The sequence below is a fragment of the Psittacula echo genome (genome assembly GCF_963264785.1).
Source record: "Psittacula echo genome assembly, chromosome: 21".
Lineage (NCBI taxonomy): Eukaryota > Metazoa > Chordata > Aves > Psittaciformes > Psittacidae > Psittacula > Psittacula echo.
Window position 1 is genome coordinate 2,935,199 of NC_137757.1, and position 141,690 is coordinate 3,076,888.

General features: G+C 53.9%; 2 protein-coding genes across 5 annotated transcripts in view; one reads left to right on the top strand and one right to left on the bottom strand.

The window, feature by feature from the left end:
* The window catches only part of CTPS1 (CTP synthase 1), a 14,655-nt gene extending 13,996 nt beyond the window's left edge, over positions 1–659 (top strand). Inside the window, exon 18 of the mRNA XM_080632467.1 lies at positions 554–659. Coding sequence (XP_080488593.1) covers positions 554–647 — 94 coding nt within the window. The 3' untranslated portion in view covers positions 648–659. The remainder of the gene's footprint in view (positions 1–553) is intronic.
* Positions 660–5,001: 4,342 nt separating this feature from the next.
* SCMH1 (Scm polycomb group protein homolog 1) lies at positions 5,002–67,841 on the bottom strand. Of its 4 annotated transcripts, XM_080632516.1 has the most exons (16): positions 67,807–67,836; positions 54,778–54,884; positions 51,408–51,492; positions 49,349–49,417; positions 43,871–43,941; positions 42,987–43,221; positions 40,068–40,156; positions 38,893–39,136; positions 23,761–23,993; positions 23,074–23,200; positions 21,873–22,073; positions 21,046–21,231; positions 14,979–15,110; positions 8,594–8,797; positions 7,385–7,527; positions 5,002–6,450 (listed from the first exon to the last, which is right to left on the bottom strand). In XM_080632516.1, the coding sequence occupies exons 3-16, from the start codon at positions 51,430–51,432 to the stop codon at positions 6,325–6,327; spliced, it is 2,085 nt and encodes a 694-aa protein (XP_080488642.1). In that variant the 5' UTR covers positions 51,433–51,492; positions 54,778–54,884; positions 67,807–67,836; the 3' UTR covers positions 5,002–6,324. The 4 variants fall into 4 exon arrangements, with proteins under 4 accessions (XP_080488642.1, XP_080488639.1, XP_080488640.1 ...); XM_080632513.1 differs by lacking the exons at positions 8,594–8,797; positions 14,979–15,110; XM_080632514.1 differs by lacking the exons at positions 8,594–8,797; positions 14,979–15,110; positions 54,778–54,884 and having other exon boundaries at positions 67,807–67,841.
* Between the last annotated feature and the right edge of the window lie 73,849 nt (positions 67,842–141,690).

Genomic DNA, 141,690 nt, shown 5'->3' on the forward strand with positions numbered 1-141,690 from the left:
GCCTTCCAAGGCTTGAGGGGTATTTTAATTTCCTGCTTTTGAGTTTGAAATGGCTCTGTAGAGCAGAGGAGCTGAAGTTTGCTCTGTACTGCAGCATCCTAAGTTAGTTCTGTCTGCTCCTGGACTCTTCCGTGACTGTGGTCACACATGGCTTCACAATTAGTGAATCTAAAACCACTGGTGGGGATACCCCCCTTCCTCCTGCACCCCCCTTCCTCCTGTGCCCTTGGAACTCTCATCATGTTCTGAGGTGTCTCATTGTTGTACTCTAACGTGGTTTGTGTGTGACACCAAAGCAGGGGCACAGGCTGTGTACCTGGGGATGGGACCTGGGCCCACAGGAACCTGGTGAAACCCTCACCAGGGGGACAAGTGCTCTGTCTCAGAGGCCCCTGCAGTGACACAGGCTGGGGCCTGAACAGCTCTGGGGCCTCTCTGCTGACTGGGTATTGGGGAACAGCAGAGGGAACAAGAACCAGCAGCTTGTGCTGGCAACAGATGGAGCAAACAGCATCCTGTGCTCCCTAAAACAACATCTTTCTGACCTCTGCAGGGACACCTACAGTGACAGAAGTGGCAGCAGCTCACCTGACCTGGAGATAACAGAGCTGAAGTTCCCATCAGTAAATCATGATGATTCCTGGTAACTTTGAATGACCTCAACCTCTTTCCTTATGGAAACCATTCCTTGCCCAGCTGCCTCCTGGCAGCTGAACGCTTCACATCAGGTGGTAGAAAACTGGCACACCATGAGAGGTGCTGATGCTCACACACGTGTTCCAGCTGCGCTGCAGGATGTGTGTCTGGGTAGCAGATGTAGGGGGGTGTTTTCTTAGCAAATTGACACATAATAAAGTATAAAAATACACGTGGGAGATAGAGATTAAATTCAAATCCAATAAAAAGCACAAATAGAGCACACACGCCTGAAAGTGGAGGCAAAGCTGAGCAAGCTTTGGATGTAGAAAGTTCAGTGTTTTGGGAGCAATCTCTCGCCTCTGCCAAGGAGTGTTTCTGAATTGGCCATCCTTCCCATCACCTGAGACAGTGAGTTCCTCTGTTGAGCCAGTGGGCTTGAGCTCTGGATGGGAATTGCTGCAGATGTTACTTGGATGTGGAAACATGTATGTGATGCAGTGGCAGAGGGAGGCACTAAAACCTGGCCCTCTGGCTCACCAGGAAAGGCAGGCTTGATTCTTCCATGAGTTCTCCCTTTGTGCAGTAGGAGATTGTGGCCTTTGCTCCACTGCCCTGGCAGTTGTGTACACACATGTAGAGGGAGAGCAGGGCTTTATTGCCCAGTGCCACCAAGGATGTCCAACTGGTATCAGACTGGCTGTCCCCAGTGTAGGGAAGGTGACACTGGCATGTGTGGCACATGGTCCAGCTCAAGTCTCCTAATAGCTGCATCGTAAGGAAGATTCTTTGGTAGCAGCCCTGGGCAGTGCTGGGCAGGGTGTGCAGTCAGTTCTCAGCTGCACAGTGCTCTGTTGGTTCCTTTATGGTTTATTTCAACAGTGATTTCTTAAAGGAGCTTTCTTGCTCGGGGTCTTAATGTTGCCATAGTGCCCCTGTACAACTGACAGGCATCTTTATCCTGGGGAGGGGAGTGTTGTCAGGTCCCGTGTGTTACATTTCTCTGGGGTGACGCATGTGAGACACGGACTTCAGTGCGCTGCTGTGTTAAGAGTATAGAGATGTGGCAGAGAATACCGCCCCTGTGTTGCAGCCAGTCCTCAGGGATCAGAAGGGCTGATAGAGAAAGCTCTATAGAACACTGAACCAATTGGTAATTCACAGAATCCCAGCCTGGTTTGGGTTGGAAGGGACCTTAAAGGTCATCCAGCTCCAACCCCTGCCACGGGCAGGGACCCCTTCCACTGGAGCAGCTTGCTCCAAGCCCCTGTGTCCAACCTGGCCTTGAACACTGCCAGGGATGGGGCAGCCACAGCTTCTCTGGGCACCCTGGGCCAGCGCCTCAGCACCCCCACAGGGAAGAGCTTCTGCCTGAGAGCTCATCTCAGTCTCCCCTCTGACAGGGGACACCACTCGTCACTGGTCTCCAAGCAGCTAATTCCTTATCCACCAAGTGGTCAATCTGTCAAATCCATGTCTTCAGGTTAGAGAAAGGGATGCTGTGCAGGACAGGGTCTCATGCCTTGCACAAGTCCAGGCAAAGTCAGTTGCTCTTCCCTTATCCACCAGTGCTGTGGCCCATCAGAAGGCCACAAACTCGGTCACCTTTCTCACTTTGGTGTATTTTGGTGTGCGAATGAGTCTTGGTCAGGCCAAGCATCTATGGGCCTTGACTCAAGGGCAGAACAGGACCCTGACACGTTAGCATTTGGCTCCATCACCCTTAGCAGGGTTGTGCAACAACCCTCACCAGAGCTCTCAAGGCCTCAGGCCTCGTGCCCTCAGCTGCGTGCGCAGCTCCAGCCCCTTGCTCTTCCCTGTCAGTAACTCCTGCTCCTTTTCTCTCTCCCCAGATGTGTCTGTGCTGAAGAGAAGAGTCTCCACTTGATTTCCCGGGCGTTCTTACAGCAATAGCTTGAACACTCTCAGCTTTGGGCTTCCTTAACTTACGGGTTTATAAGTTTCGTTAGGAAATCCTGACCCTTTATTTCCCCAGTCTTCTGCCTTTTATTTTCTATGTAGATTCTGTTTGTTCCTGGAGGAGAGCCCATCGCAGCACGCGCACCGCTTGGCTTCCTGCACTCCCACCAGCCTGGAGATACAAAGCCAAGTGGGATACAGGGCTGGGTGTGTTGGGGGGGACACAGCTGGATGCTCCTTCCCAGCGCATGGTGACAGTGGCAGTGCTTTGGGGCTCAGGTGCTGGCACGTTTGTTGCTTTCTCCAGGCTTTCTGCTCCCTCAGCACCTTTATTGCACTGGTGGAATCATCTGGATGACACCAGATTTCGGGGGCTCTGTCTGTTCTGGAGCTGTGCTGTGCTGCAGAGGATGGGGATGCTCAGCTTTCTGCAGGCTTTTCTTTTGGGGGGATGTTTTGTTCTTTTTTGGTTGTTTTTGTCTTTTCAGTAGCATTTCAGCCCATTTGGCACTGGTGGTTTGGGTGCATTCATTACCAGTAGTGAACTTTTAACCAGGAAAAGCATCCTGGGTCACGCTCAGCTCTAACTGTGATGTGTCACTGCAGGGATGCACCCGACCTGGATCATGAGGGGTTGTGGGGGGGGGAATAAAAACCAAAAGCAATGTCAGGAAAGCCTGAACCTGGTGTTGCTGTTGGCCCTGCAGTGCCAGCGCCACTGGTGCTGCATCTGGGCTGGGACACTTCAACTCCTTGCATCAAGGGGGAGGTACAGAAACAAGTGAACTGCTTTCAGGTGCTGCCTTTAACAGCTCCCGTTTGCCTTGGACTGAGCCGTTCATGGTGCTTTTTGTTTCAGTGTTTGGAAGTGGAGCCTTCCTTCCGTTGCCTTCTTTCCCCCGGCGCAGCCGCTGCTCCCTATGGAATGCTGAGTGCTGTTCCCGAGGGAGTGCGTTGCAGTGTGCGGTGCTGGGGTCAGTGTCGTGGGGGCTCAGCTCTGCACGTCTGGCTGGGGAACACACTCACTTTGGGTTCCCCGCGCCTCTTGCTGCAGTGTAAGCAGCAGGTTTTGGTCATTGGTAGTTCAGAAGGTGTCTCAAGTGTTGTACATTCTCAGCTGTGTCGTCTGATGCCAGCCCCTGCCCTGTCTCACCGCAGCGAGCTCTTCCACAGCCTCTCTTTGCTTTAGTCCTCCCTTTCAGCACACACTCAAAAGCTGCTTTTGGGCCTGGGACCTCTGAGCGTTCTTGGTGTGTGACAGTTCCATAGGAGCCCAGGGGGGATGCTCCCTGTGCCCGGCACTGCTCCGGGGGCACCGTTCCTGCTCACCACTGACACTTGGGTGTTTTCTTGCTTTGTCTCCTGAAATGTTGTTTTGGCCAAAACCGTGCAACCGACTCACTCAATGCTTATTTGTAATAAAATGGATAACCAGCCAGGAGCTCCTGGTGGTGCTCGGGGGGAGGAAAGGGGCTGAAGTGGACCAGTGTTACAGTGGAGTGATAACAGTGTTATACTGGAGTGTAACACTCAATGGATCCTGTGGCAGTGAGGTTCAGGCATTCATTCAGTCTGGCTGAATTTATGGGGCTTCTCCTCTGATTCCCCCAGCAGTGGAGGGAGCTGGGGAGCCAGGCCTGAGCCCACAGCTGCTGCAGGGCAGGACAGGGGCAGTTTGGAACTGAACTGAGCTGCTGGGTGGTTCCATAGAATAGAATCCCAGCCTGGTTTGGGTTGGAAGGGAGCTTAAAGCTCCTCCAGTTCCAACCTCTGCCATGGGCAGGGACACCTTCCACTGGAGCAGCTTGCTCCAAGGGTCTGTGGTGTGTGTGCACCAGTTGGAGGCTGCTCTCTGCCCCAACACCCCCCTGCAAGCTCCAACAGCAGCAAAGACTTGTGAAAGCCTCTGCCCACATCCCTGCTCCTAGACGGGGGACTGGGGATGGCTCCATGGGGCAGTGGGAAGGTGCCTGTGTTTGTGTAGCGCTGGAGCCCCTCCATGGGTGCGCTGCAGACACCCACAGTGCTGCCGATGGGGATGCTCCTGGGGAAAACCATCCCTGAGAGCAGAGCATCTGCTTGGGATGGGACCAAGCAACAGGCAACGCTTCAGAGAGGCAGCAGGAGCCTGAGGGCTGGGTCAGAAGCTGGCGATGCACTTTGCTGTCCTCGCTAAGGGGCCTTCATTGGTGGCCACTTGTGTCAGCTTGTGCCGTGTTCTCAGCTGGTTCTGTCCCAGCAATCCCACAGGCAGCAGGAGCAGGGCCAGAGCCCCATGGCGGGGGGTTTGTCCCAAAGCAGCACCCAGTGCCCTGTGTTCCCCCACGCCAGGGCCCATCCGAGCGCTCCCACCAGCGCACGCACACCCCGCGGGAGGAGCTCTTGGTTATCCCTTTATTTATAAACAAGTCAAGGTAAAATAAGTGCAGAGGAAAGCACTGGCTGAGCCGCGGGCGAGCCCGAGGGGCCCAGGCAGCAGCAGGAGCCGCAGCGCAGCCCTCGCCGCGCACCAAAACAGCTGTTTGAGAACTTTGGGGGGGTTTTGTTTGATTTCTTCTTTCTTCGCAGCTTTTCCCCTTAGGGGTAAACCTGCCCCAGGGCAGGATTCTGGAGCGGGATTCACCACCGCGGCCGGGAACAGTGCGAGACGCTGCTCTGGAGGGGGGAGCTGGAGCCTGGAGCAGAGGGAAGTGCTTGTGGGAAGCCCTTTGGTCACTGCAGGAGGAAGCGTGCGTGTGCTGCGTGTGCGGGCACCCCCCGGGCCCAGCTCGACCCTGGCCGGGCCATGGACGCTCCGAGGCCCCTCTGCAGGCGCAGCGACAGGCGTGGGGCAGCGCCACTGCTCCAGTGCCATCGGAATAAACCCATGGGGCTGCCAGGACCACCCTGCAAAGCTCTCGCAGGAAGAGCACGGCAAGGCCGGCGCGCTCGGGTCCTCTGACCTGCCAGGCCCAACAGCTTCTTGCATTGTGCTGAGCTGCGACGGAGCTGACGCCATTGGACCGGGAGAGCCCCTGGGAAGACGAACCTGGAAAACCCCCCAGGAGCTGCGAGTTCAGCTCCAGGTACAAAAATCACCTCAGCTCTGGGAACAGAGAGCTCCTGCCTTAAAAACAAGAGGAAAGAAGGAGGAGGAGGAGGCGAGCGCCGCAGCATCTCACCGGCTGCCCCAGCCCTGTCCCGGCCGCGGTGCACCGGGCCCAGCCTCGCTCCTCAGCTCACCCAGTGCCCCCAGTGCTGCTGTGTGGCTGCCCCAGTCACAAATAAATACGAAGGTCTCGACCCCTGCCCGGTGTTCCCGGTGGGAGGAAGGATGGAGCTGAGGGAAGTGAGAGGCTCCCGGATGTAGAAGACAGGGCTGGAGGTGGTCGCTGCTCTGAGCTTGCCGTGGTGCCACAGGGCCAGGGTGGAACAAAGAGTCCGGTGCCCCAGCGCCGCTCCGAGGGGTGGGAGCCAAGAGCCCTGTTCCCATGGGCTCTGCCCAGCGCCGTGGCTCCATCCCAGGGAAGCAGGACAAGACCCTCCGCTTCCAATGGGATGCCCATGCCTGAGTCCGGTGCGAAGCCCTGGGGCCGGCTGTGCTCCAGCTGTGCTCCAGCCTCCTCCCGCTGGCCCAGGGCGGGCTGGAGCCTGCAGCAGGGCCAGGCTGTCAGCGAGGTGTCCGTCGGCGCTGATGGGGGTGTGTGCATGCGGTACCTGTGGGCAGGCGAGCGCGGGTGCGGGTGGCCAGGAGCGGAGCTTCCAGGGTCCGTCCTGCCAAGCGTCCTCTCAGAACTTGCCTTGCTTTAGCTTGTCGATGTGGTAAGTGAGCTTCAGGGCTGGGCCCAGCTTCAGCCCCATGTACTTCATCATCATGTCGCTCCGCAGCAAGAGCAGGGCTTTCCCGTCGATCTCCTGCACGGAAGGGAAACGACAGCACTTGTGACTACCCCTGTAAGCACCAGCCCTGCCCAGGCTGGGGTTCTATGGTTGTATTCATCATCTGGTCCTAAGGTGTGAGGAGCCTTCACCTCCCAGTCCCGCTGCAGTGCCCAGGCTGAGCAGCATCGTCCCTCAAGCAGAGGGGACAGGGCTGGAAAACAGACACTGCAGGGAATTGAGCTGAGCAGGGCCCAACGCTCCGCAGTGCTCCCAGCTCTCCTGCCTGATGCCCTGGGATGCTCTGTTCCCTGGATGGTGGTTTCCTGACTAAGCTGGGGATGTGGATGGGGCAGCTGGGTTGTGCGGTAACTGGAGCCGGAAGTTATGAGCCCTGGTCCTGCAACCTCCTTTGAGGTCACTGAAAGCCTCCCTTGCACAGGAGCAGCAGAACTGGGGCTGCTTTGAGCCTGGGTTAGGAGGAATCAGGATGCGGAGCTGCCAAAATGCAGCTGGAATTGTACAAACTCCATGTCTGCAGCTGTTTTACGCACCAGAGCCTTGGGAGGCTCCTTTTATAGGGAACAGGGGAGCTCGGAAGCAGCGCACTCAATGAATCCCACTCGGAACATGTTTCTTGCCAGGAGAAATCTGCCACGAGGTGAAGATGAGGACTCCAGGATGAACAGGGGCTGTGTTGGCAGCACTGGGGCTCCAACCCAGCCAAGAGCCGAGCCCTCCATGCGCACCCTGGAGCTACAGCTGGGCTGAGATGTGCTCCCCTTGGCAGCTGCTGGGCAAGAGGATGCGGCCCCTGATCCGGAGCAGGACTTGTGAGGATGCTTTCCTTGGCCCTCACTCCAGTGCAAAGCGCTGCTCTTCCTCTGGCTCCTGATTTCCCTTCCGTGATGATCCACCCCATCCCGTATGTAACACACGTGTGCGCACACACACACACGGATGCACTCACATGTTTCCGGAAGAGGTCCGCGTGGGGTCCCAGCTGAGGATCCGCCTCCCGGATGAACTGCATCACCTCCTCCACCGTCCAGGACGAGGGATCGCGGCCGCTCAGCCGGGACACGTCCCTGGCTCCCAGGTACCTCTCGGAACCTGGGGAGGGGGAGACAGCGGCCGTCACCCGGGGGTCCTGCAGCACCGCTCCAGCCGTGCCTCACCCTCCAGCTGCCGCTTGGGCTCCTCTCTCAAAGCCACGGCAGAGGCAGCGCCCAGGGCACGTCCCAGAGGCTCCTGGGCACAGCTCTAGCACTGAGCCTTGTTCTCCCTCCTGAGGCCTTACTTTTGGGCCAGCCTTTTAACACTGAGCCCCCTTCCCTGCTCTAAACCCCAGTTTCCCTTTGCCTCCCTTCAGCTGGGTTTGCTCCTGCCATTCCCACTGCTCCTTCCCATCTGCTGATTGTTCCCACTGCCGCAGGGAACGCTCCTCCATTCCCACATCTCCCCCCAAGCACCACTTCTCCCCTTGCTCCCCTGCTCCAAACACCTCCTCCAGCAAACCTAACACGGCAAAGCTGGTTCAACGCATGGCTGCATTGGCTGATGGACTGAGCCCACACGGCGAGTTCTGTTGTCTCAAAGCACCACCCAAGCCAACACAAGTCCTGCTCCCTGCATGCCAGCATGGGCACATCCCATGGTTTCGGCTCCCTGCCTGCAAACATGGCTGTGGGGGGCAGCTGAGGATGGAGGCAGCAGCAGCCTGAGCTCTTTAGAGGCCTTTACTGATGCTGTGCACAGAAATGACGACTTCTTTCACCAACACCTGCCCCCGTACGTGGTGCACAGCTCTCCTGCCCCATCTCCCCTGCACAAACAGGCACCATGCATCCGCCGCAGCTCCAGCCTCACCCGGCCGCTCTCCCTGCCCATTCCCAATCCATCCTCCTTGACTCAGACACCAATTCACCGCCTTCCCCCTGCTTGCAAGTGCAGCTCCTGCCTGCGCCTTCCACTGACCTCCACGGCCACCTCGCACCACGCCGCACGCGGGACCCTGCGAGCATCGCCTCGCCACCCGCCCGCCTGCCTGTGTCTAGAGCCCCTGTCAACCCTCTCGGACTACCTGGGTCAGTGCCGAGGTCTCTGGTACTCGCTGGAGTTAGAAAAGCCCTTTACTGCCCAATTTACAAGCGGAGGGCTGGCTTCTTAACTCTCTTACCCCCAGAGCTAAGCCTACGCAGGGCAGAGGAGCTGCCCTGGCTGAGGCTAGAGGGTTGGTGCAGGTGCCTGTATCCTGGCAGGCGATAGTCTCTGGAGCTCCTGCTGTGGCTGGATGCATTGACAGAGTTCAAGGCAGAGTCCATGGGGTCCAGGCGAGGCTCCAAGGGCCCTGGGAGGCCATCTCCCAGGACAAAGGTTTCACCTGGAACGCACCAAGCTGCAGTCAGTGCACCCGCTCGCCACGCACGACGCTACCGCTCGCACGGCACCGGCTGCTGGGGGTGTCCTCGGAAGCACAGGCACTAAACCAGGCCCTGCCCACGGGCTGCAGCCCAGCGCTTGCCTGGCGAGTGCCAGGCCAAGCAGTTGGCAGTGGGGATGGTTGGTACCCAGACCGCAGCACCGGCTCTGTTGGCATCTCTCTGGTAATGGTGGCATTACGCTGGTGATGTTCCCAGCTCCGGGTTGCAGTCCTGGGTCCTTACTGCTGCCAGAGGCCCTCCTGTAGGGCACTAGTGGAGGGCTGCCTGTTCTGGATGCCAAGGGACACAGGGCTCACACAACAGCCCTGAGCAGGGAGAGGATGCTCCCTGAGGGGTCAAGCAATGCACATCACCAGCGTCAGCGTGCAAGGTAACGCACCAGGCCATTGGGACTCTCTTTAGTGGGACTCATGGGGAGCAGGAGGCTCCTCCGAGCAGCTCAGTCACGGCCAGGCAATGCTCTCACGCCATGCTGAGCCTCCGGCCCCAAAAGCAAGGTGCTGGTGACCCCAGCTCACCCCCCCAACCTCCTGCTGGGCTCGTGCTCATTCCCTAGGTCCGTGACAGCTCCCTTTGCTGGGACACACAGAGGAGGGACAGGGCAGGGGGCAGGGGGCTCTCCCTGGGTGGGGGTCCCAGTGCAGGCCTGGCTTCCTCACCATCCTGTGCAGGAACACGTCTCACTTTCATCTGTCAGTGGCAGCATTAGGATGGAGCTGTCTGGGGGATGCATCAGCTGGGCCAGCAAGGTCTCCCTTTGCTGTTACAGAGCTGGCTTCATCCTAGGTTGTAGATTTAACTATGGCACAACCACGTCTCAGGCCAGGTGGAGCCGATGCCTCACGGTTCAACCTCAGATACCTGCGTGCTTCATTATGAGCAATGAATTACCTGGCACGTTCATACAGCCCAAGAGGAAAGAGGCTCCTGCAGCAAGGCTGGGCCAGTGCATCTGGCTGGGAGCTGGAGCACCCACAGAGACCCAGAGGCAGCTCATCATGGTCCTGAGCTGCTGCCACTCAGACTCCATGGTAGGGGACAAGGAAGAAGAAACCTGAGTAACCGCAGCCAGGCCCTGGGCTTCTTCCCTGGGGTTTCCCAGACCCCAGGAGCAGCAAGCGAGAAGCCAGCACAGTGCAGCTGCACTGACCTGGGATGGTGATGAGGGTGCAGAGGTGATGCTGCAGCCCAGGAGGCCTGAAGCTGCTGAGACCATAGAACCAGTGCAAAATCATTGACTGGGTTGGGTTGAAGGGACCGTAAAGCTCCTCCAGCTCCAACCCCTGCCACGGGCAGGGACCCCTTCCACTGGAGCAGCTTGCTCCAAGCCCCTGTGTCCAACCTGGCCTTGAACACTGCCAGGGATGGGGCAGCCACAGCTTCTCTGGGCACCCTGGGCCAGCGCCTCAGCACCCTCACAGGGAAGAGCTTCTGCCTAAGAGCTCATCTCAGTCTCCCCTCTGGCAGGTTCAAGCCATTCCCCTTGGCCTGTCCCCACAGGCCCTTGTCCCAAGCCCCTCTCCAGCTTTCCTGCAGGTCTCCTTTAGCTATTGCATGTTCTCCAACCTAAGATCTTCCCCAGCTTCCCCACTAAGCTGATGCTGCCCTGCTGAGCGCTGCAGCAGCGGGGCCCCTCCACTGGGGCAGCCTCCCTCAGAGGTCTGTTATTTTCTCTGCTTTCTATGAACTACAGGAGCTGGGATCCTCTGGTTTCAGCTTCTGCTGCTGGTGCTTGAGCAGAGATCCAGGGGGTGAGTTTGGCTGGAGCCAGCCAGCCCCTGCCTTCCCTGGCTTCCTTTCCTGGGGCTACAAAACAGAGAGATCCCTCTTGTCCGGTGCATTGGGAATGGAGGGAAGCAGATGTGAGGCTCTCACCCATGTAACTGCAACCCTCCCTCTCGTGGGCTCTGCTCCTCTGCACTCGAGGCATTTCTGCCTTTCTTTGCTTTCAGGTCTCTGGGATGCTCTCAAACCAGCAGCACATCCTTAACACCTCACCTACAATCAGCACTGCTGTGAGCCTCTTAATCCCCAGCAGCCTGTGCTGTGCGCTGGCCTGCACGGCACCAGCTTCCCACCAGGACAGATGTGTTTTCATCTGCTCTCTGTGCACAGAAGGTGGTTTCCTGGCTTATGACTATTCCTGAATAACTGAACCCTTCCTTCACTCCTGTACCCCCTTCCCACCATCCCACTTCAGCATAAGGCTGGATGTAAAGCCAGCCCTGAGCTGGCTGCTCTGGCTCAGGGCTGGATGGAGATCCCCTGGCCCATGTGCACACTGTGGATGTGACTTCCACCCGTGGTTCTCCATGGGAGCTTCTTCATGTTCACTATATTTGGTCTCCTCTCCAACAGGGCAGTGTTGCTTACAACCCAAACCACATCCATTAAATACCTGTGCAAAAGGGGCATGTCTGGCTCACAGGAAAGTGCAGAGACATGAGAGGGGCTGATGGGTGCCCTCTGCATTGATGGGGATGCTCAATCACAGCCCAGTGCTGTGGGCGTGGGAACAGGTCTGTGCTGCACATCTCCATCCTCAAGGAACCGCAGCGTCCAATGTGAGGTGACAACAGCTACAGCTTCCAGGGAGCTCCATGACGCTCACCCAGACGTGGCCAGGCAAATGTGTGCATGAAACTGCTCATGAGGACCCCAAAGCTGACCGGGCACTTGCAGCCCAGAACCTCCCCATGTGCTGGGCTGCACCCCCAGAGCGTGAGCAGCAGCTCAGGGAGGGGATCCTGCCCCTCTGCTGTGCTCTGGGGAGACCCCCCCTGCAGTCCTGATCCAGCTCTGGGGCAGCAGCACAAGAGGGACGTGGAGCTGCTGGAGCGAGGCCAGAGGAGGCCATGGAGATGCTGCGAGGGCTGGAGCAGCTCTGCTGTGGAGCCAGGCTGAGAGAGCTGGGCTGGGGCAGCCTGGAGAAGAGAAGGCTCCTGAAGGGGAGACCTCAGAGCAGCTCCAGTGCCTCAAGGGGCTGCAGGAAACCTGGAGAGGGGCTTGGGACAAGGGCCTGTAGGGACAGGACAAGGGGAATGGCTTGAACCTGCCCGAGGGGAGACTGAGATGAGCTCTTAGGCAGAAGCTCTTCCCTGTGAGGGTGCTGAGGCGCTGGCCCAGGGTGCCCAGAGAAGCTGTGGCTGCCCCATCCCTGGCAGTGTTCAAGGCCAGGTTGGACACAGGGGCTTGGAGCAAGCTGCTCCAGTGGAAGGGGTCCCTGCCCGTGGCAGGGGTTGGAGCTGGAGGAGCTTTAAGGTCCCTTCAACCCAAACCAGGCTGGGACCTATGATTCATGCAAGCAGAAGGAATTTCTGGGCTCAGCTATTGAGGACTGCAGCTTGGGCTGCAGGGACACCACGTGCACGGGTTCCTGTCATTGCAATGCTAAGGATCCAGAATTCACCCTCAGTAAATATTTAACTTAGCAATTAGTGCACTGTCACTATCCTGCTGTGAAGGCACCGTGATGCATTCGTCAGGTATGTGATCGTGTTCTCACATGTGGTTATGATCGTACATCTGAAGAAGAGGATGAGGCCATCCAGCTGGGGAGCACTGCTTGGAGAGGGAGAACAGAAGCTGCACATTCATCCTCATGTCACCTATTTCTGGCCTTGTGTTTGGCTGGGCTTTGTACTGCAGCAGAGCCGGAGGCTTCTTGGTAGGATCAACACGAGAGACTTTGGATCGTCTTAAAACTACAGACACGCAGAGAACAGCTCAGAACCGACACCCCCAGAGAGGGGAGACGGAAACAAGGTGAGAGGGGAATGATTCTTAGCCCTGTGACTCATCTGCAGCAGAAGCCAACATGCAGGGCACAGGATGCGCTCAGGCATACACCCTATGCAGAACCCTCCTGCCTCCATACCCAGCTTCGGAGCGATGAGGACCTGGGTTATCCTGAGGCAGATTTGCTTACACAAACTGCTAGTCTTAAGTAAAAGCTTGCATTTGGAGCACTGGAGGAAACACCACCAGGAGTGGGGAGAGGCAGGGAGCAGCTCATTAAAGTGCAATTAAACAGTGCTAGAGATTCAGGAGTGTGGTTTTACTGCTAAAGCACAGAGCGTGGCCACAAGCACCAATCTGATTTGCGCAGCTCCTAAACTCCCACTGCTCCCAAGGAATGGCAGCCTTTGGAAAGCAGGTCCCCACTGGGCTGGAACTGCAGCTTTCTAGCAAAAAGCTCCATAAATGCCACCGGATGGGAGAGGAAAAACAATGTAAGAAGGAAGATCCCTCCTCAGCCTCCTGACTGCTTGCCAAAGGCGTGATGAATGCAGCTTCCCACTGCTGCTCACTGCCTTCAGCTTGGCAGACTGGAAACTGTTCAGGTCCTGTCACAGTGCTGAAGCCAGAATCCGTGCTGGGGAGTTATCACTGTGAGAAGAGGAACCTCCTTGCTCATATTCAATAGCTGAGTATTTCAGGCTCGTGTTCTTAAAATGCATCCTCCGAAAAGCAAATGCTCCTGCTTGAACTTACACTTCAGTCCAACAGGATCACCAACCTCACGTGAAGGCACGCTTTCTACCCACTGGTCTCTGCTGTTACAGAAGAGGATGCAGTACTCTGGGCATCCTGATGACACGACCCATTCAAAGGCCAAGAGAGAATCAAATAGACTCTGAAGTAGTCTAAGAATCCATCTTGCAGACAATCTAATGTTAAGTTCCCTCTTGGAATTACTCATTACAGAAGCCTTCCCTCTTCAGTGACAACAGAATGTACTATACTCATCACCTAACCAAGGCACCTTAATCTTTAGAGCACATCACTGTGCTTCAAGAGTGGGCTGAGCACTGCATGTCCCACCTTCTGGTAGAGGAGTGGAAAGGCTTTACTAACAGTTAACCTAAGTGCAGTGGTTGATGTATTGGAAGAGAATGCCAAGGGGACCACCAAGGGCATGTATCTAGTGGTGAGAAACAGACTGAGCCTCAGGGAACAACTTCTGACTGCGCTGGAATAGATAAGATGGTCGCACACATCACCTTGTTCTTCATCTATATAACCATTTTATTCCATGCAAATCCTAAGGCCACCAGAAGCTGTCCATTGTAGGGTGCAAGTCCAGATCAGCTGCACTTAGGGAAGGGGTCAGTAATCCTGCAGAGCAGAGGGCACAGTGATGGATGGAGGCTAAAAAGGCCGAGCACTTGCAAATCTGGGTTCAGCACCCAAGCCCAGCAAGAACCAGGGACATGGTGATCTGAAGGCAGAGCAACAGAGCACAAACCCAGCGAACTGTGAGCCCAGCCTGGAGTTTCCAGCAGGTCTTAAGGGGCACATTACAAAGAATTGAGAGTAAAACCTTGGCAGATTTCACCATCAGTTAAAAGGCTTTGGTAAGGTTAAATCTCCGTAACAGAGAGTCTGCAGTTCAAACCAAAAGGGAAGGTGACTCCAGCTCCTTATTGAAGACTCCTGTTCAGGCTCAGGTCCCCCAGCTACCTGAACCCCCTGGGTCCTCACCTCCACATGCAAGGGACACCTATGGACCACACACCGCAGGGGACACCTCTGCAACTGCTTCTGCAGCACATCTGCACCAGCATCCCCTGATGGACGCAGCAGGAAGCAGCAGCACTGCGGGATGTGAACCTGGTTCAGCTGGTGGAGAACATGCTCGAGAGACCCTCCCTGCTACTTAGGAAGGATTGTGGGGAGCAAGATGGGATCCTGGGAAAGGGCAACAGGTTCCTGGCCCTGCAGCTGCACATCAGCATTTGTACAATAAACTGCAGCAAACCAGCATGGAAAAACTGGGGGGAAGATCGACTGAAGCAACTGGGCAGGTTTATGGCTGCCATGCACAGCAACGGAAGCTAAAATAAGGGTAAATTAAATCCCAGATTATGTGGTATTAGGTGATGACAATCAGGGTTAGAAGGAATTCTCCCTGCATTCCACGCACCTCACACAACTGCTTGGGCAACCTGCCTTGGGAGAGCATGGCTTCATTTCTAAATGAATGGGTCACCAAGCACTGACCCATGCCAGCGACCAAGCAAAGCGGACCTAAACCCACGGCTCGCTTTGCTCTGGTCCTGCTGCGTCCATTACAAGTCACTACAAACAGCCAGCTTTGGGAAGAGACACTGTGCTCACCTTCCAAAGGGTGACGGTCATTCTTTGGTAACTTGGGGGAGAGAGGAGCACTGTATGGAGGGGAATCTTGGGAATAGCGCTTTGCACCCCGGCCTGGTCCCTGCAGAGTGCCGTCTAAGGAACTGCTTCTGTCTAGGAAAAGAGAACAAGCCCTATTTAGGAGTGGAGACTTGCTGGGAAACCCAGTCCTGCCAGAGTCACTCAGGATCACCAGCGTGCTTGCAGCCTGTTCCAGCTGAGATCCAGCCCATCTGTCAGTGCTTAACACCTTATACTTTGCTTTGCAAGTCTGACCAAAGGGTGGTGAGAAACCTAGCGCAGAATCCTAGCCATATCCTGCCATATTTCACCCCAAATAACACCTCTGATCGACTCCATTCCCTTTCTCCTCGTTCTACCCCTCGGCTCGTCCTGCGCAATTCCTGCTCCTCCCCACTCTTCCCCTTTCAGGTGTTTGTGAACACTTCAGTGCTTGATTAAACTGGACTCAACTTTTCCACCCTTCTCCAAAGGGACCCCTCGAGAGCTGCCACTGCTGCTCCTCTCCAAGTGCTTCCCAACGCTGGGGCTCTCTGCATGAAGCATGGCACAGGACACCCGGCTGGGCTGTGAGATGCCTCTCTGTAGACAGCTGAGGGCTGCACAAAGTGTCAATGGGTGGATGAACACAGAGGATGGGAGCACCAACACGATGGGAACGGCAGCCAGGGAAGAGGTAGGGGGGCGGCAGTCCATGACCTGCCTGCACAAAGCATGGTCAGCTGGGAAGCAATGAAAAGAGGTTACCTCCAGCCACTGCCTGCCTGCACGGGCCCCCAGCGCTGCTGGTTATCCCCTTCCAGCTGCCCCAAGCAAGGGCCACATGTGGGAGCCTGCAGTGTTCCAGGTGGATGAATACCAGCCCCAGCTGGGGCAGGGCAGGAATGGTGCTGGAGGGGTGACAGAAACACGGTGGGGAGCGCCTGGCTCTGACACCAATGGGATGCATCACGCCAAACACAGAACAAAGGTACGGGGGTGGGAAGCAGCACGGTCACAATTCAGTTGACTAAAGAGAAGTACAGAGGTAGGGAAAAATACCTGAATCCTTTGGGGAAATGAAAGACTAAGCTGCTTAAACTGAGGCCTTAGGACTCCATACAGGTAGCATCAATAAATCACTGTACCATTATCCCTAAACTGTATTGTCTAACAGTAACTAAAAGGGCCAAAGAGAAACCTGGAGAGAGGCTTTGGACAAGGGCCTGTACTGTAGGGACAGGCCAAGGGGAATGGCTTTAACCTGCCAGAGGGGAGACTGAGATGAGCTCTTAGGCAGAAGCTCTTCCCTGTGAGGGTGCTGAGGCGCTGGCTCAGGGTGCCCAGAGAAGCTGTGGCTGCCCCATCCCTGGCAGTGTTCAAGGCCAGGTTGGACACAGGGGCTTGGAGCAAGCTGCTCCAGTGGAAGGTGTCCCTGCCTGTGGCAGGGGTTGGAGCTGGATGAGCTTTACGGTCCCTTCAACCCAAATCAGTCAATGAAAGTATTAGAAAGACAAATACCATCCTCAGGACCAGTCCTTGTAGAAACATTTGGTGCCCAGGCTGAGATAAGAAACAAATGCTCTCTGGATACCTCTAACTGTAGAACAGCACAACCTCCTTCAGCAGTCACCGAACCACAACAGATGGTGATGCTTTCTAAAGGCTTGATCAGGTTTTGGTTTGGGTTCATTTTAGAAGTCATGTAAAGACACAAGGTTGCAGCTCAGTGTAAATTAATGGCAGGATAACCCAAAGCAGGTCTGTAGCTGGGGCCCCCGAGTTTAAAGGACAAGAAAATAAAGAAATGGAGACATACACAGAGCTGCCTCAGCAGTGCCGATGGGAAAAAAGGCAACTGCCTTCAGTTCAAAAGATGCCATAAACATCATGAATGTGTATCATCAGTGAGGAAATAACCTGGGAGAAAAGGACCCCAAATCTGAGTAGATAAATGTTCACTTTGGGAAGGATGCTGAGACCAAGCAGATCATTTCCTGGAGAGGAAAAGGAGCTGCTCAGAGGAGCTGCACACCCGACAGGATGGCAAGCACAGGCACAAAGGGAACGTTTTAACTCATCCTGTCCTTTGACACGGTGCAGAGGAAGAGGCAGGCCCATGTTTTCAGCTACAGAAGTAACAAGAGTGTGGGAACGAGCAAGAGGAAACCGTGCAGAAAGGTAAAGACTGAGAAAAAAGGGTCCTTGCTTGGAAAAGATGGGCCCACTTTGAGGTGTGTTTCACCTCACCTACCTTGGGAGGCTGGTGGGGAGGAAGAGGAGCACCTCTGCCCATGCCTGGGCTTGTGCTGCTGGCCATCCCCAGGCAGCAGGATGGACACCTTCACAGGCAGTGAGCGTGTGCTCACCTCATGGCATCAAGTCAAAGTCCAGGCTCCTTTAGGATGCTGTGACTTGCACTGGCTGCTCTGGTACCTGCTCCCCGACTGACGAGGGTGTCTACACAACCAGCTCAAGCGTCAGTGCCTCGGTGACACCCACCAGTAAAGCAAATCCTCCCCTTCACTTCCAGTCACAGCCATGCTGAACAGAGGGGCAGTGATAAAAGAAACAGGACAGGGACAAAAATACACACCCTTGCCTAAGACGTGAAGTCACATAACAGAATGCTTTCAAAGTGGGGATGTGAGGGTGCAGCGGAAGGCAAAATGTAACCTAAGAAAGAAGATGCACATGAAATCTGCAGCAGATTGTAACAGAACTCAGGGAGCTGCTGCTGGAGTGATGGGAACCATGGTGTGAGCACTTGAAAAAGAAGGTGAAGAAAGGATTTTGGTGACAAAACGTTCCCATCTGACCTCAGCAGTGCTGCAGCCAGGCTTGCGAGAGGTGCTGAAGGACGGGGTAAGGAAAATACTGCAATTACATGTGGCGCACACATCAGAGGAGACTAACCCAACCGCTTCCTTACGAAGGGATCTATCACACAAAGGAAGAATGATCAATCTCATTCACCTGGAACTCACCAAAGCATTTGATATGGAGAACCACCAGCTGAGACAGAGAGCATGGGCATTACCAGAAGCCTTGTTCATGCGCAAACACTTGATGTGAGGGGAGGAGCAGCCAGCAGAGCACTGAGCGAGAACACGAGGCTGCAGAGCACTTGCTAACGAAGCTTCCTGAAGGTCATTCTGGAGCTCAGTGTCTTTTAACATTTTCACCAATCACTTTGGCACAAATCTCACAGATTCACTGACGGAAGCTGCTGATGCCTCCCCACACCAGGCCAGACGAAACAGCATTTGAAATGATGAAGAAAAAGTCTATATAGTCTGGAGAATCCAGAGCAAAACACAGAGGTGCACTGGAAGCACTGTCCCATGAGCTGGGAACCTGCAGTTGGCAATAAAGGATGGTATGGACCAGGACGGGTTGATCATCACCTGCTACAAGGACACAGCAACGAAAATGGGCTTCCAGGGACATTTCTTGTGAACATGGAGGTGCCAGAGCTGTGGCACCAGGTCCACAGCAGCTCTTTCCCAGTGTGCTGAGTGCCACTCTGGCCACTGCATGAAGTTGAACTCAAACCAATACTAGTTGAGGAGAGCAGAGCCTTTCTTCCCAGGGCAGCCAAAAGATGAGCTCCCTGGAAGGATACAACTGTGCCCTAACTACTACAACAAGAACCAAGTCAAGCTAAAGACAAGGAGACACAGATACCACATTGCCCGGAGTAAACCTGGGCTGGAAACTACAACACAGCTCCTAAAAATTCAGCAAAACCCCAGTGGAAAAGCAAAATCCCCAACTCCAGAGCTCATTAAAGCAACACTGCACATTGTGGTGCCTGTATCAACAGGACCCTAGGCTCAGAAGTCCAGGTCTCTCCAGTCCTCCAGGTTTTCCGATGGCTCCAGATCAGATCTACCTGCTCACATCATCTCACAGCTCATCCCTCTTCCCATCCACAGCAATCAACTTCCCATTTCCTTGCAAACCTACTGTTCCCTCATGTACAACTTGATCTATTCCCCTTACTTCCATGGTTATGCCTGACTCAGCAGGACAGAATCCCAGGACGCAGCTGACCTAAGGGCTGCTGCAGACCTTCCTTCTTCTGCCCCAAGCACATGCATGAATCCTCCACAGACCCGCAGTGGTGCTCCTGTAAAGCCAGTTTGTTCTGGGAATTGAGCTCCCAGTCCTAACCAGTGAGTGCTGGAAGAACCAGCCCCACTCAGGTACACGAGCACCTCTACTGCAGAGGGAACAAGGCAAGACACACAGAGCTGAGGGTGAGACCAATCAACACTTGGTGTGATTTAAGCTGATGTACAACCACATCCTCATTCTTCCATCACCAGCCCTAACCTCTCATCAGAAGCCACAGGAATGTGCAGATAACAACGTTTATCACCTTTTTCCAGGTACTGCAGAAAGGTGCTAGATGCTCAGATGCCCAACAATCCCTGAGACATCAGCATGAGCTACAGCACCAGGTGCTACCGCTTCTCTGGATTGTGGTTAATCTTCCTTTAATCCCTGCAGACACTCTAAGGACAAGTTCAGGAAGGGATGGTCTCAGTATCACGTCATATCTGGTGCTCTAACTGAGCTGCCCTGGATTCTGACTTTCTCTTCAAACCTTCCCACCCTGCCAGGCAGCCCAGCACAGACATCACTGACATCTCATGGGGGCTCGAAGCCACGTGTGTGAGCTACGGGACCTTCCCCATCCAAGCCTGCTACCATGCCCAGACCCAGTCCTATTCCTCCCATTCTGGTTTTGCTCTGTCTCATGACCATGGGATAATTTCCCACTGGAACACACGGATTTCTTCTGAGGGTTCCCTGGTAACCTCTAGTCCCAGGAACTAGACATGCTGCTCTTGTACTTGCCACAGCAGCCAACCCACTTCCTATAGCTCCTCTTCCTATAGCACAGCACAGCTCCCTGCTCCTGGCACTGCTGCTCCAGCCTGCAGCCATGGAGGAAGCAGAGGACAGTCACTCCAAGGTCCTCTTTAGACTCTTACTAATCCTCTCCCCTGAGTCTGGGTGCTTTGTGAGCTGCAGTGAAGCACTAGGCTGTGGCCTCTAAGCTTCGCCCTTAGCAGCATCTCCTTAAACAGTTCTCTATCTGTGTGTATCCTTTTATGCTTTTCTCACCAGAGCCTTAACTATCCAAAGGATTAACTTTGGACAGCCCTCGAACAGCACAACATCTATTTGCTGACTTGGGGGCAGAAAGAGAGGGGAGGAAGGAAGAAGAGGAGATCAGAACAAGATACTTGCCAGCTACTAAAGAGGGTGCAGATAACTTTTATCCTCTCCAGGACCAGCATTCCTACAGGAGCAGCTCTTCCAGAGCCCCATGGCCAGTCTGGAGAGGCAGCTTCCACCCCAGGGGCTGCCGCCACCACACAGCACTGTGGTGAAAACCACCGGTCTTATTTTCCACTGCATTTGCTTAAGAGCAATTCTGCAGCCTTATGATTTGTGTTGTGGCATGAAATACCTTGGCAGGGTGTGTTGCTTCACCATGGTGAAAGGTGGTTCCTTTCCATGCCATGGAAAATGAAGCCACCTATGCTTCTGATTGCTGAGCACGCCTCATCCCGGAACGGGCCATGCTCCCACCTTCTGGCAGGGGATTCACAGCCAGCGTGGAAAGTGCTCTGCTGGCTTTTAGTTCCATTCCTAATTGCAGTTTCCCTGCTGCATGTTATCGCTCTTTTCACACAGGCTTTCACCTTAATTCCTAACTGGGTGAAGTCACTCTAATCAGATTACAGGAAGCAGGAAGGGCTGGGAGAACACGGAGAGGAGGGGAGACAAGGAGACAGCACGGATGAGCGGAAACCTACAGGCAGAGATGGAAATCAGACCGACGGGCAGAAAACATGGCAACTTGAATCCTGCCCACAAAAAGAGCCCTGGGGGTGTGTGCATGACACTAGGTGTGATGCAATGAACCCTGCAGGGAGGGCTCTGACACTCAGCCTGCCTCCTGACATAAACTCTGTGTTAAGACATGGGGCATCTGAGGGTCCCTACAACGCCAACCCCCCCCAGCTCCTACCTGGTAGATACCTGTCGTGGTCGTACTCGTGTGAGCGCTGCATGTGGCTGTTCTGAGTGAAAGGCTGGTTCCCAAAGAGGTTGTCACTGCGGAGATTGTGGCAGAGCTTCTCCAGGAAGCGGAGGACGTAGGTGATACTGTTTACTGCTGGCAGGTTCAGAGTGTGCTGTTCCCGATCAAACACAGCTGGAGACAGAAACAAACAGAGCCCAACACGTAAACCCCCAGCAAAGGCAGGAGGCTACGCCCAGGGCTGCACAGCCAGCTTCTGTATCTCAGCATCGCTGGTCTAGACTAGAGCAAACAAAAGCCACTGCCTTCCCCTGGCTGAGGGCTGGGACAGGCTAAAACCAGTCTGCTGCACCCAGCAGCAGGGATGGGGCTGCAGCGCTGGGAAGTTGCGTTCCAGGGCATAGGAAGGCAGTCAAAGAGGGGCCTGCACGCCCTGTGTCCAGGGCTTACAACAGGATGACACCCTGGGCATTGCCTGTCTCCACGTCAGTGCTGACATTCCCACCCGTTCTGCCTCCTCCCGGGGCTCGGGCAGTGCTGGGGGATGGAGGGTGAAGTGTTAACGCTGCCCAGGCTGATGGCAGGGCCACATGCTGCCTTCTCCAGCACTTGTGCCCAGAGGCCACACTAAACTGCTCTGGGTCAGCCACCAGCTGCTGCTTCACTGGCACAGATGTTTGGCAAGAAAGAGAAGACAGAACTCTTCCGTCTGCCCCTGGCCCATGACTGCACCAGGCTTCAGGAGAGGCATCTTCCAACGAGTGAATTCTTGCAATGACATCTCCGAAGGCAAAGTGCTGCAGGCCAGTTCTCACCTGAGATGACCTCTCCCCCGTGGCCTTGTTTTAAGAAGGAGAAGACTGTTTTCTGATGATAAGCACAGTCAATGCAGGCCTGTACTGCTTGCTGCAGGACAACAGAAGCTCGAGCAGGTCCAAAATGGTCCGGCAGCTGCTGAACTTTCTTCTTGTCTAGGTGGGGCCCAGTGCTGCCGTTCTTGTTCAAGTAAATGCAAACTGCCAAGATGAGAAACGTGTTTGCCATTAACCCACTCAAGAAAGCAAGAAACAGATGCCTAAAATCCAACATGAGAGATGCTGAGATCTTAAGACTCTCAAATCACTCGCAAAGGGAAATCCACCACAGCAACTGCCTGTCTGCATCCTAACAGCAGAGCAGCTTACAGAGGGCAATCCAAAGTGTTCCTGCCTCTCACTCATCTTCCACACTGTCCATGTCCCTCCTACCCTCTCCCCTGCCGCCAGGCTCCCAAAGACAGGCTGCAAAGGGGTTCCTGTGCCAGCCAGGGAAGGTGGCTGTGATGACAAAGGAGATGAAGGAGTGCAGCCCCTGCTCTTTAGGGTTCTTTAGGGTCCTCTGAAAACTGGCCACTCACTCTGTGGAAACAGAGGGCTCAGCCATATCCAGTGCTTGACCAACCATACAAAAAAGCAGCTTTGCACTAGGCTTTCCTGCCCAGACTCATCTTCAGTGCATCCCACAGCTGTAGCAGAGCATACACTCTGCACTGCCACTCCTGCTCCCTCCTGTCCCTGTTTGCCTGGACATCCTGAAGCTGAACAGATCATGGCCACTGTTGCTCAGCACTTGTTCTGCATCCTGCTGTAGGGTCAGGTCTCCATGGGCTGGAAGAGCTCATAACGTGAGCCCACAAGAGATGCTGCACACCAAACTGCCTCTGGGCCTGATGGGCCATGGAAAGAGCCCTTTGAGAGCTGCACAGTCACCATGAGCATGCAGGGAAAGGGGTCCCTGCACTGGAGAGATGGACTTGCAACCTTCCTACAGCTTCATTAGTTCCAAAACAGAGAGAGAAATAACAAACAGCTGATCTGAACCCCTGGGCTCTCTTTTCCTCCCTTCCATCTCAGGCCAGCCTTTCAGGAATTGCAATGGCTGCTGGTTACAAGTTTAGGAAGGAACAGGACTACCTCAGTGTGTCGCTTTCTGACCAATGCAGCTCCTAACGTGGAGAATGTGCTTCAAGACCCTTACCTGTGGGAGCCTGCATGGCAGAGCTGGGGACTGTAGCAGCGTCCTGGGGCACAGTGCTTGTGTCTGGTTCTGGGGTACTGGTGGTTGGAGAGGTGGGTGCTGGGTTCAGCAATGTCCTAGGTTTCCTCTGCAGAAAAAGAGGAGATATTTCTCCTTTTACCCCTGCTCTCCTTTACTACCCATGATCACTACACTCTCTCCTCTGCATCCAACAGACAAGGCACTGTGGAACATGACACACTTCTGATGGTGATGACGGGGAGTCTGAAGAGCCTAGTAAGCAGTATGTGTGCATTTTATACATCACAATCCGGACAAAATAACAAGCCACCTTTGCTTGACTCAGACCAGCTACAGACTTACTACACATGATGGACCTGAGAGCTTATTCCACCGTTTGGCCATCCTGTCATGATCACAGCATCTGCCATGCTACCTTCACAGCTAATGCAGCTCCAAAGACAGAGTTTCTTGATGGAAATGATCTTTAGGACACAGACATTCACTACAGCTCTGGGGCTGGACTCTGAGGGATACTCCCAGCCCACATACCCCTCTGGTCTCCTACTTGCTGCAGTCATACAGCCAGAGGCTGAGACAAACGTGCACAAACACACGCATGCACCATCCCATGGCAGAACTTGCAGCACCTGCTTTTCACCCGCCTGCGTCAGCATCAGCTTTTACCTTACTGCCAGGCTTGGGGCCTCTCTTTCTGGGGAATTTCAAAGGCTCCACTGACTTGGAGGGTGTAGGCATGGGGTGATGGATTAGCGCTTTGGTCGTTCGACCACGCTTCTTCCCTGTTTTGCGACGCCTTTGCCCTTGTTGATGCCCCAAACCAGTCTTTGTGCTACTGTGCATGCTAGGTTTCTCCGAGTTTACTTCGGAGGCAGGTAAAGGGCTCTTTGGAATCACAACTGAAATAAAAAGAGAAAAAGCAAATAGAATTAAATCAGGCGAGAATGAAAACAAGAGCAGGCTCCATCTTTATACAGCGTCACATGGGAAAACCTGCAGTGTTCGCAGCCCCCTGGACGGAGGCTCCAGCTCTCCATGCCAGGATAAAAGCCAAAGGCACTGATCCTGCCTCAGCGCTCGAGCTGTGGGACGTGGCTGGGCTGAGCTCCTGAAGGATCATGCTTTCAGCCATACCTTCCTTCCTGAAAACAACTGGCACCTACACCTCTTCCTGCTGCGAGTGGTGACCTGCCAGCGACCACGGAGAACGCATGGAAAGCATTCCTAGGGGAAGGATCAGTCAAGACCTGCCTGATAGTGCCAGAGCCAGTGCTGTGCTGGAAATCCCCTCTCCCGAGGCAGAAATCACATTTGCTCTGTCCCTAAATGACCAGTGAATGCAGTGATGGTACCACCTCCATCCCTGATGCCCTCGAGGACTGGAATCCTGGCCCTGAGTACCAGCTCATCTCAGCTGGATCTGCTGTTCTGCTCCTCTCCCACACAGCCAGAGGTGCCAGCACAGGCTCTGCTCTTTCTTATGTTCTCATGCTTGCCGCAACAAAACCAGGTTTCTGGTCCACAAATCCCCTGAATTTGGTCATTCATCTCTCCCAAGTCCTGCTGAAGGCTGGAGGTGAGCTGGCTCAGCTCGGTGGCCCAGTATTCCCTTTAAACTCCTGCTAAAAGGATACAAACCCAAACCCTCCCAGGTTTTATAGAATCACAGAATAGTTAGGGTTGGAAAGGACCTTAAGATCATCCCTGCCATGGGCAGGGACACCTCACACTAAACCATGGCACCCAAGGCTCTGTCCAACCTGGCCTTGAACACCGCCAGGGATGGAGCATTCACAACCTCCCTGGGCAACCCATTCCAGTGCCTCACCACCCTCTCAGTAAAGAACTTCCTCCTTAGATCCAATCTAAACTTCCCGTTTCAGTTTGAACCCGTTACCCCTTGTCCTGTCACTGCAGTCCCTAATCAACAGTCCCTCCCCAGCATCCCTATAGCCCCCCTTAGATACTGGAAGCTGCTCTGAGGTCTCCACGCAGCTTCTCTTCTCCAGGCTGAACAGCCCCAACTTTCTCACCCTGTCTTCATACAGGAGGTGCTCCAGCCCCTGATCATCCTCGTGGCCTCCTCTGGACTTGTTCCAACAGTTCCATTTTGAACATGCACAGTGAGCATCAGGATGTCTTGTTTCTCCAAGCTGGAAACCTCGCTGTGTACTCAACGTGAGGGCTCTGAATGTCCTAACCCCCCACTTTTAAAGCAAGGGTCTTTATAGTGAAGGAGAAAATCTTGGCCAAGGAAGCAACGTGCAGTGAAAGGCTGCAACCAGGATGGCATCAGGTTGATGCGCAGCCCTGATGGCAGCACAACTGTGGGTATGGAAAGAGATTGTGAAGGTTTTTCTAAGGAGGGTTTATGAGCAGTGACTGGGAGCAGGGACTCACTCCCGGGGCACAAAGACTCAGTTTGCTGCCGACAGCTCAGGGGTAGCAAATGGAGCTGGGTGCAGCTTTCCAGGGGCCTGGAGGTGACAGCAGTGAGCCAGCCCAGAGGCACGGCAGGGATGGGGCAGCGAACTGAGGCCTCTCTTAACTGCTTCACTGCCAACCAGAGTGCAGCCCAAGCGGACAGCATGGCTGCTATGGGGAGGTGTGTACAAGGTGTGTATAAGGCGTGCGTAAAAGGTGTGTATAAGGTGTGTACAAGGTGTGTATAAGCCCTGTACAAGGCATGTATAGGGCATGTATAAGGTGTGTATAGGGCATGTATAAGGCGTGTACAAGGTGTGTATAAGGTGTGTATAGGGCATGTATAAGGCGTGTACAAGGTGTGTATAAGGCATGTACAAGGCGTGCACAAGGTGTGCACAAGGTGTGTACAAGGTGTGCACAAGGTGTGCACAAGGTGTGTACAAGGTGTGTACAAGGTGTGCATAAGGTGTGTACAAGGTGTGCACAAGGTGTGCACAAGGTGTGCACAAGGTGTGTACAAGGTGTGTATAAGGTGTGTACAAGGTTCCATCAGTGGCAGCTCATTTTGGCCTTACGTGAAAAGACCGCTGAAGGTGGAGGATCCTGCTTTGCTGTACAGGTCTGACTCCAGCTCTGACTCTGTGCTCTGCACAGGGAGACTGGCCATGAACCTGGCTGCCAGGTCTAAGGAAACCTGAGCAATGGTTCCTTTGGGCACCTCTAAACCAGGCCTGGTGTTACCTGACCAGCTTCATGTGGGCTGACACGCTGGCCCGGCCCCGGGAGCCACCAGGACTCCATGGGCATTCCTGTCTTGGGATGTGCCAAGGGGTAGGAGGGCACTGAGCTGAGCCCAGGCTGCCAGCTCATGGTCACAGCAAGGCCACTGGGCCGGGGCATGTTTAGGACACAAAGGTCACCTGGTGCTGCAGAGAAGGGCCAGGAACGCCAAGCAATCCTCTTCCTCCTCCTCTTCCTCATGTGGCTGCCATCAACCACTGCCACCAGCAAACCTGGTGCTCCACGCGCTCTATGGGATGGAGACCCCTGCCCTCCCTGCCCTGCCAGACTGAGCTCCTGGGGGTTGCTAGGAGTAACCTGCACTAACAGGGAAGTGCAGAATGTCCTCAGGTGGTTTACACCCATCCTGACCTCACCTGGCACCAGGGCAATCAAGAGGGTGCATGGTGCATCCAGGAACCGACCCTGTTCCGCTTGTCAGGGGGAGGCTTCTGGTGCCTTCAGTTTCTTGGTTTAATTTTGTTTCCAAATGCTTTAGTGTTCTGTATCAGGTCATAGAACAGTCAGCAATGGAAGGGACCTTAAAGCTCCTCCAGCTCCAACCCCTGCCACGGGCAGGGACACCTTCCACTGGAGCAGCTTGCTCCAAGCCCCTGTGTCCAACCTGGCCTTGAACACTGCCAGGGATGGGGCAGCCACAGCTTCTCTGGGCACCCTGGGCCAGCGCCTCAGCACCCTCACAGGGAAGAGCTTCTGCCTAAGAGCTCATCTCAGTCTCCCCTCTGGCAGGTTAAAGCCATTCCCCTTGGCCTGTCCCTACAGGCCCTTGTCCAAAGCCCCTCTCCAGGTTTCCTGTAGCCTCTTTATGCGGCTGCCCCAGAGCTGGATCAGGGCTGCAGGGGGGGTCTTCCCAGAGCACAGCAGAGGGGCAGGATCCCCTCCCTGAGCTGCTGCTCACACTCTGGGGGTGCACCCAGCACACGGGGGGGTTCTGGGCTCAAGCACTCACTGAAGCCGGGTCAATGGGGAGCTTCTCCTCACCCAGCACCCCAGGTCCTTTTCCTCAGGCTGCTCCATCCCATCTCCCCCAGCCTGTAGCAGTGCTGGAGATTGCCCGTCCCGGGGGCAGGACCCTGCTCCTGCCTTTGTTGAACTCCATGAGGTTTGCAGACGTCCATCTCTCCAGCCTGTCCAGCTCCCTCTGGATGGCTACATTATCATCATTATTTTACTATTACAGTACCATAACCACTTCCAGTGACCGGATACTTCCTAAAGGAGCCTGAAGGTTTTGCCAGGTGCCTGTTAATTTTCCTTCAGGATCTGAGCCCTGACACTACTGGGCTGTGGTCAAGAAGCTCAGGGTTACACAGGGAGCAGTGCAGAGCGCTCAGCCCTGCTCACCCACCTCAACACCCTCTGAGCAATAGCACTGGTAACAGCCCTGCCCAGGACATGGGCTCATCTCCCCACTGCAAACCATCACCCACATATCTGGTAACTGCCAAAAGCTCCAGTTTACTGCATCTTATTCAGATCAAGACAGTGCCTGCCCAACAATGAGCATCTGCCAGAGGCATCCTCACCTTCTTCTTCCTCGGACCACTGTCTTCAGCCCATGGTGAGCCACAGTGAGGAGCCAAAAACCTTACAAACCCCAATGGTTGGCTGTCACTGAGAAAAGCAGCATCTTCTGTGCCCCACAGCTTTGGTGCTCACATGAGCTCTGAGCAACCCAGCACAACTCCAAAGCTGGCCTTGCTTTAGCAACAAGTTGGGCTGTGCGACCTCCAGAGATCCCTTCTGACCTCATCTATTCTGTGATCTGAACTTGTTAATTCATCATTTCAGCCCAGTAAATGGAACAGAAACCTCATCAAAGCTTGCTGCTGCCAGCACCCAGCATAAGGGTGGATCTGGAGGAATGGGCTGGCTCCTTTTTGGGCTGGTTGATGCCAGATCAGTTTGGCTGCAGTGAGAAACATCACCCTAAAGGTGCAGGATCAAACATGGCTGACCTTAGAGCAAAAGGAAAGCTGGGCACCACGGACTGGGCTCTCAGTCACTGAGGGATTAGTTTAAACCAGAGTTCTGAGCTTCCTGCAGGAACAAAGGGGCCGGACAGAGAGGACTTCAGGGTCCATTTCCTAACGCCAACACATCCCTCACCAGTTGACACATGGCACTGGGACTCACTGTTACACACAGAAGACTGTGAAGCTGCCATCCACGCTTTGGGTGTCAGCCAATACTAGAAACTCATCAGCTTATCTCAAGCTTATCACAGTCTGAAGAAGACAAAATTATATCCTTGGGATAAGAATACAAAGCCAAAACATGCAGGAAAATATGGAAGAGTTGAAGATGGAGAACATTTCCTCCCTTTCTCTCTGCTACACCAACTACTCCACATTCACCAGCAGCTGCTGGACCACAACCCCCCAGATCTCAATTTTACATGCCAAGGTACTGTACTCTCAGATGCAGCCATAGCTCACCTCCTTTATCTCTAGGTAGCAGTGATGACCACTCCAGTGTCCTGAAACAAAAGGGGTGGTTTCTGAGAAGCCTGAACACACCATTCCTACCCACTTAAAGCACCTATGAAGAACGCTCTGTAGGCCACACATCCAGTGGATCTTGGGTGCTCCAGGTGTCCCCTGTCCCATCTTCAGCATTGCATGGTCAGAAGCATGACTCAAAGAGGTGCATTAGAGACACATTTGAGATAAGCAAATCTGCCGGAGCTCAGAAAGCTTGTTGAGATCCGGCTGAATCCTTCCCTGGATGCAGCAGCTCAAACCATGACATCCTCATGGCTGGAGCTGGACAGGAACCAGAGCTCAGCGCCTGTCCAAGAGCAAGACGTGAAAGCTTCAAACCTCTGGATTCTCCCCAAAGCAGAGCCCATCATCCCTGGCCACCATGTGCATGGCCGGGACACAAATACAGGTGCTGGGATGCGGCATGTCCTGAGCTCTCAGCAAGCATGACAGACATAAGGCAGGAGAAAAGGGCAAGTGTGGAGACACGGGCTCCTTGCAGGGACAGGGATAAAGAACAAACCTCCAAATCCTGGAATTCTAAAGCCAGAATGCAATTATTCTGATAGTTCAGTATTTCCTGCAGGGATTCCTGTTCTCCAGCCTCCAACATCTGCTTGCGCTAAGGCCGAAGGATCAGCTCTATCTAATACAGTAATGAAGCAAGAGGAGCAAGCGCTGCATGGTTCAGCATGTTCTAGATGCTCTCATGGCATTAACTCCCAAAAATGCACTTTCTTTTTACACAGGATTTGTCTACTTTTGGCTACTGAAACTTGCTGCTCCCTTCACTGGAAGCCAAGAGGTGCTTTATCTCCTGCTCCCCTCCCGGACCTCACTGCCCAGCAGGTACATGGCAGCACGCACATGAAAACTGTCCCTGAAACTGTGTCCTGCTCATCCTGACATGCAGGTTGGATTTTAACGTGTGTTGTGGGGCAGGACATCCACAGGCACAGGAAGAAGAGCAGTTATTTAAAACTAAAGCAATGTCTTAGGTGTTTGTTGCACCTGAGAAAGGCTCTGAACACCCATCACGAGTGTCCCATTTCTTGAAGGCTTCGAAATCTGCAGGCTCTGGAGCAGCACTTTCCTTATTTCAGCTGTTCGCTGGTGCTCGGATGAGCTCTGAGCACTGCAGCTGCCCCTGCACATCCCCCAGGCACAAGCTGTGGTGTTTTTAAGGTTCTTTTCTTTACAAAACTAAAATAAATAAGGGAAAAAGTCGCCAAGAGGCACCGAGATACCAGCAAGTGCTGCTGCTTTCTGCACGAGCCTCAGGAGGCAGCATTGATGTGTGCCCCAAACCACAGCCTGTCTCCAGAGCAGAGGTGCTCCATCCCCCCCAGCATCCTGGGAAAGGAAAGCAAAGAGTGTGGAGAAACCCACTCCTACCTTCAGATGCCAAATGATGGGTTCTGAGCTGCCTGGTGCTCCTTCAGGAGGAAGAACGTGGGCTGTAACGGTCACTGCACAAGAACATCAGCTCAAAACCAGCAGTGGCAAGAAGAGAAATCCTCATTGCTCTGGTTGAAAATCAAGCAAGAAGCCCCCAAACCTGCAGATGATCCCTGGATTCTCAGTTCCAGAGTCCCAGCCTTTCCAGGGATAGCTTCAGTCAGGGCTAAGCTCTGCCTCAACCCAGAGCCACCCTTCCCTGAGCCCATTAGGAAAACACTTGGATCAGGTTGAGTTTTTAAGAGCTCCTTTACACTGCCTTGGCTCTTCTGCTCCACACACAACCTAAACCACCTTTGAAGGTCTTAACTGGTTTCCAGCATCACTTCAGAGCCTCTTATCATTGCTTCGCAGTTACTGATGCTTTTCAGGGTCTAAACACCCGTGTGCAGCTATTCCTCAGTGCAGGGGGAAGCACTTTGAGACTGGCACAAAGTGTCACGGATGTGCCACACAATAGATTCATTCACCAAAGTCCCTTGGGCTCAGCACTGTCCCCATCCTGCTGATGGCAAAATAAACAGGGATGAGTGACTGGCTCCTGATGAGAAACAAAGGCAGTGACAGCCTGGGAAGAGCAAAGGTGCCCGAACTGTTGGCCTCAGCAAAAATCACTTTCAGTTTAGTGCTGAGCACACAGATTGACTCAGTCCCAAACCCAAGGTCTCAACTTCTCTCCCATATAGGAAAGAAGTTTAACTGCTTTGTATCCACTGGGTAGTTATAAAATGATTGGGTAAACTGAGTTATGGATATTTTATAGCTAATACTGCCAAGGGTGGCATTAGGGTAAGGGAAAGCAGCATCATGCCTGTCACCACGAGCAGCCAAGCAAGCTTCTCCTTAAATAGCTCCTCACAAGCCCCCCATCTCTCAGCATGTTTGCTGTGGAACATCTGCACAACCAGCCATAAACATCTGCCACTGCCAATTATAACTCTGGAGCAGGACATTCCTGCTTCTTCAGCCCCTCTTTTCCCTTCCATCCCCTCTTCCAGCTCCCAAAAGGCAATGCAAAGGAGCAGAAAGACCATGCTGGGAATGGCCTTGGCACAGACATTTACACTGCAGAGAACAATGGCTGGTTTGGACAGTGGGGCTGGTTTGAGGGATTGACTGTGCAGATCTGGATTGCAGGGGAAGCCCTCAACAGCATCCCAGCCCTTACTGCAGCAGCAGTGTATTAGTTCTTCTACGCAGAGTGCCCTCATCACCCCTGGAGAGACACTGTCTTGTACAAGCCAGCATTCAGCAACCTTTGCAGCCTGTCTGGACAAAGCTGGTGGCCTTGGTACCATGTGTCAGCATCAGTTTGCCATTTCTCCAGTGCTCAGACACCTGAAGCCTGGGTCCAGTTCTGCAAGGCCACTTGGATGCTCCTTTGCAGGTACAGCCAGGGCATGGAGCTCCCCCAGCCTGCCTGGAGCAGAGTCTCTCCTACCAGCGCAGCTACCAGGCCAGGCAACAAGGAGCTGCAATGAGCCTAGCAGGGCATATGGTTCAAAGGCACATGCCAGATTTGTCTACACTCACCCTCTCCATATCCCAAACCAGCAGTTTTCCTCCTGTCCCCATCCCACTACCTCTTACTCCAAATTGGCTGCAACACAACCTGGGTTCTTGCTTGCTTGCATCCCTATTAGCCTCATCAGTATAAGAATAAAGCTGTTGTAAGGGTGTCGTTGGAATAACCAGCTGTGGAGAGCTATGGAATTAAAACAGAGAAATTCTACACTACAGAAAGGAGATGAGAACTGAGCTGGGCAGCTCCAGCGTGAGAAACGCATCAGCAGGCTTGGAACTGAAGCTCCTGAGGGATGCACTAGAGAGTGAAAGACAAGAAACAGGAGGAACCAGGGAGTTCCAAAGGGAACGGCAACACCAGTGTGTACTGGCACAGTCAGAACACCACCAAGTAAAACTCTGAGCTTCAATACTCCTGCTTCATTTGGTTACCCCAAAGCCAGGCTGGGGTCACCTGCGTGGCAGCTCACGGCACCTTGCAGCACATCTCAGGCACCGGCAGCACAGTGACAGCAGGGGTTTGGTGACAGAGCATGCACACAGAGGGGATGTCTCACATGCCCAGTCCACACAGCAGGCCTCAAGGAAACCCCAGAGCCATGCTCTTGGGAAGCAACCAACCTGCAGAGTGGGTAAGACTCCAGCATGGCCAAACCAACCTGATCTATACCTGCAGCAGGACTCAGGGCATGAGCTTCTTCCCAGATTTCCAGCCCATAGGAAGCACGACAACACTGCTAGTTCCACCCAGCTGGCTCAAGGACATTCAGTGACAATATGTAGCATGAGAGACCACCACAATCTACTGACTGATCACATCTTCTGCCCTTGGAGTTAATTACCAGTGGGTTTCCAAAACCCCAGGCTGGGAATGGTTCCGCACTCCTGCTGGATTCAGGCTATTCCGGGCTGTTCCTGGGGCTCCTGCTTGTTCTGATCATCTCTGAAGCTGTATTTTTAGCTTTGGCTTCCCAGTTAAATATCAGCAGAACACCTTCAACCTGTCAGTGCACAGAGAGCCAGGAGGCTGCGGGGTTTTGCTTTGTTCCACCTTCTGCTCTTTCCTAAAGCTGTTCAGAAGTTATAAAACCACCAAAGATCAAGACGAGAACCATGAGAAGCCACAAAAGGCCCAATCTTTGCAACAAGTGGAGCTGTCTGTTCAGGATGAAGTTCTTAGAGTCAATACAACTGCACACAGTGGCAACATGGATGTGTTTGCCAATGGCAGGGTCAGAGCTGGGCATTCACTTCAGAGCAGGGTCACAGCATTCACTTCCCCTCTCCAAAACATGGGGAGGGAACAAGGCCTTGAAGAAACCAGAAGACGAGAAGACGATGTCATGTTCTTGCTCCCATATTGTCACTGTGAAAAATCCCATCAAAATGGGCCCGTTTCTCCCACATGTGCATCCGCTGCTCCAACCACAACCATCCCATGGCCCATAGGCAGCTTTTACAGACCTTGGTCCATCATTCTGGTTCCTCCAGCAGAAGCTGCATCCTTCTAAGGAACTGAGCTCCTGTCACCAGCGGCTGGCATGTGTGAGCTGGTGACAGGCAGAAACAATGTGTGGAGCCCTAAATCCTCCGAGAGAAGCTTCTTAATGCTAAGTGCTTAAACCACTCCATCCAGGTGGGAAGTGTCCTCCCTGTGGCTCTCCTAAAGATACCCAAACCATTACACTGGGCACGCTAAGCTTGATGACCTCTGCTTCCATACCTGGCAGCAGAGGATGGTGGGGCAGACACCAGCCCTGCTGTAACCTCAGCTCAGGACATCCGGAGTCAGACACTATGAAATGCCCAGAAATAAAAGCCATGGAGCACTGCTGTTCCTTGAGCTTGTCCAGCTCCATCCTGAAAGCACTGAGGCCTTCAGCCTGCACCAGCCCAGCCCAGCCCCACGTTCCATCAGTGGAAGATCAGAGATGTTGCAGAAACAGGGCAGTGACCCCAGTGCTGTTCACCCAAAGGGAGGAAGTCTCAACAGTGAGGCTCCTGTAGAAATGTCCTGCCAGGAGTCAGGAACACCCTGAGATTCTGAAACCCTGTTTCAGACCAGGAAGTGGGATGGAAAAGGGAAGGAAATGTCCTGAATACAGAGATTCATAATCTGTGGGTTATGAACTACTTTAGAATAAAACACATGAGGACAAGCCAAGTTGGGATACAGCTTCATATGAAGGACACGGGATAAGAACTTTATATGAAGGACAGGCTGGAGGATGGTGGAAACTGCCTGTCCCAGGTCACCTCCTCTTCTTGGAGGCTCTTTCCAGCCCCAAGACATCCCACAGTAACATCAGGTCTGCGACATGCCCGAGATCCTGCTGAGCCCCAGATCTGCTGTGCTGAGCCCCAGGCACCATCAGCATCCAAAGGAGTTTGGGGAGCAGCAAACCCTCCCGCAGCACCGGGCCCAGACGTCTACAACCAACCTGGACTCCAGGACACACACACAAGCCAGGATAACACCTCAGCTCTGTGCTCCAAACAGCTCAAGGGCTCTTCCAAGAGCACCATGGCTGCACGTGCAGCAGACTCGCTCTTAGAAGAGAAAGCGCTGAACTTCTCTGTGCAACCATCAGTATCTGTGTGCTCCTAACTCCAGCCACCCCAACACCAACGTTCATCACCCAGCCTGATGGATGAGCCCCAGCTCCCAACTTAGTCCTGAAGTGACAGCAATGAGTATTTTTCCATCTCCTTCAAGCTGTAAAGCAGAGCTCACCTGAGCGTTCCCCTGCCAGCTACTCCTCACGAGGCTCCTCCACCCATCACCGTGTCCTCGCCCCAAGGGAGGAAGAGAAACCAAGCAACAGCAGAAATAAAGTCATAAAATACACATTACCTTTGCCCGGGGGCAGAAAGTCTAGCATCCAACCATCATCTTCACCTGAAGATGCCAAGCAGTTAACCAACACATCCCATGGCAGCAGCAGTGGTGAGGGATGAACAACTTCATCAGCTTCCTACCCAGGGGCAGCATTTTGTGCCCCTCTCTTACCCTCCCATGTGAGGGCAGGCTCCAGCCTCTGGGCTGTGTAACGCATGCAACAGTCGGGAGCGGATGCGAGTCCAGGAGCAAATGTGAGCTCCACTTCAACACATCCCCATGGTAACCATCTAAAACTCTTCACTTGGGCTTTGCAAGGGGAGGGGCAGGCTCTGGAGGCAGCCAGGCCCAGGCAGCAGTGTGCTGACAGCAGCAGTGTGCTGACAGCAGCAGTGTGCTCACAGCAGCAGTGTGCTCACACAGTGCAGGGACATGCCTGTTGTTCGACCGCACGCAGCACCGGGCTCTGCGCTGCCCTTGCTGTGGCTGCCTGGCAGCCCTGGCCCAGCCAGGCTCTGCATCACCTCCCTGGGCCCATCCCGGTCAGGGCTCGTCGCCAGCTGGGTTTTGGCCAAGGCAGCAATTCCACTCCTCCAGATTCCAGTGCTGGAGCTGCTCCCAGCTCTGCCCACCCAGCCTTAACGCTTTCACTGCTGCCCCGCTCAGCACCCGGCACCCCTTGCGATGTTCTGTTGTTAGCATGCACAGGGGTGGGAAATCAATGTAATGGGTGCCGTGAACCCACCAGGGAACCCCAGAGGAGCTCAGCATCACAGAATCCCAAGCATTGCAAGGGACCTCTGGAGGTCACTTAGTCCAACCCCCCTGCCAAGGCACAGTCCAAGTGGAGGAATGGTACAAGGACCTTCTGAGTTACTGCGAACTCTGACAGCCGGACCTGTGCGTGTGGGCAGGTCGCTGCAGGCTGCCTGTGTCCCTGCACCCTTGGTTTTCAGGTTACAATATTCCCTCGCCACCCGGCAGTGATGTGCAAACCATGGTTGAGCAGAATTAATCACAGGATCCCAGCCTGGTTGGGGTTGGAAGGGATCTTCAAGCTCATCCAGTTCCAAACCCCTGTCTTCATTTCTAACTTCTAAAACTCTGAAGTGAGCCCACAAGTCCTGAGCATCTCCTGTGCAAGGTAACTGCAGGGGCATCAGTATCAGTAGCACAGTCTGCCCATCGAGCAGAGCTCAAAGCTGCCAACCAGCACCTAGTTTTATAGGACATCCACCTCACCTTCTATTCCTAAGAGCCCAGGATACGTGTTTAAGGGTAAAAGAACAGGTGTGTAAGTGGCATGAAAAGACATAACAAGATGCTGTACACTACAGGTGAGGAGTGCCGACTCCTGGCTAAGAGATAGCCCTGGGAGTGCGGCACTGGCATGGATGGGAAGTCAAGAGGAAGCTTCTGCCACAGAAACCTCCTCCCTTTGGGACGGTCATAGAATCACTGAACAGTTAGGGTTGGAAAGGACCTTAAGATCATGTAGTTCTAACCCCCTGCCTTCCCCAGCTGCTGCCTGGCTGGCATGGAAAGGCTGAGGATGCAGAGGCCAAGCTCTGCCACATCTCGCCTTGCCCAGCAGAGCCGACCTCCAACCCCAGCCTGACGCGGAGCAGAGGAGCAGGACCGACCTCTGGCACAGGCACCCCTGGAGCTACACTGCTCTGCAGTGTGGGTTTATTTGAACCCTGCGGCTCCAGGCTGTGCTGCACAAAGAGGAGCTGCAGGAGATACCCAGGAGCCTGCAGCCATCCGGCCGCCAGCCACCAGAGAGTACATCTGACAGCCATGGAATTACCAACCTGGCAGGCAGAGCTGCTCCTCCTCGCCGCTTGACCTCCCTTTCCTCCCTTCACACACACACGTGGCCTCAGGAAAGCTCCCCTCGGCATGGCTGGCTGGGCCCCAGCTCCACCAGCACCCTGCCCAGCAAAGCAAACACTGGTAGGAGTGGGAGGCCCCAGAGCTGGAGAGGGGATGTGCCTGCAGAAGCCCTGCGCTCCTCCACCACTGCTGGCAGGCAGCAGAAGGGACAGATTAGAGCTGAATTAAGTTACCAGCATTAAACAAACATGCCCGGCCTCTTTGAAGTTCTGCTTCCCTTGATCATGAGCTCATTTCGCTCAGCCCCAGGAAACCATCAGTCTCCATGGAGTTAACTCTTCACAGGACATCTCAGCTCCCCCCAGCACCTCGTGCCCATCGGCAGAGCTCATATAACCACAGACAGCACTGACCTCCTGTGTGTCTCCCCAGGTCTCCCTGATTTAGGTGGAATTCCAACTAGGAATGGGAACCTGCCCAACTCCACTGCGTGGTCCTGCAGGCTCCAGGCTGGCACATAAGGAAGCTTTGCTGGAGCTGGAGGAAAGGGGGATCCCTCTGCGGTGAAGCATCCTCCAACCCTGCCAAGAGCAGCACTCTCAGGTTCTGGGAGGACTGTGCTCAACCCTCCTCCAAAGCAGGGCTGAGAGGTAAAGGAACAGGGAGGAATTTGATTACAGACAAGGAAAGTTCCCAGCGCTCTCTTCGTTTGGTTTAAGTGGGAATTGGAAAGTCTGGGCCAGGAAAGGGAGGGGGCAGCCACAGAGAGGAAAGGAAAATACCACAAAATACCAAAATACCAAAGCTGATCCCGACTCCAGGACATTTTTGCATGGCTCATACAATCTCTGCAATCCCTGCTCTTGTTTCTGGACTTGAACACCACAACCAAGACAGCAGAAACCTGCCTGAGAGCCTCTGCCTGGGAGTGGGAGATGTGACTTTCAGGCTTCGCTACTTTAGTATATGAGTGGGAACTGAAGAGTGGCTGCTGGTGAAGCCAATGCAAGAGGGGAGTCACTGCTGCCTGTCAAGGGGGGGAAGCAAATGCTTCACAGGGTGGCTCAAAATGACCACAGTGTTGCCGCACGCTGGGGTGTTACTTCTTCTGGATGCTCTGCTCACTCACAGCCCTGGCACAGGGAGGCTGGAGAGATGCTGCCTGTGCTGGGTGCTCTGAGTCATCCCACTTCTCCTAGGAAGGCCGTTTTCACCTTGCTCCTGAACCCTTCCATGTCCAGTTTAGTGCCAGGAAAGCTCCCACCCAACACAACCACGTCTTTAGCCCCTTGTGCAGTACCTGAGAAGCACTTTGGAGATGCCGGGGGTGACCCCAGGGCAGTGCTGGGGAGGGCAGTCCCAGCCAGGAGGTCCCCAGCAGCTCCGTGGCACCCGCAGGGCAGAATGCAAACAACCAGCAGGAAGCGAGGGAGAGGCTGGGAACATCAAGGCCAAATGCAGAAATCCAAGATAAACAGCAAGAGCCTTTCAGTTCCCAGCCAGAACAGAATCACCCCCACGCGAGGGGAGCCCGAGCTAGCCTTGCAGCACAGAGAACAGGGCTGGCTCACACCGAGGGACAGCAGGAAAGCACCAGCCGGATGGGTCAGCACAAGCTGACCCTGGGTTTTCACAAGGAACAGTCTCATCAGAGAAATGCCTTTCCTAAGCAGTCCTTCAGCTCCAGCAGAGAGGCTGCTCTCCTTCTCATTTCATTGTCAGGCATGTGCTGGGTTTGCCAAGCAGCAAATGCCAGAGGGATGAGCATGGGGACAATGGCAGCTCCCCGGTCCTAAACGCAACTGCAGTGCTAGCAAGCTAAAGACACATCTGAAAACCTCCACAGCCAATGCTCAGATCTCTGCAAGTTCATCAGCACCATTCCAAAGCAACAATCACAGCCCTATGAACAAGGCAAGTACAACCCAACCAGACCTGTGCTTCCCACGTTCAAAGCAGAGATCACAGGACACGGCAGAGCAAGGTCTCTGCCACAGGTACAGTCACATGTACATGCCACATGTACAAACAGTCCTGCAATTTCATACTTCTTGTTCTTCCCCTACTTCATCCACAAATAGCCTGGTCCCCATGTGGAAAACTCCCTTGGAACGTGTGTTCCAAAGGCGCAGGAAAGCCTCGACGGTAAGTGCTGAGGAGGAGCAGACCTCAGCAGTGGTGCTCAGCTCCACCATCCCTTCAGAGAGCCATCTCCTGCCCACCTCCATGGATGGCTGCTCCTTAGCACCTCGAGGCCAGGCTGTTACACTGCAATTACATGGGATCATCTGTACCTTTACCACGCATGAAGCAGCGTAAGAGAGCCAGGCACGGCACCCAGATGTGCCTGGTGCCAGCCTCTGCCTGGTTTGCTGCTGTTTGAGAGGTCAATGGAGGAGGAAGACACCTAAGCAACAACGTGGGCCTTACCTTTTGTTCCAGGGGGCTGCAGATTATCTCCAGTCAGCGAGCACCAGCCTACGGGAAAGATGTCCCGGGAATCATATCGGCACCAGTAATCGAAGGCACCTCTCCAGCCATCAAATGTTATGAGGACCTCAGAACCTCTCACCTCCCCAATGGTGGCCGGGCAGATGAAGTGAGGGTTCTTCCTGTCCACTGCCTCCAGCTTCATACCTGTCTTGAAGAAGTTTTGGGATGGAGATGGTGGTTCCTATAAGGAGAAATTGAAAACATGCTCAAAGAGGATATGCCAGGGCTCTGCCCTCCATCAGCAAACTCCCCTCCAGGAGCAGATCAAGAAGGGAGCTAGTGGGCTGGATGTGAACCCTAACTAGGTGTGCTGGCCTAACTACACAACCACATGCCCTTCAAGTCAAGAGGCAATGAAGTCCACTGCTGAGTGCTCTGCCATCACCCTGCTGCTGGACCAAATCCACACAGTGCTACGTTAACACTGTACCCTGTGACACCTCTGCCATGCAGCACAGGCAGGAAATAAAGCTCCAAAGAGCCTCTATAGATACTCTCACCTTGTTAGCTCAGAGCAGGAAAACCTGAGATATGAGAGTCATTCTCTGTCAATCTTCCCCAAACTGCAGCTTTGCTAGACATGTGAGAGATCTGCCACCCATCCTTATCTGGGGCTTGCTCCTCCTTGTCTTTTACACCTGAGATATACTGAAGCCACATCAACCATCCCATAGCACAGCACAAGCCTCTAGAATGGCTTCTGTAGCTCTCTGACTAAAGATGTGAGATTACAAACTACAGACCCATACTTGCAGTGTGGCCTCAGCAGTATTTGCCCACCTCCCAAGCTCTGGTACATTACAAGGTTTCAGAGAGGTGCTGACTTTCAGATACTGCATTCCTGGCTTGGATAGCACCTGCAGCCCAAGTGAAAAACAAGCCCATCTCTCAAGCCTGAGTGTTGAAGCCCAAGACACTTTCTTAGCAGACCCCTGTCTGCATCCCGACACTGCTGTGATGCAGCCATAGAGGGTACAGGTCTGCCCTAGAGAAGCAGCACCAGGGCAAAGCTGGGCACTGTTCGCCTCCTCTGGTGAGACACCAGCTGTGACTTTGGTGCTGTGCAGTAAAGGGGCCAGGCCAAAAGGGTGTCTTCACAAACAGTGAAATACCTTGTGGAAAATCCGGACAGGAGCCATCTCTGCTCCATTCAGAGTCTTCAGAAGGAACATGGGCCAAGAGGAGGCATTCAGCCGAAAGCCTGCAGGGGAGGAAGCAGAGATGGAGACTTTAAGGCTGGATCCAGCAGCACACGCCTGCTGGGAGGGGACCTCTGCAGCAGGCACACACTGCGATCACACATCACCCTCCTCCTCATGTTGGAGGGTGAGCTGTGACCTTTTCCAGATGCTCTGCACACAAAACACGATGCTGTTGAAAAGAACCCCCTGGGGACGGCTATTTGCAATATTCTGCTGAGAACACAAGCCTGTACATTACCCAGGCAGGCACAGAGCTTTGTGCACCACTAGAGCTGGCAGCCTCAGTGATCCTGCTACAGGGAGACATGAATCAGCAAGTGCACACTCAGAGTATGGAATTTCTTCCTCCATAGGGAATCTCAGCTCCTGGGTGGTCCCCTCCACCTTTTACAGCGAGCTGCAGGCAAGCTAACCTGACTAAATGAACAGGCTGTGGCTTGGCTGGGAAGCAGGTTTAACCATTACAGGAAAGAATGGCATCTTTTGGCTCAACGCTGTCTATGAAGAAAAGTACAGAAATAGCAGAAAGGGGCTTATGGGAAGAAGAAAGCAAATTCACATGCTCTGGGCTATGGCCCTGAGTGCAACTGCACAACCAGGTGTCACAAAACACCTTCTTTGCTCAATATCCATCTTCCTGCAGAAGCCATTTCTGCTGCTCAGCTGAATAGAGCATTGCACTGTCTGTATTTGTGGTGGTTTGAAGATAACCCTGGGCCCGGACCTAAAGGGAGAGCATCCCATGGTGACTGACATGGCAAAGCTTTGCCAGGGTTGAGATGCCACAACACAACATCCTGGGGGGATTCTGACTGGACACAAGAGGGAGATTTTTCCCCATGAGAACAATCAGCCATTGGATAACCTCCCCTGGGAAATGGTGGATTCCCCAACGTTGGCCACTGTTAACACCTGACTGGACACGGTGCTGGGACATCAAGTCTAGGGCATGTTTTGCCCATAAAGGTTGGACCAGATGGTCCCTCAGGTTCCTCCCAACCTGGGATTCTGTGATTCTAGCCTGGCCCAAGGTTACGCAGGTCAGAGCTGGGCACAAAGACTTCTTCCAGAGCATGAACCCTCTCCTCTGGCCCAGCCAGAAACGAGTTTTGCTCAGCAGCTCCATTACCCTTATTGCCATCTGCTGGCAAGAGCCAGGCAAGGCACAGAGGGAACCACGGCTGCCAGGCAGGACCGGTACCCACAGGAGATGGGCAGGCCACGGGCTGCTCCCTGGGACCAAGGTTTCCAAGAGATGTCTGCAAATGCACAGCAGCGTGCATGGAAATAACATCAAACCCGGCAGCTTCAATTCAGAGCTGCAGCAGGTTTTGCCTGTAGCCAATATGAAGACAAAGGGTATCATTAGACCTGCAGACACACAGCTTCGTGTGGTGGGATGTGAAAGAACATGCATCTGCTGCTGTTCCTTCCTTCTTCAGGAACGTCAGTCCCAAGGCCCTCACTGCAGTTCAGGCTCTGCTTCCACAAAGCTCACTAATGGTGCTCCATGGAAAAACATGATTAAAAATACCCCTAATTCCAGGTGTCCCACTGAAGGTTTCCTGCATTGCTACAGATCGGCTTGATCTTATTTGGGGATGTGCTAACTGAGGGAGGCTTATGAAGACACTTCACAAATAATGGGCAGCAGAATGCAAAAGCAGGTTGAGTTTGGTGCTTCATCAGGAAAGAACCAGCAAATGAGCTCCTCATTTGGCCAGTGTCAAAAAGATGTGTTCACCCAAAGACCAGACTGGAAGAAGCATCTGTTTGTCCATGTTAGTGATCAAGCTGCACCAAAGTGAAATTAAATCAAGAGATGAAATATCACAAGTGTCTCTTCACATGAGACAGGACTTAAATCACTGGGAACCTTGTCAGACCTTCTGTTTCCCCATCATGTGTTCCCCAGCTGACCTCCTATCGACTCAAAGGCACTGGGGCACAAATACTCTTAGACGGCATGAATGAAACCTGAAATGCTTTTGAAATCAGTGTCGGGGTCAGCAGTGCCACAGCAGTGCCTCAGCCCTGACTGTTCCCTTGGTTATTCTCTACCTCAAGTTTCACAGATCCCCAGCAAAGCAGCTCCACCGGCCACCAGCACCGTGCTCAGCTCCAGGGGGAGCACAGGGGAACGCCCTGATGGATGACACCCAGTTCATGCCAAGCACACCTTGGAAACGACAGCACTCGGAAGCAGGATCAGAAGCCCAGAGCAATGGGCAGTGGCCAGAGACCAAGCCATGTGCCAGCACTGCCTGGGTGACTGTGGCATGTCTCCCAGTAAAGGAGAACCTGGATTTGTTCTGTCCTTATACAGGCAGTTACCCAGGAGAGGCCATCATGGTTGCTCTGCCTTCCAACACTACCACCCACACCCCTGGGTCACCAGGGCTTTGGGGTGCCCTCCATTGCTTGTGTGTCCCCCAGGAATCAGACTGGCTCTGGCATTCTTTCCCACAAATGCATGGAAATGGTTTTCCTTTGGGGTACACAGGGATAACTTCAGAAAGCATAAGAGCACAGTCAGCATGTGCTTATCCTGAGCTTGAGCAGCAAAGTGCAGGCAGCTCACCTAGGTGCAAAGAGCTCTTTCACCTACACTCTAAAGCACCTCCTTATCCATGCCACAATGTCCATGTGGAAATGCAGACCTGGTGTGGGATACATGTTTAACAGCCCAAACTAACAGGGCTGCTCCATATCACAGTGGTAGGCAGGGGCAGTCCAAGGGTCTCTGTCCCAGGCACAGAGATATAAAGCCCCCAGGGTTTTCCGCACAGATCATGTGGGTGCTCAGTGGACAGCTGAACTCCAGCTCACCCAGTGGAGGCTGCAGCATCCCTCCGTTCTTCTCACAGTTTCCTATGGGCTGGATTTCAGCAGAGTCCACCAGCCTCCAGAAGTCATTCTTGTTATCACTGCCATCGAGGCGCAGGCGCAGGCGCGCGCCCGTCAGACCCACCACCGTGGCGATGCACGTGGACGTGGTGTTCCGGGGGTCCTGGGCTTCCAGTTTCATACTGATCTTGAATTCATTTGCAGGTGGAGTGTATGACTGCAAAGAGAAAAACAGGGACTCACGCAGAGCCAGGATTTCCACTATTTAGGCTGATGCCCTGAGAGCACCAGCACTGATTCTACCAGAGACTGACAGCATCCTCCAAGCACAGCATGGGAGCAGACACCGCAGAGCAGCAAAGAAAGCTTGGTGAGCGCTGGCAGACCTGTAACCAAACCTACCCTTTCCTCATAGCCCTCTTCTCAGGGGAATCACCCAGCCAACCCAACAGATATAACTCCTCTGTGCTGCTAAGGAGTATCCTGGTACACCCAGACCTATGTATACCATGTACTGTGCCGATTCCCTCCTGCATTCCCTGTACCCACCTCTGTGCTCAATACCTGATGCCCAGGGGCTGCTATCCCATCACCAGAACCATTTCTCTAAGGACCTATGCTTGGCAGAGTAAAAACTTTCTCATGTTCCCATCCGTGCATATACCAGAGTAAAATCTGTGCTACTCCATCATTTGCAGCACCCAAACCTATCTTTGTTACCTTTGCTTCAGCACACTTGGTTTCCTGTTAATTCTCTGATACCCTTAAGCATCTTCCTTGCCAAAAAAGGGGCCTATCCCAGGCAGGGAACTCCTGGGTCACCAATGCACCATCCCCTTTGACCTTTCTTGTTTGCACCCTCTTACCTGCTTGAAGCAATGGGCAGGAGCTGGGATGGCACATGTTTCTTTCAGGTATTTCTCCCAGGTGAAGTGACCTGAGAAGAGAAAACGAAAGGATTCAAATAGGAACCGACAAGTAAAAAGCTCAGAGCAAGATGGCTGGACTCCAGATACCAGCGGCTCTCCAGTTCTCACAGAGGAGGTGCTCACAGGCAACATGCTCTCATCAAGATCCTCTGATGTTTGTGACCACGGAAGATTTACAACTGCAGCTGACAGGCAGAACAAAGCACCGTGCTGCCTGCGGCATCCTACTGCCTCCGCGCTGCTGAGCGGGGTCTGCAAAGAGCGAAGGTAACAACCTACAACTTCATATAAAACACCCAGCACAGATGGGGAGCTGTGGAATCTTCCAGATAACTGCCCCTTAGAAGTCATTTGTTAAAGAGATGGCTCAGTCTGGGGATTAAAAACAGCCCCTGTGGGCTAAAAGCAGCTCAAGTCAAGAGGAAACTGCACATGCTGATGCTGCAGCTCCCCTGGTCCAGCCACACACCGCGGCCCCGCATCTCAGAGCAGCATCAGCCCGATCCCAGCAATCGCTTCCTGAGGCAGACACGGAGCCTGTAGGCAGGATGGAAGCGGGGATCCTCCAAACAGAGATTGCCTGAACACAGCAGCCCACAGCCAGCACCAAAGCCCTTTCCACTGAGCCCTCACTCTTCCCATGTACAGCAGGAAGGGTAAAAGCAGTATGTCATCCAGGGGAACCTGGTATTAAATGAGGAATTAAAAGCTCCTGTGATCTGAGCAAATTGTGACTTTTGCCATTTCAACAGAGCAGCTGGGAAAGGCTTCTTCCAGCATGACACGAGCTGGTATTCATCCCAACAGCTCCCGGGAGACCGCCGCTTGCAAGTCATTTCAAGAGCATTGAATGTGTGGCAGCACAATTAAAGAGTCAGCTCCTGCTTCCCCTGCTCACATCAAGTTGTGAATCAGTCTATTTTCAAAACAAAAGCTACATTAAAGAGCCATTTTAGCTACTGCAGTGCACACCACACCTCTAAGAATTCAGGCATCAAGGTCAGCACACGTTGCCTCAGTTCCGCTTCACGTGCACAGAGAAGCCGTCAGGGCTGGATAATCTCCCTGCTCCAAATACATAAAAGCAATGCTACTTTCTTGCCTCCTCCCATGCAGATGATGAGCACACTGTTAAATACAGTAGAAACGAACAGAAAATACACAGTTTTGTTGCCACAGTGCCTGAAGGTGGTGTCCTTGACATAAGAAGGATGTGGAGCTGTTGGAGCCAGCCCAGAGGAGGCCATGAGGATGATCAGGGGCTGGAGCACCTCCTGTATGGAGCCAGGCTGAGAAAGTTGGGGCTGCTGAGTCTGGAGAAGAGAAGCTGCGTGGAGACCTCAGAGCAGCTTCCAGTGTCTGAAGGGGGAAACAGGGATGCTGGAGAGGGACTCTTCATCAGGGACTGCAGGGATAGGACAAGGGGTGATGGGTTCAAACTGAAACAAGGGAAGTTCAGGTTAGATAAAGGCAGAAGCTCTTCCCTGTGAGGGTGCTGAGGCGCTGGCACAGGGTGCCCAGAGAAGCTGTGGCTGCCCCATCCCTGGCAGTGTTCAAGGCCAGGTTGGACACAGGGGCTTGGAGCAAGCTGCTCTAGTGGAAGGTGTCCCTGCCCGTGGCAGGGGGTTGGAACTGGATGGTCTTTAGGTCCTTTCCAGCCATTCCATGGTTCAATGATTTTACACTTGGTCATATCAGTGAAACTCTTTGCATGAATTATGTGTACTAAACACCAGGCAAAGCACGCCCAGGCATGGCAATGCCTCTTGCATCCCTCCACATAACTCTTACTTGCTGACTCAGGCTCATCTCAGACTGGGGGTCCTTCAGAGGCCTCTGTCTGTGGAGCACAGAGGATGCTGGTAGTGACAGCACCGTGTGTCTGCCCCAGGGCCTGAGCAAGGCTCTTTGGAAGGGATCAGCTGCGCTCCACTATTTCAGTTTAAAGAAGAAACCTCTCCTCTGCTCAGCTGGTTTCAATCCTTGCTATTAAACATGGTCCTGGGTTTTAATCCTCCTCCTCTCAGCGGCTCACGCAGCAGCCGATGCTGCTCTGCTCCCCGCAGCACCACGCTGAGCTGGGACTGAGCTGCACAGCCCCAACAGGAGCAGCGAACTCCGAGGCAGCTGCCTGCCTCTAAAAATAGTGCTTGCACATGGAACTTATTTGAGATTAATTCAGTTGGGACCCCACCACCACATGAAGACACACACACCCCACCAGAACTGCAGGTACTTACGACTCATGGTTCTGGGGACTTATTTTGCAAGGAGCAGCAGAAAGACTTCTCTAAACACTGAGAAAAGGCAGAGTCAATACAGCAGTTCAGCTTTTCTTCTTTCTCTGTTCACCACCAGCCATTTCTTAATGGTTTTAACCTGCCAGAGGGGAGACTGAGATGAGCTCTTAGGCAGAAGCTCTTCCCTGGGAGGGTGCTGAGGCGCTGGCACAGGGTGCCCAGAGAAGCTGTGGCTGCCCCATCCCTGGCAGTGTTCAAGGCCAGGTTGGACACAGGGGCTTGGAGCAAGCTGCTCCAGTGGAAGGTGTCCCTGCCCGTGGCAGGGGTTGGAGCTGGATGAACTTTAAGGTCCCTTCCAACACAAACCAGTCTGGCATTCTGGGATTCTCTTCCCTGCTTGCTCCCCACCACGCAGAGCAGACTGTACTCCCCCAGACTGGAGGGATCATCCACTGAAGGGACCATGTTCCTCCCTGTACCATACCTCAGACCTGCTTGAAGGAAGAAACAAGAGGAGGATCCTTAATGAGAAACACCCTGGGTTTGTAATTGCATCTGTGAACTAAACAAGGGCCAAGGACTGTAAAGCTGCATGACTCCTGGAACTCAGCTGTGAAAATGCCTACTTGGGGCAATGGTCCATCACTCCTGCTTGCATTTGGAAAGCTCCTTACCACACACTTCTGTCAAAGGGAGACAGCACGTGCAGGCAGAATGTGAAATCTGGGCTCTGATGGCTTAACCTTCCAAAATACTCGCTCCAAACCAAACACTCCACACATCCAAGGGGTCATAGCTGTGAACAGTGCAAGCCTGGACCTTTGTGTTTCACTTCTCATCGTGTTGAGAATCTATGTTCATCTTTCGCCCAGAATTTAAATGAAGACAGAGTTTCTGTTGGTCTCTAACTGAAGCCTGCTTTGGGCCCCATTAGCATTTCAGCTCCCCAGGGGTCATCTATCCAACTGAAACAATACATGTGCGTTGCAGGTCACATCTGTGAAGGAGAACGTGCCCTCCCCAGATCAAGGCATCCCATTAAAGTCTGCAGCCCATATGTGTGTCTGCTAATGAGCATCAAGCAGCACATGAAAGCAGCACAGTCTGAGCCAGCTTGCTATGAAAATGAGCAAAGGATGGTGTCTGCTGGCAGATCCCAATGCCTGGGCACAGCCTCCCCAGGGACCAGCTCTCCCAGCACGACGGCAGAGCTCCTGCATGTCCTGCCTGTCACGGTTCCATTTGCTCAGCCATCAGTCCAGCTGCACATTCTCCATCAGTAACAGCTACAACCAACACCATGATCCCACTTACTCACTGTCTTGCTCAGAAGAAAGGTGAGGATGTGTGAGCCAAACCAAACAGGTTTCAACCACCAGGACACTGCTCTCCTGCTTCTCAGAGGTGTCCCAGTGCAGCTTTACCTCTAAGCAGGAATGCTTTCAGCAGGTGAGAGAGCTGCTGCAGGTTCACCCCTCACATCTACCCCAGGCTCGGGAAGTAAGGAGCTGCTCAGTTTCTTGCAGGGAGCAGATCCCTCGCTGCTCCACCATGGGCTTGTTGAGCAGACACGTGCCCATCAGCCTGTCTGCAGAGGCTCCTCCCCAGGCCAGCGAGCCCTGGGATGCAGTGTGCTGTGGTGGCTGGTGTGGATGAGTGCTGCTGGGAAGGCTGAAGTTCCCAGAAAGCTCCATTTCAGGTCAGCACTGCCCCTGAGCAACAGCCAGTCTCTGCCATCCGCACACAGAGCAGAGGGGAAACAGCAGCAGAGCCCCAACACCCCAAACACTGGTTGTACACAGGCCATGGGAGCTGTGGCAGTGCCCCATAATGTCACATGGAGCTTAGCGTGGGCTGACAGAGGACTCAGGACTTTACTGGAGGTGCTAACACACTTCCTGCCTTGGAGAAGGTCATTCCAAACTGCAATCCACAGAACTTCATGTTAAGGGCAGACAAGAACAGATGAGATGCCCCAAGAGCGAATGGTGAGGGCTGATGGTGGCCCACAATGTGCCAGAGAACCACCACCCTGAGTGCCACCCCCGAGGCACAGCAGCCACTGCAGCTCTCCTAAGGGCTCCATGACACACAGGAGAGAATTCCCAAAGGCAAACACGTATTTCCTGCTAAAATGGCTTAACTCAGGCAATTGTTTAGTTTCCTGTTGCTCTCTGCTTGGTGGGAAGTATGGACATTGCCTCCCTTAAGGAGACAGGCAGAATGTAAGGACATAAAGACATCAACTTCTTATACTCTGTAAGTAAAATACAGGCCCTAAAATCATTTACTAAATTACACAAGCCTTACGTGAACTTCCTGAAGCTGGAAGTCACCTGCGTCCCCCCTGAGGACTGGCAGGAGCTGAGCACAGGGCCACAGCCCTCCCTGCCTGTGCTGGGGACACCTCATCTCCAATGACATGGGACACCTTCCACTGGAGCAGCTTGCTCCAAGCCCCTGTGTCCAACCTGGCCTTGAACACTGCCAGGGATGGGGCAGCCACAGCTTCTCTGGGCACCCTGTGCCAGCACCTCAGCACCCTCACAGGGAAGAGCTTCTGCCTAAGAGCTCATCTCAGTCTCCCCTCTGGCAGGTTAAAGCCATTCCCCTTGGCCTGTCCCTACAGGCCCTTGTCCAAACCCGCTCTCCAGCTTTTGTGTCAGCACTGGCAGCTGCTCTAGAGATCCTTCCATGGGCCTTACCATGTCTCTCCCACAACAGTGAGGCCTGGGCTAGCCACTGCTGTGAACGTGGAAGAGGCGTGTATGGAGAGTAAGAGGTTCCTTATGCCCCAAGTGCATGGAAAAACATGGGCAGAGTCACCCCTCAGCACTCGCAGCTGAGGAAGAAACAGATCTGCTGGATCCTGGCTGGTTTCAAATGAGCTGGCTCAGCTCTGGGCTCACTCCATTGTCTTCTCGGGCAGTTTTGACAGTGATCAGAATTAACCACAGGAGGACTCACATGAGGACTGCCCAGAAGCAGTTTTTATCTGTAATCTAATTTGGTGTTTGCAGTTTCCCACATCCCAACAACTCAAAAAGCTTTCAGGAGAAAATAAACACATGGGGAGAAGGGGAGAGGGAGAAAAAGAAGGGGAGAAGGGGGGGGAGAAGGAGAGAAGAGGAGGAGAAGGGGAAAAGGGGAGGAGGGGAGCAGGGAGCTCTCTTACCTTGGTACTGGGAGGGGGACTCTGACGGGCGGCCGTGCTTGTGCTTTTTACCATCTTTCCAGTCTATGGCTGAGACAAGAGACAAAGTGTTTGTGTCAGTGAAAGCAGCTGATGGTCTTGAACATTATCTGCCCACGGCACCAGCTCTGAGGAGTGACCTCCCTGGCCCTGTCACGACCCAGGTAACATGGATCATTTGTCTAAACTGACGGGGTGCTCTTGAAGCAGGGAGAAGACCTGACTTGAAGTATCTGCATTTGCATCTTAGTCTCTGCAAAGCCCTCACCAACCAGTGTCCTCCCACAACTGCAAGCAGCAACCTAAGAAGCAGCAAACGGGGGAAGCTCCATCATTTTAACTACATGAAGAAGTGGCAACGCTCAAAAGGAACAAAAGCAAAAGCCACTAAAACTGGCTCATGTGGGTCTCACTACACCAAGACATGGGAAGTTCAGGTTAGATCTTAGGCACAAGTTCTTCCCTGTGAGGGTGCTGAGGCGCTGGCCCAGGGTGCCCAGAGAAGCTGTGGCTGCCCCATCCCTGGCAGTGTTCAAGGCCAGGTTGGACACAGGGGCTTGGAGCAAGCTGCTCTAGTGGAAGGGGTCCCTGCCTGTGGCAGGGGTTGGAGCTGGATGAGCTTTAACGTCCCTTCAACCCAAACCAGGCCGGGATTCTATGAAATGAATGTAAAGGGTGGAAGGACATGCTTCCTATAAGTGTATCCCCTTAAGGGACAGTATTCTGCCATCTCCTCAAGAAAGCAAGACTAAAGGACACAAAGTATTTCAGCCAGAAGCAAAAAAGCCCCTGTGGATGGGTAAGGCTCCTCTCGGTGTTGCTGAATAACTCTAACAGCATCCGTGCACTCCAAGTAACCTCTTGCCATACTCTGCTAGAGAAGTTCTATTTTATTCTTAACCTTTAACATGCAAAACTCCTCATTAAGCAGGCAGGAAAAGCAGCAGAGAGGGCAAGAGAAGCAAGAATTTCTGCAGGCAAATGAAGAACAAGCGAAAGTTCAATGCATTATTAAAACAGCAGGTAAGTAGGACACAAACCCAAGTGTTGCTGCTGTAACCTATGGCCTAGCACAGGTCCCACAGCACTGGGCTGAGGCATCCTGCTCCTGAGGCAGGGAAGAAGCTGTGTGCAGCTGGGCCGGAGGCCACAGTTCTGACAATCAACATGGCTCTTTGATTCCCAGCCCTGCAGCTGCCTCGCAGCACGCTCCCCCCATCCCCTGCTCGCCTTCATTTATTTGCACTTCATTAAAGGACAAGCAGCGGTTGGAAGGGGATGATGCTTCTGTGAGAGGAGCCACCAGAGAAGCAAGGATGTTTAAAACACAAGAAAGGGAGGAGAGAAACAGAGCACAGAAGTCTCCTGCAATAAACCTGGTGAGTGTGCAGCAGATGTGAACAAAGCACTGCGGAGGATGCTCCATCCTCTAAGCTGCTCCCTTCCCCCATCCTCCCAGGCACATGTGATGAGATCACCCCAGTCCAACACATACGCGTGGCACAAGGCTGAAGGAAATCAATAGTCCTCTTAAGCACAAGGAGCCCGAGCAGCTCAGCTGCAGCAGCCCCACAACTTCCCACTTGAGCTGGGGGGAGCATGGGGAGTGCATGCGTGGCTGCTGCTGCGTGGAACAGGCAAGAGATTCGGGTGGCCAGAGGTAAAGTACCAGATGTCATCCCCACAAGGTAGGCTGGGCTTTGGTTTCACGCCTCATTAGAAGGGGAAGGCTTGTGCCAGCACAGGAGCTGTCTGCCTCACGCTGGGAGCACAAGCAGATGGTGTGTGCTCATACACCAGAACACCCTCACTGCCCAGCACTGCGCCCCATGAGCTGCAGGGGTGCACCCAGCAAGGGACTCCTCCTCCACCTGCTTGGGTGAAGGGTTCTCTGCACGCTGCTGGAGAAACAAGTGGCTCAAACTTGTGTCCACGCGTGCCCTGTGCTCCCACCCCATTGCTGTCCTCATGCTGCACTGGGTCCTTTGCTCAGCACCAGCTCTCTCCCGGGCCTGTGGCTGTGCCAAGCATCAGTGCTCACCTTTTTGAGGGCCTGGTTTCCGCATCCTATCACCTGCTGCTGTCCTTACCCTGGGACTGGCTGCCTTTTGGATAACTGAAGATGTCTAGGAGAAAAGAAATACACATGAGAACACTCCCCATTCTGGAGCACACAGTCATGCGCAACGTTAATCACATAGCGGGGAGAAAATAGATGCTCTTTCACCCTGGGTTGAGCAGAACATCTCCTAGCGAACACAGACAATTCATTCCAACCTCCCTCAATCTACAAGTCTTTCTCCAATATGTGGACAACTTCAAATGTACAGCAGTGGGAGCAGCATAACTCAGGGAGAGGAGCACATGCCAGTGTCTGTGTTAACTGCTGCGGGTCCCAGGTGGGTGCGTGGCACGGGGGGGCTGTTCCTCAGCACTAACAAAGGGGGGCAGAGCTGAAATGTATGGAAGAAACCACATGGAAACACAACATTAACTCTGGCAAAGCAACACTGCAAACCCCAGCTCACCACTTGCAATTCAAATTGCTCACAGCAGTTCTGGGTAATAAGGATGAGAAATTGGACAAAGAGCCAGGAAACATTTTTGCTGTTAGGACTGCAATCAGTGGCCAAGTGCTGCTGCATTTCCTCTTCTTTTGGTTGGAGGAAAGCTGGCTGGACTGTCCCCAGCAAGAACAAGCACTTGAGCAGTTGCATTCTTCTTCTGCTTAGAAGAATGGTACTGAAAATCAGAGCTGTGGGGAGGTGAGAGCTGGACACATCCACGAAGCCTGGTACCAAAACGGATGGTTGAGCCACAAACAAGCCCTTTGGAAAGTGGTAAAAGCATGTTTGACACTGCCCTAACTAATGAAAGATGAATTGTGTGACTCTCACTCCATGTTGTTCACAGTGGGGCAGTCAGGCTGCAGGACGTGCAAGGAAGCTGGCTGGGGACACAAGTTTCTGCTTCAAGGGTTATTCATAGATCCAACTTGGCGAGAGGCTTTGATTTGGAAACCCAACTACAAACTACAGCCTTGAAGTGCAGCGCTTGCAACATTGAGCAATACCCTGACATGGAAAATACTAAAGGAATATTAAATGCTAAAGGAAAAAAAACCAAAAAAGGAAAAAACAACCTAGTTGTTTTTTAATCCAAATCAAAAGGCACACAGGAGTCTCTCATTGCCGCTCCCATAAATAGCGTGTTTGTTTGTGCACACTTGTGAAAGGAGTAAAGTTTCTTTTCCTTTCAGTAGCAGAAGGTAATCTACATGTGAAAGCTTATTTACAACTTTTAATGCTTCTTTTCATCATTTTCTCCAGGCATTTTTATTAAAAGCCAGCAGTCATGGTCCAGAGAGTGCCCCCAGGGTGAAAGGGGTTTATGTAAAGGCAGCAGACGAGCATTCACCATCTCTGGCTCCTCACCTCTGCTCTCTGCTCTGCTCAGACATGGGCCTGGCTGCAGTACCTGAACACAGATCGTAAATCTCACGAGTGTGGCCTGGGATGGATGTTCCTGTGCTACTCAGATGCTTCTGAAAAGCTCCTTCAGCCTGAGCACTTCAGAGCCCTGCCGCAGGGATGTGCAGCCTTCCCTGCTGAAGGGTTTGGCCGTCTGTGAGATGCTCAGGCTGCGACTTGGGAGGCGAAACTCCTGCACCCCCTATCCACACACAGACAGCAACGGGAGTAACTCCAGCTATGTGTAAAGTGCACAGGTGGGTGCTGATCCCTCAGCCAGCGGGCTCCCAGCATGTGGTGGAGGAGAATGAGACATTTAAATGGTGCTCTTATTAACAAACAACAAAAGAAGGTGACTCTTCCCCAAAGGAGGTGACTTGGGCTGCATGAGGACTCCAGCTCTGCTGAGGGTGCCAGCCTGCGCACTGCACACTCCAAAATATGCTCCCAAGAAACTGTCCAAAGGAGATGGTCCCAGCCTGGCTCCTGCCACCCTTTGCAGTGCTCCAGCGCCATGCACCATCAGCTGCCAAAAACGTTCTCACAACACAGGACAGCAGCACATGGTTTTATCCTGCAAAATCATGATCCAAACATGAAAAACCCCATGGTAAGTAATTACTGTGCCTCAGGGATACGTAATGCCCAGAGAAGAGCCGGAGCCAAACTCCACAGAGTGTCTTCACCCCACCAGCCCTGCACAGTGCAGACGGGGGACATCAGCCTCCCAGGGACAGAGACCAGTCACTGCCCAATCCTCTTTACCCACAGAGACACAGCCCATTGTGCCCTCCTGCAACTGGTATAAGCTGGGCTTTACTGACACAGGGCTTGGCAATTCCCACTGGCTGTGATTTCATTCAGTAGCTGCCCAGCAAACCTGGAAAATCTCCATCCTTGGATATACTCCAAGTATCCCCAGGTACCACTCTGAGCAGCCTGGTCCAACCTTGAAGCTGGGTCTGACTTGCCCCCAGCTCTGCATATGGGGCTGGATCACACAACTCCAGAAATTCATAGAATCCCAGCCTGGTCTGGGTTGGAAGGGGCCTTAAAGCTCCTCCAGCTCCAACCCCTGCCACGGGCAGGGACCCCTTCCACTGGAGCAGCTTGCTCCAAGCCCCTGTGTCCAACCTGGCCTTGAGCACTGCCAGGGATGGGGCAGCCACAGCTTCTCTGGGCACCCTGGGCCAGTGCCTCAGCACCCTCCCAGGGAAGAGCTTCTGCCTAAGAGCTCATCTCAATCTCTCCTCTTTCAGATTAAAGCCATTCCCCTTCCAACCCAAAATACCCCACGATTTCATCTCACTGGCACCTGATTGGAAGGCAAGTGGAGTTGCCCTGTAGGCTTTGGCAAGCCTGAAACACCCCAGTGAAGAAGACAGACTTCAGTCTAGAGGGATGAAAGCAATCAGCAGAACAGGCACTGCAGGATGGACAGATGTGGCCTGTGCACGGCTCTGGGACTGGAGACTAGAAAAAAATCTTAGAGTAATGAACAGCAGAAGCTACTGTGTGGTATCTGAGGGGGAAAAGCAAACCCTTCATGGACAGTGATCCCAGACACACACCCCTGATGAGAACCTGTCAGCTGGGTCAATGACACAGAGACACTTTCACATCAAATGAAGCACTGGAGGTCTACCCAGCCCCGCACATGCAATATTCCACCTCCAAACCTGACACTTGTACAGAGCTGTGTACCCCAGTTAAAACTCCCCTCTTTTTCCAGCGCTGTATTTCTCATGCTTACGGATGGCAGGACAACCCTGGAAGCATGGACCACAGTTTTACGTGGTGCTGGTTTCATGGTTATACCCTCAAAGAACAGCTCAATGTGCAAGTCGATTTCAATCCCTTCCAATCTATAAAGGCCAACTGACATGCTGCCTTTTGCAGCAGGTAAAGTGCCTTTCCCAGTTTCAAACAACTTCCACTCACCGAGCTCTTAAAAGTGCCAGGGGCTCCTCTGAATTGTCATGGGCTCTAGTTCCCCATCACTCCTACAAGCCACCAAAGTCAGTCCAAACACTGCGGCATATCAAAACCTGGAAGCAGAGAGGCAAAACGCAGAAGTCTGCATTTCATTGCAGAAAGGCTGGGTTACCGCTTGCATTATTCATGTTCATATTTAATTCATTTAAAACATCCAAATTTAAATTGAAAGGCAGCTGCAACAAACATTCCCCCTTCCCATAGCGCAGGACTTGACACGATTTAAGTGCAGCTTGCGATGGGTACACGGGACCGGCACTGTTAAACACCTTGGAGATGAGCAAGATCACATCAACCGAGCTGCTACAAACTAGTTCAGCCTTTGTAGAATGAAACTATCACACAAAGAAAGATTTAAAAGACTAGAGCTGATTAAGAATAAAAAGAAGAGAGACCACAGGAGAGGCATATAAATAATGAAGAGCATGAAGGGAGCGAATTGGGGATGTCAAATTCTCCCTTCCCCAGTGCAGCAGGGCAAACTGTAACACTGAAACACTGAAAGTCTATAGCAGGGAGAAAGAAATCTGTGTATGGGAAGCTCACAGACATGCATCATGGTGTTGATAACATTCTTATGGAGGCTGTTATCAAGACAAGTAAGTAAGTAACACTAAAAAAGGACAAAGACATTCAAAAGCAAACCTGCATTTGAAATCGCATCGGAGCACAGAGCCACTGGCACTGCCAGCCCAAGGAACAGCTGAGTGGAAAGTGGGGAGATCCCTAAATCCTGACCCTGTATCACCCCATCAGCTCCTGCACTTTTCATCGAATCCCAGCCTGGGTTGGGTTGAAGGGACCTTAAAGCTCCTCCAGCTCCAACCCCTGCCACGGGCAGGGACCCCTTCCACTGGAGCAGCTTGCTCCAAGCCCCTGTGTCCAACCTGGCCTTGAACACTGCCAGGGATGGGGCAGCCACAGCTTCTCTGGGCACCCTGGGCCAGCGCCTCAGCACCCTCACAGGGAAGAGCTTCTGCCTAAGAGCTCATCTCCACCTCCCTTCTGGCAGGTTAAATCACAGACTGATCTGGGTTGAAAAGGACCTAAGATCATCCAGTTCCAACCCCCTGCCATAGGCACAGACACCTTCCACCAGACCAGGTTGCTCCAACCCCGCTTTGGCCAGGAAAAGCCAAGCTCCTCCGCTCCTGCCCAGCTGCCAGCATTGGGTCACAGCCGGAGGCAGGACACCAGCATGAGACCCGGTTTTGTTCACACCCCAGTGACCCCTGCACTGGTTTACACTGAGATTTACACCTCGGATGTACTTTCCTTTTTCTTGTTCAAAGGTTAAAGGCAGCCTAGAGCCAAGCAGGGCTGGGAAGCGCATCCCAGGGTGTCCCTACCTCCTGTGGCTGGTCTCTCCAGCAGCCACATCCCTCAGCACACACATCCTGGACATGCAACTTAATCTAATTAAGTTCTCCCTGCACTGCTCTTCCAAAAGCTCATCCTTATCAGCCCTAAGGGAAGAATGATCCAATTTACCTGTGCCAGGCTGGAAGGGACCTTCAGGGCTACGAGGCAGCCTTGCTCTGCAATATCCTTCCAGTCAATGTTGTGACTGCAACAGCAGTAAAACAAAAAGGGAGAAAGTGTGGGTAGAAGCTGCTGTCACATCTCCCCAGACCTCATCAGATGCATGTAATCTCTTTATCCACAAAGCCTCTGCTCCTCTGGAGCGCATAATTATGAAAAGAGTTAAAGCTGAGGTTCTTAACGTCTCTTCCAAGCGCTTCTTTCTTCCACTAAAGGCCCCACTCACATCGGAATGGTTTCCTGGGGTTGTTTGGACTTCCTATTATATGAGGAAGCTTCTGGTGACCCATGGGCTGGAGGCCAAGGCACTTCACAGCACTACCGTGATTGACTGAAAGGGCAACTGAAGTTTTGTTGACAGCGTGCCAAGCTTCAAACCTCTCTGGACAATGTGGTTGCCAGCAGGCAAGACATCTTCAGAAAGGAGAGGAAGAAAACTCCCAACAGCGAGGCTGCAAAATGGTTTTATGGGGTCGGATACAAGCCCCACAGATTAGGAGGCTGAAAAGAAGGAAACTCCGCATATTGCCAGAGGACTGTGAGAATGATGCTGCCTGGGAATCCCATGGGACAGCAACAAGAGAATCCTGATGGTTTCTCATAATGCAAAAGGCCATTGGTTTGTTTCCCCACAAGAACATGGGTCTCAAGTACCATGAGCAGTCCAGCTCCTAAAACCCCTTCCACAGAACCTCTGCTTCAACTTCTCCTTCACAGGGATCTTCCCATCAAATATTATCAATTTTTCCAATAATAAAGAGTTCTTCCCTATAAATTCCCTTGGGAAATGGGAGGGCAGCATTCTTAAGTCCCTGCCCTTCAGGGGTGACAGCAGTGGTCCCATTCCAGCTTCCCAATGTGGGGCTCAGGCTGTGCTGGGTCCTGTGACAGCTCCATTCTGGAAGCCCCTATGGGCACTATAGGTTGCATGGGAGCAGCCAGTTACATCCTGACCCAACGAGGAAACAGGCACAGAGACATGAGAGCAGATGCAGAGAAACCACCTCATCCTGCTCACTGAACACCTCTTTATTGCCATTTGTCATTTCTATGCTGGGGGCACTTTCAGCTTACTTGAGAAACGAGGGCTGTCAGCACGGGATTTGGAACACTTCTGCCTCCTTTGGTTTCCACACCAGTCTTAGCTCCTCAGATTCCTGCCTGGCCTGCAGACATCAGAACTTTTGCTGCTCTAAAATCATGGTTTTATCACAGAATTACAGACTGGTTTGTGTTGAAAGGGACCTTAAAGCTCCTCCAGCTCCAGCCCCTGCCACGGGCAGGGACCCCTTCCACTACAGCAGCTTGCTCCAAGCCCCTGTGTCCAACCTGGCCTTGAACACTGCCAGGGATGGGGCAGCCACAGCTTCTCTGGGCACCCTGGGCCAGCGCCTCAGCACCCTCACAGGGAAGAGCTTCTGCCTAAGAGCTCATTTCAGTCTCCCCTCTGGCAGGTTCAAGCCATTCCCCTTGGCCTGTCCCTACAGGCCCTTGTCCCAAGCCCCTCTCCAGGTTCCCTGCAGCCCCTTCAGGCACTGGAGCTGCTCTAAGGTCTCTCCTTAAGGAGCCTTCTCTTCTCCAGGCTGAACCAGCCCAGCTCTTTCAGCCTGGCTCCTGTCCTTGGATCACTTCTCACAGTGTGCTCTGGTGAGCCAGCCCAGTGACCCCTTCTCCAGGCAGAAGCCAGGGACCTTATTAGTGTATATAAATATATAAAGGGGGAGTGTCATGAGGATGGAGCCAGGCTCTTCTCAATGGCAAACAATGATAGGACAAGGGGTAATGGGTACAAACTGGAACACAAGAGGTTCCACTTAAACTTGAGAAGAAACTTCTTCTCAGTGAGGGTGACAGAACACTGGAACAGGCTGCCCAGGGAGGTTGTGGAGTCTCCTTCTCTGGAGACATTCAAAACCCGCCTGGACACATTCCTATGTAACCTTATCTAGGTGTTCCTGCTCTGGCAGGGGGATTGGACTAGATGATCTTTTGAGGTCCCTTCCAATCTCTAACATACTGTGATACTGTGATACCAGCAGAGAACTGAAGCACCGGCCTCCCTGGAGGCAGCCACAGCCAAGGGGTACTAAAACCAAACAACAAACACTTACATGAGGCCTGAAGGAAACTACCAAGAGTGAGCAGCTGCAAAGGTCAAAGAGTGAGTCGGAATTTATCCTGACCATCAGGTTATTTCCTTCCACCTCCCTGTTACCATCCTCCTGGAGAGGACTGGAGCGTTATTTCTCCTTGTCCATGCAAAGCCACATTCTGGCAGCTTCAAACAAAAGCTGATGAAGCTGTGGCACCTTGAAAGCATTGTCCCTTGTCAGGTCTGGAGGGCCCTCACCTTCATACATACACATACACCTTCCTTCATGCTACTAAGAAGCACTGCAAAACTGAAGGTTGGTATTTCCATCTCGAGTATTGATCCCTTTGTGTGATCTGAAATACCTGCTGGCTGCAAACCATCACTCCTCATTCTACCAGAAGGATTTTGTGTTGTTTCCAGCATCCCTCCCTCTCTGGAACTAATTTTATCTTTCTACCATGTAAGAAGTGGACTGATAAACTCCAGACCTCATACCTGGCTCCTCAGCAACACATTCTTGTGAAAGATGTTACGACACTGAGGCGTCTCGAAGATGGGATCATGAGCAACACACTTCCTTAAGCCCGAGCCAAGCCTCAGGGGAGAACGTATTTTAAGAGAGACAAAACCATGCCAAAACCTCGGACAGACCACGTCTCCATGATGAAAACATCACCTTTCTGACTTCCTTCTGAACACCTTCAGGTTGGAGGGAAGAGGAGACGGCCCAACCTCCCAGCAAGTGACTGCTGGATCATCAGACACTGCTCACATGCGCTCAAGGGAGGATGAAAACCAGAGACCACTGGGAGGAACCACTCAGCACCATGAGGGAGGCTGCAGCAGTTACCACCCCTCATGACTGCAGAGGAAATGAAATAAAACCTTGTAGGATTCCCAAACTTCCCATTTCCTTCTCCTAAAAAACCCCAACCAAACCAACCCAGCATGGGCCTTGGCTCAGAACAGAAACATCTTGCTGTGTATCACTGTGTGCAGTGATCACCTTGCTCTCCATCAACATTCAAGAGCTTGCAATAAAAACTACATGTCTGGCAGCTCCAGGCACAGGCTACGGAGACTGAGAGAAACAGAGAGAGGAAAGGGCTTAAAAACTCACCCAGGTGGGTCTGGCTTGAGTGTGCCAAAAGGAAGTCCCTTAACATGTTGAGTCTTCTCAGCACAGTCTTTTCTACTGATGAGCTGGGAGTTACAGCCGCCTGCTCCAGTACTGAGTGCAGTTCTGGTGTCCTCAACATAAGAAGGACATGGAGCTGTTGGAGCAAGTCCAGAGGAGGCCATGAGGATGATCAGGGGCAGGAGCAGCTCCTGTATGGAGCCAGGCTGAGAACATTGGGGCTGCTGAGTCTGGAGAAGAGAAGCTGTGTGGAGACCTCAGAGCAGCTTCCAGTGTCTGAAGGGGCTACAAGGAGAGGGACTGGAATGACAGGACAAGGGGTGATGGATTTAAACTGAAACAGGGGAAGTTCAGGTTAGATAGAAGGCAGAAGTTCTTCCCTGTGAAGGTAGTGAGGCACTGGAATAGGTTGCCCAGAGAAGTGGCTCCATCCCTGGCAGTATTCAAGGCCAGGCTGGACAGAGCCTTGGGCGACATGGCCTAGTGAGAGGCATTGCTGTCCATGGCAGGGGGTTGGAACTGGATGGTCTTTAGGTCCATTCCAACCCAAACCATTCTATGATTCTATTATCTGACACTCCTGTGAGCACTCTGGCCCTTCAAATCCTCTTCAGGAAGATGGAACTGAAGGAATTCACACCTTGTGGAAGAATCAGAACTGCTTTTAGGACTGGTGTTGCTTTGCTTCTTAAAAAAAACCACACACAAATAGAAAGAACACAGTGCAAAAGCTAAAGGCTGCCCATGGAGGGCACAGAGAATGAGTGGTTTGGGTTGGAAAGCACACTCTACTGGAGACCCCAGAGTTACTTTCTTCAGGAGCCTGACCAACAACCTGGGACGTGAGCTGAAGATGAGGATGTCTCCATGGTCTTTGTGCAGGCAGGCACAAGCTTGCCAGAGACCAGAAACTGTGCTGGAGCTGTGCAGTGGCCACCAGGACACCACTGCCCAGCCCAGGAGGGCATTTCTTAGCAGGTTGCAGAGACATCCAACCACCAGAAGTGTTCAAACAACTGCTGGACAACACAAACGTGCTCTAGGTACAGGTGAAAAGTTTCACCAGGGACTTCTGCAGAAGCAAAATGCCAATAAAATTGTGGGGTTTAAAACACAAAGAGGCTAAAAATGACCATGGCAAGGATGTCCAGGAGGGCAGGAGCTCTGCAGATGCATCGTGCACTCTTGCTACTGTGGTTTCTCCTCATGGGGCTGCAGGAACAGTCACATGCTGCCGGTAAAACACCACAAGGCAGGAAAACGTGAGCCCTGGAGTTAACACTCAGCACATACTAGCAGCTAGAAAACACAGTAAGAAGCAGGGTAACTGTGTTACGGAACTCTTCATGCAATGCAGTACCATTCCTGCTCTATGGGCAGGAATCCAGGCTCTGCCACGAGTAACTCTCACCCCAGGAAAGACCTGAGAGTGCCTTGTCCCTTTGTGAGGAAAACTATCACAGCCTATAGAGCACAACTGCAGATCTCACCCTGAAATGCATCCTGACAATTCCAGCAATGACTGACATGAGGAAATGTTATGAGAATGCTCGTGGCTTGGAGAAGGACGGGACATCAGCTGCAGATGCACACTTCACAGAACGCTCAATCACAGGCAAAGGAGACAAAACCCACCCCTGACAAAGAACAACGTTCTGCTCCTTCCTACTCAGCCACAGTGACACTACTCAGGGTCAGCAGCAGCAGCTCTAGGTGATGCTCTGAAGTCCTGTAACTTTTTAGGTCATCTTGTTGATTTGATCAAATGTATAACTAAGCAAAACCTCTGCAAGACATTCGAGAGGTGCTACATGAGACACCGGGGGAATTGTGATGTTCAGTGTTAACAAAACACACCTCACCTTGAGCACCACGTTCTCACTGACATCAGCACAGAGCAAGGACTGTTATGGCCAGCACAACCCAAGCAGCTGGGACATGGGCTTCCTGGCCACCACAGACGTGTAATTAAATACAGGAGAGCCAGCAGACACTGCACACAGAAGGGAAAGGTGGGAAGGAAGATCAGCCTCTACACAAATGACTGCTCTTACATTCACAGCTTGGTTCTTTGGTAGCCTGCCAGAGAGGTGGTGAAATGTCAAAATGATGGGGTTAAAGTACAGCAATCCCAGCCTGAAATCAAGCAAAGCTCCTTAATCATCCAAAGAGTCAGGCACTGCAGGAGTCTGCCCAGGAAAGTGAATCACCAGCATTGGAAATCTTTAAGAACAGCTTAGGCAAAGCTCTAGGAAACACTGCATGTGGGTAATCCTTCAAGGTCACTTCTAGAGACACTGAAACAACCCAGACTTCCTCCATCAGCACATACCTGATCATACAGCACACAACCACTGCAGGATTTGATGGGCTGGAGCATTTTTGTCTAAATTTGCTGGAACAAGACCAAAAAAAGCCTCAAAGCAAAGAGGCAGCTTGTGGAGAGCTTATTTTTAGCAAGTGCAATTGGTGCAACTTCCTCCTTGGTCCACACCAAGCCCTTCTGCCTGCTCACTTTGCCTCAAGCAACACCCTGTGTGCAGACAGCAGGGATTCCTCCTCCCTTCCATGAGCCCCTCGGGCAGGAATGGCCACACTGCAGCAACAGAGGGGTGCAGGGAGGGGAGGCACTCCTGCAGTGGCAGCACGGAGGGGACACCAGGTGATGCCCTAACACGGTGCAGAGCCCTCACAGCACATTCAACCCAAGCTGGGGAGCCAGCCTCACCCTAACACAGGCACCTCTGCAGCCCAGCTGTTTCAGGGACATAAAGCAGGATGGTGTGGTTGGTTTTCCAGGAGGCAGAGCCAAGCCTGGGCTCTTGCTTGGAGCTCATCCCTGTACCCCACAGTGTGTGTGCAGCCTGGCTGGGTTCTTAAGGCCTCCCTGGCGCTGGGGACACCGGGAGGGTAGCAGCCTCTGGCAGGCAGCCCCAGGAAGCTCTCCCAGAGGGAGCAGGGAGGGAACACAAATCACTCCTCTCGTTCGCTGGAGGCGCAGCTGGAAGCGTGTCCCACCACTTCAAACACTCAGCGTGATGGGAGGAACAGGGGAGGGAAAGAGAGGCCCAGGAGCAGGGGATGAAGTGCAGCCACCACAGAAGGGGAGGTCAGGATGGATAAAAGCTGGTTCTGAGCACTGGCAGTGCTGCCTCTGCCAGGCAGGCAGCAGGAGGGTGATGGCAAACGGCATCCAAAGAGGCCGCAGCTCACTCAGGCTGGGCTTTTCCCTCTGCGCAGTGCTCTGTCAGTGCTTCCTCCAGCTCCTCCCCCATCCCAGACACAAATTCCTTGCTGGAAAGCAACTGCTCTTCCCAGCAGGACTTTTCCCTGGAGCCAAACATCAGCAGTACCCTAGAGGAGCTCCGAAGGGTGCATCTACCCCCAGCAAACTGCCAGTAGGAGCAGCTCCAGCAGCTTGTGAACCAAACGTGTTGCCTCCCCATCACATTCAGGAGAAGGGACCTGAAGCAGTGTCCGCACAACACCGGACATTCCTCTCTGGGAGAGGGAGGAATCTCCTGTTTCTCCATGGGCAAAGAAGGAACTTCACAAATTTCCACTGGCATCTACTCCTACGGTTTCCGCTGTTAAAACCAAACCTGAGCCATGCGGAGGCTTCTGGAGCGTTCACACTGTGTCAGCCTGGAAAACCTAAGAGCTACTCAGAGCATGTCAGCTGGGAGGAGGCACCTCCAAAGGAGGCAGAATCTGAGCCGCTGATACCATCTGATTTATAACACGTATTGAAAAACCTGTGAGCAAGAAATGGAGAGGGATGAGCTTGTCCCAGCACTGAACTCTCAAGTCACTTCTATGTTGTGTTGCTGATGGCCATAACAACTTATTTCGGCTCATTTCCTTATCTGCAGTGACCAGTGGAGCTGCAAGAGTGACTTACTGCTCCTGACACAGATCTCAGCAAGAGGTGTGCTGGCAGAGAGCAGCTTATGACATCCCCCCCATCCACCTGGCCTGTGGGACCAAGCTGCCATACAAACAGCAGAAACAGCCAAAAAAGTGAATCTCTTCCTTCAGTCCACAGGCGAATTCTTGATTTCTACTCAGGATGAGTGTGCATAAAGCCACGAGGCCATGCACAGGCACCAGCTCTGCTGAAATCCCTGCTCCAGCAGCAGAAACGTTTGGTAGGTGTCTCAGCAAACCCTGCAGATTGCACCATTGTACATCACAGCGTCCACATCTGCTGGGGGCTGCCTGACAGAATCCTCTGCAGAAATGCTGAGCGTTATTCTGGGGTTTAAAGGGTATTTAATGCAGATGGAAATCTCTGGGAATTAAAGCTTCCAGCACCAGCCAGGCTGCAGCCATGTCCCTGGTCCTGACCTCTCCTTCTGCTTGGTGAGAGCTCACAGCTGAGGTAACGGAGCTGGCTCTGCAGGACAGCCAGCAAGGAGCAAAGCTTCACAACAAGAGGTGCTGGTGAACCTCCGTGCTCAGGTGCCCCCCACCACATACTGGTTGGACACCAATATGGACAAGTCCTGTTTGCTCCAAGCCCAGTGAGACCTGGTGATACACACAGCAGATTCCATGTGCTTCCCACTCCTTTCAGACTCTCATTATCACTTTAAACACTGAGCAAGCTTTTTGCAAGTCTCCACTGTTAGACACTTCAGCTTGGTAAGAAAGGAGTTGTTTACAAATGTATTAAAAATAGGACAAGACCTTGTCATCCTGCAAATCATGGAATCCCAGACTGGTCTGGGTTGGAAAGGACCTTAAAGCTCATCCAGTTCCAACCTGCTGCCATGGGCAGGGATGCCTCACACTAGACCATATCACCCAAGGCTCTGTCCAACCTGGCCTCGAACACTGATGGGGATGAAGAATTTGCCACTTCTCTGGGTACCCTGTGCCAGCGCCTCAGCACCCCCATAGGGAAGATCTTCCTTATATCTGATCTGAACTTCCCCTGTTTCAGTTTGAACCCATCACCCCTTGTCCTACCACTACAGTCCCTGATGAAGAGTTCCTCTCCAGCACCCTTCAGATGCTGGAAGCTGCTCTGAGATCTACACGCAGCTTCTCTTCAGTGTTGCTCATGTCCTGCAGCTTGGAGTGCACATGCTACACCAGGGTGTAATGCTGGGCTGGAAGAGGGGGTCACAGTTACAGTTCTGCTATGCTGAGTTTAATTGTGGGGATGATTTTTACCTGGGCATGTTACTGAGTTATACAAAATAGTAGTATTATAGGAAATTAACCACCCTGCAAGAGCAGCTGGCAGCCAGAGCTGCCACTCTGCCCTCAGTGCCTCTTGCTTTACTCCTCCTGGCCATCCTGTTAGGAAGCTTTGCAAACATAAATGGTCGAGGAAACTACTAGAGATCTGTTTGTCTCATCACAAACTACATTCAGTTACAGCCAAGGAAAAGAAACAGAACAAAGGCAGGGGGTGAGATACAAACATTATGGCTTTAAGAGACTCAAACATGCCAAGCTTTAACTTACACCAGCTCCAAGCCCACGCTGCTAGCACGCTACTCCAGGTTGTACACATTGGAGCTCACTGAGCACGCCAAGTCCTTTGCCACAAATGCAGTTTAACATGCAAACATCTGATCTATGTTCTTTTTCACATAACAGTACTTAGATGTACCCAAAACAAGGTCATTTGGGCCCACTTATACAATTACTCCATTAACATGGTCCTGCCAAGCTCAGCCTGACCACAGTACCTTAAGGAGAGTCCAGAGAGGGGCAGAGATCAACCCCATATGAAAAGAGCAGAGAAACAGAGCTTGTTCTGCTTGGGAAGAGGAAGAAAAAGACTTCAAATTAACTACAGAGATGTCAGGAGTAGAGTATCCTCCGTGTGCCCTGGAGATCAGAGAGGAAGGAACAGGCTTGAAGCTCAAGACAAAGGTTTCAATTAAACCCCATAAACTCTCTCTCTTGGCAAGGAGGCCCAAGTGTCAGCGTGCATCATGTGTGCAACTTCACATACAGGATGTGAAACTGCCAGCAGGAAGGGCCTTAAAAGAAGCCGCTTTACTCAGGAAGGGTTCAGATGTGGACCTGACCTTATCCTGGACTGGGAAACAATGAAGACAGCTCTGGGGTTCCTCGCCCGCCAGACTGTGTCCGAGGCTATGAAACAAAGTGCCAGAGATGCCTTTAAATTAGATACACAGCGAGGACACAACCCCCATACTACTCCCATCCAGTCTGAAACACAGCTGCTTGATGAAGAACATCACCACTTTATACCCCGACAGCATCTTTCATTTAAAGACACCAAACTGTGCTGCAAAACTCCCCAAGTTTCCAGAGAAGTGACTCAAACACCACTGAATTCTGAGACACAGGAAAGCCATGGGGCACAGCTCATAATGTGCAGGGGATGACACTCATGCTCCTTTTCCAAACCCTCCATCTGCTTTCTTTTCATTAACTAACCACCATTTTGGTATTAAATCAAATACCAACTATTGGACTAAAAAGCAGATTCTAAAGATGCAGCTTTAGCATTTCCTAAGATGTGAACACCAAAAGAAGAAGATGAGGGTCAGTGTATCTCTCTCTCAAAGCACACTTTAACCTTTCATACAACAAACACTTTAAATAGCACAGAAATATCTGTATTTCCTTGCACCATTGCAAAGGATTCTGCTATTTCTGCATTTTCATACCATCTGCTGGGCACATCCTGAACTACCCAACCTGCAGCCCCAGGCAGCTTGTCCGGAGCACAGGTTTAACACCGAGCTCGCTAGGAAGCACAAGGGAGGTATGAAACCAGCATCCCATAGTCCAAAGATTTCCAGCAAGTGCATGGGGACATCATGGCCCAGCCAGCTGAAGTGTGAGGGTAAAAGAAGACGAAAGCTGAGAGAAAGAGGAAGGAAGAGAGGAGAGAGGGGAGAAGGAAGGGGAGAAAAAGGAGAAGCAGCCGCAGCAGCTTTGTGCAACTGTCGCTCAGGCAATTGAACAGAGGTGGGAGAGTGCTTTCCCCACTATTACTGGCTGCCGAGGAGAAGCTACCACATGGCTGTTCTCAGCCACTCAGTGCACAGTGCTTGCTATCAACAACAACAGTAAACAGAAACAGAGCCAAAAATCAAAGCTGGGTACCCCGGAGCTGGGTCTCCACATCCTGCCTTTACCCGTGGAAATGATTAGGTTAGGATCCAGCTGCTGAGTTTAGAAAGCATCGGAGGCCAAAAAGAGCTAAGCTGCTCGGCACATCCCAAACTTACTCCGCCTGTTCCGATTCTCTACCTTTAGTTGTCACGGCTCCAAACTGCTGCCACGGTATCACACAGAAGCTTCAAAGAGCCAAACGTGTGGCAGGAGCCGGCCCGAAGCTGTGCTTATTTTTAAACACCTTATTGTGCACAAACACTCAATTCTTGTCTTACTCCCAGCTCTACTCGAGCGTTGAACTCAGGGGGCTGTGAAGGCAGCACAGGCGTTTCCCTGCGGATAGTGGTTACGGGATTTCTCCATCCTGCCCCTGGGATCACCCCCGACACCTTCCAGCATCGGGGTCCTCACGGCAGGTCCCGCTCAGAGCACCGCTGGCCAGCTCCCCAACGCACCGGGGTTACACTGATGTCCTGGAGGGCCAGAAGCCTTCCTCCGGCATGAACCTCCCCCGGGCACAACCCGCAGGTGGAGAGAGGGGGCACCTCCGGTAAATCCTCCAGCACCTCGGTCTCGCTTCCCTTTCCACGCAAGGAGTGTCCGGCAGATAACGCCCACCGCAGGGGGAGCAGGGCAGGCTGCGGTCCGCAGAAACCACCCGCAGGCCCTCGGGGGGGGCACGGTAACAGCGGCCCGGTGCTGCTGCCAGAGGAGCTGCGGCCCCGGGCGTCCCCCCGCGCTGGCACAGCCCTGCCCGGGGACACCTGGAAGAGCAACAAAGCCCCTCGGAGGTGCCTCACCGGGCGCTGCAGCCCGGCCGGAGAGAGGCGGCCGCAAGCGGCCGTGAGAGGCCGGGGAGGCTCCGGAGGGGGGGTCCCTGAGGGGCACCAACAGGTGCCGGTGGTGACAGGCCGCAGCCGGGCCCCGCGGGTGAGGCGGCGGCCGGGCCGCGCTGACAGGAGGGATCCATGCCGGGCCGGGGCCTGTCGCGCTGACCAGCGCGGAGCTTGAGCGTCCGACCCCCGCCCGGCCTCCGGCAGCGCCTCACCGAGCCGGGCTGGGCCGCACCGCACCCGTCGCTCCCCCTCACCTGCGCGGCCGCTGCTCAGTCCCTCGCCGCCGCCATGTTTCCGACGCGCAGGGAAGGCGGGAGCGGCACCGCGCCGCCCCCTGCCGCTCGGGACGGCCCCGTCGCCACGCTCGGGGGCAGCCGAGCCGGGCTCGGCTCTGCTCGGCCCGGCCCGGCCCGACCCGGCTCGGCTCGGCTCGGTCCTCACGAACCCCCCCATTCGGGTCCGGTCCTCACGCAGGGATGGACCCCGGTGCTCACCCCACGCTCCGGGCATTGGCAGCTCCTCACCGTGTTCCACACGGCTGGGGAGGACCCGCCTGTGCCCACCCGAGACACACTTGAGTGCGGGCGGACTCCCCCCAGCCTGAGGATGGATCCCCCAGTGCCCACTTGTGAGCTTCTGGGCACAGGGCAGACCCCCACTGTGACCCCCAGCACCCACCAGAGACCCTCTGAGTACCACAGGGTGACATCCACCCGTGTCTGGATCTCCACTGGGGACAGTCCGGTGCATGGACGGGCCCCACTGGAGATGCCCTGGGGGCAGGCAAGCCCCAGATATCCTATTTCCAGCTAGAGATGCCACAGCTGAACCTCAGTGCCCCCAGCATCCCCCAGGGTAAGACCCCTTTGACACCCAGGTGAAGGATACCTCATGCCTCTGTTGCACTTCTGTTTCATAGAATCCTAGAATAGTTAGGGTTGGAAAGGACCTTAAGATCATCCAGTTCCAACCCCCCTGCCGTGGGCAGGGACACCTCACACTAAACCATGTCACCCAAGGCCTCATCCAACCTGGCCTTGAACACTGCCAAGGATGGAGCATTCACAACCTCCCTGGGCAACCCATTCCAGTGCCTCACCACCCTCACACTAAAGAATTTCTTCCTTAGATCCAATCTAAACTTCCCCTGTTTCAGTTTGAACCCGTTACCCCTTGTCCTGTCACTGCAGTCCCTGATGAAGAGTCCCTCCCCAGCATCCATGGCAGCATCTGCACCTCGCATCCAGAGAGACTCCTGTGCAAGCCAACACAGTGGACCTAGGTGACCTCTCCTGACCAGAGATGGACCTCTCTGTCCTGCAAAGCAACCGGAGTCTACACATGGCACCCAAAACCTCCCTCTCGCATCCCTTAGTGAGGGACCTCCCAAGTAACCAATGATAGGATGAGAGGAAATCACGGAATCCCAGACTGGTTTGGGTTGAAGGGACCTTAACGCTCATCAGATTCCACCGCCCGCCATGGGCAGGGACACCTTCCACCAGAGCAGGTTGCTCAAAGCCCCATCCAACCTGGGCAAATGACCTCGAGCTGTGCCGGGGGATGTTTAGATTGGGTTATAGGAGCACCTTATTCACCAGAAGGGTTGTGAAGCACTGGAACAGGCTGCCCAGGGCCGTGGGGAGTCCCCATCCCTGGAGGGATTTAAAAGACATGGATGGAGATGTGGCACTTGGGGATGTGGTTTAGGGGTGGCCTTGGCAGTGCTGGGATAACAGTTGGACTTGGTGGTCCTAAAAGTCTTTTCCAACCTAAATGGTTCTTGATTCTATGACTATATGGCGGTAGCAAGGGCCACCTTTGCCCCCACGACCCCCTGCCATCCCATTGAGCCCCATGCACCAGCTCTGTCCATAGCAGAGCCCACTGTCTGTTCACCCCAAGCCCTGCTCCCACCATCCAGCGTAGCCACCTCTCATCCTTGTGAGTCTGGGCTCAGCATTCCCAGAGCCAGGTTTCCAGCTGCTATTTCCCATTTGCTCCCCACATATATTCTGCCTGCCTGGTTTGCCGTGCTGAAGATCCTGCTTCCACTGTAAGGTATCATGACTAAAGAAAGCCATTCATCTTAAATAGCAACCAGGTCATGACACAGCTGGAAACAGAGCACGAGATCATGTCCTCTCTCTGCTTGCTGGATTGCCTGGAGAAAGAAAGGCAAAACTATTGGGTCCTGGAGCTTCAGTTCTCATCTTCTGAGCTGCTCAGGTGAGTGGTCAGTGGATATAAAGGACTCCTGTTGGGCAACAGTGACTCCTCGTGACCCTGAGGTTTCACTGGGGCAATGGGGACATCACTTTGGAGTGACTCACAGACATATGTGACAAGCCTTCTCAAGGGAGAAAGCACCTCAACACTTTCCAAAGTGAATGCAGTGAACGGCCAACGTCTGAACCTCTCCTTGAATGATTTGGGGGGGGGGGGGGGTTTACATGGAAACTTGTGTGGTTTTGGTCAAAACTGCAGCAAATGATCAGCAGGACCATCCCTGGTGCATCCTTTGGTTGAGGTTGGGAAGATGGTGCCTGAGAAAGCTCTGCCAAATGCGTTGTTACATGTGAAGGAGGGAAGGTGAAGCCTTGATTCATCTGTTTGCTGCCCTCTACCAGATCTGTGGCACCTCCTGGCCCTGGCCAGGAGCCGTCACTGATGTTGAGGTTGATGCGAGCAAGGGCTCTGGTAGAGGAGGCACCTTCCCACCACTGCCCATGGGCCAACCTTTGAGCAGGGTCTGAAACCACCCCAGCCCATTCCCTTGGGGAAGTTAACGCCATCTCCTGCATTGGGCTGAAGGCTGCAGGATTCCCAAGGCACAGAAATGGATGAATGGCCTCCCATCTACTGAAGGCAAGGATGAAAGGTTATTGACAGAGTTTAAAGCCCTGACAAGCAGCACATCACCTGGCAGGACCTCCCATACGTTCCCTTTCCCAAAGCAGTCACATACTGAGGCCAGCTGCTGAGTTTACCCAGGGTAGGTCTTCCCCAACAGGTTCACTTCTGTTCTGAAGACTTCAAGGGCTGGAAAATCACCTTTGTGTGGATAGAAAAGTGGTGGGAAATTGCCTGGCTTCATGTCCCAGATGTTTCAGGCAGCTCATTCCCCTGCCAGAGCACACAAGTCTCTATAAGAAGGCTGCATCCTGCAAACCCTTGCAGCCCCCGTCCCCTCTCAGTGTCCTTTTGAGGCAAAAGAACTCATTTTCTCGTTAGAACACTCCTCTTGCTCCTGTTTCTGATGGCTTTATCCAACTGTTTCTGTCTTTTCCACATCCACTGTAAGCACCACGCCTGGGTGCAGAGCACCGAGGGGTCACTGTGCTGTGTTCAGGGCTCACATCCACCCTACTCACCATACCCACTGCTGTCTGGTAGAGGTACCCAAATTTAAGCTAAACCCCCTAATTTAGAACCCAAATTTGAGCTAAAAAGCCATTCAAGACTCCCTCCTGCAGTCCAGGTCTGCTTTGCTCATCCCTAACTTCTTCCCAGAGCTGCTGCTTTCTTGTGCACGGTTGCCTTTGCTGCTTAACACCCCACCAAGCTGGGGTACATATAAATCATTGTCCTCTTTAATCTCTAACTGGACAGCGTGGTCTGATTTCGGACTGTCACAACAGCTCAATGCCAGCACCCTTCCTGTCTGAGCAGTTGTCTGCTATCTCGAAAGCCTGCTATATACCTCCTCCTCCGACTCTGTAAGGATGCTGCTGTTTGGGATATCCAGGTTGAGGTGTAGAAAATCCATTCCTTTTGAGTCTATGCGGTTTAAATTTCTTGGCTACCAGCAGTCTTGAAAGGAAAATTACGTGGTTTCTCTGCAGAGGCAGAACTAGGGAAGTTATCAAACACCTGATTCGTTCATAAATTCCCTATGTCTATTAATAGACTCACACAGGTTTGAGTTTCCTTTGTTCCTACCTCATTCTAAACATTTCCTTCTGTTGCTCTTTAATCCCACCAGCCACGAATACTTTCCCTAATGGCTTGTTTTGTCTGCTCATCCCCTTCACACATTGCTGCATGTCTTCATCCAAGCCGACCTCCTATCCTCCCGTAGGGATTCCGGACTCAAGAGTCCTCTTTGATCCACCTATTGGAAAGAAACACCATTCCCCAGGACACAAGGAGCTGCTGCCATGGGCCATTAGCTGCTGCAATGGCTCCAGAGGGTCAATCATCTGGACTGCAGGGAAGGACAGTGGGGCCAGAAAAGAGCCAGGGCACGGTCACTTGCTGCTCAGTGGCCTGTGTCCGTGCTCTCACTCATGCCAAGGGGGCCGAGGGATGCTTCCTGATGCTCGTGTATGCAGCTGGATGAGGGAGAAGATAAATCTGTGAGTGCCCTGCTCCCCTCTGTGCTGGGGAGATCCCCCTCTGCAGCCCTGGAGTAACAGCACCAGATAAGAAATAAGGTAATAATACTAAATTCTTGGAATGAGGAAACAGCTCGTGCAATGGTTCAACTTATAGAATTCTAGCCTGGTTTGTGTTGGAAGGGACCTTAAAGCTCCTCCAGCTCCAACCCCTGCCACGGGCAGGGACACCTTCCACTGGAGCAGCTTGCTCCAAGCCCCTGTGTCCAACCTGGCCTTGAACACTGCCAGGGATGGGGCAGCCACAGCTTCTCTGGGCACCCTGGGCCAGCGCCTCAGCACCCTCACAGGGAAGAGCTTATGCCTTATATCTAATATAAATCTACCCTTTTTCAGCTTAATTTGATTCATCTTTTCTTAAGTGGCCCATTGCATTCCTGGCATTGATTTGGGGTCATCTTGGACACATTGAACCTGGATCGATATAAGATGTTATTTCTATGTCTTGCCATTTGTTTGCCCTTCCTGCTCTTTGACACAGACGTATCAATGTGGGATCATCATCCACTATTCCCCCCCACTCCTTTTTCAGTGAAACAGGATGGGATTCCAGCCACTGCTCTCTTCCCAGTGTTGTGACCATTCGGAGTACCTGGAAAAAGGTTTCTGCAGGAAGTCCTTGTCCCTGCTCAATTTTTGTGACCAAATTGTCCCTCTTCCCAAACCTTGCCAACAGTTTGCAGCTCCTTCAACGCAAGAAACAGACTGCTGCTGCTGGGGTCACCCTCCCACTGAGCACAGCACCTTTTGGACCCTTCAGAAGAGAATATCCCTTGAGAATACAGAACATAGGCATTTGATGCTAAATTAAAGAGTACAGAATCAAGAGACCGGAGCAGGGTCCACGAGTGGATGAAGGATGTACGATTTGGGGAAGCTTTTCTTTATGAGCCTGGTAGGAGTCTATCTAAGTACTGCTGCAGCTCGGCTGGTTATCCCTGGGAAATCCATCAGGGATGAGGGTGAAAGCTCAATGCCACTGAGTATTTTGATGTGGGCACTCTGGAAAGCCTAAACCTGGGACTCAGGAGCTGCCTGAGTTGTGAATGGTGAGATTTAGCAAGCCTTGAAAGCTTGGAAAATCCCAAGGGACTGGGGCATAGCAGCGTTGTCTGATGCTTTGAGAAAGGAAGCCATGAATCAAATGATGGGAAGGATATTTGAGTTTCTACAGTTAAGTGTTGGCTGAACAACAGAATTCCAGGCTTTTGTCATGGAAATAGGCCTTGCTGGACAAACTCATGGTTTTTGCTATGGGAGATTGAGGCTGGTGAACGCATCCACACTGGTCCAGACCTTGTCTGAGCAGTTTTAAGCAGGCACCTTGGCAGACTGGATACAAGCCATATGGAAATGGTACCATCAAGGAAATCATGAAGTACTTTAAGCTAGGAATGTTGAATGTTGTCTATCTCTGGCTTTATGACAGAGCTCCCTGCCGACACAGCACCTTGAGATGCAGGAGAGATGCTTTTCCTACTAGAACCAGAAATAAGAAAGAGCTATGGAGTAGCTATATATATATTATAGCCTATAGCTTTAAGATATGGAAGCTTATTAAAGCTTATTAAAGATGTAGACGATGGAATCACTGTCCCTGGAAGCGTTCACACACCGTGTAGACAAGGCTGTCAGTGCCATGGGTTAGTGGTGGCCTTGGCAGTGCTGGGGTAAGGGTTGGACTTGATTACCTTGAAGATCATTTCCAACCCAGCTGATTCTGTGATTCTCTGATTTTATGATAATCATAGCATCTACGGCAATGTTTGCAGGTGACAAAAGGACTGAGCAGGATCGGTTAGTGCCGCAAAACCCATCAGGATCATTAAACAGGCCCTGTCCAGCCGCTGTGTTTGAAAAGGCATCCACAAAACTGCATCTAAGAGCCAGGAAAACACATTCCTAGGATGAGAGACTGTCTCACAAAGCATCATTCAGGGCGGCTTCACAGTCATTCAGTGCATCTGCCTGACATGGGGTTTATAAAAGGGGAATAGCAAGAAGGCAGAAATGACCTAGATCCTTCACACGGCATTGGGAAAGCTATTATAGGAGCACTGCGGCAGCGCTGCTGTCAGCCTCCGATGAGGTCTGCAGGAGCACAAAAGAGGGATGGAAGGAAAGATGCAAAGTTCTTTTGGGTGCCGGAAAACACCCTTGAGTCAAGGTCAAGGAGCTCTTCACGCTCAGCACAGAAAGATCTTCACCAATGCATGTTCCTGCTGTGGGCAATGAGCTGGAAGGGCTGGGGATGGAAACGGGGTGATGGAGAGTGGTACCTGGGGTTGCCGGACTGGGGTGGGGCATTGAGCATCTCCCATGGGCAGTGCTCTGAGACACATCTTTGGGCTCGACCCCTTGGTGCTGGAACAGGGGAATTCTTGCGCTGAAGCAGTGATTGTGTTTAAACATCACACACTGAGCTGCTGGTTTCACCTGCAGAAAGCCCTGCTGTACCTCTCTCCAAATTACTGCAGGCTCTTCCCACCTGGAGATGGAGCACGACGGGCCCTGCTTCCTTCTGTGATGGAGAGTCTCTACAGAGCCCAGGGGGAATCTGCTCCTCAGGCTGGCAGAGACCTGAGGGGTTTCCATCTCACTTGAAGCATGCGGTTTGCCACGTTCACCTGGGGGGGATCATGGTAGATCCCAGCAGATCCAGTCGCCCTGCTGGTCCCTTCCTGCTGGCAGCTGGGTCTTAGAGGAGTGAAATATTTAAGCCTCACTGCAGTCTTTGGGCTCAGTAGAGAATATTTGGGCAAAACTATGACCCCTGACAGATAAAAGCTGCAATAAGGGGTCTCTAATGGTTACTTTTGGCTCTCATTTCCGCAGCTTCTCTGTGGGTAGCAATTGCTGCTCAGCCCATTCATCTCTTCCAAATTAGCTGTAATTATTTGCTGTTTGCATGTGAAGAGCCTCTCCGGGGTTCACAGATCTCAGCGGCTTCTGCTCGCCCTGTGCCCAGCTGCCTGGATGGCCTGGGGGGAGCATCCTGCTCCTGGTGATGGTGGGAAAGCAGGGCCAGCCCTTGGTCCTTGCCATGGGGCTGGCAGTGCTCTGCATCAGTCGTGGTGCTGCCACGGTCCATGTCCCACTGAAATCATCACATCAAGAGCTGACGACCACCCCTAGCCTGCATTTGCCTTTTGCACAGAATCCCAGCCTGGTTTGTGTTGAAGGGACCTTAAAGCTCCTCCAGCTCCAACCCCTGCCACGGGCAGGGACCCCTTCCACTGGAGCAGCTTGCTCCAAGCCCCTGTGTCCAACCTGGCCTTGAACACTGCCAGGGATGGGGCAGCCACAGCTTCTCTGGGCACCCTGGGCCAGCGCCTCAGCACCCTCACAGGAAAGAGCTTCTGCCTAAGAGCTCATCTCAGTCTCCCCTCTGGCAGGTTCAAGCCATTCCCTTTCCCTATCACTACCTGCCCTTTTCTCGCCACCCCTTGGCTGCGTGCTCGGCTCAAGCCAGTTGGAAAATCCATGTTGGTGCATTAATTGGCGGGAGCTGCTCATTCCCATTACTGAAGCTCTGCTGGGCGCTGCGGGGACGCTGCGGGCCACGGGGAGCTCCTGGGGTCAGACTTGTAAGAGCGTTTCCCAGGGCACCACTTTGTTTTCCTACACATGTATCACTTGCCTATTTACTGCCCATCTACACATACACAGAGATTGCATTAGAGAAAGGAGGAGGTGTTCCTCTGCAGTCCTGCTGGTAAATGGCTTACAGGGCTATTTCAGGACACGAACTTGGAAACCAGGCTGTTCACTATGGAAATGGGGCTGTATTTGCTTGCAGAAGTACTTTTCCTGCGTAATGTCTTAGCTCTCCCCCGAACGCTGCTTTCAAGCCCTGCCAGCTTGCTTAGGAGTCTTGCAGGAGACGTTTCCTCATTTTCCAGGGCTTATGCATCAGGGCAGGTTTGCATCAGTGGATCCCAGCCTGCCCACCAAGGGCTGTGCTGGGCCTGGGTGCTGAATGGCTGGTTCTTCCCGTCACTTCCACTCCAGCTGCAGGTTTTCAGTCCCCCTGTGCTTGTCTTCAGCTTGAGCATCCCTGGGGTCAACACAGGGGGCTTGGGGCAAAGCGCTGCAGTGCATGAACCTCCCTTGGGAAAACCAGGGCAGCAGAGAGAGGAGCCTTCTGCAAGGTGAGGGAGGTCTTTGCTCCTTGGAGCTGGCCTGAAATGAAGCACTGTTGCAGCAGGGGGCATTTTTCAACCCAAGCAGAGATAAAGACAATTTTGAAGCCCTGTTAAAAGCAACAGGTCTCTGCATCCCCATCTGTATCCTCCATCCGAGAGGATGCTCTAACACACCCAGCTGGGACTCCGCGCTGAACCCCGGTCCAACCCTGACTCAGCACAGCCAGATTTCAAACTTAACCCCAGCAGGTTGATTCCTTTCCTGCCTCTTACAGTTCCACTGCCCAAGTTCCTGCTGTGCTGTAGAGCTGGTGGCACAGGCACCAGGAAGGAGCAGGCTGGAGCTGTGGGGGATGCTACAAGGGAACCAATGCTGAGCTTCCTGGTACCTCGCCTGGGCTTGGGCTGCTCCTTTGCTTTGGGGGCCAGGCACATCTGTTAGGTAATGGAAAGGCTCCCTCGCGGCTCTGAGTCACTGCTGGAGCACGTCAGTGCGAGGCTCCAGCTCCCTGATGTTAACCAGAGCTGGGCGGGTTTGCAGAGAGCTCAGGACACTCCTGACGTCGGGCGCAGATTCCTGGAGTCCCTCTGGAACCTGGAGCTGCTTCTGCACCGCGTGTGCCTGGGCAGAGCCATGGACACGGCTGGTGGGGAAGGGCTGAGGGACCTGGGGGGTTCAGGCTGGAGAAGAGAAGGCTCAGGGGGGACCTGATGGCTCCCTACAACTGCCTGAGAGGAGGATGGAGCCAGGAGGGGCTGGGCTCTGCTCCCAAGGAACAAGGGGTGGGACAAGAGGAACCGGCCTCAAGCTGCACCAGGGCAGGTTTAGATGGAGCTGAGGAACAATTCCTGCCCCAGAGGGTGCTCAGGCATTGGGACAGGCTGCCCAGGGCAGCTCTCCCCATATCCGAGTAACCTGGACCAGTGTGATCCTCTCTGCTGTGCTTCTGCCCTCCAAGGGCATCCATCCCCGAACGGAAGGGATGAGGCTGGAGCTGTGTGAGCCCAAGCTGAGCTCTTCCTGCCCTGTTGGGCCTTAGCACAGGATGGCAGCAGCAACCTGCTGGAGGGGGAAAAGCTGCGGGTTGCTGCAGAAGAGAAATACAGCCCCTAATAACAACAAACATCCACCTACTGCCCCTTTGTAGGAGGCAATAAATCCTGCCAGACCTTCTCCAGGAGGCTCCTGCATGGGGTAAGGGTGAGGCGAGCTCCGGCACTCCCAAGGTGAAACATCTGCAAATGACACACGTTGGTCGTGGCATGAATTAACAGCAACTGTTGGAGAGTGTGGTTCCTGCGAGAGGAGGGAGTGCTCTGTCTTCCCCCCGGCACAGGCATTTTTACAGGCAGCTGAAAGCACAAGAAGCACGGGCAGGGATTCAGGCTCTTGGAGGTAGAAAGGGACCCAGCTTCCAAGAGCTGCTCAGAAACACAAATAGCTTGCAATGTGTGCTCTTTTGAAACCAGGCAGGGGAAGGACTCGCCATCGAGCCAGCTTTGTCCTTACTGCACAGCGCTGCCTCTTTCCGTGCTTCTGTGGCACATTATGGAGCCAGGCTGAGAGAGCTGGGCTGGGGCAGCCTGGAGAAGAGAAGGTTCCTTAAGGGGAGACCTGAGAGCAGCTCCAGTACCTAAAGGGGCTGCAGGAAACCTGGAGAGGGGCTTGGGACAAGGGCCTGTAGGGACAGGACAAGGGGAATGGCTTTAACCTGCCAGAGGGGAGACTGAGATGAGCTCTTAGGCAGAAGCTCTTCCCTGTGAGGGTGCTGAGGCGCTGGCACAGGGTGCCCAGAGAAGCTGTGGCTGCCCCATCCCTGGCAGTGTTCAAGGCCAGGTTGGACACAGGGGCTTGGAGCAAGCTGCTGTAGTGGAAGGGGTCCCTGCCCATGGCAGGGGTTGGAGCTGGGTGAGCTTTAAGGTCCCTTCAACCCAAACCATTGTATGATTCCAACATCTGCTTGTCTGGTCCTAAGGTGTGAGGAGCCTTCACCTCCCAGTCCCGCTGCAGTGCCCAGGCTGAGCAGCATCGTCCCTCAAGCAGAGGGGACAGGGCTGGAAAACAGACACTGCAGGGAACTGAGCTGAGCAGGGCCCAACGCTCCGCAGTGCTCCCAGCTCTCCTGCCTGATGCCCTGGGATGCTCTGTTCCCTGGATGGTGGTTTCCTGACTAAGCTGGGGATGTGGATGGGGCAGCTGGGTTGTGCGGTAACTGGAGCCGGAAGTTATGAGCCCCGGTCCTGCAACCTCCTTTGAGGTCACTGAAAGCCTCCCTTGCACAGGAGCAGCAGAACTGGGGCTGCTTTGAGCCTGGGTTAGGAGGTGATGTGCTGGGAGGAGGTCAGCAATGATGCCGTCAGCATCAGACACACTGGCCCAAGCCCCATCTTCATCCACAGGGATTGCTCAGGGGCAGCACTGCACTGAGCCAGCCAGCACCTCTGCTCCCAGAGGAGCACACTCCTATTCCAGGTTAATCATACGTGGGAAGCTTGCAGGATCTGAGCTAAAGCTGTTACCATCCTGATGCTCATTAGAAAGCCTTCAGGAGTTTCAGCAACTGCTGCAGCCAATGCCAGAGACCCCTTACAGCCGTTTGTTAAGATGCTCGTAATTGTCCGAAACATCCAGCTGAGATTCCCATGTGCTGCCTGTGCCAGAGGATGAGCTGTCTTGGAAAAACCACAGGAAAATCACCACGATGCGTTGGAGGATATGAGGAGACAGAGATGCTTTCCCCATTGTTTATAAACAACTTCTTGAGCCTTCAGAAATGTTCAGCTCTGCAGCTGGAAGAGTCCATGGGGAGATGCTGGAGTTCAGCATCCATGCGGCCCTCACTGAGGCTGTGCTGATGGGGGCTTGACAGACCCAGCAGCTCCAGCATGAAGCCCTGATACTTAAGCCCATGGTTTGGACGGGTCATCGAGCTTCGAGATGGGAAATCAAGGGAGTTGTGGCATTAAGCACCAGGATGGGCAGGTGGCACGGGTGACCTGTGCCCAGGGAGGGTGCAGGAAGGTGCAGGCAGGGCCACTGGTGCAGCAGCTCGGCAGAGCCTCAGGAGATGGTGTATGGCCATGATCCCAGGAGATGACACCAGCCCTTTGGTACAGAGCTGGAACAGCCCGGCTGAAGACGTGGTTCAAGGATAACTTCTCAATTGCAGCTTGGAGAACTGTGATTCGCTGATGGGAAAAGGAGGCAGCGTTTGGGGCTCTCCAGCCCCTGCCAAGCTTGCTGAGACTCCTGGCAGTGACCTGTAGGATGCTCTCCCTGCCTCCCACCCCACTGGCACTGGGAGCTGGGGCTCCTCTGGTGCCCAGCGCTTGCCAGGCTGGCAGATGGGCACTGGTGGCTTCCAGGCTCGCTGAGTCCTCAGCAGCTTGCCACGCAGTTTGCTGCAGAGAGGGGGGTTGCCAAACTGCTCTGCAGCTTGCCAGATGGACCACCAGGCTGGCAGGGATGGTCTGCTCCTTGCTGCCCGCTTGGCGAGCTGTCAGCATCCCCCGGCTGGCCTGTTCCCTGGGGCACCTTGGCATCCTGGAAGGATGCTCAGCAGCTGGGACCACCAGGACTTCCAGGTGCCTGCCTGGCCCGTGCCATGGAGCAAGGAAACTGAGTTCAGGGAGCCCAGAAACTAAACCCCATCTCTGGCACTGCAGCACTTTGGGGGGCTTCCTCTGCTGCAGGGTACCACTGAGGCAGGGATGCTGCTATCCCCACTCGCTGGCGCCCCTGGTCCCCTGTCAGAGCCCTCCAGGCTGGGACACAGCTCAGGTCCCCCTCATGAGGTGCTGGGCTCTGCCCTGATGTGCTGACGTGCATTAGGGAGCTGCGTGCTGCTGGGCCTGGGGTTCCTGCCTCCTCCACAGCTCCTTCATCCCTGCGGTGCTGGACTGAGGTTATTCCATCTCCGTGCTCACCCTCTGATCTCCTCTGCCTTTCGTTAGTCCAGGCTCCCACAATGCAGCCAAAAGAGCCTCGGGTCTGCTGCAGGAGATTAATGGGTCTCTTCATGCACCCCTCGCCCCTGAATGCTCAGGGGCCGTAAGTCTGCCAGGCAATTCCATCCAGGAACATAAGCAAGTTATTGAAAAGCCTTGCTGGCAGAAACACCAGGATCTCATTTCAGTGTGAGAGTGGAAATATTATTCTCCAGTGCGAGGGCAGAAGTGATGAAAGAACAAGAGGCTTTTTGAGAGGAGTCAGGAACACCAAGTTATAGCGGGACAAAAGCTGAGCAGTGATTTCCCAAACCCCAAACATCCTGAAGAAAGGCTTTGGTTGTGCTTAAACCACTGTCAGCAGCTTCCCTCTGCTTTGTGGTGGCAGTTCTGGTCCTGGGAGGCTGCAGAGGAGGTTGGATGAGGTTGGAGCAGGAGCTGGTGGATGGTTGGATGTTTGCTGGGGCTGGGGGATGCCATGGGTGGGAGATGCTGGGGCTGTGCATGGTCTTGTGCAGTCACTGTGAGCATGGCCGTGCCTGCTGTAGGACCAGGAAGGAGAACTGTGCTCGGGCACTGCACTGGAGAGCAGAAGGAGAAGGCTGCACCATGCCGCAGGTCTCCTGGTGTAGGGTCAGAGCAGCCAAAGCAGCTTTGCAAAGGGGACGGGTAGGGCCTAGCGAGTGCACCAGACCCTCAGGGATCAGACTTGGCACAGCCCCACACACATCTCAGGGCTCAGTTGTCCTCCTAGGGGTGACCCATGTCCTCTTCTGTGCCAGTGTGACGATGCAGTGTGACGGTGCAGTGTGACGGTGCAATGTGACGGTGCAGTGTGACGATGCAGTGTGACGATGCAGTGTGACGGTGCAGTGTGACGGTGCAGTGTGACGGTGCAGTGTGACGATGCAATGTGACGGTGCAGTGTGACAGTGCAATGTGACGGTGCAGTGTGACGGTGCAGTGTGACGATGCAGTGTGACGGTGCAATGTGACGGTGCAGTGTGACGGTGCAATGTGACGGTGCAGTGTGATGGTGCAATGTGACGGTGCAGTGTGACGGTGCAGTGTGACGATGCAGTGTGACGGTGCAATGTGACGGTGCAGTGTGACGGTGCAGTGTGACGATGCAGTGTGACGGTGCAATGTGACGGTGCAGTGTGACGGTGCAGTGTGACAATGCAGTGTGACGGTGCAATGTGACGGTGCAGTGTGACGATGCAGTGTGACGGTGCAGTGTGACGGTGCAATGTGACGGTGCAGTGTGACGGTGCAGTGTGACAGTGCAATGTGACGATGCAGTGTGACGGTGGAGTGTGACGATGCACTGTGACGGTACAATGTGATGGTGCAGTGTGACGGTGCAGTGTGACGGTGCAGTGTGACGATGCAGTGTGACGGTGGAGTGTGACGATGCACTGTGATGGTACAATGTGATGGTGCAGTGTGACGGTGCAGTGTGACCAGTATCCCCTGGTGCAGGGATGTGGGAATCCATCCTGCCCTAGACAGGGTGCCCAGCCCAGCCCTCGCCTCGCAGTGGGAGCAGGAGCTGCTGCTGGTCCCTTCAGAAGGCCAGGGCAGGGGAAGGGGTTGTCAGGGCAGTGCTGGGGCCGAGCCTCTGCTGCTCTTCCTTCCCACATGAGCCCCTTGGCTCAGCGCTGGTGCGGTGCTGCTCTCCTCACGGTGCAGGGTCTGCAGCACTCCCTGACCCTATCCAGCCCTTCCAGGCTCACTGATGCTCTCAGATGCTCACAGCCCCCAGTAGAGCAGCAGCCTTCAAACCCCAGCACTTAGGAGAGCTGGGAGCATCACGCTGGGGGATGTAGAACGATGTTGGTCTCCCTGAGCTGGGCTTTGGTTGCTGGTGAGCCGCTGCCTTTCATGTGCTGCGAGAGGCAGCGCTGATGGCTGGAGGAGCAGCTCTTGACAGAGCATCTCTGCCCGCCTGCGTTGTGCTGAGAGCTGTAATCCCAGGCAGGGAGCTGCAGGGGGAGAGACGCGCACACGAACACGCAGCATGGCACAGGCGTGCGCTTGGTCGCACACACACATAGGGATGCTCCGAGCAGGGCTTGGAGCAGAGCATCTCCAGAGGCTCCTTCCAGCCGTGAATGGTTTTATCCAGGAAATGCATGGGGATGGCACATGCAGCTCTCCTTGCAGTGTCACTGCAGGGAGAGGTACTGGGATGAGCTGACCTCCTGCACAGGTCGTGTCTCTGCAGCAGGACCTGGCGTGGAGCTGTAAGGCAGGACTAGGCCAGGCACCCTCACCTGTGTGAGGGCTATGAGCTGGGGGTGAGATGGGAGGGAGGCGGTCAGCAATGCTTCACCTTCCTGCCTGGTGTGTGGGACATCCGCACTGAGATGGTGTAGGAGAGGCTGGTGATGGCTTGTCCTGTCCATGCTCCAGTGCAGAGTGAGGAGGAGGAGTCCTGAAGGCCAGGGCTTCTCCCCAAAATGAAGAAGTGAGCTTTGATCTCCCCCTATGCAGTGCAGAGCAGGGGACTGGGGGTTGTGCTCCAGAGGGTTTGTGAGGAAAAGGCCCACCCTGCACTGTTGGAGGTGTTGAGATGGGGGTCACGGTGGGGTGGGTGGGAGGGACCCCTGCCCTCGCTCCCCCTCAATGCGCCTTCCTCACACATCCAGCCGGGATATGGGGACCCGGTGGAAGCTTCCCCGCAATCCCTCTCCCCCCGCCCGGGGCTCGGGCAGCCGGAGGCATCCCCGGCTCGGCGCCGAGGAGCGGAACATCCCGTTTCCGTGGCAACCGGGTGTCTCCCGGCAGCGGGAGCGCCCCGTTCCCGCCAGAGGGCGATGGGCGATCGTGGATGCGGTGGGCTCCAGCCCGCAGCCCGCGATGGGGAAGGAGCTCCAGGGATGGATGCGGCTCCCCACGGGGATGGGTGCGCTCCCCGCTCACCCCCAGCGCCCCGGGGCCGCCGTGCTGTGATTCTGGGGGGGGTCACCTCAGGATCCTCTGCTTGGCACCTCCAGGGCTGAGCCTCCTCTCCCATCCACTGCACCCTTTGCTCATTTAATCTCCCTTTCACTTCTCCTGAAGGGAGGTCCATGCCTCTCCGAGCCCCACTGCTTCCCATGGACCTTCCCCGAAACCTCCCTTTAAGATGCTCCAACAGTTACTTAAGTGAAATTGATGCAGATCTGAGTCTGGATGGTCCCTCTATTGGCTCGCATGGGAGCAGCTCAGGTCATTCCAAGGGATACTGGAGGGGCTGATCCTTCTCATGGTGGGGCAAGACCCCTTCTCATCTCCCTTAATGCATCTCCAGCTCCATCCTGCCTTGGCACCAAAGCTGTTTGAGCTGGTGCCAAAAGCACATCCCCACCATCAGTAACATGCTAAGACAAGCCTCTATTTGCATATTTTATAGCATTAAACATGCACTGCAGCCCACACCACAGGGGCTCTGTGCCCCCTCCACAGCCACTTGCTTGTTAGGGACCCCAACTGGCTCTGCCCCTGAGTGAAGGAAAACACCAGCAGGTCCCCCATGCTGGGTGCTACAATGATGACTGGTGAATGCTCCTGCTCCCATAGAAAGGCCTGTTTTGCTCTGGGATGGCCAGGAGCTTTCCCTGTGCCTTTATATGATGCTGTGCTCAAGCTTCCTGCCTCCTCACCTGCTTTGCCAGCCCTGGTTGCTTCCAGTCCCATCATCTCCCAGTGCCTCACTGGGATGGCTGCATGTCTGGGGGTATGGAGTGAAGCTGGGGGATCTCTGCAGTACCTTATGACCCATGGCAGAGGGTGCCTACATGGACATCCCCTACCTGCACGGGGGGAAATGAGGAGACAGGCGTTCTAACCCGATCCTGGGGAATGTGCCAGAGTCAAAGGGAAAGTGTGTGCGGATTTCAGTGCTCGTTTGGATGCAGCTCAGTGCCACAGCATTCCCAGGCTGAGGAGGAGTTTTCCCCGCTCCCTTGCGTGGCTCCGTAGCCTCAGGCGCACAAGCACAAGCAGAAACATCTGTCCTTCTTTCATGCAATCAGTTTCAATCACTAATAATTATCTCTCCTCTTCCCTCGCCCTCCTCTGCTGGCTGCTGGCCTGGTGCGGTGCCACTACCGGAGACCAGGTACCAGCCTGCTCCGTGCCAGGGCTGCCCAGCACGGGGAGCCTGAGCCCTGCTCCTCTTTACTGGCTCAGCTTCGCTTGCCAGACCCTGCAGCCCCGAGGACCCTGTTGAAACCCCCAGCTCTCGGAAGCAGGTGATGGGAGGATCTCAGCTCTCCTTGCTGGATACAGGCAGTTTCCTTCTTCTTTGATGGGGAAGAAAACTGTGAGTACACACAAAGCGAAGGCACCATGTTTCTTACCCTTTTCCAAAGAGATTTCAGGCAGCCTCCTGTGTTTTGGAGGCCTGACCATGGCAGTGCATCCCTTGGAGCCATCATACATCTTCTCCCTCTGCAGCAGGCTGGAAACTGAGGATGGATTCTTAACACTGCAAGAAAGCACAACCCCAGAACATGGCTCTGGTGGCAGCAGGGTTTGGGGTGAGTGCTCTGCTCCTGCTTCTGGGATGCTCTGCAACCTCCACCTGGGCAGCAGAGCAAGAGCAGGGTGCTGGGAGCTGATGGAGGAGCAGTGGGCTCCAAAGCCTGCCTGATGGGTTCCAGCCCCGTGGGGCTGCATTGTGTGCCTGGCAGAGCAATGGGGTGGGTTTTGTGTAGCTGGCAAAGCAGGGTGTGAGCTTAGAGCTGGGTTTACACTCAGCTCATTGGGTTAGGGCTGGGCTTGTTTAAACACTGGCAAGTGGTGGGCTCCTGGCTCTGAATACCTGTGAAGATGAGATGTATGTAGATAAGATGTATGTATTTACACATCTGTTATTAACCTAAAAATACAACCAAGAGGCAGATCATCTGGCTTGGTTTCTCATGGAAATTTAGGGCTCTGGGTCCTAAAGAGAATAGAAAAGGGCTGGTGAACCCTGCTGGTCTCTGGAACTGGTCCATGCCCAGCATGTTGGTGCCAAGGAACCACAGGATGCCCCTGTGAAACGGGCATGGTGGAAGGAAACCCTGAGGATGCCCAGTCCGGGTTGAACACACAGCGTTTATCACAGCTCAGCTCTTCCCCCAGAGCAGTGGGTACCACACAGGTCTCCCACAGCAGCCGCCAGTCCTCAGCACCCCTCTTTTGCAAAGGATCTCAGTGTCCATCTGAGCTCCTGGCTTCCCGTAGAGGAGGGGGAGGTCGCTGATGTCCAGATCTCCTGGACCACGTAGTTTGACCTCCCATCACCTGAGTGATCTCAAGATGTTCTGACCGCCCCGCTCCCCCAGGGCTCCTCATGATGGCATATGGTGAGTATTCCCCTCTGCTTTTTGATCTGATGGGAGTGAGGAATGGGTTCACCCCCAGCCCATGAGTGACTGCTGGCCCTGCTGCCGCCTTGGTGGCCAGTGAGCCTTGCTGTAGCAGCTCTGGGTATGTCCCTAACCAGGGCCACTGTGGTAACCTTCAGGTGATGTAACCTTCAGGGCACAGTAGTCTTAAGGAGAAGAATGGACAGGAGCTATTTAACCCATCAGAGCAAGGCCTGCTCCCAAACTTACCCATCTATTGAGAGCCCTCATGAAATGCAGCCTCACCTGCTTGGAGCCAAGGCGAGCAGAGCTAGGGCTCATTGCCACCATCAGCACCCTAGAGCAGGGGTGCAATCAGAGCCAGCCACACAGCCAAGGACCATCCCTGACGGTGGTGCCTTGCTTTACCTTAGACACCCTCCTGGCCTCTCAGAGCCTGCTTTACCTGGAGGTGATGGTGTCCCTTGGCTGGACTGAAATATCCCTGCCTTGAGGAGACCACGATGCGATGGATCCCGTCCCAACGCACACGCCGAGCGCGTCCAGATGGAGAATTAGCGCAGAACATCAGATGCTCCTCACGTCTTTCCAGAGAAACCTTTGAGTCATTTGCTCCAAGGCTGTGTGGGTGTGTGGGTATTTGTGCTCATGCACGTGGGCTCGCACCTGGCTACTTGCGCAGGCACGTTCATCCCCTGCCCGTGCCTGCACCCCATGGGCATGCTTGGGCCCTACGCTGCCTTCTTGGGCTCCTGATGCCTGTCTTAGCAGACACCCTGTGTGGGCACTGGGCTTCCTCATAGACCGCAGCAGATGAGGTGAGGCTCCCAGCAGGGCCACCATGGCTCTGTGATGCTCGGAGTGCTGCATATGCTGGCTGAGCAGAGCAAGCTGGCAGAGACCAGATAACGTGCCATGGGGAGCAGAGCCGCTCGGATCACCTCTAAAATGCCTTGTGTGATCAGACACTTATCACCTTAAATCCCCTCCTCGTCCTAGGTCACGTACCACAACCGCTCTATTACTAATATCATTAAGATCCCTTTGCTGGCTTCTAAATAATAAGCATAGGCGGGGACGCTGTGATTAATGGAGGGCTGATGGATGAAACCCCCTGTCACCATTTAATACCTGTAACAATAGATTCATTAACTAGGATTAGTTTCAGACATAAGCTTTCTATACCCATGGCTATTACTCACTCAGTTCATTAACAGGACAGCATTAGTTCTGGTACCTTTGAGCTAGAATACATCCTGCATACAAATGATGCCCGGCACTGTAACTTTCAGAAAATCCAAAGGCTGTTTGTAAAAAGCTGGACTCTCTTCATTCAAACCTGCCAGCGGAGGCATTTCTGCTCTCATTTCCTGCACGTTTCACTTCCGAAGGTGAAGGATGGAGGTGATGCGCACAGCACAGCTTCCAGCGGCCCCTGCTCTCGCCCTGCGGGCTGGGGTGGCTGCCGGCGGTCCATGGGGTGAGCCCTGGGCTTGCCGGGTGCTCACCACGGCGTGGCACTCTCGTTTCCCAGGAACTCACTCCAGAGAGCTTTAGACGCTGGTTATTTCCCCATGCCACCAAATGTGCTTAAAGGGACTGGCTGGCAAGCTGGCTGTGGCTTGTTGCATCCTGAGGCTTTATCCCGGCACAGCATCCGTCTGTCCAGCTTTGGCCAGGATGTGGGAAGAAGGAAAATAAGTTTTTTAATCAATCTGGTGTGTTTTTAAGCATATTTCTGCTCATGGTCCTTGGGGACTGGTGGTTGTTCACTGCCTGGTGGGGATGGGATGGATGCAGGTGATGCAGGATCCCTGGTGTCGGGACAATTGTGCAACCAAGGGGATGCAAAAGGTGACTGGGGAGGTCGAGGTTCAGCCAGGGAGATGCAGAGGCTCTGGGATGTAGCTGGCCACCATGGGATAAAAGGGGATGTGTTTGCTGCCCTTGTTGATAGTCACACAGGGAAATGCTATAGATGTAATCACCAGATGTTTGCTTAGCTTGGGACTGTGCAGTGGTGGCGACTCAACTGTGGTGGGACATCAGTTGGATGAGACTTCTTGTCTCATTTTGCTTAGCAAGAGAGCAAAGCTACAGGGTTATCTTTGCCTGCAAGAAACCTGGAGAGGGACAGGCCAAGGGGAATGGCTTTAACCTGCCAGAGGGGAGACTGAGCTGAGCTCTTAGGCAGAAGCTCTTCCCTGTGAGGGTGCTGAGGCGCTGGCCCAGGGTGCCCAGAGAAGCTGTGGCTGCCCCATCCCTGGCAGTGTTCAAGGCCAGGTTGGACACAGGGGCTTGGAGCAAGCTGCTCCAGTGGAAGGGGTCCCTGCCCGTGGCAGGGGTTGGAGCTGGAGGAGCTTTAAGGACACTTCCAACCCACTCTATGATCCTATCTGCCTGGCTCAGCTTTCCAGAGGCTCTCTCGTGCCTCCTGCTGATTTGAACCTGAGGAGCAGTGCTCAACAGGGGGATGACTCCTGCAGTGCACTTCAGTGAATGGCTGCACAGGCTGGGTGGGATGTCCTGGGCTGAAAATCCCTTGTGCCTTGGGCTGAGGACTTGACTTACCTTAGGGTGGCTCAATAACCATCTTCCAGTGCTTCTCCATGGGTCCTATGCAGGGTGACGCGTGCCCTGGCACTGCCCATGGAGCACAGAGGAGCAGCGAGAGGTGCCGTGGCCTGGGGCTCAGCTGCTGTGCTCACACAGAGCCGGGCTGCAGGCGGGATACTCCCCTGGTCACAAAAGCCATGGAACAAAATACGTGTATCCAAAAGTATTTGGGAGCTGAAGTCAATCTGCAGGATGTCAGCCTGCTGGGGAAAGCGCCTTCGCAGTTTATCATAATAAGTGTGATAAGTTCATTGTTACAGAAAATGCACAATATGTTTGGCCCAAACAGCAAAATAAGGCTTTTGAGGATGCAAAAGCAAAGCTGAGTTCTTGCATTTTGATACGTTTCAGTCTCAGCCTCCTCCCTATTAGTATGCAGCGCTGAGCCAGGGGGGTAGGAGCTGCGATTTTGCACATATGGAAAGATAGGGAAGATAACCCATTTCCTCCAAAAACATTAACATGGGCTGGAAGAAATCACTTAGGGATTGAGAGAGAGGAACCGGGACGAGAGGGGGAAGGAGGAGACATCATTACACTTCATGGTAACGATTTAGGTGGCATGAACCAAGAGCAGGAGCCCTGGTCAAGAGGCAGGAGGGGTGCAAGGACAGCGGCCCTGCTGCAGGGCATCCTTCTGAGCCCTTGTGTCCAACCTGGCCTTGAACACTGCCAGGGATGGGGCAGCCACAGCTTCTCTGGGCACCCTTGAGGATTCAGGTTGGGTACAAGGGAAGGGCTGGTGCAGCTCTGAGAGGGGTCACATTGACACAGGCATCCCCATCCTTGGTGAGACTTGGCTGGGCAAAGCCGTGGCTGCGCTCACCCGGTGCCTCTCTGCCTGTCCCATTGCAAGCAGCAGGTGGTCCCATAGATCAGCAACGGTAAGGGGGATGTCAATACAAAAGGGTTGGAAGGGTTGGAAGGGATAGAGGGAAACATCTCATTTTATTTTCATTGTTTTGTTTCCCCACTGCAGATTTCAGCTTTTAATAAAAAAAAAAAAACAACCCAGAAACAGACTTTGACAATTTTGGCTCGTTCTGATGAAAGATTTTTAATGAAAACTGAGGCTGCCCATAGGGAATAAAAGCTTGAAAAGAAGTCAATCATGAAGTCAATCAAGTGGCCAACCAAATTTAAGCCACAAACAAGTCGAAAAAGAAAGTAGGAAGAAGTGTGACAGTGATGGGAAGGGTGTTGGGATGCGTGGCACAATGGGGAAAAGGGTCAGGAAGATCTGGGACACAGGGAATTGCACTGTGTGACGTGGGATGCTGCCCAGGGCTGCGCACAGCCTATCGCTAGCTGCTGTCCTGTCTGGCTGTGAGGGGCACATGGGGACACTGGATGGCCACAGGACCAGGCTGTGCTGGGTCACACATGGTGTGGGCTGCCCTCTGCATCCCTGCCAGAAACACAGCATTTCCTAGCACACGCATGTTCTCAGGGCACACACATCCATGCACACACGTGTTTATGTACTAACGAAGGGATGCAGCCCAGCTGGTTTCACCACTAAAGGGGTAGATATCAAAGCCAGCGAGAAGAAGGTGATTATCCCCTTGGAGAATGGGCATGGAGATAGCAGAGGAAGCTCTTGCTTCCTACCCCAGCAGTGCTGCAGCACTTCCATTGAGTGATCTTCAAGGTCCCTTCCAACCCAAACCATTCCGTGATTCTATGAAACAAGCTCACCCCTTATTTTGGGTGCTTGCATGAAATAGGACCAGAGCCCAGCCATGGGCTCAAACCAGGTTCACTTGGATACGATGGAGGAGGTGAAGCTCACACCTGACCCTGGTCCTAATCCAAGAAGAGCTGAGGCAAGTCAAAAAGCAGGTCCCACCCATGGTAAGTGGTAGGTACCCTGTGTTTATGGTAATAACAATAATTTACCCTTCACTATCACCTTCCAGCTGAAGAGCATAAAGCCCTTTGCAGGCATTAATTATCATTAGCCTAATGACATGGTTGATGAAACGGAGGCTGTGAAAGCGGGACTGATTCACCCAAGGTCCCAAGGCTCTTGCAGTGGCAGAGGCAGGAGTTACAGGCTTGGTGCAGGGCAGGCTCTGGGCTCAGGGGGGAACCAGGAGCTTTGTCCTGGGGAAGTCGGAGCTTGTCTGCTCCGGATGGAGGTTACCCGGCTGGTTGTGGGTAGGAGATGTGCCGCGCTCCCACCTCCTCCCTGGGACATCCCTGCTAGCAGGGATTGCTCCATGGGGATGGAGTGGCAGCGAGGGCTGCTCCGTGAGCCTCACAGTGCCTGGAGGAGCCCCATAGTGTTAGGGACCACAGCACTGGATCCCCCAGGGCTGGAGCGAGGGCAGCACAGGGAGCTTTGCCCAGGCACTGCAGGGCATCCTAGAATCAACCAGGTTGGAAAAGGCCTTTAACACCATCAAGTCCAACCTTTACCCCAGCTCTGCCAAGACAATCACTAACCCATGTCCCTAAGGGTGCTGTGGGCAGAGCTGCTGACCCCCCGGCTGCAGAAGGCAGCAGGGTCGGGGCAGAGCATCCTCAGTGCAGTGCAGAGCCCAGCTCAGCACGGGGCCAGCAGGGAGGGCACAGGAGGCTCTAACCCCATGCAGGCACGTTCTGTAAGGCACGGAATGATTTATGGGTTATTACTGGCTGTGGCAGGGTCAGCTGCCACACTCGGACTATTCGGGCTTGGGGGGTACGGGAGGGTAATGGGGACAATTGGGGCCTGAAGGAATGTGCGGAGCAGGGAGGTGCCGCCTTCCCCTCCGTTCCCAGACACAACCTGCTCTCATTATCCTGAGCCACCACAGGCACTAACGCACACAAATATATTCTAATTTATTAGAGCTGGCAAAGATCTCTTTGCAGGGAGCGAGCGTTTTATTTTTGAGGCTCAGTGGTTCAAGTGTTTGAAAGGGCAGCGTTCTCTGTGCCTCCAATGTGGGGCTAATGATAATCTAAATTAGTTATTGGAAATAATTACCAAGGCTTTATTGTGCCAAACATAGCAGAGCCCTGGAGAGCAGCCGCGCTCAGGCACGGCCATGCAGCTAAAAGCTTTGATGCTTCATTAATATTCAAGGGGAGTCTTTGGCTGGTTTCCCTCCTCCCCTCCGAGCCGCTGCAGCTCTCTGAATGAACCCGAGGCCTCCGGTGACACCAGCGAGGGGCCTGCGATTGGAATTAGCAGTGGTACAATATCAAAGTTCACTGCACTCCTAATCTCCAATGGAAAAGGTGGGTTTGGGAAGATGCTATCGCTCTGCGCAGCGGCGAGCGTTCAGTGCCGAGACGGCTTCTCCTGGCTCCAGGCGCCTGGTTCTGGGCTGAGATAATGCTGGAGAGGTAGCATCTCCAAGGTTGTCCTACACAGCTGGGTTTTATGATATAATGGACCAAACCGGCTGCATAATTAATCAGCCTGTATTTTTCCCCTAGTAAATCTTCCTGTGATGGGCAAACAGGAGCCCTGGAGCTGTGTTTGCCTGCCAGAGCCGTGTGGTGCGTGTGTGTCTTTTTCTTTCCCTTCTCCCCATCTCTCTTTTGGAATGAACGCTGTGATTTGAAAGGGACCCCAGCGCTCTTCACCGCGATGCAGGGAGCTCAGGGCTGCTATTATTTTCTGCATGCAAAGCAGCAGCAGGAGCCTCCTTCCCAAAAACCTCTGGGCTCCGAGCAGGACCGATGGATGTATTTTCGGAAGCGGGCTTGGCCTGGCAGGGCTCCAGGGAGAATTTCCTCTCCTTGCTCCGGGTTCTGCGCTCATCACCGATTCCATTCCGGTGCCCGCGGGCAGGGCTCAGAGCAGAGGTACCGTCCATCTCGGAGGTGATAACCATGCTCAGCACATCTCCACAGAGCCCTGTGGGCTCGACCCTCCACCGTCAGGGGCAGTGGCAGGAGTCCTCCTGTTTAAAGAGGGCTGGGTGCAAAGGACAAATCCTTCTGGCTTGCACAATGGGGGCAGCCACTGCGCCTGTTTTCAGGGCAAGCAGCAAACTAAATGGGGACAAGCCATGAATTTCACCCCTCTTTATAACCCGGACCTTGCGATGGCTGAAAACACCATGAGCCCCATAGATCTGCTTTGTGCCTCGCTGGAGGTGTGGGATGGGGACAGACCCCGTCCTGTCCCGGAGCTCATGGGGTGCAGCGGCAGGATGCGGCGTGCCGTGAGTCATTCCCGGCTTCCATCCCACGCCGTCTCGGCGGGTGAGTTATGGGGCTTCTCCTCTGCTGAGCAGGCACAAATCATGGGGGCCTGTCAGGAGTCAGGATGAAGTGGGCTGGCTGGAGAGTCCACACGAGTTCTTTAACAAGATTGATGCTTTGCTGCTTCCCAGGTCTGAGTTCAAGAATCTATATTTTATTCCTTCCTTTCTCTCCTTTCTCCCTGCCCCGTTCGCTGCTGTAGAAACTCGCTCTTCTAATCCCCGGTCAGGTCTGTGTGTGCGAGGCGGTGATGTGTCTCCCTGGGAAGGAAAAGATTGTTTCTAGGAAGGATTTATGAGGAATGAATTATTTCACCTCACACTCCTGGCTACCCCTGCGCCTGCCCACCCGCACACGCTCCGGGACCGGAGAACCTCCTCCATGGAAGCCCAGGTCTGGATGGGACAATGAGTGACTGATGGTGCCTGGCGTGTGGTGTGAGGACCCAAATGGGAGAAGGCAAAGCTTACGCTGGGTCTGTGAGCTGAAGATGCCCCTGCTCCTCCCAGGTGCCCCTTCCCATCTGCAGCCATCCCTTCGTGCCCATCCTCAAAAGCACTGTGGAAGCAGGCAGTGGCACTGAGAGCAGGGAGAAAACCAGAGGGGAACAGCTGGCAAAACATCTGGAGTGGCCTTCTGCCAGAGCAGGGCATCTCTGGCCCACCAGGACAGGATGCCATGGCAGAGCTCTGTCAGCATGACTCCTCTCTTGGCTAACCCCCAAAGCCATCTCCATCACCCAGGCTTGGAGCTTCCCTCCATGGAAGCCAGCCAACCCCAGCCTAAGCCCCGCGGGAGCAATGGGGCAGTGTGGGGAGCGGATGCGCTGGGCACCAAAGGGAACAGGGGTGATGCAGGCAGGGCCGGTACAGGCAGAGCTGCGCTGGGAGCACGGTGCTGGTTGTTCCTGGTGGCTGATGCATGGCAGGGAACACACAGACAGCCCAGGCCGGGGTTGTGCAGAGCGCAAGGGACGAGAGGTGTTTGCGAGAGGCTTTTTCCCCCCTTGCAAGCGCTGCTTTCTGCAGGAAGTGCCTGTCTGCAGCGGGCTTCCAGGGAGAGAAGAAACACAGCGCACACAACCCAGCTTGTGCGAATTGAAAACAAAAAGCTGCCAGACGTTCCCTGCTCCCCACTCGCCCGCCCCCTCCCAGGGATATTGGCAGGAGCCGGGGAAGGGAAGGAGCCAGAAAACTTTTGAAGAAAAATATTAATGCAAAGCAAACCCTTTTCTGCTGCTTTTCAAGTTCCGAAGGGGAGGGAAAGGGCTCCCTGCCCTCTGCGCTCGCGGCTGACCCTGCGCCGAGGACGGGAGTGATGCTGGGCCAGCCCCGCTGCTGCTTGTCGAAGAGCCAGCACAGAGCCCCTGGAGCTGGTCTTGCTCTGCTGATCCCTCTCCCACAGGTCCTGGAGCAGGTTCTGATGCATGGAAGCATTTGCGAATGGATCCTGTCTGGATGTCCCCAGGAGGAGAGGAGCCCCAGCACAATGGGAAGCTGGGCAGAGATGCTGTGTTTGGAGAACAGTGGATGGAGATGGGATGTCCGTGCTGGAGGTGTGGAGCAAAGCAGAGCCTGGGTTGCTCAGGGGTCTGGGATGTGCACTCCAGGTCTGCGCGCATCTCCTCTCAGGACCCCCTTCTCTGTGCAGCCACCTACCACTGCCAAGCACATCCCACCTTCCCCCCGCAACTGCCCCTAATCTCCTGCATCTCTTGGGCTCCTTGGGAGAAAGAATAAGGAGTCAGGAGAAGACGTGGCCCTGCTCCTTTGTGGGTAGGGGAGAAAAAGCTCGAGGGGTCAGTCAGGATGAGCTCTGCTCCCATTGCTGCTGGAGCTGAGGTGGGCATGGCAGCTCCTGCTGCCTGCGAGGGCTGGTACGTAACAGCAGGAAGGAATAGCTTTAAACTGGAACAAAGGGAATGGCTTTAACCTGCCAGAGAGGAGACTGAGATGAGCTCTTAGGCAGAAGCTCTTCCCTGTGAGGGTGCTGAGGCGCTGGCCCAGGGTGCCCAGAGAAGCTGTGGCTGCCCCATCCCTGGCAGTGCTCAAGGCCAGGTTGGACACAGGGGCTTGGAGCAAGCTGCTCCAGTGGAAGGGGTCCCTGCCCGTGGCAGGGGTTGGAGCTGGGTGAGCTTTAGGGTCCTTTCAACCCAAACCAGGCTGGGATAGATGACTTTGCGATAAATCACTGCAAGGACAGGGTCCTTGCTTGCTGCCCTTCAAACCCAGCCATCCTGGGTTCCCAACCTGCAGGCACTGAGGCTGCACCACGGCAGGGACCTCCCTCCATCACCCTTCTGCCTTCACCCACAGCGAAGCAGGGCTTTGAAACCCCAGGGAACCTCTGCAGATCCTGTTTCGCAGTAAGCAGCCGCGCGGCTTCAGCTCCGAGCACGCACAGAAAGCATTACAAGGCACACAAGAAGGATTACGCTTCACACCCTGCATACACGCGCTGCGCGCACACAGTCATGCTTACGCCTTGCGCATCCAAAACAATGCTCAAAGACACCCACAAGAATGCCTCCAGCTTGCAGTTAAAACTAATTTTAACCAGCCAGCACCTGCCAAATTGATTTTACGGCTTCGACACCGGTAAATCACTCGAAATTTCAAGCCTCCACAACATTTGCATCCTGCTATTTTCATGCCTCTTGGAAAGTCTCGACGTTGGCCGCTTTCACCGTGGGGCTTCTTTTGCACAGAGCAGCCCAGGGGCCAGGAGGCAACGAGCAGGGTAATGGCAACGTGAATGGTTGCCTGGAGCACGGAGGGGTTTGTGCTGTGTTTTGGGGTCTGATGGCTGGGTCTGGCTCGATGGACTTGTGTAGAGGTGAACAAATCCTTCCTGCGATGGCGTCTGGCTTGTGAATCCAGCCGCACTGTGGGTGTGTGTCTGGGTGGCCCAGGGGGGCAGCTTTGCTGCTGTCTATAATGAGCTTGGAGCCTGCACTTCATGTGTTCTGTTTTGCTCAAGAGGAGGATGAAATCAGATGAAACCCACAAGTGATTGTGATGGTCTTGGCTGATAAAATCGTCTCACGACGGCCCCTCCTAGGGAAAGGGTTGCAGGGGTGGTGAATCGCTTGGATTTTGGTGCATCTCTGCATGGCTGGATGGGCTGGGCTCAAAGAACAGCCACAAACCCAGGTTTGATTCCTTCCGACCCTGACGTGTTAAGTAGCTAATGGTGCTTGTGTGGAGAGCTGTTCTGCTGCTTTTGTATAACAAGGACATAAGAAACGAAAAATCAAAGCATCTTTAAGGTGGAAACAACAATGCCACGAGAGGAGGATTTTCATCTTTGAGCTTTTTAATGGGGTGGATGTCTTATACTTCAGTTCCTTGGCTGTTGTGTGGCTAAATGTGTCCTGCAGTTTCTTTCTTCGTTAAGTGGGCTGCTTGTGGCGAAGGGTCAGGGTGGTATCGCCTTTGCTGTGTGTGTGTTCCATGGCCTGATTCCCCTCTCACTTGCAGCCACACAGGAAAGGAAGAACAGAGGGGATATATATAGGATAAAGCTGATGAGCTAGGAAAGAATACACTTATTCTGATGCCAGAGCTTGCCACAACCTCCTCCTCCTGGTGCCTGCAAGGGAATGGGTTTTATCTAGAGGGCATCATGGAAGGGAGACCCACAAGTATAGAAGGAGCTGGATGCTGTGGTGGAGTGACATGGGAAATGTGAAACAATGAAGGAAAGGAGAAAGGAGGAACCATAAAAGGATCAGCAGACACTTACTGTGTGAAGAGATCTGAGAGGCAGCTTGAGCGAGCATTGACACCCCAGAAACACCATCAGAAACCCATGAAGGGAGCAGGCAGTAGCAAACGGAGCTGAGACCTTGGTTTGGTGCATCAGGGCTCAGGGAGGAGGAACAGAAGTAGGCTGGGAAAGAGAGAATAGCAGCTAGTGCTGGAAGAAGGAGATGATGAAGTTAACCAAGCAGTAGAGGTTGATGTGAAAGGGGGCATGCAGAGAAACCAAGAGAGGACAGAGCAGGCCAAGAGGTGATGCAAGTGGTGGACAGGCTTCTGCTTTCACACGTCAAGGGTGTCCAGGCCAAGGCAGGGAGGGTCAGCAAAGAGAAGGGTGATCTTCAGAGGAGTTGCCTTGTGGAGAAGGGCAAGGAGATGATCTGAGTTTGTGAAGAAGGCTCGGCCACTGGAAAGCATTAGTGGAAAAAGGGTTGTTCTTGCATGTGGGATTTTCCATGGGAACTCATCTCCTGGGGTGAAGGTGCCATGACCAATAAGTGGGCTTTATCACATGGGAAATCTGGGATGGGTATGGGAGGATGAGGGGAAGACGCTGCCATGCCTCCAGACTGCCTGCACGCTGCACTGGGACTGCTGAGGATGCTCTTCTTGAGTAGGGGAATGTGGGTATGGAAATGGCAGTGACCAAGAAAGCTCCAACAGTTTGATGCACTGAACTGGTGAGGAACCAGCTCAGCCCTGCCTCAGAGCCCTGGAAGAACTGGTTTATGAAAGAGCAGGACTGGTGGCAAGGGTTCAGTCCAAGGCACTGCCTCTGTACTGGAGACTATAAAGCATGTATGTATGGAAAAATGGGATGAAATACAACATGGGATCTCCTAAGGTAGCTTGTCAGAGACTGAGCAAGCCACAGCTTTTCTGCACAAAGGCAATGCGTTGTGTTGCATCTGTCTAGATTTAAACAACTATCGGATAAAGCACCCATGGGAAATTACTAGCTAACCTAGAGGAGATGGGATCACAGAATTAAAGTGGATAAAGAACTTGTGAAGGGTGAGGCTGCAGTGGATGATATTAAAAGGAGGTTATCAGGAGGAAGAACGATCAGGAGCGATGTTCCCTGTGGACGGGTCTTGGGACTGTCTCAGTGAGCGCTTCCTTTCTTGGCCTTGGTTGCACCCTGTCTGGAATACACATAAAGCAGGAGGATGGCCATGTCAGCAGGAGCAGGGCAACCAAGAAAGGAAGAGCAGAGAGCAGCAAGGAATGGGAGAGCACTTGCCTTGCCAAGAGCCGACGTCAGGCAGCCCTGCCGCCAGCAAAGCCCCTCCTCGGCTGAGGGCTCAGATAAGACCAGGCAGAAACAGTTCAAGTATTTCTGTACCGATGCCAGGAACATGAGCAATGAAATGGAAGAATCAGAAGGCCTCATCCAGGAGGAATGAGTAATCCTGGGAACTGTGGATACGCGAGAACTCATCTTGCAGGGCATAGATGGGAGAACAAGCGTTACAGGTATCCTTGATGGCAGTCAGATTGCTCTACCAGCCAGAAACAGGGGAGATGAGTTTGGAATGTGTTTTGCTAGCAAGATAAAGGAGAGGATTTGGTCCTGACAGTAACCTTGGTTCGAACTGCTGTGATTTGGTTTGATTGCTCTTTAGAAAGGGTCAGGTGGACATGACTTGGTGTCTACCAAAGGTTTGGATGTTGGCATGAAGGCTTTGGGAAATGAAATGAACCAGATAATGATCTGCCAGGGGAGACTGGAGGCTGAATGGGGACAAATGGGCAGTTCTGCCTGGAGCCTACGTCCCTGCGAGAGGACAGGGATGGAGGGAAGGTCCCCACCACTGATGTGCCCTATGCCAGGCACAGCCGGAAAGCTGGCAGGAAACAGCAGAGCCAAGAAGGGAGGCCAGGGAAGGTGGGACACAAGCAGGAAGGTCAATACAAGGAATCTGAAAGGAAAACCTAGAGGCAGGAACCCTTGGTTTCTGAGGGCAAGGGAGAAACTCAGGCAGGGGCTGCCTGCATGGCACCAGAAGTGTTTCCTCCTCACGCATAACAGGGGTGACAAGACTGGATGTGACCATTGGCCTGCTTGATGCTGGTGGCACCTGGCTGGTGCCTCAGCTTTGGGGCGCGCTGTAGCCTCCAGACTCTGTACACATCGGAGGGGAGCTCTAGCAGATGTAGGAAGGGGTGAAAGGAGCATCCTGGTGCTAATCTCTGTTCTCCAGTTCTTGCCAAGGTTGTGAACCGGACTCAGTGGCAGTGTGACAAAGCCATTGCCTCTGCACCGTGGGGACTGCGCTGCTCTGTCAAGTCAATGGCTGCAGAAGCCCTTGCTGGCACGTTTCCTGGATGCAGTGCCCCAGTCCCTCTGCCCTGAGCCGGGCCAGCTTGGCAGCGCCTGCAGCAGCCCCCAGAAGAGCTGGAGAGCAACGCAGTGCACAGGCTGCTTGTCCAAAGCCATTAGTGCTTGGCACCCTCCTTGTAGGCAAATGAGCCGGTTAACCTGACCAGCACAGCATGTGGGCACACACACGGGCAGCCAGCAGAGCATTACCTTCCGTGTCCTACACGTGAGGCTCCTGCTAATACAGCCCTCCCGTGTGACAGCGTCGCAGGGCTGACTCAGAGTGTGTCACCGCGCAGCCCCCGGCTCCCCGTCTGTGCAGAGATGCTCCGTGCCTTGCTCCGGGAGCCTTCCCCTTCCAGCACGATGTGGGGTTACTTCAGTCCCTGCTCCAAGCGCCTGGGGGAAGGCTGGGTTCGTGCTGTGCCCGCAGAAGCGTTTCGTCACCTGCTTCCCCCTCTTCCACCTCCTCATCCCGTTGCTGCTGGGCAGCACCTCTGCATCTAGGTCAGGCGGAAGATTTTGCTTCACCTCCTGACTTCCACCACACCTTAGGTGTGTGAGCAATTACCCAGGAACTCTGCACACACCCCGCCAGCGTTAATTACCCAACAGAGGCAAGAACAGAGCAGCAAACCGTGTCATCTTCCCACTGCCCTGTGCCGAGGGAGGCTGGTGTGGGCGATGCAGTGGGCAGTGCTGACTCAGCACCCCCCACCCGGCTGGGACCAGAGCACCATCCCTCAGTGCTGTGGGATCGCCGCACAGCCGGCGGGAGAGCTGAGGGACCCAACGCCAGCAGTAACAAAAGATCCACAAGCCAAATGCTTCCTTTAGCGATGGGAGAGCAGCCTCAGGGCAAGGCTCCACTGCAAATCATGGAATGGTTTGGTTTAGGAGGGACCTCCTGAAGAGCTGAGCCCTTCCCCACTGACTGTCCTTGCAGTGATTTATCACAAAGTCATCAAATCCCAGCCTGGTTTGGGTTGGAAGGGACCCTAAAGCTCCTTCAGCTCCAACCCCTGCCACGGGCAGGGACCCCTTCCACTGGAGCAGCTTGCTCCAAGCCCCTGTGTCCAACCTGGCCTTGAACACTGCCAGGGATGGGGCAGCCACAGCTTCTCTGGGCACCCTGGGCCAGCGCCTCAGCACCCTCACAGGGAATGAATGCTCCCCCTCAAAAACCTGCATAAATCCTCTCCTCAAACCAACCTCCTCTGCAGCCGTTCCCAGAACATCACGAACCTTTAGGGTGGCTCAGCTCGCTGCACCCCAACGTCTCCATCAGCCTCCTTGGGGTGGAATGGAGCTGGCTTATCCCCCCCAGTGCGACCTGTGTTCATGTTCAGTGCCTGGGCTCTCCTGGATGTCAGGGGAGGTTTGGAGTGAAGGTTTTAGTCTGAGAGAATCCCAGCCAAAATAGAGCAGGGTTTTTGTTGCTGATGGCTGGTGAATGAGCCCCAAGCACCGTTTTGATCAGCCTGAAGCTGGGTGTGAGGGCTGCATTCCGCGAACAACGGCAGGAAACAAAGACCGCTAAAACCTGTTCTTTGTGTGTTTCGAAACTGAAACTTTTCTCATTGTAACCCCCCCTCAAAAGAAGGAATGAAAGGAAAAAGAACGGGAAAAAAGGAGAGGCTTGTGAAACATTTCATTTCCCGTGGAGCGAATGCTTTGGCATGACCCAAATTTGCTCTTCTGATTTCCATTTCTTGCAAGTCAAAACACTCCTCTTCTGATCTGCCTCAGCCTGTACCTTCCCCCTTGCTGGCAACTGGACCGAGAAATTCCCCCGTATCCCTGCCCCAGCAACATCCCTGTTGCTGCACTGACAGCGCTCAGTGCCTGCTTCCTCCCGACGTGGGTCCATGTGGGGCTGCCCCATTGTGAGCCCAGAAAACCCATCCCCGGGGAGGGGGGGGGTCCCAGGAAAGCTGATGGGGAATCTTTGTGCCTAGGAAAGAGATTTCCATCATTGCATGGCCTGAGCCTCATTGGAAAGGGGTGGCTTTCCCTTGTGGGAGCAGGAAGCTGGTGGTGGGGCTGGGGTCCAGCGGGCTCCGTTCCTTGTGATTTGAGCACGGCCGAGCGCAGATCCCAGGGTGGGAGCATTTCTATAAATGTGAATAAATAAAGGAAGTCAATGACAGTCATTTTGGACGTTTTCCTGTATGTAAATGCGTTTCCTTGGTAATCACATCTCTAGTATTTCTGTTTATTTTTATACATCTGTTTTCAGTTAGCCCACAGCAATCCGTGCTCAAGCACAGCAATATCCTTACATGTCCCTCACCTCGGCATGGGAGAGGCACAGACCCCTCCACGCGTGTCCTCTTGCCCACACATGTGCACGCACACACGCATGTGGGGGGCATCCCTGCTGCATACGCTTGGTAGGGGATGCAGTGCCACAGGCAATGGGGTTGTTGGAACTGGGTCTCTGTGGTTGGTTTGTGCTGTGCTGCTGCTCCCAATGACACGTTTTCATTGCGCCTCTTTGGTTGCCCGGAGGGGTTTTAAACCCTGGGGCTGGAAATGCTGCATCAGTGCCTGGAGAGTCTGTGAGTGCCGGACCAGGGCACTGTGAGCGTGTCATAGAATGGAGTCATAGAATCATCGAATCTCAGCCTGGGTTGGGTTGAAGGGACCTTAAAGCTCATCCAGCTCCAGCCCCCTGCCATGGGCAAGGGACACAGGGATGCTGCGAGGGCTGGAGCAGCTCTGCTCTGGAGCCAGGCTGAGAGAGCTGGGCTGGGTCAGCCTGGAGAAGAGAAGGCTCCTGAAGGGGAGACCTTAGAGCAGCTCCAGTGCCTAAAGGGGCTGCAGGAAACCTGGAGAGGGGCTTGGGACAAGGGCCTGTAGGGCCAGGCCAAGGGGAATGGCTTTAACCTGCCAGAGGGGAGACTGAGATGAGCTCTTAGGCAGAAGCTCTTCCCTGGGAGGGTGCTGAGGCGCTGGCCCAGGGTGCCCAGAGAAGCTGTGGCTGCCCCATCCCTGGCAGTGTTCAAGGCCAGGTTGGACACAGGGGCTTGGAGCAAGCTGCTCCAGTGGAAGGGGTCCCTGCCCGTGGCAGGGGTTGGAGCTGGGTGAGCTTTAAGGTCCCTTCCACCACAAACCAGTCTGGGATTTGATGACTTCGTGATAAATCACTGCAAGGACAGAGTCAGACAGAGGGTAAGGGCTCAGCTGGCCACACAGCTCTGCCAAGGGCATACAGGGCTGCAGCACACTCCGCACAGCACAGCGGGTGCTGGTGGGCACCCCTGGGCCAGACCCCACAACAAGGCAGCTGCTTGCTGATGCCCTGAGCCATGAATGTGGTCCCTCCTCCCTCACCTCCTCATCTCAGTCACTCTCTTCTTAGGGCTGCCCCATAGTGATGCTGGGGGATGAAGCAAAGTCTGTGTTGGAGCAGAGATGATGCTGGGTTGGTCCTCAGAGCCCACCTCTCTTTGTCACCCCCCTGGGGACACCGCAATCGTTCAGGCATTTGCGATGCCTCAGGATAAATGGAGAGCTGAGATGCAGTTAGGTGCTGGCTGGCATCTCATGGAAGGGCTGGGGAATAAATATTTCTGGTTTCATGAAGGATCTTGTTGAGGATTTTCCTTCTAATTTAAGCTAAAAAAGAGCATCCTTAATACCAGCAGTACCTCAAATGCACCTCTGACAGTCACAGCATCGCAGAGAGAAAGCCGACATTCACTTCGTGCCACACACATCCCCTCTTGCATCCCAGCCTCGGCCCGGATCCCAATCCAGCCAAACGAGGCACCACCTCGGAGTGATAAATAAACCAGGGAGAGCTCGCCAAGCGGAGCGGCTGTCTTCCCACCACGCAGCACCTGATAAAAGTTCCTGCTGCGAGCTTAATCGCACCCAACACATGGCATTAACCCAAAGAAAAGCAGCGTTTTCTCATTCACCTACAATTATCCACCCACTGAAACAGGTACTATATCCTCGTGACAAACAGGAGCCGGCTGCTAGTTTAAGCTCCTACAACGCAGCACAAAGAGCGCCTGCTGCTCAGTGTCATCTGCATGGCTGTAATGTCCTCTCCATCTCCGTGTAGCCAGGCAGCTGGATATAGCCGGTGTTCGGTGCTCGTTTCGGATGCAGGCTCTTTGATGATGGCCCTGCACACGCATCCACGATGCTTCCAGTCGCTGCTTTGCTTTTCCATCACCCTCAAGCCCAGTGCTTGTTATCTGTGCATTTAGGTGCACCAAAACTAGAGACCCTGACCCCGAGATGCCAGCTGGCAGCCTCACACCCAGTTTTGGGTAGCAAAACACAACACTGCAAGAAGGGGGGAGAAAAAACCCCAAACCCAAAGCCTTGGATTGCAAGTAAGGAAATCAAGCAAAATGCTATTCCCCCACTCCTGCTGTCTGCGCTCGAGCCTTCCAAGAAGTTCCTGTCCTCATCTGTTCGGGTATCATTTTGCAGCTCCATGACAAACACAGAACTTGCCAGTTTAAACACACAGGTCTCGTTTCTGCTCTCTGCTACACACATGCACTTGCAAGGGGGTGCGTGGCAGGGGGCTTGAGCCCCTGGCCCCTCGCAGGCTGTGGGCAGAGGCACAGCCACACATTGAGGTGCTGCGAGTGTTGTCCCCAAGCCCTATCCCATGTGTCCCCATCACCCCCTGGAGCTCCCCCTTCACCTGCACCAGTGCTGGGTGAACTCAAATGCTCACATCCACCCTGTGCGTATCCATGGGGGTCCCCAGCTCCTGCTCCCCATCTGCTGGGGGGTATTTATTGGAGCCCCAAAGGTGCTGCTGTTCACCCCACTGCCCAGGGTGCAGGGAAGCCAGCAAAGCCTCAGTCCCCTTGCAGAGAAGACCCAGTTTCAGTGAATAAAGCATATTCAGTGAGGCATTCCCTATGAAATGGCACTGAATGCACACCACGGCTGGTGCTCATCCTGCAGCTTTCCGCAGCAGCCAAGTGATGCTCTGGCCAGTGGATACGGGGCTGCCTCTCTACAACTGCCTGACAGGAGCATGGAGCCAGGAGGGGCTGGGCTCTGCTCCCAAGGAACAAGGGATGGGACAAGAGGAACCGGCCTCAAGCTGCACCAGGGCAGGTTTAGATGGAGCTGAGGAACAATTCCTGCCCCAGAGGGTGCTCAGGCATTGGCACAGGCTGCCCAGGGCAGGGCTGCAGGCACCGTCCCTGCAAGTGTTCACACCCCATGGAGACGAGGCCTCAGTGCCATGGGTTAGGGGTGGCCTTGGCAGTGCTGGGGTAAGGGTTGGACTTGAGGAGCTTAAAGGGCTTTTCCAACCTGTCTCATTCCATGATTCCATTCCAAACCCACATTGCCCTGCTCAGCCTTCCCAGCAGCACCTTTCAATCAGTAACTCAGCCTCTGCTGACACATGGAAGGAAGGAGCGTGCAGGACCCATCATTCTGAGATCCGGCCCAAAGCACAGCATCCCCAGACCCCAGGGCTCTATGGAGCTGCCAGCCATCGCCATGGGTTTGGGGTCCAGTGAGCAGCAGGAGCACAGTCAGCACGCAGCAAAGCACATGGAATCGCAGCAATCCCTGCAGCATGATAGATGGCCCATGGATGTATCAGCCATTACGGACTGCAAGACGTTCTGAGATAAGAGGCCTTACGCCAGCGACTGATTTATGCCTCACTCACTTTCCTGCCTTCCTTTTCTTCCAGGAGCTTTAAAAGGACGGAGCGGCCAAACCTGAATATTGAACCCTCTGAACTCTCCTCCGTGTGTCAGATGTGCAGGGAGCGCTGAGCAGTGCATGGGGCTGCAGGATAACCCCATGGCCAGCCTTGAGATGTGCGCTGTGTTCCTGATGTCCCTGTGAGACCCAGTGGGGCAGGAGCAGATGCCCACCTCAGGGGCCTCTGGGGATGGGCAACACCAGCAGTTTTCCAAGTGCTCTGCCGAAACCCCAGCAACTCATTTTTCCACGTTAACTTGGGTTCAGGTGCCCAGTATAAGCCTGTCACGTTTGTGCAGCAACAGGCACAGCGCTGAAAGATGGATTATTTCAGTGCGTTTCTACTGAAAATAGAAAAGAAATAATTATCCAGGTGTAATGAAGCCACGGTGTGCTCTGTGTGTGTGTGCTGGGGTTAGGTCCTGCTTGGTGTAGAGAGGACATGGGGTTGTGCCTGTTTCTCTGCTGTAGAATCGGTGTAGCTGTGGTGGCAGGGTCTGTGTTATCCATGTGTGCTGGGTGACGGATCCCGGTCCCTTCTCCTCACCACGGCATGAGCCCCATGGGCTGCAGTGAGGACAGCAAGGACAGTGATGGTCAGGGGAGGGTGCCTGTCCCTGTTTTCATCTGTCCCTGCTCAGTGCCACAAGAGTCCTGCTTTCTGTGATTCTCTTCACAGCAAAGGACTGAGCCAGCTCCCACAGGTCTCAGTGTGAGGATTTCACTGGGAACTGAGTGCTCAAAGAGCCAGTTGGTGGCTGGGGGTTGTTTTTGGGGTGTTCATTTGTTTCATTGGCACGTTTAAAGTGGAGCAATGTGAAGGCATCTTCATTACCCCCCTTTTTCCTCTGCTGGACAAAATCCAGCAGGATATTCTGTGTATCCCTGGCTTTCTGCAGAGGGAAATGGCAGGGGTTATGGAAAGATCACAAGTGGTGCTCTCGCAGCACAACCAAGTACGCTCTGGTGTTCAAAACCTGTGCAGATGAAGTCCTCAGTGCCACAGGTTAGTGGTGGCCATGACAGCGCTGGGGAGTGGTTGGACTTGATGGGCTTAAAGATCTTTTCCAGTCTGGTCAATTCTGTGATTCTACATGGTCACCACTCCACACCATCAAGCATCAGTGCAGCAGCCCTCCTTGGGGCAGTGAAGGAGGGATGCAGGCGGTGAAGGTGGGATGCAGGCAGTGCAGGTGGGATGCAGGCAGTGAAGGTGGGATGCAGGCAGTGAAGGTGGGATGCAGGCAGTGCAGGAGGGATGCAGGCAGTGAAGGTGGGATGCAGGCAGTGCAGGAAGGATGCAGGCAGTGAAGGTGGGATGCAGGCAGTGAAGGAGGGATGCAGGCAGTGCAGGAGGGATGCAGGCAGTGAAGGTGGGATGGAGGCAGTGCAGGAGGGATGCAGGCAGTGAAGGTGGGATGCAGGCAGTGCAGGAAGGATGCAGGCAGTGAAGGTGGGATGCAGGCAGTGAAGGTGGGATGCAGGCAGTGCAGGAGGGATGCAGGCAGTGAAGGTGGGATGCAGGCAGTGAAGGTGGGATGCAGGCAGTGAAGGAGGGATGCAGGCAGTGAAGGTGGGATGCAGGCAGTGCAGGTGGGATGCAGGCAGTGAAGGTGGGATGCAGGCAGTGCAGGAGGGATGCAGCAGTGCAGGAGGGATGCAGCAGTGCAGGAGGGATGCAGGCAGTGCAGGAGGGATGCAGGCAGTGAAGGGGGGATGCAGGCAGTGCAGGAGGGATGCAGGCAGTGCAGGAGGGATGCAGGCAGTGAAGGGGGGATGCAGGCAGTGAAGGGGGGATGCAGGCAGTGCAGGAGGGATGCAGGCAGTGAAGGGGGGATGCAGGCAGTGAAGGGGGGATGCAGGCAGTGAAGGGGGGATGCAGGCAGTGCAGGAGGGATGCAGGCAGTGAAGGGGGGATGCAGGCAGTGAAGGGGGGATGCAGGCAGTGAAGGGGGGATGCAGGCAGTGCAGGAGGGATGCAGGCAGTGCAGGGGGGATGCAGGCAGTGCAGGGGGGATGCAGGCAGTGAAGGGGGGATGCAGGCAGTGAAGGGGGGATGCAGGCAGTGCAGGTGGGATGCAGGCAGTGCAGGAGGGAAGCAGGCAGTGAATGCAGGAGGGATGCAGGCAGCTGAGTGCTGCTGTGTGTACCTGCTATGGGAGCCATCCCCTGGCATGGGTCAGGGACCCTGTCACAGCTCTGTGCTCTGTGTGATGCCCACTGCATCCGCAGCAGGGTCAGCTCCGCATGAGCCAATGGCACCATCCCAGCAGGTTTTGCTGGAGAGCTGGAGGAATTCAGCCCTGCAACAGGCAGTACTCCAGGTTCCCAGCCTGCTACAGCAGCCAAGCACTCGGATAGCTGGCACTAGACTCTCTCCTTGAATTACTCATCTTTTCCATTACGAGGCCTTCCGTACTCCAGCAATCCATCTGTTTGGTGGTGCAATTTCAGGATCATGCCTTTTGTCAGGGATGTTAATTTTGGCAGGCGGCAGCAGGCTGAAGCTCCCTGCTGAGCCCCCGCTGCCTGTTCCTGGGCATCTGGCAGCGTGCTCGGAGGTGCCAGTTTTGAGGGCAGCCTCCTCCTTTGTGTGTCCAGGGCTTTGTGCTGGGTCGGGACTTCTGAGAGTGCTGCAGGGCTCTGGCAATGTGAGTGCTTGGTGCTGATAGTGCACACATGAGACAGGAGGACACAGAGAGGTTTGATGCCTTGATACCGGTGTGGAACAGGCTGTCAAACGCTCTGCTCATGGTTTCTCTCTGGCTGCAGCCCTCTGATGACCTGAGAGATCTTTGCCCATCTCCCCAGGATTTACTTGCCTTGGCTCCCCCTTGGATGCTGGGACACTCATGGATCAGATTGCAGACACTGGGCTCGACGTCACACCGTGCCACAGTGCCACAAGGAGGATGGCTCAGTGTGGGCCATGGGGACAATCTCTCTATGCATGTTCAACATGCTCAGCTTTGGGGCAGGGGTTGGTACCTGGAATTAGAGTGGGGATGTCTGCTCCATCCCCATCATGTTGGTGCTCCTCACCACACTTACTCCCTGGCAAGGCTCTCAGCTTTAGAGCTGACCTCTCAATAAAGAGCTTTGGTATAGGCTTGCACCCAAAATCCTGCTCCTGTGGGGCTCGTCCAGCTCCCAGCACTGAACTCAGTGGGGAAACCGGTCCTGGAGCATCTTCTTCTGGAGCTGAGCCATCCCTCAGGGATGTCCTCACGGTGCTGCTCTGTAGCCATCAGTGTTAGTGATGCCCGAGGTCCGAGCAAACCTATTTCACACACACACCATCTCCTTGCCCAGGGAAGGTCTCTGCGTGCTTTTGTGCCCCAAACACTTGTCCTGAGCACTGCAAAAGCTGGCAAATGGGGAAAATCCTTCCCCGTGCTGCCTGAGCCCCTCCTGGCAGAGCAGGGAGGGGAACGCAGCCTCCCCTGCCCCGGTGGTGCCCCACATAGGGCTCAGCTCCAGCCCTTTCCAGCTCCGCACCTGGCTCCCCACGCTGGGAGCTGCCCGCCGGGCTGACTGCCAGGCAGATAACCGGGATCCTGGCATCCTGCCTTCCCCTCCGGCCCAAACAAGCACCGAGCTGGCGGGAAGAGCCGGCGTGGGGCTGTGGCGGGGCCGCGCTGCCCGCAGCTCTTGTCCCCATTGCGGGACTCCTGCCCGGTCTCGGCTCGGGGACGGTGCTGCAGCCACGTAACTCACCCGGTGCCTAACGCACGGCGGGTGCTGCTTTTGCTCCTCGCCTGGTTGCGGCATTCCTCTGGGGTTTGTCACCAGGGCAGCTCTTCCCCGTTGCCTCCTCTCTCCTGCTTGGTGCACAAGCCTTGGGGAAGCGCAGCAGCAGCAGCCGCTTGGGCATCGGGACAGCAGGAACTGAGCGCATCTCTGCTCTCTCCATTCCTTCCTTTGCTGTCCTCTTCCCCTTGCCCGGGGGCTTCTGCATCCCCAGGACCATTCCCTGCCGCAGCCAGCGGCACTTTTGTCACCACCGGTGCCCATCTGCTCCTCCTGGCTCCTGCCTCCGAACCCCGAGGAAGAAATATCCCTGAGCAGGGGGAAGAGAGAGCACCAATGCATCCCTGTGCACAGCACAGTGCAGGGGCTTGGGTATTACTGGGATGCACAATGCTGCGATCCACCAGCCCTCTCCAGATGCTGGTGGGGAAGGCTGTAAGAAGCCCATGGTGGACAGGGTAAAATGCTTTACCCTCACGTGTGCCTTTGGTAAATAGAAATGAGCCTAAGCTGATCACAGGTGTAATATCACAACTGTTGATGGCTGTTAGCTGCTATCAGGCTGCATGCTCCTGCTATTTGTCTCAATCTCCTGCTCTTGCTACAGCCTTGCCCAGGGTACAAGCCAGGGGTTTGCTGTAGTTAATAATGTGCCTTGGAGGATGCTCGGCTGCGTTGTGTTGTGCCCTGGAGGAGCAGTGAGACAGGGGCAGGTCTCATGAGTGTAGGATACCCGGGAAGACTCTCCACATCACATCCCATGGAGGTGGAGCATCATAGAACTCATTTGGGCCCCACAGGGTTTGCCCACAGACCTGCAGCATGGCCAGAGCCTTGGCTGGCGGCAGCAGGAGCCAACAGCAAGAGGCAGACCCATGGCTCAGGCCTCTGGTCCTGATTTCTCATGCTCCTGCTCTGGATCCTGTGGTGCTTATGGCAGAGGCTGGGCTGGCACTGCCAGGGAAGCTGTAAACTGGACCGGCACCTCCATCATCCTCATGGTATGGGATTAATCCCTTCCCACTGGTGATCCCAGAGCAGGGCCTGGTGCTTGTCTGTGTGTCTTGGTGTGGGTCTCCCAGATACTATCATGAGCTTCAGCAACAGCATCAAGCACTCGCTGGTGAATGATAAAGCTGTGGGTCCAGTACAGGACACTGGGAAGCCCTTACAGTCATTGCAGCAAGACATTGCCCTCCTCTGAGCATTCGGCACTTGATATCCCCAGCAAGGTCCCACCATGGGTCTGCTCATCCCCTCCTGTAGTTGCTCATGTCCCAGTAAGGTCGTCCTGCATCCCAGATGCTTGTCCCTTATCTCCTCCTGCAGCCCCCAGCCTGTCTGCCTTCCCCTGCTCCCTGCACATCAGGACCTGAATGCTTGGCTGTAACTGCTCTGGGGGAGAGGCTTTCTCCACCCCAGACCCCCACATTGCCTCCGTGTGACCCCAGAAGGGCTGGGGTGGGAGCACAGGACCCATGGTGAGGAGGGCAGAGCCAGAGAACTAAGTGTGCAGGGACTTGTATGTGTCTGTGTGTGCACAGCGTGGGGCATCCTTCAAAGGGCTATGCAGGGGGGCTGCATCCGTGTACAGCAGAAAGCCTGAAGGTGCCCGTTTGTGCCTGGGAGCTGCGTGTATAGGAGAAGACTGAGCTGCCATATGTCTGTGTCAGGGTGTGTGTATGAATATGCCTATGTAGCTCGTGTCCTTGCATGCGGCATGCGTGTGTCCTACCCTGTACGTGTCCAGGGTGTATCCTGGCTCTGCTGTGTGTACATTGTGGGTGTCTGTAAGGTACTGGATATACAAGGGGAAATGGCTGGAAAAGCTATCCCCACTCCCATTTTAATCAGAGAAATGAAGCAGCTGTTGGAGTGAATAGACCCTGCACTAAAGCAGACGTCTTAATATCTTTTGCAGAGGAGGTGCATTGTGATTCATTCTGTGCATCTCTATTACTCAGCTTCTGATAGGGGCTTACTTGTCTCAAGTGCTTTTCATTATTGCCCTAATGCTATCTATTAACATACTGGATGGAGGCTCTTTTCTCATCTGGAGCATGCATCACTGTGCTTTTAAAGATTATGGGGCTTGCAAATACATAACACTTTACTGCCTCCCTGACATAATTCACTGGGAAAAGAAATACATGTAAATAGATAGGTAAATAGATAACCTGGTTGGAGGGCTATGGGAGACAGGCAGACCGACCCGGCACAGAGCTCAGCACCGTTTGCTGGTAGTAAATGGGAAGAGAGCTGTTCTCAAAGCACTGCTTGGTGTCACTTGGACAATCCTTGCTCCTAGTCCCCAGCCTCCGACCTTAGGCTGCAGTGTGGGTCACCCATCATTTGGGGGGCTGCTGACAAGGAATGGAATGAGGACATGCTGGCGAGATGGGGGACAGGACTGTGACGGAGAGGCAGTAACAGCACGTTGTGGCAATGTGGCCTATGGATGGAGCCTCAGCAAACCCACAGGGTGACCAGCGCCCGCAGCATGGACCAGAGCCACTGCTCTGGCACAGCAACCTCAGCAGCCTCATCTGAGCCGGGTCAATTGACGGCTTTAAAGACCAATGAGGCATTTAAACACTCGGATGCGACTCATGTAGGCAGCTCTGCGCCAGGGGAAGATTACAGGTGTGGTTTTCTGGGTCAGTGTCATTACAGAGTTATCAATCACTGCTCTATTGCATGGTAGATGATGGCTGGGGTTCCTGACAAGCACGATACCGAGACTGGGCCAGGAGAGCGCCGGAGCTGACATCAGGCAATGGGATTTCCCAACCTCTCAAATACATCGAAACTCAAACTTCTTGCAAGAAAGGAATCATTTGGGTTTATAATTGAACACCAGCACAAGGACTTCTTTCCTCACCTTCTCCTTTCAAATATTGTTGGTAAGAAGTGCAATGCCATGGACACATAATGAAACCGCCTGAGCCTGGCAGAGCCGAGCGGTTCGGCTGAGAAGGTGCATTGCCTTTCTTCCTCGATTTCTAGTCCTTTGCAAACCTGTTTTCCTTCCCTGTGTCTCTATTTCAGACACCTCGAGGTGTCACGGACCCTCTGGACTGCTCCCCAAAGCCTGGCGGTGTTGACTGCAGGGTGATGGTCTTATTGATGGCCCCTTGCTGCTGACACCAGCACATCAGGGCTATGGGTTTAAACACAAGCTCAACTGAGCAGCAAGAGACCAAATGCAGGTTTTCTGCTGGCCAGAGGGATCCACAGCCCCAGGAGCCTCCAATTCGGGGTCTGCGGGGGCCCCACAGAGTGAGGGATGAGCAGGAGCCCACTGCGGCGCTGTTAGGAGGTGCCAGGAGGCCATGGTCCACAGTGGGACCAGACCAGGGCTGCGCATGTGCTTTGGGAAATGCTTATCCCTGCTCAGGGTCGGGGCTGGGGCTGTCTCCTGGCATCACACCAAACCAAGGCACAGGAAGCGTGTGGTACCTGCTTCATCATCTCCTGGTCTGAACGTAACGAGGGTGACCTCAACCTCCCCTGGCCAGGAGCCCCCATTGGTAGGGCATGCAGATGGCTGGGGTCAGCCCTGGCCCCAAGGCGCGAGATGGGGATGAAGGGCAGGTATCCTGAGCTCACGTAGGTCCCAGGTTTGGTGGCCAGGGTCCCATTTCCCATGCTGGCTCAGGCAGGGGTTACAGAGATCCATCCTGTGCCTGCTCTGATGGATCAGAGACTTTTTCCCTCCTCCAGCCCTTGGCCTCTGGGCTGCAGCATCCTCTTGAGAGCACTTGATAGCAGCACCCAAAGGTGCACTCCCAACCTGTGAACGCAGCTTTTCTCTACTCAACAAATAACCTACAGGATATATTACAACCTTTTATAAACTGAGACTGATGCTGGCTCCTAGCTATGGTTAATCATATAAACGTGCCTAATTTTATTCTATCAGCCATCTTGTTGCTACATGCCAGATGCTTGCCTTAAATGAATAGTGTTGGAACAGCCAAGCATCAAGTTAACAGAATACCAGCAAACATTCCCGACAGCATGAGCAGTCTATAAAACCTGGCACTAAACTGGATTACAGGGAGAGAGAAGCTCTCAGAGAGGAGCTGGGAAGACAGTAGGCTTGGGGTTGTTTTCCAAATGGCTTCATGTAGCATGCGGTGCAGGTGAAATCCATCCAGCTATGGAACTATCTATCTAAGGCTGGCTACGCTATGAATCTTCTAATGGGATTAAGGCTTAATGTCCTAAATAGAATATGAAATAGCGCTTCCTCTCGCAAACAGGGCAGAGAAACTTCCACTTTCTGCAGCTCGAATCAGTCACTCTCCAGAATTGATGGCAGGAGCCTCATCAACAAGATATAACGTTCTAATGATGTTGTGACACGACCTGACACCCGGTGTCATTTGATGGATTCGTTCGTGTCGCGGCGTGTTTCTGACACAGAGAAGATGTCACCTTCCCCTCCCCTTCCAAAAATGAGGCAGGGGGTGAGAGAACAATGCTCCTTTCTCCAGTGCCTAAAATATTGGGGTCCCTTGTGGTGCCCCTCTTCAGCTCCCCACTTGCCTTGTGCTAGAGAAGATGAATTTCCAGCGCGTATCTGCTTTTCACCTCTGCATGGCACATTATCACTTGCTAATAACATGGAACAAATAGCTCGGCATTAATAACCGGCAGAAATCATTTCACCCCTGTTTCAGCTGCGAATCTTCAAGTGCCTTCAGACATATTGAACTGTATTTTCTCTGCTGTGATTCCCCATCAGCCTCCTGGCATGCTCCCAGTTGCTTCTTGCCCTAGGTTAGTGCAAGGGCTCAGCTTTGGGAGCATCGATGGATAGAAGACCCCTGTGGCATGGGGAGTGTTCACCTGGAAGGTCGCCTTATTCCAGCAGCAGCACCAGCCATGGTCTTCTGGAATAGCTCCTTCTGTGTGTCCCAAGAAGTGGAAAACCTGCCCAGCCCCCAGGTGAATTAAGAGAGCAGGGATCTCGTCACAGAGAAGCTGTGGCTGCCCCATCCCTTGCAGTGTTCAAGGCCAGGTTGGACACAGGGGCTTGGAGCAAGCTGCTCCAGTGGAAGGTGTCCCTGCCCGTGGCAGGGGTTGGAGCTGGGTGAGCTTTAAGGTCCCTTCCAACCCAAACCATCCCATGGTTCCCTCAGTGATACGGGTTAGTGGTGGTCTTGGCAGTCCTGGGGTTCTATGACCTTGTCTCTGAAAGGATGCTCAGACTTGACAGCAATTCATGCACACCCTCAGTGTTTGCGCTGGATGCTCTGAAGCTGCTCCCTGGCAGAAAGCAGGGATGCTGATGTCTCCTGTAAGTGAGGGACACCCAAAGCCTAGGCTGGGAGGAGCTCTGTGTAGCTGTCAGCACAGGGGAGCTTGGAGGGTGTCATAGGGAGGTGTTTGGGGCTGCCCTGAGCTGTCAGCCCAAGATCCTGCTGCTTATTCGGGTAGCCCTGGCACCTCAGAGGTTCTGTAGGACCCCACTGTCCCCACTGTGCTGTGACTTGGAAATAAGCCCCTCTCCAGCTGCATCCCAGGACCTGAGGGAGGGATTTGAGCCCCTGCACCCTAATGCCTGGGGACGTCCATCCTCCAAGGATATATGAGTGCGTGTCCTCCACCCACCCCTGCTTTCACAACACCCTCTGGGGTGCCCCACTGCTCTGCCCTCCCTGCTCCCCGGAGCCGGTGATGGCGGTTTGGGCAGTAAATCTGAACGCTGCAATCCCGTTAAATGATTTTCCAAAGGACATGATTTCCCTGGTGCCCCCAAATGATCAATTCCATGTTTTATTCCTCGCGCTGGTTTAGAAAAAGAGGAAAAAAAAAAATCTCATTAAACTATCTTGATTAGAGAAAAGGGCCTGTCAGCACCGGGCGGACAAATGGTGCGAGGGCACTCAGCTATTTCCCTCAATGCACAGACACCTGCAGAAGAGGCCTTCAAAAGGAGGTTATTTGCCCGTATTACAAATGAGGTGAAGGTTATAAAAGGTGATTAAAAGCATCTGGAAACCAAAATGTGACAGAGTCTTGCAGTAACCTCCAAGCAGCTTGATTTATGACAGGCCGGTCCCACCCGTAACAAGATTATAGCTTCTCCACATCAGCCATTGTGATAAATACCAATTACCTACTTGAGTATTGCCATTCAAATTTGCCTAAGTAAGGAGCAGAATCATACATCTATGTTGATTACATATCAATGATGCGGTGGAAGCCTTTGCAACTTTTAGATCTGCTTAAGATATGCCGCCCTGATTTAGACAGCGATTTGCATACAATTTACCCATAAAGCTTCCCTTGGAAAAGTATAATTACTTTTTTAATATTCTTCCTTCTGATTTGAATGTTAGAGAGGCCATATAATGAATTACTGCACTAATGAAGACAAACATGCTCTCGGGGTGTACAACGGGAGCATTGTTAAATAAACTTCCTGCATGCAACACATTTGTTGTGGTTAATCTTTAACTGGAGGCTCCTATTAATACCGGCACTTTTCTTCCCATAATTATTTTCCGAGGGAAGTAAATCCCTGCCAGGGCTGCTCCAACGGTTTCACCTGCAGCAGCAGCTGCTGTAAGGGCACAGGAAGGCTCCGCTCCCATGGGATTCACCATACAGAGGGTCTGGGAACACCTCGACCTGGTAGCAAGGAGCCTGCATGTCCAGTGCGAAGCAGCTCCCTGCGCCCTACATGGGGTCTTGATGAGGAGCAACCACTGTCGAGAGCCTCCTGCGCTTGCTTTTGGAGGCAAGGGATAGCCTTCATCATGGAGTATGAGCGGCATCAGCAGCGCTCTGCTGCCCTGTCGCATTTAATGCAGCGCAGCCCAACATTGGAGCTTTTCCACCTTTGTTTCTCTTGTTATTCCCCCTTCTCCCTCTGTGTTCATATCTAACACCCCCAGGATGCTCCATCCACTCACCCCCAGCCTGTGTTTGCACTGGGGATTGCTCAACCCAGGGGCAGGACCTTGCTGTTGGCCTTGTTGAGCTCCATGATGCTCACACCGTCCCACCTCTCCAGCCTGTCCAGCTCCCTCTGCCAGGGAGAGATGGAGCCGGATGAAGCCTCTTCAGGAGGGAGCTGGAACCAGACACACCGCAATAGGAGATAAGGCTGTGTTCCCCAACCCTGCTGCCTCCTGGTCCAGATCCAAGGGATGCTCGGGGGCCGTGTCCTCCATAAGAGGAGCCTGGGTTACAGCTCATGGCTGTGGGGTCAGACCAGATGCTCCTGTGTTCACCCCCAGCTGCCCTGGTTGCCTGGTGGAGATGTAACACCTCCAGCAGCCTGTGACCGCCTGCATGACCCTGCTCATGACAGGAGAGCCCTGACCATGTCTGACCAAGCGTTCTGTGTCTGCGGTTTGATTGCCCCCCAGGGCCTGGCCACCCCGGGGACTTGTCCTGCAGCCAGCAAAGCCCACATCTCCTGAGCTTGTTGGCATCTGCTCTGAGTAGGGGGTGATGAATGGAGATGATGGATTCTGCTGATGATACTGGAAGGTTGACCCTGATGGAGATACCAGTGGGCGAATGCTCACTGTCAGCTAGACAGGTCCCTCCTGCAGACCTTGTTCCCAGCAGAGACCTCTTGAGCGAGGTGATGCCCCAGTGCTTGGGGTCTGCATCAGCAACCAGCCTTTGCTGGCACATGTGAGCCCATGCAGGCTGCTCTTTGTGGAGAGGAGCACTGTTTTATGTGCATGTGGCTATGGTCCAGCAGGCCTCACGCCTCGCTGCTGAGGCAGCAGGACAGCATCCACCCAAGGATGCTTTCCACCCGTGCTCCATGACACACACAATGTGCACAGTGATCCGTGCAGGGAGCCCAAGGGAGCGGGCTCGGGGAGGGTTAACCTGGGAATGAGCCAGGCAGCTGCCAAGGCACTATAGATTTTGGAGCAGTAACTCTTCAGCTGGGAAGTGAAGAGGGGACAGCTAATGAGGCTCAGGAGATCTGTTAATACTTAACCTGATGCAACACCTACCGTCCCCGCCGATAAATCAGAGACAAGCCCCAGCACGTCTTCCCAGCAGCCACCCTGACAGCAAAGCCCTAGCACCTATGGGGGATCCCTCCCTCTCACCATCATGGTGGTTCCCCATTTTTTCCCAGAGTGAAGACCAGCGTGTCCAGATCCCTGCTTACTGGCACAGGGTGCTTCAGAGATACCTTGAGGGTGACCAGGAACACCAGCTCGAAGGCATCATAAGCTCAGCCCTAGAAAGATCAGGAGCCTGTGGAAGTTCAGCCTAACGGTGTGAGTGGGGGGACACGGGGGAGCGCAGATTGACATTCAGGTCTTTAAAGCCTCTCTAGGAAAACCCAGCTCTGGGTTAATCAGCACTGATGAGCCTGTGCTGTCCGCAGCCCTGCTTGGCCTTGATTCCCAGCACTTGCTCCTCAGAGACGTCCGTGCTCCCGCTTAGCACCGTGATTCATTTCTCATGCAAAAATCACGACCAAACAACCGTGGCAGAGCCCTCCCAGTGGGACCGCGTTACAAGGTGATGGCTGAAGAGGTGCCCCTGCCATGAGTGCTCCTCCCTGCGAGGTGTCGGATGCTTCAGCTGCAAAGCCGGCCCCAGCCCGAACTTTTCTAATGTCCCTGTAACAGCAGAAAACAAACGGAGCTTGTTAAACCCCATAGTGAACCTTCAGTGGTAAAGGAAAGGAAGCGAATCATCTGCCATCCTCTTGTGGCCATATGGTCTGATGTGCTGGTTGGGCTGGGGAGAGGCTGGTCTTTATTTCATGGAATCCCAGCCTGGTTTGGGTTGGAAGGGACCTTAAAGCTCCTCCAGCTCCAACCCCTGCCACGGGCAGGGACCCCTTCCACTGGAGCAGCTTGCTCCAAGCCTCTGTGTCCAACCTGGCCTTGAACACTGCCAGGGATGGGGCAGCCACAGCTTCTCTGGGCACCCTGGGCCAGCGCCTCAGCACCCTCACAGGGAAGAGCTTCTGCCTAAGAGCTCATCTCAGTCTCCCCTCAGGCAGGTTAAAGCCATTCCCCTTGGCCTGTCCCTACAGGCCCTTGTCCAAAGGTTTCCTGTAGCTCTAAGGTCTCCCCTTAAGGAGCCTTCTCTTCTCCAGCCCCGCTCTCTCAGCCCGTTTTCATAGGAGAGCTTTAATTTGTCAGTAGTGTTCCCACAGCAGACATCACTGCTAGAGAAGGGCGTCTAAAACCAGGTCACAGGAAATGCCAGAGCCTCAATCATACCTGTGCTGGGTGCTTGAGGTGGGTGAAGATGGCGCAACTGGGCTCCTGGTCAGGAGTTGTGCTTGGTCTTGGCTCAACTTGGGAGACATTTTGCAGGGAGCAAGATGATCCAGTTCTGCTGTGGAACATTGTCCTGATGCAACACCTCTGTCTGCCCTTCCGCCTTGTCAACCCCTTCAGGGACAATTGGAAGGCCAGTGCTGAAGCAGCTCTCCAATAGCCACTGTTTTGGATGCATCCAGTGTTTCTTCACTAGCAAGACTGCTGCCTAATGGGTGCTCTGGACACTGATTTGGTTGAGAGCTTCCAAGCAAAGAAAACCACACGTTGGCATCCCCAAATAATGACAAGAAATGCTCAAAACCCATCAGTTTTGAAAACAATTGCTGGAGTGTGTTCTGCCTGCTTGGGATGCTCCCATCACCCCATTTGCAAGCACTATCTACCATCCTGTGCCCTCAGAACTTGCACATTTGAAGAAGAGCCAAGACTGCTTTGTTCGCATGATGCTGAAACTGGAGGCTATGGGAACGTAGCATCAAACATCACAAGATGTGCTTTGAGATCACAAGATCTTGCTGCTTTGCAATGACTTAAGGCTGATCTTTGTCTTCCCCAAACTTCAACTATCAGCAGAGCATCCCCTTGGGATGGTCTCTGCCTCTCACCAGCTCATTGCCTTGAGGGTCCCTCCTTGGAGGAGCACACGGGAGCGGGATGGCTGTGGGCAGGACCCTGATGACTTTGAGCCACCAGGGATGGGCGATCCTTTGCTGATCTTCCAAGCAGAAGGCGACACAAGTTTCACTTCATAACCCTCATGTGCCAACCCTCCACCTCCACTGGAGTCCCCCCCTGCCCTGGCACGGAGGCAGCTCCAACCAGGCTCGAGGGAGACTGGCTGGAAGAGTGAGGGACCATGACTGAGGCATTGCCAGTGCGTTTCTCTGGTGGTTTTCTATCTGCGACAAGTCAGGAAGCAAGATGAAAAGAAGGCAAACGCTCGGCCAGCCCACGGAGCTGCAGCTTTCCTCCATCAGCAGCTCTTTGCTTTTATTCAGCCTGACATTGCTCAGAGAGAAGAAGAAATTCTGGGAGCCTAAAGCCAGAGGGAGACCACACAGCGTGTGCTGGACGCACTGGGGGAGCTTGTCTCCCTTATTGCATCTGACACAGGGAAGAGAGCCAGGCTCTCCGGCTTTCCAGGGACAGCAGCAGCCTCCCCCTGTGCGTGCTGGCTGGGACACAGCAGGATCCTGATTTCACCGACCCCCAGGCCCAGCTCCCCAGAGCCGGGTGGGCTCTGCACTGCCCTGGACACCAACCCCTGTGTCTCCATCACACAACAGCAAGAGACCCCTGCCCCAGGATGCTCCAGCTGTGAGCCGCGGAGGATGCGGTTAAGCTGATGCACTGGAATCCACAGCTCGATGTTGTGAGAGGAAGCACATCTGAATCACTGCTTTCCAGGGAAACCCCTTCTCAGCCCAAATTGAAAGGATTTAACCCAGCGCAGAGTGCATCTTGCCCACACCAAGACCTCTGGCAGCAGCACAGTGGCACAGTGGCACAACCAGTTGCCCTGGTCCTCCATCTCCACTTGGCATCACCCAGGATACCACCGCCTCATCTGTCCTGATCCAGGGACTGTCCATCTTTGGTCCAGGATGGTGCAGGAGCAAGGAGGGCTCAGAGAAGAGCCGTAGGTATGGGTGGAAGTGTGCAAAGCCGGGCTGACTGAGTGGCTCAGCCTATATAGTTTATCAAGGGAAGGTTAAAAGGCAACTTGATCATGGTCTATAAATACTTACGGAGGGAGGAGATTTCTGATAATGGAGGGGTTTTTAATCTAGCAGATAAAAAGTGTAATGAGATTCAATGGCTGGAAGCTGAAACTAGAAAAACCTAAATTGGAAATAAGATGCATCTTTTAAACAGGGAGTATAATTAACCATTGGAGCAATTTGCTAAGAGATGTGGCGGCTTCTCCATCATTTGTGGTCTTTAAATCGAGACTTTCTAAAAGAGATGCTCTCTGCCTCAGCCAGAATTCACTGGGTTCAACATTGCTGGGGGAGAAGAGCAGTGCCCATTGCTGGAGGGTCACAGGATGCACTGTGGTGACCCCCAAAATCCCTGCGGCTCTCTCAGGCCGGATTCTCCATCACCTCACAGCTAAGCTGCACAGGGGCAGTAAGGAATGGATGTGCCCCTCTGGGGAATGAATGGGGGAACAGACAATGAGGAACTGACCTCATGCATCCACTGCACATCTCCCACTTGCCCTGTGCATGGATGTGTGATGTGGATGAGACCAGGAAAGATCAGGACACACACGGACAGGAGAATCCCAGCCCATTGTGGCTCTCCCAGCACATCCTGTCCTCCCTCTGCAGAGCACGTGCCAGACAGGAGGGATCCCTGCTCAGCCTTGACTCCCTTGCAGGAGCCTTCGTGCCACCCATCCTGTGTCCTGCCCCATTCCCTTGCAGGGAGGCACCCCATGGGCTCTCCTGGCCTCGATGCCTGATGCTCGGGAGCCTGGCAGCCGCACTGGTGCTGTTACTTCCCTGCTCCTTCTCTTCCCCTTGGTTTCTTTCTTGATATTTTTGCCTTGCTGCCCTAATTTTTTTTCTTTTTCCCCTATAATTTTCTCCATTGACTTTAATTAAGCTCTCCCCAGGCTCGCTCTGCAGGCAGGCTTCCCCGGCTCTAATTAGACTCTCATCATAAGTAATCTACATGGAAAGCAAACGTGTGTGTGTGAGAGAGCCAGTGAGATTTATAGAGAGCATGCAGGGAGCAGATGGGTGCATAAAACACCACAAATAATTCTGGTACAGATGCAGAAGAGGCAGGCGCGATGGTGGGGACTGGAGTCTTCCCCACATGCTCACATAAGTCAAATCTCTGCTTCTCTCTCTCTCTCTTTAGGTATCACCACATTTCCCACAATAAAATCAATAGTGCAGATCAGAGTAAATCATCTTTGACTGGGAAAGCAGGACTCGTTGATAGCAGCGATTCCCACATGAGACTTAAGGAGATGTCTCACACTGATCTGTTTCTAACCATGTGCTTAAGACCCAAGGTGGATGCTGAAGTAATTATCAGAGGTAGAGTGCCTATGGCGAGAGCTTTGTGCTGTTTGCTCAGGGATGGAGAACGGTTTACGATGGGGGATCCAGGTGCCTGGTACAGCCAAGGAGCTGCACACCTCCCTGACACAGACAGGATTGCCCTAAGGGGAAAAGAGAGCTTGGAAACAGGTTTGAGACTAGGGAAGGGAGAGGAAAGCACCCATCAGTGCCAGTGCCTGCCCTGGGCTGCCTGCAGCTGGGATCTACGGACAGTCCTGTCCTGGGATGGGGCTGTGCATGGGGACAGGGGCGAACTTGGGATGCCATTACCAGCTTGCAGGAGAGGGTTTGTGCCCTGTGGTCTGGGGCATGCAACTCTCTGAGGTGCCCCATGGGCTGCACTCACTCTTTTAACCATCTCACTGTGACCTTCCTTTCTTTCTTAACATTCTCATCCTCCTCACCACTGCTAAGGGATAGGACTGGATGCTGATCATTCCCAGGGGAATCCACCATTTCATTTGCTTCCCAGAGGTTGTCTGGGATTTCTCTAGTACATTTGTCATTCGCAGTGATTGGCCCAGGGGCAGAAATGTGGCTTTACAGACTGTGTGTCCAGCACAGGGTGAGGACTCACAGTGTTACACACCAGAGCACAGCCACTATAATGTAGTTTGCCTGGACGTGGGGTCACCTGTGTCCTTGGAGGATGGAGGTACAATTCCCTACTGTGTGCTGTGCTGAGCAAACAGAGGCCAGAATGAGATGCCCTGAGTGTCTACAAATGGGAGATAATGGGAGAGATTGGAGATGGGTGAGTACACGCAGCCCGCATGTGGCAGTGATGTCTGCACATCAGCAGTCTCACATCAGGGTTTGGATGCTCCCATGTTTGCCTTGCCCCAACACATTTCGGACAGGAGCCTCTGCCCTTGTGTAGGTACAGGAGATGATGGTGGATGTGGTGGCTCCTTGCCCAGTGTCCCCCCATCCCTTCCAGCACTGTGCATAGAAGGATGGTGTAGAAATGGGTTGACGTGATGGATGGACAGAGAAGGGTCTTTTCTGCTGCACCAGGTAGACAGAGTCCTGTCTCAGGTGGTCTCTGCTCATCACTAGCATGAGACACTCTCACTACATGGGGAGCAGGGATGCCCAAGGCCAGCCTGTGTTTTGGATGCCCAGCATGGGGGTGCATGCATGTCCCACCTACCCCTGGAGCAGAGGCTTGGGCTGAGCCTGGCACTATGAGCATGGATCTTGGCTACTGTGTGCACAATGATTGCTGGGGACAGTGACAGCCTGGGCCTGACGTGGTGCTGGCTCTTGGCAAGTTGTGCTGAATGTGATAGCTCTGAGAGAAGAGGAAAATGCCGCTGGCCATGGGGCCATGATTCACTGAGCTTAAAGACAGAAGAAACCATTGGGCCATCTAGATCTGATGGTTTCACCTTTTTATGGTGTGAGCCATCCCTGGTCGTGTCCTTGGACAGGTCATTTAGACCTGTTGGCAGGCTGTGGCTCTTTGTCATTGCCTTTGAGGACCTTTCTGGCTGGGCCTGTGGCATTTACTAACATTGGCTGGAAACAGCAAGACCTGGTCCTCGCTGCCTCCTAGATTTGCAGTGTGAGCCCAAAGCTTGCAGGTCTTAGAGATCTGCAGAAGCACCAAGAGATGGAGCCTCCCACTTTTGTAGTTAAAGTCCCTTGCACTGAAAACATGTGCCTTGCTTCCAACAGTGATGGTTCTAGCTGGGGGTCTGACTTGGTCTGGGTCCTACCTCTTAGACTGAAGAGCTCTGTCAGACCTGGGATTCAATCCCCTTCCAAGTCACGGCGTGTTTATCCTTCCCGTTGAGTTGTGCTTCCCTCCAAGGTGGTTTTTTCCAGCCTTTTTATCATTTCTGTGTCTCTTTCCTCAGCATCTTCAAACTTTCCACAACCTCCTGAGAATCCAGGCACCAAACCCCACATCCAGCATTCCAGTACGTGCCTCAGCAACACTTTCTTTGCGCGGTGTATAATTAGGCTGCGGAACTCATTGCCACACTGCGTCACGGAGACCAAAGATGTCAATGTCTGGAAAGGCAGGTTAGACAAATTCCTGCCCCGTTGGGCCACCGGTGAGTGCCACAGGACCTGCGGGACTGACCCAAATGCTACGTGCGGCTCTGGGAGTCCTGGAATCGTTGAGGGCCAGAAGACAGGAAAAATACCATGGGAAGGGATGGCTCAGCCCTGGCCTTGCATCTTTGAGCATCTGCTGCTGACCTGGTTGGAGACGGCCCAGGGATTAGATGGAGCTTGGGTCTGACGCAGTGCAGCCACTCTAACGTCCTTGTGTGCATGGGAAGAGGCTTCAAATGGTCAGACACCAGCTTCTCCCATCTTGGTGCTCCACTGCCACCCAGAAAGGAGACTGGTCCCTTGGCTGCACCATTCCATAAGGGCCGTGGCCAGCCCTGCATGATCCCATGGCCAACGGAAAGCACCACAGCTCCCCATCACCTCCTCCCCTCTTGATTCTTCAATGCCATGATCATGATGGAGTGAACACAAGCTGCCTCCAGATGAGTGGGGAAAACAGTCAGCAGCCAAGATGGTGCTATGACCCCAGACCTCCTCCAGAACCCCACGGTGTGGATGTTCTCCAGTTGTTCCTAGGGCCTGGAGCCACCAAACCCAGTCTCAAGCCCCTCTTTGAAGTGGAGGAATGATAACTAGAGGAGGCGGGCATCGCAAAGGCAGTTCAGCCTCTTGGACACCAGTGTGTCCATCACATCTGCATCTCTCCAGCGATCGCTGACCAATGTCTGTGCTCTCCATGGGCCTAGGCAGAGTCTGGGCTCTGGACCTGCTCAATTGAATGCACCTCATTTCCCTGGTCACAAAACCATTCAGCATTAACACTGGAGGGCTGCAGAAACCTTCTTCCATCTCTTTGCAGCCTCTTAACATGTGGAATTAGACTGATTATTGAGATTCTTCTTATTTTTACGGTGAGTTGAAAATGTTTGTCCCATGTAGATGTTGTTTGACATTCTCCTTAGATACAAAGAGGCTGAAGAGCACTTCATTGTCCTTGCTTGTTGCAAGTGCTTCCTTCCAAACACACAGAACAGAAATACTCATTGGTCACGTCTGCCTCTCCTCCCTTGTTACGAGCAATTTCACTATCTCTGTGTAGTAGCACCCTTTACCATTACTGGGATTTATTTCATTCCTAATACACTTCTAAACCCTCTTCACCTTGCCAGCCCAGGGGCTTGTCCCTGTACTTGTGCCACTTGTGACTTGAGGACTGTCACTCTCTGGCCCACGGAGAGCCTGGAGAGAGGGATGAGAGGATGGGATGAGGGCAGGAAGGGGACAGGAAAGATCAGAGACCCACACTTGGAGCTCCTCCACACTGCGGTGTGGGTGCTGTAAACCCCAAAGCTGGCTCTGGTGGCACTGGGGGACTGAATACAGAGAGGAAGGGACTTGGTGCTGTGATGCTGTGGTCACCCATCAGTTTCTGTTGCTGTCTCGGGGCAGCGTGGTGCTGCAAGGCAGGGTTTGAGCACTGCTGCTCCCGGGGCAGAGCTGAAGCATCCCCATGCCACAGCTGCTGGTACCCTTCTCCTTCTCCCTTGGTGGCACCCACAGGCTGGGGAGCCTTCTCCAGGCTGCCCCAGCCCAGCTCTCTCAGCCTGGCTCCAGAGCAGAGCTGCTCCAGCCCTCGCAGCATCTCCATGGCTTCCTCTGCACTCGCTCCAACAGCTCCACGTCCCTCTTGTGTTGGGGACCCTGTCCCCATGCTCCTCCAGGGACTTCAAACAGAAGAGATGGAGGCATCTGCAGCTTCGAGCTAAGCTGAGCTGAGCTGTCAGGCAGGTCCTGCTTACGTGCAGCATCCCAGCCTTGTGCAGTGCCCTGGAGCAGGGGAAGTAGAGCCTGACCCAGACCTGCCTGAGGTCTGTCAGCCCTGTCCATGCTCCTCACACACAGAGGGGATGATGCTTTCCCGGTGCCAGGGTCCCCCCTGAATCCCCTTTGTGATGCTTTGGGTCTGCACCCAGGGGCAGAAACCAACAATCCCTGGCTTGTTCCATTGCAAAGGTGGAGAGAGATTTGCAGGTGAAGGGGTTGATGGTGAATTGATGGCATGAAACCTGCCATGGGTGTCCCACTATCACAGGAGGACCAAGTTGTTCCTCCAGAGCCAAACTCAGGGGATGCTATGCACATCCTTGGGAGGAGATGTGACATTGGGATGACTGTCCCTGTTCCCTTCTTGCCATGTCAGGATGTCCAGAGGATGTTCTCCATCTCCTCCAGGGCACAACGGTCAGCTGGGCACTTGGGTATGAACTTCTCTGAGCTTGCACCCAGCTGCTGACACAGCTCACACATTGCGGATGTCGGCACATGGAGACTGAGCAGAAGAGGGATTTGGCCCTGGGATGGGACATTATCCAGGTAATGCCGACGTTTAATGGCTGAGCAGTGAGGAACCTCTGCCAAAAGCCTGTGGTCCCTTAGTGCAAGAGCTGCAGGGACCACTTTCATGGATAATAAATTCTCGGTGTCATTCTGGGGGGAAAGATCTGGAATTTGGCTGCACTTCAACAAATCCTTTGCACTGAAAGCAAAATGATGGGGAGGAAGATGTAAGATTTCCATTTGCACCTGCAGAAAGCTTTTCATTTTGAACCTGCCAATACTGAGGGGGTGAAAGGAAAACCAAGAGGGGAAAAGACACAAACCCAAAACTCGCTTTATGTGGAGTGAGTTATTTCAGGTTAACTTGGAATGTTTCATTGTGCCATTGGCATGGGAAAAAAAACCCAGGGAGCTTCTCATTTGATTCCGGAATAATAATTTATCTGTAGTTTTGCCTTTTAGACCCCAAAGGAAGTCATGGGCCTCTCCCAGAGAGCCTGAGATACCCCAACATTGCCCTGAAACCCCTCTGCAAGGAGGCAAATTCCCATCTCCAGCATCTCTTGGCTTTCAGCCTTCGCTGCCTCTTTTCCCTGGTGCAGGACAGCCCCTGGCTCATCCACATGGAGATGGGGAAGGACCCAGGGTGGAGGACACAACCCTAAAGCTTCTTGTGCTGCCCATACCTGCATCCGGGCGCAGGCTCCATCCAACCCAACCGCGCCAGGCTCCACTGTGCCGGTCGGATGAAGCACACATTGAGTATTTGTTACAGATATTTAACTACATCTCAGGGTTCAGATCACAGCTTCTCAACAGCAGTTAAATAAGTAACACATTCATATTTTGTAAACTGTTTCTCACAGCTTGTTTATTTAGGGTTATAACTCGATTTGGGCTCCTTATGGAAGTGTGACTCATTGTTTAATGTGTCAGCTCATTAGCAATACTTGTTTTTGCCTTATATTTCTGTGCTACCACTAATTGCTGAGCCCACTGTGAGCTTCAGCTTCCAATGACACTGTGGAAAATGCAAGAAAATAGATCAGTGACTAGATAAAAGGCAACAGAAATAAACAAACTCATGAACCTGCAGAGGAAGCTTTTTAGCTGCTGTGATTTTACTCCAAGGAGAGACTTCCCTAGGTCGGGATATTGATGCCACCAGCCCCTGGGCTCTTCTGTCAGGAGGGTTTGAGCAAGACCAAGCTATGGAAAACTGCGTGTAAAGACGACGCATCAGGGACACTTCAAAACCTTTCTTTGGCAAGGGGGGCTTTGGGCAAGGGCCTGTAGGGACAGGCCAAGGGGAATGGCTTTAACCTGCCAGAGGGGAGACTGAGATGAGCTCTTAGGCAGAAGCTCTTCCCTGTGAGGGTGCTGAGGCGCTGGCACAGGGTGCCCAGAGAAGCTGTGGCTGCCCCATCCCTGGCAGTGTTCAAGGCCAGGTTGGACACAGGGGCTTGGAGCAAGCTGCTCCAGTGGAAGGGGTCCCTGCCCGTGGCAGGGGTTGGAGCTGGAGGAGCTTTAAGGTCCCTTCAACCCAAACCAGTCTGATTCTATGATAAGAGAGAGTGGCCCAAGAAGTGCCAACCAAGGGCTTGTGCTGATAATGAACTATCCCAACCAAAATGGCCTCTCCAGAGAGGCTGCAGCAAAGCTGGGAGCAGCTTCAGCCCAGTTACCCAAAGGTGGCTCCTGCAGGGCTGCAGTGTCAGGCTCAGCACCTCCTCCTGCTCCTTCTCCCTCCCAGTCCCTTGGCACTGAACAGCTTATAGGAAAAGTGCACCAGCACAGGGGGGTGCTTTGGTTTCCACGCCGCCCTTTCTGCTCGGATCACGCCAGGTCTTTAGTAATTGACAGCAGGAGATGGAAGAGCTCATTTTTGTCATTTAGATTTCATGGGCTGCCTGGAACAAGCCTTGAAAACGCTGATGTTCATGGTCACACTGTCTCTGGCAAAGCGAATGTCCTGGACACATGAAAATCAACCTTCCTTGCTCCCCTGCTCGCTCGCGTGCTGCCTTTATTCTTTCCTTTTCCCTGCATGGCTCGAGCAAGGAGGTTGTTTCTGCATTGCTGGCACAAGCTTCTTTCTGAGAAGAAAACTGCTGCTCGTTTCCTATGGAGTTTTATGGGTTTTCAGGAAGTATTTAAAGGAACAAGTCACTGAATGAAAAGCATTTTATGGGAGAGAGAAGGAGGGGAAAGCCCCACAGAGCTGGAGGGGTCAGTGATGACAGAAAAGGGGGATAACAGCCAGACTTGCCTGATTGATGTGTTCAACTGTTCCCGCTTTGCAGAGCCTCCAGGGAATGTTCCTAGGAAGGGGTTGCTGGAAGTGGTTGTCCAGGTCCATGAAGGAGTCAGGCTGGAAGTGATGCTGGTCCATCCTCCCACTCCATCCTCTGGCCCCAACACTTCTCCTCCCTGCCAGGAGGATGGAGGCCATGCAGGCAGCTCCTTCCCTGCTGCCCAGCGCAGCATCAGTGCTCACAGTGCTGGTCTCTTCCCTGCCAGGCGCTGCTGGTCCTTAGTGGGTGGCACTGGGGAGGTTTGGGTCCAGGCTTGTCCCTGGGTTGCTGTACCATGGGAGCAGGCAGAGAAGACACCACCACAGCGTGACTGGCCTCAAGGGCATCATCTCAATTACTAACAGGAAGGCCAGGGAAGGCCAAGTAAGCTCAGGCTTTCCAAAGAGGGCTCCAGGGTTGTATTTCTGGCCAGAAGTGCTGCAGGTTTGGAAAACCTGCAGGATCTGGGCAAGATCCAGCCTGGGCATGAGCTGGGTCTGAGGGAAAAGGGGGATCCTGGTGGAACCAGTTGAAACTCAGACCCTCTCATCCCAAAGTGCTGTGTCCACAATTGAAGAGCATCCCCTCAGCAGCATCAGTCCTTATCTGCTCGCTTTCCCAAGGCAGCCTTTGGGATATGCCAGCCCCGCATTGGGTCTTTCAACACCACTGGAAAAATGGGCTTTAAATACAATGGGAAAGCTCTCTGCTCCTCTCCCACAGTGAAACCCAGCACACCGACTGCCTGTGCTGAAATCCATGGAATCCATGCACGGAAGCGTGGCCGGTGCTGCTCTGGCTCTGCTGCAGGGACACCAAACCCACCACCCCCAGTCCCATCAGTGCCCAGCACACATTACCTCTGCCCCTGCTCATTATTTCGGAACGGGAGCGAAATTCCTTGTGTGTTGGATGCAATGGGGCAGAATCGCATTTCCCAGCTCTGAGGAGGCCTTTGCAAACAATGGAGATCAAAAAATAAATAAAAGCTATAAAACTGCTTGACAATGTTCTTTTAAATTATATATTTATTTTTTTTCCCTGAAAATATGCAATAAATCCCATGCAAGAGTCATAAAACTACCTGAAATGCTCTTACGAAGATTTATGGGCATCTTACCCCTATTCTCAATAAAGTGAATATGCCGGTTCCGAGATAACTTCTCATCACCCATACTTCAGATTCCCGAGCTCCTTTCAGCCAGCCTATCCCAAGAAATACTGTAACGTCAGGCTGTCTGAATTACATCTTCTTAGAAATAACCCTCGTGTCTGATTTATCCTTGCTAGCTGGGATCTTCCTCCTTTGTCCACGTGGCTGAATGCAGTGCTATTCAGCTTTGACCAAGTGCCAATGAACTGTCCCTGTAACTGTCCCAGGCAGCTTTGTCATCCCAAAATAATCTCATCATTACCTCAAAGGAGTCTGGAAACTCTGCCTTGGAGACAACCCCTCCTGATATGGAGAAGTAGCAGGTTTCTGACATGTGCATGCAAGATGCTTCTTGTCAAGGGGGACGCCCAGGAGAAGGCAGGGGACAACCTCTCATTACCAAAATGAAGATGAATGTCTCTACTAGGGTCCAGCCACATGTTCAAAAGGGTTCCTGTTCCCAGAACATGGGTGACCCCATGAGATCCCTCTGAGCTGAGCAGCTACTGCAGAGGATGGGGAAGAGCTTCTGGCTGGAGTTCGACCATGGCCATCGCTGCTCTTCACTTCTGCAAGCGAGCGCGTCCCTGGCTTTGCTGACGGGCCTGGACTTGCTCCATCCAGGATCCTGGTGGCTTTGCATTGATCCCTGGGGCTGCTTCTCACCGGTGCTGCACGGCGGACGGCTGAAGGTTGTGGTTTTGCTCATGAACACCGCTGAAATGGAGCCCCTGTGGGCTGCCCACTGGCACAGGCAGTGAGACGGGATCCTGCTCTCCTTAACCCTCTGTGTCTTCACAGAATCAGACTGGAAAGGACCTTTAAAGGTCACCTGGTCCATGCCCCACTCTTCTCCATCACTTGCAGCTTTCCTCCGAAAATCACCATCTTGAGCAAATCACTGCAGCCTCCGGGATGTTCAGAGGCATCTGCCAGAACCTGGCAGCACCAAGCTCCCTCGGGGTGAAATTTATGGAGGGGAACGCAGTAGCATTGGGGAAGAAATGCCCCAATTGTCTGTGTTTTATGTTCTTTCCCCAGCAGGAAGAAAGACTTTTAATTACCTGATTAAAACAGCCATGACCTGGGTGAGATCTGAGCTGTTCATCCTCTTTCCCACCTTCTCCATTGCTTTCATTTTGCCACTACGAACCCCAACAGTGGGAGACACAGGTTTGTTACAGACCCTGTTTAGTTTTTCAGCTTCATTCTTTACCCACAGCCTTTTGTGTTGCTTTTCAAATGGGAAGAAGTAAAATCAGGCATTAGCAAGGCAAAAATTACAGCACCAACATCCCCCTGAGGAACAAGGCTGATGCTCTTCAACCTGCGGTAACCAGGGTCTGGCAAAAGGACATGGGAAATAGCATGCTGAAAATGGAAAAGAAAAGGGAAATCATCGTTTCAACAACAACAAATGGAGAATTGAAGAAAATCACATCCACGGGGGTTTTGGTGAAATGATGGGGGTTTGATAAGAGGGAATTTGTTGTAAATTCCTTAGGACAAAAGCATTGTCCTCAGGGGGACCCAAAGAAAATAGAACCTCATTCTCCCAGGCTGGGAAGGCAGTGAAGCCTTTCTGGGAAGCTCTTATCTTTGAGTCAGTGGGGTCCATCCGTGAGTACCACTGATGTCTATGTGATGACATGCAGTGGTGCCCAGCCTCCGCATCCACCGCTGAGCCTGGTCCAGGTCCAAGCTCCAGGCAGAGCTGGGTACACCTCACCCTGCGACTCAGCCCGATTCAGCTCTAAGAAGCCTGGAGACTCCTCTGCTTCCTGCTGGTGCAGGAACATGGATTTCCAGGGAATTAAAACAACCCCCCCCACACACAAAAATCCCCCCCAAACCACTTGCACTTTCCCACCTTTCAGACTGCTGGTTTTGAAGCTGGAGACATTGAGCTGGATGCAGCCAAGGTGTCGTGGATACCAGGGCACAAGGACATCGGTGCAATGATGGCTGAGAAGGGAGAAGGTCCTTGCTGTGTGTCCAGCTGAGACAGAACCTAAGCCTGTCTCACCCCGAGCGAGGTGAGGGGCACAAGGGACACATCCATCTCCTGCCTGGGGAGCTTGCCAAAGGCACACGCATCCTCCTTGCCCAAAAAGCTGATGACAGCCTCAGAAACCAGCCTTTTCGGCCCTAACCAAGCTTGTAAGTGTTGAGAAATGTAGCATCCAGCTGGGGACATCCTCAGGCGTGCAGCCATGCGTTGCAGCGGTGGCATTGGGCGTTTGCTTTTTGCATTGGTGAATAAATCCTCCCCTGCAAACCTGCTCACTCACCCCTAGCGCTGCCTTTGTGGGAGCCCCAGATCTGTCTCTCAACCGCTGCAGGAGCCCACACGAGTGCCCTGGGCTGTCCGGCACTGCCCCAAGGGGGGCTGCTCCGCTCCAGCACTTGACCCAGCTCATCCTGCGTGCACCAGACAAGCTTCCCAAGGTGATGCAGCTGCCCCAGAGCCACAGACCTGCCCTGGACAGGGCTGCCTTGGCCTTGGAGCAGTGATGCTGGTGATTTTCCAGCTGGTTGCCCTTGGCTGCTCCAGTCAGTGCTGGAGCTGACCCGCAGAGGGAGATGCCAGGCTCATGCCTGGCTGGTGCTTGGAGAGCGTGAGCACGGAGATGATCAGGGAGGAAAAATCCAGCATGGAGATGAGAGGAAGGACAGGGGCACATGGTGAGGTGGAGAGAAAACCCAGTGTTCGGATACGTCCAGCAGTTAATTGTTAGTGTCATGGGAAGCATGCACTGACTGCAAACACGTTCCTGCGCTGGATGGCGTGTCTCAAGCAGAGGGATGCGGGCGCGTTTGCACAGCACTGGTGATGTGATGCTTTCATAGGATTTCTTGATGCTGTGGTTATTTTTCTGCACCATTGATCTGCCTTAAGGAAACCCAGCTGTCCCATGCAGCCTTCTCTGTCTGCACCCCCAGAGCCACTGCTACCAGAGCATCCTCAGTCACAGGGGACTGGTACCTGCTCAGCCTCACGCGTTGCTCACAGTTATGTCCTTTAGGATGGAGGTCTATGGCATGAAAAGAGGAGATGAAGTTAGCTGGGATGCTTGAGGCTGAACAAATAGGTGGGGGTGAGGGCTGATGGCCACGTTTTCCCTGTATCCTTGCCTCACTCCACATCCATGGAAGGGAAACGAGACTGCTGCCAGGGCCAGGACAGAGAGGATGCGAGTGCTGCGGGAGAGACTCCTGTGTCCGCCGTGCTCCCTCTGGGATCCGTGTCTCTAAGAATAAGTGTCTGTGTCTCCATGGCCTCCGGAAAGCCAATCAACAGCACTCGTTAGCTGCAATTTGGGCTCCCAGTGTCTCCAGCCTGTAATTCAGTGGCTTGCACGCATTAATTGTCAAGCTTGGAGTGCTACAAAGGAGCCCAGCCTGGCTTTCTTGTGGTTTGCACTGGCGCCTCTCAGCACAGGCTCACCGTCCTTCAGCTGAGCTTTGGCACAGCAGCTTTGCTCTCTGAGTTACATCCATGCGCCTGACCCCTGTGCTCTGGTCCCAGGCAGCCGGGGTGTCCTTGCTCTACCCTTCCAGCCTACATCTTCCAATGACCCTGTGATTCCTGATCCCAGTCTGAGCCCAAAGACCTTTAGAGTTCCACAGCATTGGGTGGCCATGGATCCCACAGCGTCATTACAGGAGGTTTGGGTTACCCTGCTCTTTCTATGGGGTAACCTCAGCTCCTGCAGTGTGAGAAACATCAGTGCTCCCTTCCTGATGGCTTCACGAACTGCTGCCAAACCTCTGGTTCACACCTTCCCCACACCACAGCGGCCTTGGTTTCTTTCCACCAAGGTGAAGACAGATAGTCCATACCCTCATCCTCTGCCTTTTGGTGCCCTCATCATTTGCATTTCCCTTTTTGGTGGCAGGGATGCACTGCGTGTTTCATGTGGCTGCAAAACGATGTTCCCTGCTCCTCTCCTTCAGTTTGCCCTCTGGACCACCACCGAGTTTGGGACTGATGGTTTTGTTGCACTCTCTGCTGCTTCCTTCAGTAACATGAGTTGATTTGGAGTCCACCCTTGCACACATCCCTATAGCCTTGTTCTTTCCCACTCACATCGCCTTGTATTCCCTGGTGCTGAATTTACTCTGCAGTTTGATTACTGAGCTCCTCACTCTTGGACCCATCCACACTGCAGCTGCGTACGTGATACCTGCCCATCCTGGTTTCCCTAAGAGAGAGCAGCACGTCTGAGGCACAGCTCATCCCATCCACAGGGAAGAGCCCAACCAGGGCAGGCGGTGGTGCCAGCCCAGGGGCTGAGCTTAATGATCAGCTTGGGTTGAGGTTGTGGTGGCTGAGCAGCAGGGGATGTGGCTGGTAGCACATCCCTCCCTTCCCCAGAGACACGGGTGCGGGAGCACGGCATCGGGCTGCGTGAAGGACAATGTGATGGGGGCATGAGCCCTGCAGTGCTGAGAGCACACCTCTGTGTGCTGGGAACATCTGGTTTTACCCATCACGGCCATACAGTCTAATAAACTAACACAGCCTCTCCCCACACCCCTTGTGCACCCCCAGTACAGAGCCAGGCTCTGCTCAGCCCCTCTGGGTCCCCTCTCAAGCCCTTTTCAGAGGGTGGCACATTCGCCCTCCCCACTCCTGTGGTGCCAGGATAGCTGCGGCTCCACAGTTCAGCGGTTTCACCGCTCACGTCTCCCCACTCAAATCCACCTGATCCCGGCAATTCACTCCTGGTTCTGATGGATGCTTCCATTGGAAATGCGTCCCAAAGCCCCATCCCCAAAGTGCTGCCCTGGCACAGGCACCTTGCGCAGCTCCTCCTGCGAAGGATGCTGCAGATCATTCATCTGTGTGACCTTTTCCTCGCAGTGTTTCTCTTGCATCTTCCCCGTCTCTTGGCCCTGCAGACGTTTTGGCAGGCTCTTTGCTTCTGATGTATTTGAAAAGGGCTTTTATTACCAGCTTTTACACCATTAGCAAGCTGCTCCTCCAAGTCTTTCTTGGCTTGAGCTGACAGGGTTTAATATTTAGCTCTCTCAACCTTCGTGCCACTCCATTATGCGCACATGTAACCTGCCTCTTGTGCCTGCCATCTCCCCCATGTCCCTCAGGCTCTTGCATTCCTGGACTGAAAACATGGGCAAAGCCTTTCCATTCTGTTGCACCATTTGATGCTTTCCTTAAAGCTTCAGTTTGTGGAACCAGGAATCCCTGGCAAATCCAGCTCTCGCTGTCACCTTCTCCAAGCCCAGAAACAAGAAAGGAGATGGGGAGAACCCAAGGATGGGTCTAATACGAGATACTTGGAAGCCTTGTGCAGGGACCTGGCGCCTGGGAGCTGTGATGCATCGGGATGATGCAGGGGAACCCAGGGATGCTCGTGTGTCCTGGACCAGGGGTCACCGTCCAACAGGACTCAGCAGTGGAGGTCCCTGAGTGGGGCGCTTGGATGCGGTGTAAGGTCACGAGTGTTGTGGGACCAGCTGCATCTTGACAGTGAAGCTGCACACTGGCTCTGCAGGCAGGCTGCCCTGCTTTGTGTGCCTCGGTGGGTTTTCATAATAAACAGCCTATTTGGTGCAGCTTTCCTTGCTACAGACTTGATTGCAGCGCTGGCAGCTCCCTGCACACCCATCGTTGCAAAGCAGCTCACGGTGGTGGTTTCCAGAGGACATTTCCCTTTCCAGGCCACCACTGATGAGCACAGGGTGCCTGTGCCCCATCTTCCCACCCTCGCTGGGCTGCCTGGGGCACGTCACCCTGCACTCGGGTCCTTCTACCCACCTTGGAGGAGCCCCACGGCCCCACTGGATGAAGCACTGCAGCATTTCAGCCCTGGCTGCCCAGAGCCAGCGTCGATGGCTCCGCAACCCACCGGTGGCAGTGGGACCCCTTCATGTCCCTGCGGCATAGGACAAATGGTTCTGGTTTGGTGTGCAAACCAAATGAGTGCCTCTCCTCCATGCTCAGCATCCTCCGCTCGCTGTGGGGGGAGGAGGAAGGGTTGTGGGGTGAGAGGGCTGGATGCGGGGCTTCATCTGGGTGCTCATGGGATGCAGACAGTGGATGACAAGATGCTCGAGGCAGGAGCTGGCGCTGAGCAGCACTTGTGTGCCACTGTACAGAGACACTGATTACACCCGCGTCCTTGGGGCGAGGGGGGGGGCACGTTACAATCAATAAGCAGCTCTGGGTATTATTTAAGAAGTCAACAGTACCAGCTTCAGGAGTCTCTCATCAGAGGCCTGGATGGCTGGGGGCAATTCAGATAACACCATGGGAGATGGCTGGGGAAAAGCAGGTTAAGAGGAGCAGTTGCCTCCGAGCAGCACAGGCTGTGCGTTATCTGCTACAGGGTTTCACAGTCAGGACTTGGAGCTTTTAATGACACAGCTTGTGAATGAAAAGAACCCTTTTAAAACAAAATGTGGTGCCCTCTCCAGTGTCGGAGTCTGACTTTGTAGCATTAGCAAGGAACTGATCGATGTTTCATATGAACATCACAATCTCCATCGGCTCCTGCTGGGCTCAACCCTGCCAGGGTCTTTCTATGATCTTCAGCTTTGGGCTGGCAGCAGAAGAGAAAATGAGAAGTCCCAGGTTATTGATTAGAGATGTCATGGGAGGTATTGCCCCTTGGTCCTTGCTGGGACATCCCCTCACGGGTCTGTCACACAGGGGTGATCTGTTCAGCGCCTGCAGCATGGATGAGGACTGAGCTGGTCAGGGAAGGAGAGTCAGTGCTGAGGGTACTAATCTGGATGCTTGCTCTGCAGTGGGTGCTCCTCCATAAACCCCACAGGCAGAGGAACACCTCGGACCATTGGGAGAGAATCATAAATCCCAGCCTGGTTTGGGTTGAAGGGACCTTAAAGCTCCTCCAGCTCCAACCCCTGCCACGGGCAGGGACCCCTTCCACTGGAGCAGCTTGCTCCAAGCCCCTGTGTCCAACCTGGCCTTGAACACTGCCAGGGATGGGGCAGCCACAGCTTCTCTGGGCACCCTGTGCCAGCGCCTCAGCACCCTCCCAGGGAAGAGCTTCTGCCTAAGAGCTCATCTCAGTCTCCCCTCGGGCAGGTTAAAGCCATTCCCCTTGGCCTGTCCCTATAGGCCCTGGTCCAAAGCCCCTCTCCAGGTTTCCTGTAGTCAGGTCTTCCTTTGCAAGCTGAAGATATTTCACCTGGGAAACAGGATTCCCTGGTCTGGGAAACCTGGTGGCCCCAGTCCTGCCAGTATCTTTAGTATGGCATTAACCACATGCAGCCAGGACCTGCCAGCACCAACCGAAGGTGATGCCCAGCCACCAGGTTTCATCAGGATGGAACGGGAAGCGAGATGGCACAAGCCGGTGTTGTGCAACCACGTGGAGTTACTCATGGTCAGATGCAGCATCAAGAACCTGCTTTTCATGAGGAACTTGACTTGCAAATGAGCCCTGAATCTGGGTCAGGCATTTCCCACACTGGGGATGGGTGGACGCAGGCATCGGCTCCGTTCCGGGGAGCCTGGAGACAGGAGGCAGAGCAGCCGGGGTGTCTCCGAACAGAGGGAAATCTCTGCAAAGGGCTGTTTGGGTCCTGCCGTGTCAAGCAGGATGAGGCTGGTGTGAGAGAGCCTGAGAGCCACTGGCCCTGAGGTCATTACCCAGATCTGGCTCCTGACTGAAGGTGCCTGATGCACAGTGGGTGCCGGTCCCTTCAGGCCTCTTGGAACACCACTGAAGTCATGGTCGCCCCTTTCCCAGAAGCCAAGCAGAAGCTGCTCCGGAGATGATGCATTGCATTAATGCAAGAAAATCAGCCAGACCTGGTGCTGCCCTTCATGAGGTTTTTGTGGGGTGGGGAAGAAGTTGACCAGAGCTGTGTTACCAGCCCTAACCCTAACCCTAACCCTAACCTAGACCTAACCATAACCATAACCATAACAATAACATAAGCCTAACCCTAACCCTAACATGGTCCATGCAATACAAGAGCAGGTCCTGCCCCAGCTAAGCAGACACCTCTGCAGGCTGCCTCCCAGGTCATTGCAGCATCCATTCGATGCTCTTCAGCTCATGGGTTGGGAAAAACCATCCCTGGCAATCCCTGATGGCTGCCTTCCGCATGCTCAGGAGGACCCTGTTGTCCCCATGGGATGCTCCAGCACTGAGCAGATCTGCTGAGCGCCCAGGGCTGCACCACTGGGGTGCTTTAGGTGTTTTATTCCAACATCCCTCTGGTCTTTGTCCAAAACTTCAAGAATGAGGCCCTGTTTCATTTGCATGCACGCCTGGGCACCGGCTGTGAATATGGAAATAGGGCACTAAACAGGGGTTAAAGTACAGGCAAGTGGCTAATCAGATCTTCACATCCTATGTGCCGACTGGGATGCCCTCGCCTGATTTGCAGGTTGCTCTCGCCTTGTAATCCTTTAATTCCTTGATCCAAGCAGCGCATTCAGTGAAAATCAATGTAAATAAGGCTCCTGTGGTTCTGCCTCTCCCCATCAGAGCCCAGTATTTGAGTCAGATGGACCAAAAACTGCTCTCAGCCACTTATTTATGTTTTAAAGCGAATCCAGCCTAGAGCAGGATTAGATGGATTAGCAGACGAGCATCCCCCTGCCTACAGAGCATGCACAGCCAGCCAGGCAGATACTCACCGGTGGGAACCCTGTCCTCCAAACATGACATGTATTTACAAGGCCTCTTGGCTGCTCACACCCAAGCCCATCTGTTCGGCTGACTCGGGGTCTGCCCATTGCTTGGACCGCTGCCCTGGGGCCGGGGATGCAGGCAGGCTGGTGCGGGCAGGGGATGCTGGAAGCTGTCCTTGCTGACTGCACTGCATGGTGAGGGGATCACAGAGAAAAGCAGGGCACGTCCTCGGAGCAGGGGATGAGGGGAGCTGAGGGGTGGTGCTTTTACCAGCATCTTTGAGCAAGGAGGCCCTTCTTGGTGAAACAGGAAGGGTGAAGCCTGAAGTTATCCAGGTTGGATGGGGCTTGGAGCAACCTGCTCTAGTGGCAAGTGTCCCTGCCAATGGCAGGGGTTGGAACTGGATGAGCTTTAAGGTCCCTTCCAACACAAACCAGGCTGGATTCAATGATTCTATGAATATGGGCTCAAATCCACCATCGCAGGCTGCCTGGAGGTGGTGCTTCCCAAAGGCTGGGTCGGGAAGCCTGGGCCATCCTGACCCTTCCGTGGGCTGAGAGATGCTCAATGCTGTGCTGCAGCTCTCCCAAGCTGCTGCTGTGATACATCTCCATGTACCTGGGAGCCAAGGGCATGCCAGGTTTGGAGCTGTGTTGGTGCATGTGTGGAGTGAGGATGAGGTCTCAGCGGTCCCTTCCTGCCCTTGCCCAGGCGCTCGCACATCACCTCTGTGCTGCAGCACTGCCCATCCCATAGCATTGTCCCTTGCACAGCACATCTCTTGCAAGGGTCAGGGGAAACTGAGGCAGGCAGGGAAGGAGGGGCAGAAGGCAGGAGGTCTGCACTGCTGCAGGCTGGGAGCATAAACCAAGCGTCAGGGATTGACGTGGATGTTTCCAAGGCAATGGGGGAGCCGGTGACCACATCCATCAGGATTCTCTGTGCAGGGAGGGCCCCGTGGGCTGAGGCCGTGCTGTTTATGTGCAGAGCTGCTGGACAGGAGCTCAGCCCCGGGGCAGGGGCCAGGATTGCTGCCGGGTGGGATCACTGCTGCTGCGGGATGCTGTGGGATGCAGGAGCAGGGCTTGCGCTGTGAGCGGGGCTCTTGGAATGCCCGGTGCTTCTTCCTCCCCATGGGCAGAGGCAGGGAACTGCACGTCCTGTGCTGCCGGGTCAGCAGGTCCCGGCTGGCCGGAGCCGCAGGAATGCTGGAGCACAGCCCGAGCGCTCCGAAACAGCCTCTAACAAATACCTGCACACACAGGGGGGAACCCAAACCCACCCAGCCCTCACCAGCACAAACGGGTGTCTGTAACCTCCTACACGATGGGCGCAGATCGTGCGGCCTCAGGGAGCCCATGGGTTTGCGGGCAGCGGGGCCCCTGTTGGAGCCCCATAGGGTGAGGCTGAGCACCCGCCTCAGCCTTCCCGGCAAGGCTCTGGCACACGGAGCAGGGAGTGGGTCCGCACCCGGCTCCCGCCTTGCTCCGGCTCCTTCCCGCTCGCGGCCGCTCCCTGTGCTGCAGCCGGGATGGCAACGCCTGTGCCAGCATCCCGACACCTCCCGGTGATCCCATAGGAGCGGGCTGCGATGGGTTCCATAGGTTCGGGGTGCTGACGCCTGCTGGGAATTCGGATGTTCCCGGGCATGGAGCTCCACTGCGGGTGCGTGGCTTGGAGGGGAGGAATGTCCCCAGCATCACTTCTGCCTGTGACAGCTCTGGCTGGGCTCTGCGGCACTGGGGGCCATGGGTGAGAAACCCCCAGAGTGTGACCGGGCTGCTCATCCAGCCGGGAAAAGGAGGGGAAGCAGCGGCTCAGCCCAGAGGGAGAGCGCAGTCCCCGTGGGGTGCGGATGGAGGGGTTCAAGGCTGCGTGCCCAGGCTCTGGGTTCAGGACTGGAGCTGGAGGCATCCCCAGGGATAACCCCGCTTTGTGGACCTGCACCAGGCAGCCAGCCCCGGGCTGCAAGCATGGGCGCAAGGGGAAGGGCCTCAGGGCTGCCCATGGAGGGGGTGTGTGTTCCAGATGTGGAGGGCAGCTCTCCACCTCTCCCAGGCATGGCAGAGGGTCTCAGGGTGCTGGGTGATACCCACCCCTCCAGCATCTGCACCTCCTCTGCCTCCCAAGCTCAGCCCCATCTCCTCTCCAGGCTTGCCTGGGGCTGTGGCATCACCAGCTGCATCTTTGCCTCTGGATGGGCTCTGCCATCCATGCCTGTCCTGCTGGGACCTCCTGATCTCCTTGCACCCAAAGCAGGGCTGTCCAGGGGACATCGGATCCTCAGCAATGTCTGGTGTGGGACTGGGCACAGACACAAGCCCATTGCAGAGACCCAGGAGGGCAACAGCCCCAGCACATCCCTTTGTCCAGCTTCCCAGGATCAGTGATGCTCTCAGCTCCCTGCAACCTCAGGGATGCAGGACCCACCGGGGTCTGGTGCTGTGATGGGACGAGACCCCCACTATCACTGTGCCTGTGGTGGGGGGAGCCTCCTCACTGCAGCATGGGACTGGCACCAAAGCCCAGCAGTGCCAGCCCCGAGCGGGCTGGATGCTGACCCATGCTCAGACCCATGCCTCATGTCATGCAGTGAGGGACACGGGCAGCGCTGCCTCCTCTGCCTGCGGCCGCTGGCTCCCTGCCTTGTGCACGCAGAGGATGCTTCATTCCTGGCTGATGACCGAGGAGGCCGGAGTGTTTGCTGTGCCAGGGCAGAGGGGAGCAGTGGGAGCACAGAGACCTCCTCCAGGGCTCTCCAGGGTATCAGCAGAGCCTGGCTCCTGTTGAAGTGGTGTCAGCATGGCTGGGAGGAGGTCCTGAGCACTGCTGGGTGCTGGAGCCCAGTCTGTGCAATGCAGGGCAGGGCATAGGAATCAGAATCATGGAGTCATGGGATGGTTTGTGTTGGAAGGGAGCCTAGAGCTCATCCAGCCCCAACCCCTGCCACAGGCAGGGACCCCTTCCACTGGAGCAGCTTGCTCCAAGCCCCTGTGTCCAACCTGGCCTTGAACACTGCCAGGGATGGGGCAGCCACAGCTTCTCTGGGCACCCTGTACCCAGGGTGCTGGAAGAACCAGGGCCTCTGAGCACGTGCCCGGGTGTGTTTACATGGTGCAAGTGCATTTACATGTGTGCACGTGCATGGACATATACATGAGCACGGGCACATGTGTGTGAGTGCATCTATGGATGTGTGCACGCGGCATGCGTGTGTGTGCACATGAGATTGCGCACCCGGCTATGTCTGTATGCACATGTGTGTGCATGCATGCATGTGCGTGTGTCCATGCTCCTGCAGCCCTGTTTCCTTGCTTCACCTCCCCTTTCTACATGCAGCATGTGTGTAGGTACCCCCTGGACCCTTCCTATAGGCATGTTCTGCTCTCCCCTTGGAAATGCAGTTATTTATATGTGGAAATAGGGAGTTGTGTTCAGCCCCTGCTCAGTGACCTTCAAAACCATCCAGCAAATGCAGCTTGGACCGCGAGCCCAGCCAGATGGCCCTTCTCAAACACATTGGCCCTGCAAACTGGGGTTTTACTCTTGATTCCTGCTCCTGCTCCAAGGCAGGCTTGTGAAACAGCGCATTCAGTATGTGCTCTGGGAAGGCAGCCGAGGAGGAGGAGGAGGAGGGAGGAAGAGCGCCAAGCCGGGATGGGGAGGGATGGAGCATCCGCGGGCTGGTGGCTGAGAGGCTTTGGGGTTTGTAATTGAAACGTGAAGCACAGGGTTAAGTTTGGGGGGATCCAGACCTGGAGGGGAAAGGGCTGGGTGTGGGTATGTGGGATGCTGGGGCTGCTGCTGGTGTGTGAGCAAGGTGGAGGGTGGTGGGGGACAGCTCTGGTGGTGATGGAGAGGAGCCCATAAGGGTGGCTGGACCACGGTGGCGCCCAAAGGCCAGAGGAGGAAAGAGCAACCCCAAACTGCATCACCTAAGGAAGGGAAGGGTTAAAGGACCTGTCGGAGCTGAGCCTCTCTGGGAACATGGGAGACAGCTGGAAAGGATTTAAATAACTCTTTGCTGTGTGTCTGCAAGCCGTGGGTGCCAGTGAAAGGTAGTCTGGGTTCTGATAATATCTGGGCTGACACACTCCATGTGCTTAACAGTTTGCAGTTCACTCAGGCAGATGAGACTAACTAGGAAGCGATCATGCAGGGATTCCTGGGTGCTGCATTAGCATGCAACCTCCGAGAGGAAGGGTTTCGCCTCTAAATGCAAATAGAGGTTGGAGCTATTGAAGAAGCTGGGACTGATTCCCTGAGGAATTGGCCTTGCAAATTCAGGGGTAACCAAGGCCCTGGTGTGGATGCCATGGTGCAGGGGGAATCCCAACAGGGATGCTGGGGATCCCTTGGTGCAGATGCCATGGTGCAGGATGAATCCCAACAGGGATGCTGTGGACCCACCTGTGTGGTACCCAGAGGGATGCTGGGGCTGGCGTGCCGTTTTGCTCACCTCCACATTGGCCACCAAAAGCACCCATAAGGAGAGACTGTGACAAGTGTCTGAGAGCTGTCAAAGTGATGCTGAGCCCAGGGGAGCTGATGCAGCCTTTTGGTATGGAGGCAGGGGATAGTGTGCTGAGCTGCAGGGATTTTACTGCTCGTGTCTGGCCATGGCAGCTGTGCCAGAAGGTGAGATTAGAGGGTTCATGAACTTGCTGCATGACATACAGCGTTTTCTATCAGACAAGGGGATATTTAATCACTTGGAATTGCTACCAGGAATTAGCACTGGAAACTGTTATTAAACATTACTATTATTAAAGATCAGATTTTTCCCTAAATGCTGTTGTGGTGGAAAATTCAAGGCCTACAGCAAAGGTTGGTCAGGAGCTGCCCACCCATCTCGTATCACATCAGGAATCGAGCTGTCAGCTACATGAGACTGTTCCTAGGCCATTCCCAAATGTCTGTGTGGTTTTTCAGCAAAGCTCCAGCCCTTCAGAACGCACCGATTTGGGTTTTCAGCTCGAAACTTCCCTTCCTGAAATGCCCCCAAACCAAAAGAGGTATTTTTGCTTTTGACAACCAATGTAGTCCCACTGATGCTCTTCTGTGCGAGGCTGAACATGGATGTGAAGGAGGGGACAATCCCTGCTGCTGTTGGACTGCCTGTGCCGCTTCCATGG

Coding starts and splice junctions, on each gene's coding strand:
- SCMH1 (XM_080632516.1), bottom strand. CDS start 51,432: ATGCGGAAACCAGGCCCTCAAAAAG. Junction 43,222..43,870: donor CTGCCCATTGCTTCAAGCAG/GTAAGAGGGTGC, acceptor TTCTCTTTGCAG/TCATACACTCCACCTGCAAA. Junction 15,111..21,045: donor CCACGACAGGTATCTACCAG/GTAGGAGCTGGG, acceptor CTCTTTTCCTAG/ACAGAAGCAGTTCCTTAGAC.